This window comes from Pan troglodytes, chromosome 2 (assembly GCF_028858775.2).
Source record: "Pan troglodytes isolate AG18354 chromosome 2, NHGRI_mPanTro3-v2.0_pri, whole genome shotgun sequence".
NCBI lineage: Eukaryota > Metazoa > Chordata > Mammalia > Primates > Hominidae > Pan > Pan troglodytes.
Window position 1 is genome coordinate 165275732 of NC_086015.1, and position 144179 is coordinate 165419910.

Here is a 144179-nt window from a genome sequence, read left to right on the forward strand (position 1 = left end):
AAGAAAATCTGTGCACTTTTTATTCATCAATAGTAGTGAACAATTTTTCTGTTTAATAACTTTTAAACAGCAATTTAAATCTTCTGTGTTTTGTACTGGGCATACAAATTTGTGCAAGATGGAGGTAGTTTATGTTCTCAGGAAGCTTACAGTCTAGAAGAAACAAACAATCAGTAACAGTAAATATTACAAAAAGTGTATAAAATAATAGATGAAGTATCTAAGACACATGCTTAAACCTTGAGGTACAAATAAGTTGAGTGAGGCAATAGGACTTATTAATGGAAAGTAGCATCAAAATTAAATATACGTTTGAAAGATTAGAAGACAAATTACACAGAAGTAGATAGCAATTTCCTAGGCAGAGGAAATGGTGTATGCAGAAGCCTTAAGAGAGAAATCATGGGAAATGCAAGTTATTGAAAGAAGTCTATCATGAAGGGAAAATCAATTTAGATAGTGGAAGAAGAGAGCATTAGGTTTGCTGCTACTTCCCCAGAAGTTTAAACTGTTGCATCAAAAGAAAGAAGGTTCTCTGAAACTGCATAGTATTTGCTGTCGTCATTCATGTCTTGCTTGCCTGCTGCTCTTCCTCCTACATGTCTACACCACCAGTATGGCTCTCTCTGGCCTTCGTCAGGATTTCTAAACTTTTGTAGGAGCACCTAGCGGAAGTCCAAGGAGTCTTGCAAAAGGTTACTCACTCCCTTTGTATCAGGGGCTTCAGGATATTCTAGACTGACAAGCTATCCACATTTGATGTTTAGAAAATTGTTCAATTTCTTTTTACCCTCTTGTGTGTTGGCTTTGCTCATTGTCCCAGTTCTTCTTTAAGGGTTCTGTCCTTTCCTAAAGTTCAGAATACTCAGTTGCCTTATGACCTCAGTTCTTTGGATGACTCAATAAAAGCTATAACTTGACATTTATCCAACTTTTTCTCACTCTTATGGGGGGACCGACATTTTTGAATGTCATTCATCTTAAAAGGATGAATATATGATTTTAAGAATATTAGTCTCCTTTTGGTGTGGGAAGTAAACTGCAATTTGGAGTAAAGGAGAGAAGTTATTTGTGCCATGGTGCAAAACAGGTAAAAGATTATTATAGTCTAGATCAGAGTATTACTACTAAAAGTGGGAACAATGTATATGAATTCAAGAGAGATTCAGATGGGAAAATTGGCAAGGGTCAATAATTAATTAGAGATTTGATAGAGAAAAATTCAAAGACAATTTTCAGGTTTCTGGCTTATAAATAAAGGAGAGTTTTGAGCCACTGGATCTTTTTCTCATTTTATCTTCTTGATTTTCTTTTTTTGCAATCTCAAGTTGTATTTTTTAATTAATATGTTGGAACCAAAGAATAATAACTTGTCAATTCAATCAAAAACATGTGTGCTTATGTTGCCAATGTAAGTGCTTTGTGAAAGTTCTTTTTTCCTTTTAATTATATGCATACTTACGTGCCAGACTCTTCTAGTCACATCTTTTGTTCACATAAAAGGGCTCGATTTGTTCAGGGATTTTCCCTCATACTTTTCACTTTTCTGGGAGACATCAAATTTTGATTTCTTTATCTGACTTGAAAACTCAAATAGGAGCCTTGGCATGTGTTTGTAAAGCTCAATTTTTCCAAAAGTCAGCTTAGAAACAAACTGAAGTTTCACCTGGACAATTTGGTTTTATTTCATCAAAGAAATCCAGAAGCAGACAGTATTTAAAGCAATTACAATATATTGTATTCAGGACCTATTTCAATAGGGGGAAAATACCTCAGTATGGAACTAGGCTCAATTCTGAATACAGCGTGGACAAGTGAGGATTTATAACTAAGAAGCAGAGGAGGGGTCAGAAGATGGAAACATCAGAGATAAGGCGGGGATTGGGGAGTGGGGGTGGAATTCTTGCTAAACTGACCTAACAGAATTCCTGCTGAAGGCAGGCCAGGTTAATCAGATATCACCTAAGGGGTGATGGGGACTGAAAAATTTGATCAGATATTGAGGATGATCAGATATAGGGGTGGGATTCTAACTAAACCAACTTGACAAGATTCTTGCTAAAACTGAGTGATGTACAGATGAATATGAAAGTCCAAAGGTTGAAGTCTAATTAAAAAGAGAACTCGGAGGAGCCTAACTAAAGTTTGGTAAAGGGAGAACATCTTGGTAATTGAAAGAATGACACACCTGACTTGTATTATAGACAGATGACTTATAAATTCTTCATAAAAAGTTGTTTTGTCCTTAGGAGTTTTATAGCACATAATTCAAAAGCAACACATATTAATCAAGTCTAGCATTAATTTCCATTGAAATTGAGTCGGAATAGTTCTACAAATTTGTGAGCTGGAAAGAATCAATTACTTATTCTGTCTCTCAGGATTAAAAACGATGCAGCATTTCAAATTATTCTTGACTTCGAGGTTTTCTGACACGGCAATGCTACTTTGCTTCCTCCCAAAGGATGGCGTGGAGCATATAGGCCATCTTGGCAGTACAGGGGTGTGTGGCTATCTATCACTGTGCAGTCTGTCAGCAAGGATATTCAACCAGCTGGGAACATGTAGCCCTCACGCAGAGCAGGTTATCGCTGATGGACAATGGTGAGCAGTGAGAGATAGGAAACCAATTTATTAAATTGGATCAGGAAATTTAAAATCTAAATACTATTCTCAATTAGCTGCTTATTATTCCTATAAGACTTCCAAAGGAAATAAGAGCAGGGAAAATAAATATTTAATTAGTTTCACTAGAACTTAAATCCAGGCATCTTTCTGTCTTTCTAGACCCCATATGGTCCTAGCATTGATATGAAGTCTGGATAAATTCTTTTTGCCATGCTTTACTCTGGTTCATCTTTGGCTTTTAGAGAGTGAGACAGGAGTGAAATGTCTCTAGAAGTGAGAGGGATCTTCTGGATTCTTTTTTAACACCAGACATCAAATTACAACAGTTCCGAAAGTCAGGATTGCGAAATTCTTAGTTACCAATAGAAAAGTGAGGTGTGTTAGAGTAGAATAAATCAGCTTGAAATCATAAAAATTTGTCTTTTAAAATGTGTATATAGTGAGGAGTTTTTAAGTAAATGATTAAAAACTAATAAATTTGTATTAGAATACTTGACAAATAAAACAAGGATAAGACGACATTTATATTTCTTAGAAATTTGGCTTTTATTTTCTCTGCATTTTATGGTGTACTCACATAAAATGAGAATCGAACTAATTAAAGACTAAATGAGAATTCACTATATGAAACTTCAAAATGTTAAAAAAGAAACAGAAATAAAAAGCCTAAAGGTATAAAAAATACATTTCATTTTTAAAAAATTTTTTTTTACTTTTATGGATTTTTAATCTCACTCAGCTGTCACTCATTCTCATTATTTTGGGCACATTCTTCAAGCCATCTAAATTGTTCCCACAGTGGCAGCCAAACCAAATAAACAGTCAAACACTGAAGAGTGTGTGATTTCACCAGAGACCTTAAACAACAGAGTGGCCCAGAAGTTTTCTATTAAATGAAAAGAGGTAGGAAACCTCAATGGCAGCTTTAAACATAGAAGGCAAACATTCTTTGTAGTTTCCCTTCAATGTGTCCCATTAAAACCAAAAAATCCTAATAACCCCAAATAAAAAACAATAACAGTGAAAATCTTCTTGCTATGCACTAGATAAGAATTATATTTTAACATGCAGAAAGTTGTACTTTGAAATGCAATGTAGCTCATTTCATATATGTTTAAAAGAGAGTGAAATCCTCAGCAAAAGAATAAATATATTTTATTTAACCTTTTAAAAATTATGAAACATATGTGCTTAACTGGAATTTTATTTTTTCTAAGTTTTTGCTTTATAACGTGAAGTATCACAAATCATTTCACAAAGAAAAATACCTACATAATGAAGGCTTATACAAGTTATTTAAAAAAACAATTAAGAATCATACTTTCCATATCTCCGAACATATACATCGTCATGTTCTCCTACCTCCAACAGCCAAGTTAAATCCAAACCTAAATATTTGAAAGTCTTTATTTCTAATACAGAAAAATAAAAAGTATATACATTGTGTAGGTGAAAATTAAAATGACTTAAAATTTATGCTCTTGTCCAAAGACCAAAATTGTAGACTCTACCACTATGGTCTATTCATTTGAAGTGGGAAAAAACTTAAGTTTTATTGCTGGGTGAAATGATTTAAAACTAATACACATGTAGATTAAGAGTTTGTTGTAAATAAATGTAATACTCTTTCATTTTTATTTAAATATTGTAGCTAAATAATTTCTTTCTCAGCTTTCTTTACATTAGAAACAAATTAATCAGTATTTGCAAATCTATTCAGTATGTGTCCATTTGTTTATTTTTCCTAAAATTTTTCCCTCAATTATCTCCCATAAATACATGAACATGAGAAAATAACATGTAAAAATTTCCATAACGCTTCACACTTAAACACAAATTACTCTTGTTGAAAAACAGTGCCATGAGGAAGCTCAACTTATGTTTAAGCTCATTGTTAAAATTCTAGCCACATGTTAAAATTTTCTAAATTTCAAATACAAAATGTTGGCTTTTGCTCTGAAGTTAATTAGTTTTATTTGAAAAAGTTTTAGGAAGCAAAATAACAGTAGGCTAATTTTATATATTTTAGCAAATAATGAAATGTTTCAAAAGCAGTGAATAATTAATAATATTTTGAATTTTCTTTATAATATGAAAGTTAATCCACACCTTCTTTCTATGTATTTAGTACTGACCTTTGATTTCATTACATCAAGCCATATTGCACTTTTGTAAACATTACATTTATTCTACGATTCTCATTTGAATTTCAGGTACAAGAGACAAATAATTAAATAATTTAAATAGCTATATATATTTTTAATTACAAAAGTAATACAAGCTCATTGTAGATGGAATAGCAATACTGATGACTAAGATCAAGAAAAAATGATTTATGATTCACCACTCATATTCTTAACATGTTATGTTGTGTTTTCTTATTTATTAGTAAATATTTGTACATCTAAAAATAGATTGTATGTTTATGTAAAGGTTCTAAAAATAAACAAATATGTAATAATATAAAAGCATGAAAAAAATAGATTGTATGTTTCTGTGTCATGTCAGGGGTCACCAAGAGTACCCCCAGCTTTGGGTACTCATGAGAATGAGTCAACAGGTAATATACTTAAGACTATGATTTATTACAGAAAAGGATACAAAGAAAAATCAGCAATGGAAAAAAGTACATGAGGCAGAGCCTAGGAAAACCATGTGCAAGCTTCCAAGGGTTCTCTCCTTAGCAGAGTTACACAGGATTCAGGACAACCTTAATTCCATGAGCAATGAGTTTTGACAGCGCATGTGAAATGTTGTCAACCAGGGAAGTTCTTAAGAACATGTGAAATGTTGTCAACCAGGGAAGTTCTTAAGAAACTAAGTGCCCAGGATTTTTATTGGTAGTTGAACATGCAGGCACCCTGCCTAGTGCATACCTGAATTCCAGACTTTTAGAAGACGGATATTCACTATAAACCATTTTCTTTGCACAGTTTACACAAATGAGCCATTCTTATCTGTCTTGGTGGGAACCCTCCCAAAATCAACATTTCCAGATGTCAGCCAAGAGTCAATTTTGTAAACACATCTTTCAAAGAATAGCAGTTAGGTCTGCTGTGTTAACTCTTTTCTGCACACTTTTATATTATGTTGTTGATTGTTTATTTAATTTTTAATATCTGAACATCTTTCAATGTCAATAAATATTATATTTAATGACTGCATTGATTTGAATTTTGTGCATATACCATTGTTTAGCTAATAATTTACTGGTGGATTTTCCGATGTGGGTTCGTATTTTCACTGTAATAAACAAAAAGGCAATGAACATTATAATTCTTTCCTTGGGACAAATTCCCAAAGTAAGATTGCACGTTGTAAAGGGTTTTGATTAATACTACTCAGCAGCCCAAATTGTCCTCCAGGACTCAGAATTTCTCACTATTGAAGAAGGATACACATGGTACCACTTTCTTCTATATTAGTACAGATGATGATTTTTTTTAACCTTCAGTAACAAGTTTTTAGGGGCTTATCTAAACAAAATCTTATACGCTTATGGATGTTTATAAGATCTTTTAAACCTTGCGTTTTAAGTGTTCTAGGATTTGATTTGTTTTTAAAGTTGAAGAGTTGAGTTTTTAAAATAACAATTACATTATTTAAATACATTTGATGGAAAAGTAAAACCTATTTCCAATTACATTATATATGAAAATGTAAGATATAATTTATTATTTGTGAAATTTGTGTTTTTCTCATGAATTAAGCCCGCTTTCTCCCTAATTACTCTGTTATTGGGAGCTTTTCTTTTGATGCCATTAAATACTTTGGAGGGTTAATTCTTTTGGGGAAAAATGCTTACAATATAATCTCGAATATTTCAAGTATTTGTGTTGATATAAGCTGTTTGTATGCAAGTTTATAACTGGCTGTGATAAATCTCTCTCAATCCCACTATTAGCCTGAAAAAGCAATCAAATTCTCTATCAAAGTATGTTTTCATTTTAAATTCAATAGTCAAGTTTGTTTACTTTAAAGGGTTGATTAAGCAAGTTGAGAAGTAGAATAGTCCCAATAAAAAGCACAAGGTTGCCCTTTATTTAGAAATTATTAAAAATATTTGAAAATATTGTCATTATTTACCTAACAGAGAAAAGAAAGCGCATGACAGATATAATGATGAGGGCTACACAATAACTATGATTATAATGGAAATCAATGAGGTCTAATTTATTCTGCATCATATTATAAGAACAGGGGGTATTCTGAACTGGAAAGGCAATAAATTAGAAGTAGATATTAACCTTGTTTTTAAAATACAGAGAGTGAGCTAGCTAAATAGTGATTAGAAAAAAAACAATAAATACTTAAACATTAGTAAATATTTAATACTAAAAATCCTTGAAACACTGAAAGAAATTTCTTTTCAGTTAATCCTTTGCACATAATCCAATAAAAGGTATAATAAAGAATGTTTGCTTGGCATTTAGAAGGCCACTCTAAGTTGGTAGTCTAAATGAAGACTTCTATATTTGGAGGAAATTATTCTAAATTAATTCAAGAAAGAGTTCACAGGGTGTGCTTTTTGACAGTCATGAAAGAATTCTATTGCACCTGCTTAGGAACGTTTTCCCCTTGTATAAAGTTGTCTGCTATTTTGCTTAGTTTGTGGTAAGTAATTTGCATAAATCCATAATGTAGCTGTTAGATTCTTTTCTCTTGTAGCATTATAATGCTAATAAAGCAGTGAAAAAAAGAATTTAAAAAATCTTTTTAGGCCCAACGCCACTACACTTGACGTCTACATACTCTGTGATAAATATAGCATGAGACTTTTTATGGTAATGCCTTCATGATCTTCACTTCTGGGCATTAGTGCCACGCAGTACTTGCAGAGGACCATAATATGTAAGTTAGAGAGATGTTTTGTAGTGTGTAAGGTATTCTCCTTTTATTTAAATGGGTGGGAGCGGATTGTGGGTAAATAGTTAAATTAATGTTTAGAAGCTTATAGGCATCATTAGCCAGTCATTTCCTCAGCATTTTTCATTTAAAAGTCCTCTATTAAAATGTTTAAGTGAAACCGAGATATAGAAATATTAACATAAAAATATACAAACTTATGAGCCCTTTAAATTGTTTATAATTTCCAACCTAGAAAAACACGTCTTAAATTATTCACCCCCAAGATTTAAATCTATGAGTTTTTTTTTTGACTGCTTTTGATATTGAAAAAAAAAAACAGTATTTACCACAAACAGGTTTGACTTTCACAAATGTAAAATTTGCTCATATTCAGAACTACAGTAGGAAGCAAATACAGGATAAATACAAAACAAATACAAACATACAAGCTGATAAAATATAAATTGTATTATACTTATTTAATCTTGTCTTAATAAGGCACCTTTAAGTTGTCAGGCTTAGAATAAGCAGTCATATTATATTTAAACAGATTCCAGAGCATCTAATCAGAAATTATTTTCTTTTTACATTTATTTTTTCCTTTTAAAATATAATTTTACCTACAATAGGACTACAAGCTGTATCTATGAGTATAAGTTAGATTGATGTAAGGAGGAAGCCAAGTTCTTAATGAATTTTATAACATGTCAGGAAAAACATGAGGCAGTGCAATTCAGAAGTGATTCTTAAGAGAGCATCTAAAAAGCCACTTTCCTTTCAACTGATGAAGGAAGATTTTAGTATACTGTAAAAAGAATAAAAAAGAAGATTTCAGAGGAGAAAAATATATTATACAGAGATAAATCTATAAACAAAAGCAAGTATGCAATGAGAGAAGTGAGTCCCTGAGCAATATGGCACATCAAATTCTCAAAGAACAAAATTTCAACAAGTCGAGTTTTAAAGATCTAATTGGCTTTCTTAGCAACTTATAAACTGGGCAGCATCCAATGTACACAATAGAAAGAAGGTCTATTAGTTTTTGTAAGGTAGCTTGAGTAAGAACAAGGAAATGTCATAGCACCAAAAGCAGATGGCTGACATCAGATTACTTCAGATTACTTTCTTTGTAAGGGTTAAAACAGAGGGGACTTACTTATCAGGCTGGCTCAAGTTGACTGGACCTCTTGCTTGGTAGCTACAACCCTTTTATTCTTTTGAAAACTAGCCTTTTTGGTGATTTTCTTGGTTTCTTTTTTTAAGTTTCAGTTCGGTAATGTGGCATTTAACATGAGTGACATTATTTTGGTTTGGTCTGTTGGGGACTAGTACAGGAGCTCAGTCTAAAACAATGGCCTCTCATACATTTAATTTAACAAAATAAAGGGCTTAAAATTGTAAATAACATACAAAGTTATCAATCCAGTCTGGACTGGAAGAGAAGAGGATTCTGAGATTCTTTCTGTTTTTTTCTTTGACTTTGGTTCTATAACCCTTTCACATATTAATATGCGCACACACACACACACACTAACCAAAAATAAATTTTAAAAGCCCCAACTCTTCTTAAACAAAAACAACAATTCAAAACATCTATATGTACACATACAGAAGGATTGATAGGATAACTGGATACACATCCAGATAAACATGTAATTGTGCTGTTTGCTATTTTTTGTTTTACTATATCTTTAGTAAATTATTAGGTATTAATTTTGAGGTAACTATATATAAAAGAATGTTATTCACAGGTCTTAGACGTAAAATTCTATGTGTTTTGAAAAAAATATACATCCTTATAATCAACACCCTAATTAAGATATAGAATATTTCCTTCAAATCCGAAGCTTGCCTCACATCTTTTTTAGGTCAATACACCCCCTTCATGAGCAACCTACCACTCTTTTGAATTACATTAATATAAGTTAGTTTTTCTTGTTCTGAAATCTTACTATTTTTGTGTGTTTGTTTAAATCAAAGATTAAGTGGCACTTTTATCAGACACTGAATCCATATATGCAAATCTTTGTTTGTTTGTTTGTTTGCTTTGGTCTCTTTCTTTTAATGATTCCATTTTCTTTCTGCTTTTGTTTGTGCTAGTACCTTTGAGCTGAGATTTCATATCTGGTAGAACTATTCCACTCTTCACTTTTCTTTTTCTATTTTTTCTCCTAGTTATTCTTTTTGATGTTCACTCTAAAATTAGTATCTATCACTTAAAAACAAAAAATCAAAGAAATTTTTTTGGAAAATTATACATAAAGATCAAATTTTAGGATATATTTGCTATTGAAGACCAGGATATATTTCTCCATGGATCTTGATATTTTTTAAGTAATATTTTAATATGCTCTTCTCAGTCTTTCATATTTGTGTTAATGTATTATTTTTGGTGGACTTTTTATTCCATTTAAGGCCTGTTTTTTAATCATTTTTTTTTAATAGTTCAAGAGAATAAAGACAGTTCAGGACCCATCCAAGGCAACCACACACTCTTCCCTGACTCTCCTTTTACTATGATTCCATTTCTTATTTAACTAAAAAGAACTCTTTCATGATTGAGGCATCTTCTGTGGACTTGCAAACAAATAAGGCCTGGAGAATAGAAAGATGATTCTGAAATATTCCAGGCCCTAAAAGAGAGAAATAGACAACATTTATTTACTTCTGGGGTTCAGGCTGAAAGCAGTTAAGTCTTGAGACAATGATAAGAGTGCAGGTATTCTTAAAGAAAGCTTGTATTGTGAAAATTAGGACAATAAGGAAAAGTGGCACTGGATCATGGGTAACTTGGGAAAGGATCTCTTTATATCTTTATCAGGTGCCAGGGAACAAACTGATGTTTTTCTGGAACTTTGACTGAAGGCTGGAAGCTTGCCTGACTGTCCACCACACACTTACCAGGACAGACTGCTATACGGTACAAATAACAAAGCCACCATGTAACCCATCACAACTCTTGGTCCTGTACCCCTAAATAAAACAGAGGAATAAGTAAGCAATAGAAAAAACATAGTACTAGCATACTAAACTGTAGGATTTTAGCAGAAGGTGGCAGGGAGAGAATGAATCAATGAATGAATGAAACGTAATTATTAGAATACCCTAAACGGGTGGAATTCAATGAAATAACATTGCTGACAGCAACTAATAAGAACATGAAGAAAATAAATAAGTATATACAGAGACTTGATTATAGTATAAATGTTATTTTCTGGAATGCAAAATTTGTTTTTTAAATGTAAAAATCCTATAGATAAAATGCAGTGTATATTTACTATTGAGATTTGAATTGTGGCCTGGAGGAGGAGCCTTGAAGAAGTGGAAAAAGTACTGAAAAAACACAGAGTAAAAATCCTATTATGGAAATCATGAGGGAAGAGATGAGAGAATCAGAAGATCCAGAAAAATTAATTTGGAAATAACTGGCTACTAGAAGGAAAAATATAGGAATAATTGGGTTTGAGACTATAGCTAAAATATAATAAAATAAAAAATAACAAATAGACTGGAGAAAATTTTACAATGTACTGCACATTTTCAATCTGCCTCTATTGATTAGAAAAGCAATACAAAACCATATTCTGAAATAATATTAGCCTATAGGAATAGAGATTATCCTAGTTTCTGGAAGAAAAGAAAGAAAAATAAAAGAGTAACAAATAAATTAGGGTGGTCTTGGAGCTTTCTTTTGTATTACATTTGAGCAATTGAGATAAAACAACAATCAAATACCAACCAAGATGACATTTAGCTGTTGGGGCTAAAGGTAAATATTTGCGGATATACAAGGATTCAGCGAATGTATCACATATGAGGAAAACTGTTAAAGCATCTACAAGTAAAAATGGGTTAGAACACAGGTCTCAATGTAATCAATATAGAGATATGTAAATGAGTGGAAGAAATGAATCATGAGTTCTTGTGAATTTATATATGTAAAATATAAAATTTGGAATTGAGATATTAAGCAAAATTATCATAAAGTTATTTTATCTATTATAGTTAGAATGAAGCCTTGAAGAAATGGAGCATCTTGGTGTGTGACACTTAGTATGTTATTTTCATGTACTATTAGAGAAGTAAATATTTTGAGTCTCATCAAGAAGGAAGTAAGTTAAACTGATTGTAACTGTGCGGATTTTTGCATTGTTTGAGAGCACTGCATCCAACAGGCCATCTGTTATACCTTACATATCACGGATATGTATTTTATTACAATTTTTAAAGATATGTAATTAAAGTTATTATTCTAACAAAATATAGTATGATAATTTTCTGATTGACTTAATTTTTAAAAATTTTTAATTTTTGTGAGTACACAGTAAGTGTATATATTTATGAGTTACAAGAGATGTGTTGACACAAGAATGCAATGTGTAATAATCACATCATGAATTTGGGGGTGTCCCTCCCCTGAAGCATTTTTGTGTGTGTGTGTGTGTGTGTTACAAACAATCCTATTATACTCTTTTAGTTATTATAAAATGTACAATAAAATTATTATTGACTATGCTCACCCTTCTGTGCTATCAAATACTAGGCCTTATTTATTCATTTTAACTAGTTTTTGTACCCATTAACCATTTCTACCTCCCCAACAGTCCCCACCTCCCTTCCTGGCCTCTGGTGATTATCCTTCTATTCTCTGTCTCCATAGTTAAATTGTTTTGATTTTTAGATCACACAAAAAAGTGAGAAAATGCAATGTTTGTCTTTTTGTGCCTGACTTACTTTCCTTAACATAATGATCTCTAGTTTCATCCATGTTGCTACAAATGACTAACTCTCATTATTTTTAATGGCTGAGTAGTACTCCATTGTATATATTAAACAGGATCATTTTTCTATTAACAGAAAGTGGCAGTTGGGAATCGTGGCTCATGTCTTTAATCCTAGCACTTTGTGAGGCTGAGGCAAGAGGATCCCTTGAACCAAAGAGTTTGAGAACAGCCTGGGTAACAGAATGGGAATGCCTATCAATAATAATAATAATAATAATAATAATAATAATAAATTAGCCAGGCATGGTGGTACATGCCTATAGTCCCAACTACTTGGTGGCTGAGGAGGGAGGATCGTTTGAGCCTGGCAGGTTGAGGCTGCAGTGACCTGTACTCTTGCTACCACACTCCAGCCTGAGTGACAGAGTGAGACCCTGCTTCAGAAAAACAAACAAATAAAAGCCAAAATCCAAAAAAGTGACCAAATGGGCTAGTCACTTATGAACAGTAGGAATTTATTGCTCACAGTTCTGGAGGCTAGGAAGCCCACGGTCAATGTGCCAGCAAATCTGGTGTCTGGTGAAGACTGTCTTCTTGGTTTTTAGGTTGCTGTCTTCTTGCTTTATCATCTCAAGATAAATACACAAGAGAGCTCTCTGGGGTCTCTTGCTAAGAGCAAATCCCATTCATGAAACTTATGACCTTATGAATTATTACTTCCCAAAGGCCCTACCTCCTAATGCCATCATATTGGGGGTTAGGATTTTAATGTATGGGTTTAGGGGAGATACACACTTTCAGTCAATAGCATTCTGGTCCAGTAATTGCTCAACTGTGTTCTTGTCCGCTGCATAGATAAAACAAACTTACTGAGACCGCAGTGTTGCAATAGGGAAAGAATTTAATAACCTCAGGGCCAGCCAAGTGGAAGGATGGGAGATATTTCTCAAATTTGCCTTCTCAAAAGCTCAGAGGGTAGGGTTTTTAAGGATAATTTGGTAGACAGGGGGCTAGAGAATGGGTGCTTCAAATTATATCATAGGAGTGCCCAAACTCTCTTTGCATGCTGAATCAGTTTCTGGGTTGGGGGGTCACAGGACTAGCCATGCCGGCTGTTTGGTAAGAGTCATGGGTCCTGGTGAAGTCAATCAGTCACCAGCATGCAAAAATCTGAAAAATATCTCAAAGACCAATGCTAAGTTTTGACACTAATGATATTATCTATAGTAGCAATTGGGGAAGTTATAAAAATCTTGTGATCTATGGAGCAGTAAACAATTATAGAAAGGTAAGCTAGGGGGCAATGACTGGTTATTGTTTAACTATCCCTATATCTTAGCAGAATTCAGCTTTCTCACATAATCTTGACCTTGTCGCCCTTTATTTGTTTTAAAAAATAAAAGGTTTTGGTCCCCAAGCAAGAATTGAGTTAGTTTCAAGAAGGAACTCTTATATTTGTTTTAAAGTTAACAAAGGCATTTAGCTTATGAGGTGAGAAGCACGATGAAGTCAGTTAGGTTAGACTTCTCTCACTGTTATAATTTTTGCAAAGGTGGTTTCAGTCTCTCATAATTCATGTCCTTCTCCCATGCACAATACATTCATTCCATACTAATAGCCCCAAAAGTCTTAACTTGTTCCAGCATCAACTTTAAGGTTTAAGTCCAAAATCTCATCATCAAAATCAAATATGAGTGAAACTCAAGATATGAGTCATTGTAAGGCACACACATCTCCAGTTGTGAACCTCTAAAACCAAAGAAGTTATGTGTTTCCAAAGTATAATAGTGGTACAGGCCTAGAGTGGACATTTTCATCCCAAATGGGAGAAACAGGAAAGAAAAAATGAGTGACAAGTCCCAGGTAAGTTCAAAGTCTAAGGAGACCAACATTAGACCTTATAGCTAAAAAATCACCCCTTTGGCTCCATGCTCTGCCTTCTAGATCCAGGGAGATACTGCCTCCTAACACTACCCAGCAGAGGTTACGTCCCCAGAGCTTTGGATAGCCTGCCCCCACAGCTTTGTGCAAAGTCCAGCTGCCCTATTGAATGGAAGGCCACGGTCCCCAATTTTGAAACTAAGGAGGCAGCCTTAATACTCTCTGAATGGCCGGGCGCGGTGGCTCACGCCTGTAATCCCAGCACTTTGGGAGGCCGAGGCAGGCGGATCACGAGCTCAGGAAATCGAGGCCATCCTGGCTAACACGGTGAAACTCCGTCTCTACTAAAAATGCAAAAAAAAATTAGCTGGGTGCGGTGGCGGGCGCCTGTACTCCCAGCTACTCAGGAGGCTGAGGCAGGAGAATGGCCTGAACCCGGGAGGCGGAGCTTGCAGTGAGCCGAGATTGCGCCACTGTACTCCAGCCTGGGCGACAGAGCCAGACTCCGTCTCAAAAAAAAAAAAAAAAAAAAAAAAATACTCTCTGAATTGCCTTCAGGGTCATTCTTCCTTTGGCATAGGGCATGTTCAAAGACAAATAGTAAGACTTTCATCCTGTGAAATTCAAGAAGTTCAACGACCTGCCTTCATTACTTCCTGTTTCCTTCCTCTTCAGTTTAAACTGGCAGTTTTTCTGCTGAGGAAGCTGATTAAGTCTATGCTTCACACTCATGCAAATCTCTTTATCAATGAGAAATTTGGCTTTATCTTTAGTGTAAGTTACTGAGTCATTACTAGTAGTTTACAGAAATTATGAAAACTGTTTTTCCCCCTGAAATGTTCTCTAATGCGCCTTTTATACCTCTTGCCCTTTGCACAATTTTGTAAGTAATAAATCCTCTGCATAAATTCATTCCTGCTTAAAAATGTCCATAACGTTGCTATGGCTTGCTGGTAATTGCCTGATAAAATAGTGTAGAGAATCTTTATATGCTTGTTCATAAATATATTTGTTACTGCTTTTATTACTAATATTATTATTGCTCATTGTTTTGTGCCAGGCATGATGTTATACGATTTCACATATTCTACAATCCCCATCACAGACCTGAACAAATGGACATGTGTAGCTACTATTTTTAGGGTTGAGAACACTAGGTATCAACAAGTTTAAATAAATTTCCAAAACTAACTGTTAAGTTATAATCCAGGATTTGAACCCACATTTTTGTGGCTTGAAATCATTTACTCTTTAACATAAAATAACGCTTCTTACAAATGGCTTCATTCAGAAATTTTTTTTTTTCACTTTTGCTTCTATTAAATTTAGGTCATTCTTATTTAGGGTATTTTTTCCAAGTAATACTGTTTACATAAACTTGTATTATTATTACTATTATTCCAAGTTATTTTAGAAAATTTTTATGTAGCCTAATCAAATCACTCATTTTCTTAGTATATTAGCTGTGATGCAACTTCTACTAACATTATCAGACAATTAACACCTCTTTAATGTAACATATTGCAAATTGAGCTGTGGTGACAAGAAGTCATGGTAGCAAACTAATTAACAGAATGAAATTGATTCTTGCTTAATAAATATTTAAGAGGAAATAAAATTTAGCAGTGAAAAAACTGAAATGGCTGTATGTTCAGCCAATTTAAATACTGAATGTGTATTAGTAGGTGAGAAGGGGGACTTATTTGTATAACTAACGTAAGTTAAAAGTTTCTTCTTTTGACAGTCACAAGAAGCGATTCTTTAAAGATTTCTTCTTTAAAGGAAATGGGTAGACTTATTCTTTCTTTAAAGATATGTGAAAATCTTTAAACCTTTCTTAGTCAGAAGTCTTTCAGCAGCAAGTGATAGAAACCCATATTAAAAATGTTTTAGCAAAAGAAAACAATACAAAAAGAGGACTTTCTTGGTGTCTCTATCTGGGAAGTGTAAGGGTCATGTTATCTTCAACCACAGTTGGACACAAGGACTAACACAACGTTTTTAGGGCTTTGTTTCTCCAGGTGGTAATGTACATGTTTGCTGAGTCCTCACAGTTACTTCTCTATTCCATTCATCTCCATCCTGCAACTTAACCTTAGCAGCCCCAGTGACATGTCCACATGTCAATCCTCAGAAGGATACTGAATAATTGCATATGTTTTTAAACAAATCTATGTATGTAACAAATATTTACATACCGCATTCTATATTTCAGACATCCTTCTAAGTATTACAGACATTAACTTATCAATCCTCTTAACAATGTAAAGATAGTTATACTATTGTTTTCTCCCTTTTATCCATGAGGTAGTTGAGACAGAGGTTAAAGTCACACATTTCATAAGTGGCATAGCCAGGATTAGAACAGTGCAGTCTGATAAAATTCTGTACTGATTCTCCATGTAGGACAAAAAAAAAAAAAAAAAAAAAAAAAGTTGCCAATGCCAAAATGTTGTTCTGATTCAGTCACTATTAGGCTAAATTTACATCTGAGATTGAGGTAATTGTCACTACTAGGATTACAGAAAAATGAGGAGGAAACACTTCCCATAGAAATATATATGCTGAGCAGAAAAAAAAACTGTCAATAGATGTTCACAAAAATAAAAGTGATATCTTGTTTATACATACATAAATATGCATATTTATAAACATACATCATGTATATCTATGTGTATTATATATATATTTCTATTTGAGGATTATATGTCATATATAATATGGGCTAAATAGCAAATGTTAACAGTAAAATATAGCAAAAATATATATAGTGATATAGTCCTGAAATTTTAATGGGAGATTATCAAGCTAAGTGAGTTTATGTTTATTTACTGATAATTAAATATGATTATGTTGTCAAATAAATGGAAAATTTAACCCCCAGAAAAAAAAATTATTCTGTTTCTTTGTGTTCTTTCCTCCATTTAATCACAAATCTTCAATTTTTTGAGCCAGAACTAGAAGAGAACATTTACTGATGAGACTTCAGACAAGGTATTAGATTCTAATGAAGTCTTCCCTGAACCATTCTAAATAAGGTGACTCGTTATTACAGTTTAATTATACTTCTTGAATTGTAAAAAATAGGCTGCCATAGTACAATCCATGTGCATTTTCAAAACTCCTGTAACTTAGTGTCTCTATCTGAACTCTTTGCAGAATGCTTTCCTCCTTTTCCATTTTTAATCAGTTCCTTTTACCCGTTTGCGGTGATGAATGTGAATGAGTTAATCTCCTTCCACTTCTTCACTGGGTGAAAGTAATGATTATCTGTGTGCTTTGAGGTCTCCACCCTGACTCTGTAGACACACCTGTGCGCAGCCAATGACAGCATGTCCCCAAGGAATGTGCTTTGTTCTTTCAACTAACCCGCTTCTTCCATGCCACAATCTGGGTCTCAATGTTGGGTGGGGTAAATGAAGGCTTTGTTACATTCCTTTCTAAACTGCTGCTGAATAGCATATGCTAGTGATGATAATGATCACTTTCCTACCCTCAGAGTTCTGAATATTTAGTCATTTTTTGTTACATGGCTTTATTTTGAATACTTAATTTTTTTATTTCATGTGTCCAAAAAAATAAAAAAATCATGAATTATTTCCTTCTAGGATTGTTAAGGAAGCTCCCTTTATGTGAGTGCTTAGTGGAAGATGAATTAAAATACAGATAAAGGAGGGATCTTATACTGCAAGTAGAATAATTCAAAGTATTCTATAAAATTGTAGAAATTAGTAGTGCTTACAATCAACTGGACCTGAGTTAATTTCTTTGATATACTAATTGCTGATGAGACCCTGAATCCCTTCATCTGCAATGTGGAGATAATAATACCTATGCTTTCACATCTAAGGATTAAGTGAAGCTTTATGTACTTATCACATAGCGAATAATAGTGACACACATTTATTAGTAAATGGCATTTATTTTTATTTTCTTTTCAACCTTGTTTACAACCTTATTGATAGGAACTCCATTTTGTGACTTAGGCTTCACTCTCATCATGCACCCCAATAACCTCTCACAGGCTTTCATTCTCTCATTTTGACAAACTCATTTGACACACGGAACTATTTAGAGTCCTCCAAAGCATCAGCCTTTTTCTCCTACCTTACATCTATTTATGCCCTGGGGTATCTATGCTTAGATTATATTGCTTTAAAGGGAGTAAACTGAGAAGGAATCTTTTCAGATATTTTAGTTCTGAATTTGGCATAATTCACCAAAATTTGGAACTCTTTAATTTGGTATGTCAAGAAAAAAATAGAGTTATGATGAATCAGTAAATGGCAATATGTTATCCAGCATCAAAAATTTATGGATTTTATTATTCATATGATATTATATAAGCTAAACATGTAAAATGAATTCAAGAAGAAATTAAATTTATGAATGAGAACCAGTAATAGTTTATAAGAGAAAACAAATCTTGCCATGTCCCACAAAGTCTCCCTGACATCATTGTTTAAAGTGAAGACACTTTTGGGTAAGATGCGCTGAGACTTTCTCATACTCTTCATTTTCACTGTAGAATTATTTGTTTAAATACTTTATAAATAGGTACATCAAAGTAGATAAATTAAAGCTGCTTCAGTATTTGCTTTTTCTCTTCTTTTCTGAGCTTTCAGGGACATTCCCTAGATAAACATTTTATATCACCCTTCTTTCAGTTTTTAAGCATGTTTTAAACCAAAAAGGTTTTGTTTAAAGATGTTCCAGCAGATTGATTTGAAATAGAGAACTGGCCTAAGGAGAGTCCATTCTTGGCCTATCCTGAGGAAATCTGTTTTCTCAGAAATTTTGTCTCAAAGTCACACTGTACCCTCAGCAATGTGAACTAAAAGACACAGAGACTAAGAGCAGCAAGAGCTTGGTCTAGAAGGCCACACAGGACTGGATTGCGACATGGAATATGTGCAAAATGGATAAACTAAGTGAGCTAGTCAAGGAGGGGGAAGAATGGAGCAGACGCACCCATGCATAGGTGGAAGTGGCAGACACCTTGTTGGCCTTTCTCTAATGGAGGATTGGATTGCTCTCAGTTTTTAATGAAGTTCTTGGTCTTTAAGTAAATTTTGCAGCAGGTCTGGTATGTCTTGGACTATCTCAGATATCTTCATTTATACACAAAATGTAACTTTTATTTCACCCATGATGAGTGGAGTTTTGTTTCTTCTAATCAAAGGGTTCTACACTAAAAAAAGACATTTGAGCTATAAATGTGGTTGCAAGCAGTGGGACCTAGAAAACATTGAGAGATTGGTTAAGGTATCATCATGGCTGAGAAGAAGACACTCAGAATCTTTCAACCAGGAAGAAAGCTATCAGTTCATAGATTTTTCATAGACAAGCGCTTAACACAAACTTTCAGAAACCAGAACATACAACTACTTAGGGGGAAGAGTTGGGGAAATTTAGTAGAAAAATGTCAGGTTAGTGATATTTATTGTTATTTCTTGGTTACTCCTTATGCCTATAAGAACACTAAGAACACAGAAACACTCATGTTTGGGAGTATCTGGCTGGAAACAGATGATTAAAAAAAGAAAATAATTATATAAAATTGCTTTACAAAGACATTTCTACTGGTTGCAGGCACTCTGAGACCATTGAGGTTCATGTACAAAAATGCAGCTTGCCAATTGAGCCTGACATAGCAAAGGTATCATTTTAGGTTAAAGTCAATGCTTTCATTGAAACAAATAAAAACCAAAAAACAACAACAAAAACACAGTAAAAGTAAAAACACCCTGGATATTGCAGTAATGTACCTGGAATAAGAAGGATTCCCTGTGTTGCTGGCAAACTCTTGTTGGGGAATCCTAGAAGGACCAGGGTGATCCTTTTATGGGTGGTCAGGCTGCAAACTCACACATCATCTGGGGGCAGTTGAGGTTGTTAGAAAGTTATGGCTAGGCTGGTGCTCTGATATGGGCAGTAACCAGAAATATTTACATTTCAGAAGTTGGCTTTTAACACACTCAGTCTCCAAGAATAAAAATAATAAACATATCCTAGAAGAGTTTTATCACCAGAAAATTTTCTTTAACAGGGACAGGTGACTGACTCAAAGTAGCATGGGAATGAGTCCCAAATGCTCATGTAATGATGGGCACTGAGCTGAAAGGCCTGGGATGCAAATACAGAATTCCACAGCTGTACAACCTGGAGGGAAGCATATTCTCCATTGTCCTTCTCAATGCTGATTCTTCTCAGGTAATTGAAGAATTTCACTCTCCTGCTTCAATTGAGCAACAAGAGATTCATCTGGAAATTAAGATAAGCCCTTCAGATTATCACAGAAATAAATGTACCCAAATATTGTAGCCAGTTGACAGTATTTTCCCAAGAGGACTTGTAGATTTGGGTAATGCTCAAACTAAACAGCGAGAGAAGCTCCCAAATAGAGGAGAATGGATCAGATTTGCTGATAAAATCAGAGGTGCAGAAACACTGTAGTCCCCTAGAGAAAGACAGAATACATAATTCGTCATCCATGGCATCATTCCATTTCCACTTCCCAGGAAGCTGCCTCTACTTTGGATCCATGGTATCTCTAGCCATACCATAGAACTTCTTTTCAGCTAACTCATTTGAAAGGGCTTATATTGCTTTCATTTAAGAGACCTGGCTAGCAGAATTGGAGAATTCATCATTACTTTTTTATCTTACTTCAGACTGCCAGTCACTCCACCATAATTATCACTGTTTCTCCACTTTAAAGTCTATCCATTTTCTTGAGAACTTTTTGGAACTGAACCAAATACAGTAGTTAGTACACTACAGACTTACAGATTGCTGAAGGACTTTCATTGCCCTGTTTCAGGGCCTTTGTGTATAAAATCCTAAATTACTTCTGTGCCTTTGGATCACTATATCCTATTTCAAGTGCATTTTGACATTTCAGATATTTCCTGAGTTCTCTCTGACATTTCAAAAACAACTGGCCATTGATTTTTTTCATTAGTTATGTCCCCCAAGTCCATGTGACACTTAGCGCCCGATCCAAAGTGCCCTATATTAAAATATAACAGCTGACAAGCTGCAAGGGCAGGTCTGGACCAACCAACCTTCTTTCACTCTCTGCCATGATGTAATAAACATTATCCTGCCACAAAGCTGAGAAGCCTCTTGTCTTATGACACCTACTGAGAATGCACAGTTTGAAACTGCCACCATGGTGAACAGGAGAAATGTACTCTGGTGACTAGGGTCTATTTACTGATGGTATTTTAACAGAGGGCAATGGCAGGTATTCATGCTGTATAATGAGTATTTATTATGTGCCGCTTGTAACTGAAGGCACTTGTTATCATTTATGTGAAAATCATCTTTAGAAAAGCAATCAAAGCAATAAAATAGCAGCTTATGCATAACAAAGCAGCAAACTGAGATCTGATAAGTCTACTATTAAGATAATTTATTTATATATTAAAATTCTATTTCTCATGTATGACTTTAGTGAAGTAATATTACTTTGTGTCATATGTAGAGTTCAGGGCATCTATGATTTTAAATACATTTTAAAATTATAAATCATTTTTTATAAGGTCCTTTTTAAGGAGATTTTAAAACTTATTGATGAATGCAACAGTGACTGGAAGGAACAGAGCAAGAAATATTTCTTTTCAAACTCATCCTTGCAGTGTTTCAAGGAAAGGTCTTCAATTGGTCTATTTCCTGATCAAGATGTTTGTTCTCACAAAATAATAAAAGTTTTCTATTTGCAAACCAGCTCTGCTTATAGTGAGCCAATTATCTATGTTAACCCATTCCATTTACACCCTAGAAGATGCAGTTAGAGGGAAAGGAAAGCAAATAGAGGGGTTTTATAATGATTAAATGAGTTGGGAAAGAATTAGGGACAAAAAGAAAAAATCCAACAGTCTTATATCCTGCATGAACTTGGCAGGTCCTGGTCATGTGGACATGAGCCCACATATTTTCTATTCTACGAAAATTTCTATCTCAAACAACTTACTTAAGCTGATGTATTTTTTTCAGGCTTAATTTTATCATTTGTAAAATACAAAAATACTACTTGCCTCACAGAGTTGTTAGGATTAGATGGGCTGTCATATGAGAAAGGCCCTGTAAGATACTTGAGACTTAGTTGAGACTATATATATATATATATACACACGCACACTCACATTATATATATATAGTATAGTTATAATATAACTGTAGTATTATATATTATAATTTTAAATGCTTCATTGAACATTTCATTATTTTCAAGAGTCCAAATCATTTCTAAAATAATATATTTCAATTTTGAGCAAGAATAAATCATTCTGCAGAAATGAAGTAGGTATCCATACACAAATCAAAGTATATTTTTAACTTTCTGAAATGTTTCATAATCCTTATCCAAGGAGTTTGTGTTTCATGTGGTTGGTTAAACTTGTAATTTTCTTTCTGAATATATTTTGTTCTTTAAAAATTCTGCATAAATCCAATAGAAAATTTATTTTAATTTTTAATATTGTGCAGCCAAATATTTACTATAAGGACTTACAATGTATGTGACTTACTTACTATTAAAAATCAATAAATGTTTAAAATTTGGTGAAATTCAGACAGCATATCACAAGTAAATGCTGCACTGGAGACATAATAATTTATTATTTCTCAATATTTATTGGCAGTGTTGGAATAATTGGACTGTTGTATTTTATTTGTTAACTAACACCTTGGCTGATGCTTATGATATCAGCACTAAGGGATACAAAACCATATGCTACAGCTTCATACTGCTGAATTTCTGGGCAATTGAAACCAACAGGGATGGCTTGAGCGACATTTTAAAATTGTTTCTTTCCTCTGAGTGGTTTTCATTTAATCACAATAATACTCTGGGTTCTATCTTAGGCCCTGAAGTCTTTTGAAGGAACACAGCTAACAAGACATATGTCGTTTTATACTATTTTCATTTGTTAATATCATGGGATTGTCTTTCCAGTGACCACAATGAGTTTATTCAAGGAAATTAAGTGCAGCTAGATGAAAAACGAGGAAAAAACAGGTTGGTAATAAAAATAAAATATTGCCCAACAGGGGCTTTTGGCAAAACAGACATCACTTTTGTCAAACGTTGTTAAAGTAGCTATTTGGAACATTGTCTATGGAGAGTGTGTTCATGTTTAAGGTCAATAATGAAGTAGGCTGCCTGTGGGAATACCTCCCACGATCTCCTTCTAGCTATATACCCCCATGTCTACTCTTGGCTTCTCACCAACAAAAGAAACTTACCACTAATTTAGCCTGTGTTACTTTATCCATATAGGTGCCAATCTGTTCTATTACTTGGAGTTTAGTTTCTGTCTTAAAAACAGAATGGATAAAGGGTTATAAGGGTTTCCATGAATTTGTTTATTCCAACTGTTGCTTTCAGCAACTTGGGAAATTACCCTAGGATGGGTTGAAAAATTCACTGGGTCCACTGAGAGAACAACTCAGGCCATAATTCTATCAGCCGATTTCCAAAAGCCTAAACTTTGGCCAGTTGATTCCAGTAGTGTTTTTGGTACCCAGAAATTAAATCAACTCAGTGTCACTGTTTATAGATCTCTGAATGGTGTATTCTCTCTTTTACCAGTGTGTATGTAGCCATGTTGATAAATGGCCTGGGTCCCTCTAGGGAAAACTTTAAGGAAGATTTACAGACCTTTCTTGGCAAAGCATTTCAGTGTCCTTCTTTAAGCGGACCTTTTGGTTTTTCATTTAAAGAGTTTGGCTCTATGACATAGCTCTGGAATAGAAACTTGTTTGGAGGGATGAGACTCTCCGTTCTGGTGACTGAAATTAGACGTCTGCTCATGAATCCTAGTGTTTCTCTGTGATTATTCATTAACAAATTATTTAAAAGGCTTATCCTCTATTTTATTTCTAGTGATTAATTAGCTACTGCCAAAAATGTCAGTGGGCCAAAATATTCTGACGACTGCTCTGGACCTGTTCTCCATTATAGCAGCTGTGCTCACCCTACTTCAGGTGATGAGGTAGTGAGGTCCTATCTTGTGTCCTCTGCCATCCCAGAAACTTATATTTCAATGGTAGCATCTCCCCCCTTTATCTCTGACCTGCAGAGAACAATCATGAGATTTTCTAAGAATGTCAGAACCTGTCTCATTCCTGCATCTCTCAAATTTGGGAGATAATGGGAGACTGGTGGGTGGGTTGCACATGAAACAATAATGCACTTCAATATTTGTATCTCCGTATGCCTTTGGATCTTTCTTCTAGTAATATATTATCATCAGGAAATCTTGGCATCTTAAGCTCATTTGATGTAATTCACTGTTATGTCCCGCTCCCAGTCAACCAACCAATAATTGTTAAAGCCACTCTGAGCAGCTGAAGCAAACACATTGAATTGAGGGACTTTGGGAAGTTAATCGTAGTAATAAATTCAGACATTTAACCCTTTTCTCGTTTAGAAAAAAAGTGCAGCTCTCTGCCAGTGCTCATTTAATTTTACACAAACAAGCTTTTGAAGGCTGAAACAAATCCGATTGATTTGCAATGTGAAAATAAAATATGCAAATGGTTCTTGGAGTTATTTATAAACAGAACTAACATCAGAATCATGTGAATCATCAGAATCATCCATTTCAGAAAAATAGAACTCATCAAATGAATCTTTGGCCAACAACTGTTCGAGAGCAATGTTAACATCATATGTAGGAGTGCTACATTTTCTTGGATTTGACATTTTCAGCGATCATGAATTACTATGTTTTGTAAACGGAAATACCACTACTTAAAACAGAATGCTACGAAGAGAATGACGTCTTTTGTTTCCAAAGTTGATACACTAGAGTGATGGGAAAATAATAATAGAAAAGATTCCATGGCAAAGTTATCTCAGGGTAAAGACTGCAGCCACAAGTGCTTTCGAGTGTATTCTCACGGCAAACGGAATATATATAGGAAACTGATTACTTAAACTGACTGCAGGAGCAGGAAGGCTGTGTTACCCAGAGCTCACAAAACCCTGCTACTGAGGCTCCTAGAGCTACGTTGTCTCTGCTGCTGTTAAAACCACTGCCTCTGACACAGGGCAGGAAGCCGGAAGCCCACAGTCATGACATCTTCTTTTCTCCTACCACCTATTCTCCAGCTAGTGCTACTTATCAGCAGAACCACATCGAAACCTTTTAGGCAAGTGCACAGGATGACTTCAGTTGGGAGGCTTCCTCTATCTGGCTAAATAGAGGAGAGAACAAATGGGTGAGTGTGGAGGTTAACACCCACTCTTCAGCGCACTTATATTCGTTCCCTTTTTTAGAATGTACCACAAAGCTCTCCAGGCAAACTGCCAGATGTAACAAACAGCAATTGAAGGAATTTCTAAATTTTAAGAAATTTAGAAGATTTGGTGACCTTCTTTTCTTCTTTTGCTTTACAGTCTCAGGTGATTCTGGACATTTTACTTCCTTCTTGCTGCAGCCCTTCTTTACCTAAGGGTAGAGTCTTTTGACTCTTTTTTTCATTCTCCTAATAATTACATTCTTTTTGCTTTACTTAGAAATGGAGAAAAAAGTTATTTCATCGTAATGTTGATACAAAGTGAAGTATTTATTATTAACCTATTTTTTAAAAATATTGATATAATGAAGGAATTAACATTTATTAGAAGAAATAAAATAGATGAACAATTTCTTCAAGTTTTATCTTGATCTCAGTGTCTTGAAGCTCTTCAAGTTTCATATCAATGTCGTTTTTATGCTCTCAAAAGGAATATATTCTGCTTACCATTATTGCCTTAAATAATATGTACAAGTACATGACGTACTAGCACCACATTCCACAGTGTAATAAATTTAATTTATCAAATAAAAAATGAAGAAAAAGTCATACTACAGGTGCTTCCTCATTTTGAGGACCAAAGTTAAATAAAGAGGCCATTGTATATTAAAATATAAACAATATTTTCACTAGCTTATATCAACGAAAAACTGTTGTAACATGCATTTCTCTCCCACTGCACATATTCAAGTAATCAGAAATTTCTGAGATGGCTAACCTATGATTTTTAAATTGTCACCACTGTAACTTGATGAATTAGATTTTCCAGTTTTATGAAAAATGTGTATTGAATAGGCTTTACTTCTATTTCTTTTATTTTATCTCCTTTCAGGTCCAGTTGGTCACCTTCCAGGTGATGAGCTCTGTGTTTGGTCTGTTGCTAGTCCTTCCGGAGGCAGTGGTCACTACCATCTAGAATATCTTGGTCATGATGAGTTTGCAGGCTTACTCAAGTTCTATTTTTTCACATCAATTTCTACCATCTTGAAATATCCATAATCTTAGGTTTGTCCTCATGATTTATTTTATTTGGAAATTCAGCATTTCACACAGTGGACTTATTTGCAATGAAATAACACTCAAGTGGTTTACAATTACTTGGTTAACATTAGTCTGTTTCTCATAATTATAAACCACCTAAGTGCAGGACTGATAGCTGTTCTGGCTTACCATAAAATCTCTTGGAACCTAAAAAATGCAGTGTGCCATGCTTGATATTCAATAAATAATTTTTACATAAAAATATGGGAAGGAAACCATATTTGGGATGTTAGAATTAGGTTCAGAGAAATGTGTATAGTTTTCATAGGAAGTAAACAAAAAGATAGACTTTGGAATGGAATAGGAGAGTACACTATGTTTTCATGTAACATCAGATGCCAGTTGAGCTGTCAACGGCAGGAGGTGAGGTGCAATTTCTGATTTTAAGCAGGGCCAGGGCAACAAAAAGAAATGGAAAAAGTCAGGATACTTGGGGGATAATTCAAGAATAGGACTTGTTGATGATAAGCTGTGGGAGGCTATATGTACTTAGGGAAAGAATGGTGCTTTTGGTTAAAGTAGGGAATGCAGAAGGAAGAGCTGATTTGGAAAAACAATCATTTGTTCAGTTTTTAATGTTCAGTTTGTGATGTTGCTGGGATACCCCGCTGGTTGACAATTTAGGCCTATTGAAGAGGTGGTGGGTTGGGATATCATTGAATCAGAATCAATTTTGCTGCTGACTGCTTGAATTACAGGAAACCAACTTGGGCCTGTAGTTCTTATGTGTTAAATAAGGATCCTGTTTAGGGGCTAGACGATTACTACGTTTTCTGTTTTCAAGTTTGCTTTTCCACTCCTTTAGAATTTGTAAAAATTCTGGAAAAGCATAAAATGTACTTAAATTTTTTTTTATTTTTCTGATAGTGATAAAAATATAAGAACATAGCATTTATTATATTAACCATTTTTAAGAGTACAATTCAGTGGAATTATGAACCTTCATAACATTGTATAGCCATCATCACTATCCATTTCTGGAATGTTTTTTCATGATTCCAAACAGAAACTCTCTACACAATAAGCAATAACTCTCTCTTTCCCCCTTTTTCTAGTTCTTGTAACCTACATCATACTTTCTGCCTGGCTGAATGAGGTACATAGAATAAGCAAGTTCATAGAAAATGTACTTTTTAAATTTGCATTTAGAAACTTATGAATGTCTGCATGATATTGTTCTCATGTACAATATACAATTACATACAAATATAGTATCAGGAATATTAGAATATATTATCGTTGAAGGGGTTATTAGAATATATTATCATAGAAGTTGTATAGAAGGCTTTTAATAGGGCTTTTAAATCTAACAATTATAATTCAGTTCTAAGAACACTGTCATCTCTAACAAGAATATATAAAGGCTATATATGTATATAAAGGATATTATATACAATTATAATAATAATATAATGGCATATATATTATATCCAATAATTATGTATAATTGTACAGTCTTTAAATATGTGTATGCAATGGAATACATATTTACAAAAATGAATTGTTTTTTGAGTCTAGATGTCATAGTTTATCAGAAAAATATCTTTGAGAGAGTACCTTTAGAATTTCAAGGATTCCAATCAAGGCCTAGAAAAGTAAAGTATTGCAGTAGGATCAAAATGAATGCTTGATAAAAGTTCTTCTACAAAAAAGTACAATTTTTCAGTGGTCTGACTTTTGCCTTTCTCAGGCAGTGAATAAATATAGCATACAAAAAGCATAACTTTGGTGGTTTATAGCTCGAGCATTAAAAATATCTAACATGAGCCCATAGCTCATGCTTTATATTCAGAAAATGAAAATGCCTTTGACATTGTCTAATATTAATTATTCTAACTAGATTTGTGAATTCTTGTTAAGATTCATTCAGATAATATTTAAGATCTACTAATTACAGATGTGATATTCTCTATACATGCTCTGAAATTAATTTAATCTGGCAATATTTCACCTAAACATTTAGACAAGCTAGTCCTAAAATATACCTACTTTTCAGATTTAATTTTATATGTGGGTCATATATCACTGATATTCACCACTTTGATATCCTTTTCTCCCTAAATGCTCAAGAGCAGTTTCGATGTGTAGTATTATAAGCATGTGTGTGTGTGTTGGGGTGTGGTGGTGGAGCAATGGAAAAACAGGTAGTTGTGCTTTCAAATAACTTACAGTTTAATGTCAAACTAGTAATATTCATAATATATTTAAGGGAGTCCAGGAAATGGTACGATAATATAAAAAAGAATAAGGTAGATCGAATTGCTGTAGTTTGTGAGCTAAAGTCATAAGATACATTTACATTATTTTATTTTTCTGAATATTACCTTTGGGAGAAAATTATCTTTTTTCCTCTCTACCATATATTTCTTATTTCTTCTGTCAGAAAATGGATTAGTATTTATGTATTCATTTATTTACTCGTCAAATATATAATGAGCTTCCCTGTAGGTCCTGGGGATACAGTGGTGAACAAGATGCCTAAGTTTTTGCCTGTGAGAAGATTATATTGTAAAGAGAGAGAGAAAGAGATATGAAATAGCATTAACTGCTTTGTAGTGAATTAAAATACAGGGATGTAGTGGTATATGAATAGTTGGGTGGGTTGTCAAGCCAGGCTTCTTTATGGAGGTGACCTGCAAGCTGAGATCTGTGTATTTGAGAGTCGCCAGCCTTGTGATGATCAAACAGAAGGGCATTCCAGGCACATAGGCCAGTCAGTGCATGAAGCCCTGAATTAGGACAGAGATTTGGCAGAGAGCAGAAATGAGATAAATACAGCTGAGAACAGTGAGTCAATGAGGAAAGCAGTATAAGTTGAGGTTACAGAGGTAGACAGGGGTCACACAACTTATGGTAAAAACTTCCGTCACTAGTTGGGCATTAAAGACCCTCCATAATTGGTCACAATCTACTTATCTCACTAAACTTCCACTATACTCTATTATTTTGCTCATAGTATTCTACACAAACCTGTGGCTTTTTCATCTCTGTCATTTTATAGCAGAATTCTGCCCACTTAGAATGTATTTCCCATTTTTCTGCATATCCAGGTACCAGTAATTCTTCAAAGTCTGTTTCTTTATAAACCACAGTATAAAACAGATAATATTTTTAATGTAAAATCCTGTGGAAAATATTTTAGAACAATTAATTTATATCTGGTATTTTGATATACTGTCTAGGTTGATGCAATTACATATACATATATTTTTTTGTGTGTGTGTGTGTTGTTTTTTTCTCATTAAAAATGAAATATATGCTCCTAGTAAGACTGTTTGAAATCAAATATACAAAAGAACACAAGGAAATGAAAATCAAATTGTTTTATTACTACCATCCAGAGATATCACTGTCAACATTTTAATCAGAAAACCACTCGCTATTTTTAACTTAAAGATATTTTAAACATTTTATTAATCGATTCATCCATATTTAAGAATAAACAACCTGCTATTTTTAACTTAAAAATATTAGATTTAATGTCATAAATTTTTTATTTTAGATAAGTTATCATTTCATTTTTTGTATATAAAGTATTTTAATCAACCCTAGAATTATATGTTTGATTGTTTTCTGATTATTCACAGACTAGCAACATTTCAATGAAAAAAAATTTTTTGGCTAAGTCTTTGTTCAATTATACGCTTATGTTTTTAAGATAAATTTTTATGAATGGAATGACTGACTCAAATGTTATGCAAAATTTCAAAGTTTATGATACTTATTAATAAATTGGCTATTCTGAATTCAACAACAGTCTTATAATTCTTTTATTGTTACATAAGATTGTACACATTAGTAACTTATACTCTTTACGGGTGAAGACTGCACCTTTAATTTAAATTCTTCATATAATTTAACAGATTGCTTTTTCTTTTAAAGCAGTGAACATATTAAACCATAATTTTACTGGACGATAAGCAATGAAAATAATCTTTGCATACCTATGGGCTTCATACTGTGCTGATTTCTCTCATACCCAGTTCTTCATAGAGATGATCTTGACATTACACACTGGCTTAATGCTGACACTAGATTTGCTGGCAATAATAAAGGCTATGTTCTGAATTCAAGACATCCTGTCCTAATAGGAAATTACTCAAACCACAAGTTTATATTGTCAGTAATGCTGAATTATTTAATGAGTCATAAGAACAATATTTATCTTTTGAAATTATGCAAAATTAAAAATAATAATACTTTGTTTTATTTTTTATGGCAGTAAACACTGCCTAGCTCTTTGCTCATTCTTAAATTCAGTATAGAATTAAAATGAATGACTAAAAAAGTTTATAAACAACCTCCCTTGATCCCATTTAGCAGTAGCCTATTAATGTAGCCAATATCTTCATACAGTTGCATCTTCAAATTTTAAAATTCAGTATACATTTGAACACAAATCTCATTAGACAGTACTTGAATAAGAACCATTGCCTTAGAGATGCTAGAAATATTTCTATCATCTATTTTCACAATGTTCACTTAATAAATAGTGAGTATTAAAATACCAATGTTATCTTATAAAAAATCTTCACATAAACAACATCAGCAGAATTAAGCTAAAAATCAAGTATTTAGAAAAGGAAAGGCTTTTCTTTGCCCTGCTGAGAAGGGCACTTTAGTTGATGATGGTGCTACCCCTACTGCTCTTAAGTAAATGTCCACTCCAGGGGTCAAACAAATATAGAATAATATATGAAAACAATCATACCGATGTGCTAATTTACAAGTGATTTGGAATGTCTGAGAGATCACCTACTGTTCTCTATAACTTTTTGTGGCATGAGACAATATTCTCAAAACTTGAAACAGGTTTGCAAATGAAAAAGTGCCTTTTTACTCCTTACATATTAATACTTTCAATTTAAGATTTGCTTTAGAATTAGAAAAAAATAATAGCAGGAACAAAGTTTAAATAAATTTTATGTGAAATGTCAAATTTCTGATATTCTATATTTCAAATAAAGTACAAACGATTATAAAATAATTCTAAAACACTACAGAATATTACTTATTTGTGACAAAATACAGCAATGCAAAAAAGCTCATTAGCACGTAAATTTTGACCATTTTAGTATTATTATATAACAGTGTACAATGCAGTGTACAGCCTATGGCATGGCGGATTTGGATTGAATTATTGTCAATAAGATGAATATTTAGGCACACTGGGGGAACTGAGTGTTATACAGCATACAAATGTCTGCAGTCTTTCTCTATGCTATTAATTTCTTTAAAAATTTTGGCATATTATTCTCTCTTAAACCGGTTTTTAAGCATTTTTACTGCCAAAAGCACTAAATATGATGGTTTAAGGTATCTGCAGATTCAATTAACAATCTCATTTAGCATTTTACAGTCATGACAAATAAATTATTTGGCTAAAAATTTAGAGAATTTGAACTAGCCACAGATATGTTGCCAAATACCTATGGCATACTATCACTGTTACATCACAAACCAACCATATATAAAAACACACTAAGAGAACATTTTTAGAAGAGAGAAAAAAATACAAATATTAGGTGACTTTCTTTTTCACTCACTCAGATACTTGGCATTTGGCCCAAAGCAAAACAGATCATTTATCCTTTATAAAAACACTTCTTATGACTTCCAAATTTCTGTTGAAAAAGTTACTAATATTTAAATCACTCATATTTATAACCATGAAGTTATGCTTTAATTATCCATTTCCTTCACTCTGTCATCAAATCTGTCACCAAGTTTTGTCTAGTTAACTTCTGTACTATTTTGTCATTATTTTTTCTATTCCCATTGCCAGAACTCCTACTGCATATCCCCTGAACTATTTCAATGTGTCAGGGTGGAGATTTAGCTACTCATCTGGAACACAGTAAAATATATCATAGATACAAGAAACAGACTGAGTTGCACGAAGCATTCATATAGCTAAAATGTGAGTTATATAAAAGTTTGTCAGTAATAGTTTTTTTTTCTTAAATAATAATTTACTAGGCAGAAAATAAACTCACAGAATGACTTCATGGGCTGCTGTGTCATTTTCCAACATCTATGTCCCTAAACATAGAGAGATGCAAGCCCTATAGATAGAGAATTTCTGAATAATTACTCCTCCTTTTGCTCAGTTCAGTGTACCCTGGTAACTCCAGAGGTATAGTAAGGTCTCTGGAAGAGAGTTTAGGAAGAAATATTAAGGAAGTCTACAGAACTTATTACCAGATGCATGAAGTTCTAAAATATAGATCTGGTAAGGACAGAAGAGACAAAAGTTACTTCCAGATTTTTTTTTTCACAATTGCATTAGTGACTTTAGAAACTAATGAAAAGCAAATATAAAATTGTTGTGTTCTTATCTTGAGAAAGTAGTTCCTGGTCAGTGAAAAAGGATCATTTTCACAGGTGGCCACTCAGATTCTGCGACCCAATTCTACCATACGTGTTCTAATTCCATATAGAGAGGGTACAAAAGGGAAATCAAAGACTTTCATTAATTGTGATAAGTGGGTAAATGGAAAGAATGAAGTATAATAACTACATTACTGAAAAAAAAAACAGATAATGTGTGGCAAAGTATTAGTTTGGGAGAACATGTATGTTAGTTTTGGAGACCCTACAGCAAGATGGAGTGACTATAGGGAAATCATAATAAGGATATATACTGCAGTAGTTGGGTTGGAGGACTTGAGCAGCCTCTGTAAAGCAGTGAAGCTGTGGTAATGATGACACATTCGGAACTATTCATATGTTGGTATTTTGAAGTGTGTGGCAGAGAAAGCAGGAGCCAATGAATGAAGTCTCTACATTTCACAATTGAAAACAAGAAAAACAAAAATATGGAAATCTCATCAGTCTCCTAAAAGGGTAAACTATGAGTCAGGGATAAAATGAAAGCATTTGTTCCTAGCAGGCTTAATGTCTTGGTAGTTTTTCAGGTTTAAAACTTGAAAATTAAAAGCTGAGTTTGAGAATTAATAATCCCAAAGCTTGAGGTGGTATGAGGAAAATTAAGTTTACTCAGGATTCAATATTTAATACTTAAATTTGCTACATATTATTTAATAAGAACAGGTGCTTCATCTATTTTGGACCATAAATAAAAATTCATTGAATGGACATCAGGTCTAAATTCACTAAATATATTCTATATCATTGCATAAATTGTCTTCATGTTTACAGCATAAAGGAATTTGTTTGAATGTTTGAATAACAATGTTATTAACTTATTTTATGGGAAATTAGCACTAGAACAAGTTTTTCCTATGAATAGTGAAGGAAATCTTGGTATTGTAAGTAAATTATAGCTCAATTTTATAGATTAAGAAACAATGAAACAAACATGTTTCTGTGTATATGAGCATGTGTATGAGCATGTGTGTGTGTCTTATCTTTTGAATGTTTGAATGCACATAAGATTTGTCATCTGCTCCATGGTGAATCACACTCTGGAGAACAGGGAATTGAAATTGAAATAGAGTAGAATCTACTAATTACTTTCCTTATGGTCATATTAGTTTTCTATTGGTACTATAAAAAATAACCACAAATATCATGTTTCAAGACAACATAAACTTACTATTTCATAGTGATGTGGGCCAGGAGGAGACTGGAATGGTTCTTACCAGAAACAATAAAGATAGCAGAGCTGCTCTTTTTTTTAATTGTTTTTTTTTTTAAATTTTTGTTTTCTGGACTTTCTAAAGGAGATTCCATTTCCTGCTCATTGAAGCTGTTGGCAGAACCCAGATTTTTGTGTTTGTAACACTGAGGACCCCACCTTCTTGTAGCCATTAGCTGAGGGCTATTTCCCACTTTTAGAGGGTGCCATATGCTTTGACACATGGCCTCCTTCCTCCCTCTTTAAATAAAGCAAATGTGAACTAAATCCCTCCCATGCTTTGCATCTCTCCTGCCTCTATTTCCTAACTTGAATCTCTCTGACCTCCCCATTTTCCTTCCTCTCCCACTTATAAGACATTTTGTGCTAGATTGAGCCCACCCAGTTAATTCAGGATAAACTTCTCATTTTAAGGCCTGTAACCATAATCACATCTGTACAATTCTTTTGCCCAATAAGGTAACATATTACAGGTTCGGAAGATTGGACGTAGACATCTTTAGGAAGTTATTATAATGCCTATCACAGTGGTCAAAATAAAATTTTTTTGAGCATCTCATAGAGAGGAAGAAAAACTCTAAATAGAGAATTTAGGGTAAATTGTTAACTAATTGGACCTTGGAGTAAGGCACTTGATGCACAGTAAGTCAGATAAAGGCATTTAGGACAATGAATAAGCTTAAACAGAGATTCAGCACCGGAGAATCTCAAAAAACAGTTTAGAAATAGTAGCACCTGGTGTAGTTAAAGACAAAGATTTAGTGAGAGAAGATACTGGAAATTGAGATACAATTGATCCTCAATATTTGCAGATTCCCTATCTGAGAACTTTCTTACTTGCTAAAAATGTATTTGAAACCCCAAAATCAATACTCATAGTGTTTTCCTGATTACTCGCAGACATGCACAAAGCAGCAAAGAATTTGAGCCTGAGGGATGCATGCTTTCCCAGCTAAGGGAGAATAAGACTGTGTTCTGTCTTGTTGCTTCAGCTCTCATATATTCATATATGTTGAGAATACTCAACATATGTCTTTTTGGTGGCCTATTCAGTACCACATTTTTCACATTTTTGTGCTTTTTGTTGGTGATTTTACAGTTTAAAATAACCCTAAGCATAGTGTTAAAGTGCTATCTAAGGTTCTTAAGAGCAAAAAGTCTGTGCTGTTCCTTATGGAGGAAATACATGTATTATAGAAGCATTATTCAGGGATGAGTTATAGTCCTATTGATCATGAGTTCAATGCTAATGAATTAACATTATGGTACATCCAGGAAAAAAAGCAAACATTATCTAATCTATACAGATACCATCCCAAAAAAGTGTTCAATAATACCTGTAGTGTATGATAAAGCTATGGAAAGATGGAAACATGGCTAAAATAGTCACAAGATGAAAATTAATGGATAGCATTGTTATAAGGCTGAAAGCCAAATAAATTTTGGTCATGTTATCTAGGGTCAGGAAAATGTTAAAACCAGCTCAGCTAAAATGTTAAAAGCCTGTTAAGTTTAAAATGTTTAACTCAGCTCTGGAAAATATTTATGTGGAAGAGTAGGTTTCCAAAGTTGAGGAATGTAGCTTGTTTTACAAGGACATTGGTGAACGCATTTATATTAGGCAAATGGTCTCCAAAGTCTCTGACTTTGGACTTTGGAATCTCTCAGAGACCAATTTATTACTTTTAAAAATATATTTTAATGTGTCTTCAAATGGAAATACACCAAAAAAGGACTATGATTACAATGTTGTGACCAGAAACGTGCAGGAATGTAACCTGTATTTCTTCTAGGAGCAATGATTGTATATTGAGTAATTTAGTATTTGCAGCAACTTTGTAGAACATAATCATTGCAAATAGTAAGAACCAACTGCAGATGATTTCAGCCACCACTGTGAAGAGTTATGAGATTATTCTGCATGAAGTGAAAAACCATTAAATGCTTTTAGAGAGAAGAATTATTCTGATCAAATATGGATTTTATAAAAATTATTGAAAATCATTTGAAAATTGTATGCTGTCAGGGTAAAAATCCAGATTTGTGGAAACTGTTAAGAAGCACATCAATTTTCATGGCAATTGATTATAAAGGTTTGAATCAAAGGAATAGGAATAAAAAAGTTTGGATCATTTGTAAAAAATAGTTTGGAAGTAGATTAAACAAAATTGGTCCATTGATTAGCCATGAAGGTGAGGGAGGTGTTGTAGACGACGGTTTATGACATGTTTCCCTCATTAAAGAGATAGTGAGATATAGAATTTCTATGTTATTGTCAAGGATAAAGCTGAGTCAAATTCTTCTCACAAACCCAGCAACTTTATAGATCTTAATCATAATGTAGTGAAAAATTGCTCATTGTGCTAATTTTAATAAAGACTCTCTTTAGTTATCTGATTAAATTTAGCAAAAGGTAGTAAAGGAGAGTGGTTGCTCATGTGTAACATGGAGCCAGCATTGCTGGGTTCGCATCCTTTTCCTGCTACTTACTAGCTGTGTGGTAAATCAATTTCATTATCATGAGAGTCATAGGCTGTTTTGTGAAGAATTAAGTTAATACATAAAGCCAGTTAGGTAGTGTCTGGCTCTGGCAAGCACTTAATAAATGTTAGTTGTATCATTTTAGTGGAAATTTATTTTCACTGATGTCAGGAAGCTATATTACACTTTGAACATAGAGGAGTGAAAGTCAAACTGTTCTGCTGATGAAGGAGACACTACTTTTTCTTTGTGATTTAAAAAAATGTTACATGTTTACTTAATGATGAAAATATATTTTATGGATTAGCTTCACACTTCAAGATGCAAATATGGTGAAGATGAAGGGAAAATGGAAAACATTTATGTTCAATTCATTCTTATTGTAACATGAGTCTTTTGAAAATGTTTTTTCTTAGAAGTTTCTTTTTACCTTATAGTGCTTAAAACCATCTCTGATTGATTGCTTTCTATAAGGATACATTTAGACCTTATAGAGTATTTTTAAGTATTATATTATATATAGTATATATTACTATACTATATAAAGTACATGATATAACATATGTATATATTTGTATTTAATTTTTTCAAACAATTCTTTGAATTCCCTCTGCCTTATTTCTTAGGATAGTCAATAACTCCCCTATGAAGTCATTCCCTCTCTTCTAAATTGGCCAGTAATAATAAAGTTTTCCATAGTTCAAGTAAAATCAGTCAGACATCTGTGCCTAAGTAAATTACGAATAGACTATACTCTTTACTTCTACGAGATCAAATTTGTAGTTTCCTCATGTGAATGAGAACATGCAGTATCTGTCTTTCCGTGACTGACTTATTTCACTTAACAATGTCCTCCAAGTTAATTCATGTTGCCATGAATGACAGTATTTTGTTATTTTTTACAGCTTTCTTATGGCTGAATAGTACTTTGTTTTGTGTATATATATATATATATATATATATATATATATATATTACATTTTCTTTATCCTTTCATCTGTTGATGGACACGTAGGTTGATTTCCATATCTTGTCTATTGTGAATGGTGCTGCAATAAACATGGGTGTGCAGATGTCTCTTTATTATACTAATTCTATTTTATTTGGTTATATATACTCAGTAGTGGGATTCCTGGATCTTGTGATAGTTCTATTTTTACTTTTTGAGGAACCTCTATGCATTTACTGCCAACCAATTTTCATCAGAAGTGCCTAGAACATTCACTGGGGAAAGGACATTCTCTTTAACAAATGGTGATGGAAAAACTGGATATCCATATGCAGAAGTATGAAACTAGATCTCTGTCGCTCAATGTATACAAAAAAATGATTCAATATGAATTCAAGACTAAAATATAAGACCTGAAATTGAATCTACAAGAAATAATTTTTAATTGAAACTGATACCTTCTTTTTAAAAAATTATAGAATCTTTAAATTTTATTTTTTTCTTTAGAGCTAAAAACCCTATTAATGTCTTAAATAAAAGACTTCCTTGGCTCTAGTATGAGGGTTGCTACACATGGCATATAGTTGATTCCTTTAAATTACTCCATGTTTGGGAAAGTTATGAAGAACTCTGTATGGTTTGTTTATCCTTGTCAAGAACTAATTATTTTAGAAACCAAATATAGATTACATAGAGAAATGTTATAAAATCATCTTGGGAACATCTTGAGGATTTGAGAAATCATTCTTCACCCTTATCAGGAAGAATTAGAACATAACACAAGGTAAATATTAAAGTTTCAGGTTGGGAACCAATAAATACCAGAGTATAGCTATTCTGTTCCAACCCTATTTACAATCAAGCATAATATACTAAATGAGTGCACAGGTTTATAAGTACACAAAAGATGATTAGAAGTAAACTGAATCCATCCAAGATGAGGCTGCACAACATGAGAACCAGATTGAGCTATAGGAACTGAGGCCGGCAGCAAGGAAGTAGAAAAATCACTTCACAAATCTATTCTCTTTACCAAGGCCAGAGGGATCATTATGGAACAAAACTCAGTCTCATGTTCCTCCTTGAAACCATCCAAACGTTCTCCATTGTTTTTAATGAAATGCAAAGTTTCTAACATGTTCCATATGCTACTTTGTCCTGCATCTCTGTCTTCTCACCACAAACCCACATGATGTTTACTTTTCCTTTGTTCTTCACACTGAGCTTGCTTCTGTTTAGGGGCTTGGCATTTGCTAATTCCTGTACATGGCATGTAAACTTCAGAACTACTCCCCCTCAAAAAAAATATATTTAAAGGTTTACAAAGACAGTACAATCTATGGCAAATAATAGATATATGAGACTGAGCAAAGAAATACTAACAAATGAAAGACTGAGGGACTCATATGTCTGATACAGGAGAAACTAGCATAACTATCAATGACTTGTGAATAGATTATAAGTAAAATATAATGGGAAAGGAAAATAATGTTTTATAACAAGTAATGTCTGTTAAAATAATTCAAAATAGTATTACATTTTTTGGCATGGGAATATCATCTATAATACAGTAGAAAAGCTGTTTATGCCTTAACCATAGTTAGTTAATATTGAGCAAACAAGTTTAAGTATTTAAAGTATTTTTTAAAAAGTTATTCTAGTACTCTACTGAATTACTTCCAAATTTGTGCAAAAAATTACAACCACTTTATTTTAACACAATTTTTAGGGTAACGGATTTCTATAGAAATCAGCTGGGTGATTCTTCTGCTCTGTATGGATTTTACTGAGGCCACTTTTTAGGAGTTAGCTAGTGAATGGTTGGTCTGAAGGGTCCCAGATAATTTCACTGAAAAGTCTAGTTCCTTGGTAGAGACAATTGGAAGTCCTGGTGCAACATTAACTATCTACCATAGTGCCTACGTGTGTTCTCTCTATCATAATATTCTTAGTAGAGTAAGATTTCTTACGGGGCTGCTTATGACTCCCAGAGACAGCAAGTGGAGCCTGCTAGTTTTTAAATACCAGAGCCCAATAACTAAAATGACATCATTTCCATGTATTCTATTGGGCAATGCAGGCCTCCTGTCCAGATTCAAAAGGAGAGGAACAAAGATCCCAATTCCCTTTGAAAAGAGAGTTAATGAATTAGTAGCCTTCTTTAATTTGCCCAAGGAGTTTATGTATTCCTGCTGTATTAGCAAGGCAATGCATAGTATAAAGAAAGTGCAGATAGATTTCTAGATTAAAAAGCAATGATATGTGTATATCTCTGGAGGTATACCAAATGATTTATGAAGAAATAAGAGATAATTTTAGAATTTTTATTTTTGCATTAAAAAATTATACATTGATCTAATTTTATGTTTTCCTCTCCAGATGAATTTTGTTTGTGTATATCATGATGATTTCTATTTTAACTTTCATATATATGTTTTACTAAATAATAACATAATTTTGAAATACTTAAATCTTTTTAACCAGTATATTGTGCGTATTTTCTGCAATCTATTTATTTGCTTGATATGTTACTGAGGCTTTTGTGTGTTGACATATATATCACCATAGTTCATTCATTTTAACCATAATGTAGTATTCTGTGATTTAAATATAATTCTACTGTTGATGAACATTTTAAACATTTTTAAAAACATTTTTGATTTTTCACGATTGTACATTGTTACTAACAACATCATTATAAAGTCCTTTCCCACCTCTCTGTAAGAGGTTTTTCAATGCAATTTCATCAGGAATTGGAATATAGGTCATAGAGTATAAAGTAACTTCTGCTTTACTGTATAATGTTTCCGTTACCTCCAAAATGGTTTTGTCAATGCACTCTCAGCAGTATATGAGGGCTGCAGTTCTTCATTTCTTCAGAAACATTAGGAATTGTCTCAATGTTAAATTGTTGTCAATGACATAGGTGTGAAAAGTCATCTTATTGAGGTTTAAATTTCTGCTTTTCTGTATAAATACATTTATGAAAATATTTATCTTTATAAATTGTTTGTATTACATAATAAATATAAATATAATTCATGTTTTAAAAAGTGTACTACTGAGGGAGGCTATGTGGTTATTTGCCCATTTGGGTTTTTTAAAATTCTATGAACGGATATCCTATTGATATCCATTGTCCATTTTTCTGTTGTTTTATTGTTGTTATTGTCATTTTGATGTATTATTGTAAAATTTTTCATTCTAAACAAATATTTTTCATAGTCTTTGTGTAGTTATATGTGTTGCAAAATTACCTAGTAGTCTGTAGTTTGTATTGTCATGACGTCTTTTATTTGTGTGTACGTGTCCATGCACAAAATTACTTAATGGCAATACAGTTGAATTTATTCATCTTGATGACTAATGCTTTCTAAAACTTGTTTGACAAATCCATTTCTACTACAAATTCATTAAGGTATTTTATACATGGTTCTGAAGAAAATTTTATTATTTGTGTACTCATTTCCTTTATATTTTATGCCTGAATTGGTTTTGCAAGTTAGATGTGAGGTAGTAATCTAATTTTATATTTTCCTGTAGATAACCAGTTGCACCAGTATCATTTATTGAACAACAGACTAATTTTGAAACCTCTTCTCTCACATATCAAGTTCCCAGTACACAGTTGAGTGAGAGAAGTGACAGGGAATACTTTCATATATTTCTTATTTTAAAATAATGTCTTATAATATGTTACCAATAGGTATGACGTGTACAGATTTTTGGTAGATGTCAGTTTTTCCTTTAAATGAATTATTCTCAATTTTCAGTTTGCTAAAATGGTTTATAAAGGATCATGAGTAAACATTGATTTTCAACAGGTTTTCATATATTGAGTTAATTATGGAGTTATCCTTTTATAATCACTTAATATAATTACATTAATTGATTTCCTATGTTAAATCATCATTGAAATGCTAGAATATCCTGAGTCCTGATATAAATATTGCTTAGCATTGCTAAATTTTGTTTATTAATATTTTGCTTAGAATTTTGCATTAATTCTCACAAGTGATGTTGCCCTATAGTTTTTTTATTTTTATAGAATCCTTGTTGAATGTTGGCATAAAATGACTCAAATGTGAATCTTTTTGTTGTTGTTGTTATTTTAATTTATTTTAGATCTGGAGGTAAATATGCTAGTTTGATACATGAATATATTGCGTATTGGTGAGGTTTGGGTTTTTAGTGAACCCATCACCCAAATAGTGAGCATTGTACCAAATAGGCAATTTTTCAACCCTCATCCTGTTCCTCCCTCCCCACGTTAGAGTCCTCAATGTCTTTAATTTACATCTTTATGTCCATGTGTACTCATTCTTTAGTTTCTACTTATAAGTGTGAACATGAGGTATTTGATTTTCTATTTCTCAAGTTATTTCATTTAGGATAATGTCCTTCAGCTCCATCCATGTTGCTGCAAAGTACATGATTTTATTATTTTTTATGACTGCATGGTATTCAATGGTGAATATATACCACATTTTATTTATCCAATCAATCGTTGATGGATACTTTGATTCCAATACATGGCTATTATAAATAGTGCCCTGATAAACTAGTGCAGGTGTCATTTTGATAAAACAATTTCTTTACCTGTAGGTAGATGATACCCAGTAGTGGGATGACTGGGTCAAATGGCAGGAGAATCGCTTGAACTCGGGAGGCAGAAGTTGCAGTGAACCAAGATCATGCCACTGAACTCCAGCCTGGGCAACAAGAGCGAAACGTTATTTGTTATTGTTTTTCTTCTGGTAGTTTTCGGTTTGGTTTATTCTTGTTTCACTAGTTCTTTGGGGTGTGACCTTAGGTTGTTAATTTTACATATATCTATTTTTCGATATAGACATTTAATACTATAAACATTCTTCTTAACATTGCCTTTGATAAATCCCAGTGGTATATTGTGTCTGTATTTTCATTTACTTGAAGAATTTTTTAAATTTCTTTCCCAATTTTATTGTTTACTCAAAAGTCATTTAAGAGCAAGTTGTTTAGTTTTCATGGGCTTCTGTGGTTTTGTTAGTTCTGTGTATTGATTTCTAACTTTATTCCACTATGGTCCAAGAAAGGACTTGATATGATTTTAATTCTGCTTTAAATTTATTGAGACTTGCTTTATGGCCATGTATATGTTCAATTTTAGAGAATATTACATGCACAGATAAGAAAAAAGTATATTCTGCAGTGGTTGGGTGGATGTTTAGTAGATGTCTATTAGGTTCATTTAGTCAGGAGTCTAGATTAAGTCGAGTTTCTTTGTAAGTTTTCTGCTTTGATGATCTATCTAGTGCTGTCAATTAGGTGTTGACGTCTCTATTATTATGTGGCTATCAATCTCTTTTCTTAGGTCTGGTAGTATTTGTAAATTTGTGTGCTCCAGTGTTGGGTGTGTACATATTTAAGACAGTTAAATCTTCTCATTGAATTGTACCCTTTATCATTATATAATGCTTTTTTTCTTGTATTTTATGTTTCTTTTTTTTTTAACTGTTGTTGGTTTAAAGTCTGTTTTACCTGACATAAGAATAGCAACTCCTGCACTTTTTTGTTTTCCTTTTGTATGGTATATCTTTCCCTCCTCTTTTCTTTGAGCCTATATATGTCAGGTGGATCCTTTGTAGGCAGCAGATGGTTACATCTTACTTTTTAAATCCAGTTTGTCAATCTGTATATTTTAAATGGAACATTTAGACATTTACATTCAAGCTTAACATTGATATGTGAGGTTTTGTTCCTGTCATAGTGTTGTTGGCTATTTGCTTTGTAGTCTCAATTGTGTAATTGCTTTAGAGGGTCTATGAACTTTGCACTTACGTGTACTTTTATGGTAGCAAGTATCATCCTTTCATTTCCGTGTTCAGACTTCTTTGAACATTTCTTATAGGGCTGATCTAGTGGGGATGAATTCTCTTATCATTTGCTTCTCTGGAAAATAATTTATTTCTCTTTCATTTATGAAGTTTACTTTGGGAAGATACAAAATTCTCAGTTAGCACTTTTTTTTTTTTTTTTCAGAAAGGCTAAAAATAGGCCCCTAATATTTTCTGGCTTGTAAATTTTCTGTTGAGAAGTTCACAGCTAGCCTGATGGGACTCCCTTTACAGGTGATTTAACTCTTCTCTCTAGCTGCATTTTGGATTTTTGTAAGTTTACAACTGACCTTGACTCTTCTGATGACTATATGACTTTGTGACATTTGCCCCATATAGTATCTCTTAGGTGTTTTCTGAGTTTCTTGTGTCTAGAGGTCTACCTCTCTAGAAAGAGAAGAAAAATATTCTTGAACTTTTTTTCTCAAATATGTTTTCCAAATTTACTTTTTCTTCTTCTCTCTCAGGAATGCCTATAGGTCATTGGTTTGAACACTTTACACAATCTCATTGTCTCACATGCCCGTGTGAGGAGACCACCAAACAGGCTTTGTGTGAGCAATAAGGCTGTTTATTTCACCTGGGTGCAGGTGGGCTGAGTCTGAAAAAGGAATCAGCAAAGGGTGGTGGATTATCATTAGTTCTTATAGGTTTTGGGATAGGCGGTGGAGTTAGGAGCAAGTTTTGCGGGTAGGGGGTGGATCTCACAAAGTACATTTTCAAGGGTGGGAAGAATTACAAAGAACCTTCTTAAGGGTAGTGGAGATTACAAAGTACATTGATCAGTTGTGGGGGGCAGAAACAAATCACAATGGTGGAACGTCATCATTTAAGGCTATTTTCACTTATTTTGTGGATCTTCACTTGCTTCAGGCCATCTGGATGTATACATGCAGGTCACAGGGGATATGATGGCTTAGCTTGGTCTCAGAGGCCTGACATTCCTGTCTTATTATATTAATAAGAAAAATAACGTAAAATAGTATTGAAGTGTTGGGGCAGGGAAAAATTTTTGGGGGTGGTATGGAGAGATAATGGGCGATGTTTCTCAGGGCTGCTTCGAGAGGGATTAGGGGCAGCGTGGGAACATAGAGTGGGAGAGGTTAAGGTGAAGGAAGATTTTGTGGTAAAGGGTGATATTGTGGGGTTGTTAGAAGGAGCATTTGTCATATAGAATTATTGGTGATGGCCTGGATGTGGTTTTGTATGGATTGAGAAACTAAACGAAAGACACAAGGTCCAAATAAGAGAAGGAGAAAAACAGGTATTAAAGGACTATGAATTGGGAGTACCCAGGACATCCAGTTACAGAGTGTCAAAGGGGGCTTGGCGTAATTAGTTGCTTGGTTGGCGAGTTTTTGGGCTCTATCCTTGAGTTTTTTTATGTTGTCATATACCAGGCCAGATTTATTTAGGTAAAAACAACACTCTTCATTTAAAAATATACAAAGTTCCCCCCCTTTTTTTTTAGCAGTGAGTAAGTCAGGGCCTCAGTGATTTTGGAGGAAAGAGAAATGCAAAGCCAGCAATTGTTTGTTAAAGAAGGATTAGAAACAGCTAGGAGAGAGTGACTGAGATTGACAGTGTGGTGGAGATAGCTGGGGAGAGGTAGAGGGTGGCATAAGAACAGGAACAAGAATAAGAGTCAGTATAAAAGTAAAGAATAGGACTTCATCAGGGTGAAAGTATTGGAGGGTACCTTGTCAATGAAGATCTTCTATCCACTTAAAGAGAGACTTAAGGGTGGCCGTTTGAGGTAAAACCAGGCACTACTGAATATCAAGAGCCTGAGAAACTGCTTGGGTGATTTAACTAGTAAAGGCTGGTCTGTTATCAGACTGTATAGAGGTGGGAAGGCCAAACCGAGGAATTATGTCTGACAGAAGGGAAGAAATGACCACAGTGGTGTTCTCAGACCCTGTGGGAAAGGCCTCTACCTATCCAGTGAAAGTGTCTACCCAGACCAAGAGGTATTTTAGTTTCCTGACTCGGGGCACGTGAGTAAAGTCAATTCACCAGTCCTGGGCCAGGGCAAATCCCCGAGCTTGGTGTGTAGGGAAGGGAGGGGGCCTGAACACTCCCTGAGGAGTAGTAGAATAGCAGAAGGAACACTGAGAAGTGATTTCCTTGAGGATAGATTTCCACGATGGAAAGGAAATGAGAGGTTCTAAGAGGTGGGCTAGCGGCTTGTAACCTACATGGAAGAGGTTAGGAAATGATGGCAGAATAGAATGGGCCTGTGAGGCTGGAAGGAGATCCTTGGTTCAAGAACTATTTGCCTTGTGTGGGAAAGGACTGATAGGTGGAAGTTTCAGTGGGGGAGTAGATGGGAGTGACCAGATGAGAAGGAGAAAAACTGCCATGAAGGATAGAAGTTGGAAAGCTAGCTGCTTTTTTAGCTACCTTATCAGTATAAGCATTGCCCTGAGTGATAGGATCTGATGCCTTTTGATGGCCCTTGCAGTGAATGACTCCAGCTTCCTTTGTAAGTAAAGCGGCCTTGAGAAGAGTTTTTATTAAAGAGGGATTGATGATGGAGGACCCTTGTGTAGTAAGGAAACCTCTTTTTGCCCATATAACAACATGGTCGTGCAGGATATGGAAAGCACATTTAGAGTCAGCATAAATATTGGCATGTAATTCCTTTGCAAGAGTGAGGGCTTGAGTTAAGGCAATGAGTTCAGCTTGCTGAGAGGTAGTGGAGTGGGGCAGAGCGGTAGCCTGAATGATAGATGTGGAAGATACTATAGCATAGCCTGCCTTTGCTGGTGAGTGGTGATTAGGCCTACTGGAACTGCCATCAATAAACCAAGTGTTTTCAGGGTGAGGAACAGGAAAGGAAATATGGGGAAATGGGGTGAATGTCAGGTGTATCAGAGAGGTAGTCATAGGGGTCAGGTGTGGTGTCCGGAATAATGTGGGAGGATGGATTGATTTCCGGGCCAGGAACATGGTAATTGTGGGAAACTCAACAAACAGTGAGTATAGCTGAAGGAGCTGGAGGGCAGAAAATATATGTGTCAGGTGTGAGGAAGAAAATGGATTTTGAAAGTTACGAGAACCGTAGAGAGTGAATTGAGCATAGTTTGTGATTTTGAGGGCCTCTAAAAGTATTAGGGCAGCAGCAGCAACCGCATGCAGATGTCAGGGCTAGGCTAAAACAGTAAGGTCAAGTTGTTTGGACAGAAAGGCTACAGGGTGTGGTCCTGGCTCTTGTGTAAGAACTCCGACCACACAGCCCTGCACTTTGGCTGTGTGTAATGAAAAGTGTTGGGATGAGTTAGGGAAAGCTAGTGTGGGGGCAGCTTCTAGGGCTGTTTTTAAGGAATAGAAAGAGGAGTGGCAAAAGGATTTAGGATCTATGGGGTCAGCTAGGTTTGGTTTTGTGAGTTTGTGTAATGGTTTTGTCAGGATGGCAAAACCAGGTATCTAAAGGTGAAAGTATCCTACCACGCCCAGGAAGAAAAGGAGTTGTTGTTTTGTAGAAGGGATTGGGGTTTGGGAGACTAGCCAGACACACTCAGCAGGGAAAGCATGTGTGTTTTCATGAAGAGTTATGTCGAGATAAGTTATGTATGAGGAAGAAATTTGGGCTTGACTGAAGTAATGGGGGCTGTCCGTGAAGCCTTGAGGCAGTACAGCCCAGATAATTTGCTGAGCCTGATGGGTGTCAGGGTCAGTCCAAGTGAGAGCAAAGAGAGGCTGGGATGAAGGGTGCAAGGAATAGTAAAGAAAGCATGTTTGAGATCCAGAACAGAATAATGGGTTGTGGAGGGAGGTATTTAGGGTAGGAGAGTATATGGGTTTGGCACCATGGGGTGGATAGGCAAAATAATTTGGTTGATAAGGCACAGATCCCTAACTAACCTGTAAGACTTGTCTGGTTTTTGGACATGTAAAATGGGGAAATTGTAAGGAGAGTTTATAGGCTTTAAAAGACCACACTGTAACAGGCAAGTGATAACAGGCTTTAATCCTTTTAAAGCATGCTGTGGGATGGGATATTGGCATTGAGTGGGGTAAGGGTGATTAGATTTTAATGGGATGGTTAGGGGTGCATCATTTGTCACCAAGGAGGGAGTAGAGGTATCCTATACTTGTGGATTAAGGTGGGGAGATACAAGGAGAGGATGTGAAGGAGGCTTTGAACTGGGGCAAAAGGTGGCAATGAGGTGTGGCTGTAGCCCAGGAATAGCCAGGAAAGTAGATAATTTAGTTAAAATGTCTTGACCTAATAAGGGAGCTGGGCAGGTGAGGATAACTAAAAAAGAGTGCATAAAAGAATGTTGTCCAAGTTGGCACCAGAGTGGGGGAGTTTTAAGGGGTTTAGAAGCCTGGTCTTCAATACCCACAACAGTTATGGAGGCAAAGGAAACAGGCCCTTGAAAAGAAGGTAATGTGGAGTGAGTAGCCTTTGTATTGATTAAGAAGGGGACGGACTTACCTTCTACTGTAAGAGTTACCTAAAGCATCTGTGATGGTCCAGGATGCTTCTGAGGCAATCAGGCAGCATCAGTCTTCAGCTGCTGAGCCGAGAAGATCTGGGAAGGAGTCAATCAGAGAGCCTTGGGCCAGAGTTCCAGGGGCTCTGGAAGTGGTGACCAGGTGAGTTGAACAGTCCAATTTTCACTGGGGTCCTGTACAGATGGGACATGGCTTAGGAGGGATCCCAGGCTGTGGGCATTCCTTGGCCCAGTGGCCAGATTTCCAGCACTTGTAGCAAGCTCCTGGGAGAGGAGGTTCTGGATGAATCCCTGGCAGCTGTGGTTCAGGCGTCTGGAGTTCTTGTGTGCTGGAGATGTGGTTGGGGTTTGTCTCACAGTGGAGGCAAGGACTTGCAACTCAGAAATACATTGCTACTTGGCTGCCTCTACTCTATTATTGTACACCTTGAAGGTGAGGTTAATTAAGTCCTGTTGTAGGGTTTGAGGGACGGAATTTAATTTTTGGAGCTTTATTTAATGTCAGGAGCAGATTGGATAATAAAATAAAATGCATATTGTGAATAAGACGGACTTCTGGCCTTTCAGGGTCTAGGGCTGTAAAGCGTCTCAGGGTTGCTGCCAGACGGGCCGTGAACTGGGCTGGGTTTTTCATATTTGATGAAAAAGAGCCTAAACGCCAACTGATTTGGGAGAGGTCAGATAAAGAAAAAGGAGAATTAACCTTTACTATGCCTTTAGCTCCAGCCACCTTTTTAAGAGGAAATTGCTGGGTAGGTGGGGGAGGGCTAGTTGCCAAACAAAACTGTAAGCCAGACCAGGTGTGAGGAGGGGAGGTGATAAAAGGATTATAGGGTTGGGCAGTGGAGGCTGAGGAAAAATTGGGACCTAGCTCAGCCTGGTGAGGAGCAGCCTAGGGAGGAGGGGAGAGGTCAGATGGGTCCATAGAAAAGGAAGATTCAAAGGACTCAGAGATGCTTGGGGTTGGGACTGAAGGGACAGGCGGGAGGGAAAGAAGCAAGATTTGGGACGAGTTGCATTGGGAACAGAGACTAGGGAGGGACCAATGTGTAAAAGAATGCCTGGTCATCAGGCATGTCAGACTGCCCATTTCACGACAAGAATTATTTAGATCTTGTAGGATGGAAAAATCAAAAGTGCCATTTTATGGCTATTTGGCACCACTGTCGAGTTTGTATTGGGGTAAAGTGGCATTGCAGAAGAAAATAAGGCATTTAGGTTTTAGGTCAGGTGTGAGTTGAAGAGGTTTTAAGTTCTTGAGAACACAGGCTAAGGCAGAAGAAGGAGGAATGGAGGGTGGAAGTTTGCCTGTAGTGTAAGAGGCAAGTTTCAAGAGAAGGGTAGAGACATGGAGAGAAGGGGTGGGGGAGGCTTGTCCCTCAGGAAAGTGGAGAAGAGGTGGGAGGTGCTTGCCCTCCAGGAAAGTGGAAATGGGGGGGAGGTGCTTGCCCCCCCGGAAAGTAGAAATGGTGTGGGAGATGCTTGCCCCCTAGAAGAGCAGAAAAGGGGTGGGAGGTGCTTGCCCCCCAGGAGAGTGGAAAAGAGGTGGCAGGTGCTTTCCCCCCAGGAGAGTGGAAAAGGGGTGGGAGGTGTTTTCCCCCCAGGAAAGTGGAAAAGGGGTGGGAGGTGCTTGCCCCCCAGTAAAGTGGAAATGGGGTGGGAGGTGCTTGCCCCCCAGGAAAGTGGAAACGGGGTGGGAGGTGCTTGCCCCCCGGGAAAGTGGAAATGGGGTGGGAGGTGCTTGCCCTCCAGTAAAGTGGAAACGGGGTGGGAGGTGCTTGCCCCCTGGGAAAGTAGAAAAGGGGTGGAGACATGGAGAGAAGGGGTGGGGGGTGCTTGCCCCCCAGGAAAGTGGAGAAGGGGTGGGAGGTGCTTGCTCCCCAGGAAAGTGGAAATGGGGTGGGAGGTGCTTGCCCCCCAGGAAAGTGGAAATGGGGTGGGAGGTGCTTGCCCCGCAGGAAAGTGGAAATGGGGTGGGAGGTGCTTGCCCTCCAGGAAAGTGGAAATGGGGTTGGAGGTGCTTGCCCCCCAGGAAAGTGGAAAAGGGGCAGAGACACAGAGAGAAGGAGTGGGGGGTGCTTGCCCCCCAGGAAAGTGGAAAAGGGGTGGGAGGTGCTTACCCCCCAGGAAAGTGAAAAAGGGGTAGAGACACGGAGAGAAGGGGTGGGGAGCAGCCCTCGGCTGCAATGTGGGTGAGCAGCCAAAGCAGGTGTCCCCACAATTGACTTGCTACCAAGGGAATGTGGGTGAATGACCAAAGCAAGTGTCCCCTCAGAGATCAGACACCAATGGAACGTGGGTGAATAATTAGGCAGGCTACACAATGATTAAACACTAATGGAAGGCTGCCTTCCTGAGTCTGTGACCGGCACCAGAGTTTTGGGTCTGCTGATAAAATGTGTCTCCTTTGTCTCTACCATAAAATGAAAGGAATTGAAATTAATTGAAATTAATACACATATTAGTATATATACATGTAATATAGTAATACATACTGTATTACACACTGTATACATACTGTTTTACTTCAACTATATTTATTATATAGTGACTATATTACTATATCTCATATATAACTATGTAACAGATGTTACATAGTTAATAGAGAATGTATAGTTAGTTTCTGTAAAATAAATATCTAATCTTATTTATACATCTAAATATATAATATAATATTTATATAACATATATAAATATATATTCATTATATATAATAAATATATATAGTAAAAGGCTAAACAGCATGTAGCCTTTTCAGATGGTTCTTCTTTCACTTAGTAATATGCATTTAAGATTCCTTCATGTCTTTTCATGGATTAGTAGCTCATACCTTTTAATGCTGAATAATATTCTATATTCTGGATGTACCAGTTTACTTATCCGTTCATCTACTAAAGGACATCTTGGTGGTTTCAAGTTTTGGCAATTATGAATAAAGTATCTACAAACATCTGTATGTAAGTTTTTGTGTGGTTTTAAATTTTCAATTCATTGGGATAAATATGAAGAACATTAGCTGAATTGTATGTTTAGTTTTTAAATAAATTGACAAACTATCTTCTAAAGTGACTGCATCATTTTGCATTTCTATCAGTAATGCATGAGAGTTTTTGCTACTTCACATCCTTGCTAGCATTTGTTGTTGTTAGTGTGTTGGATTTTCCTTGTTTTTTTGTTTTGTTTTGTTTTGAGACAGAGTTTCTCTCTTGGTGCCCAGGCTGGAGTGCAATGGTGCAATCTCAGCTCACTGCAACCTCCACCTCCTGGGTTCAAGCGATTCTCCTGCCTCAGCCTCCCAAGTAGCTGAGATTACAGGCATGTGCCACTATGCCCGGCTAATTTTTCTATTTTTAGTAGAGACAGGGTTTCTCCATGTTGGCCAGGCTTGTCTCGAACTCCTGACCTCAGGTGATCCACTCACCTTGGCCTCTCAAAGTGCTGGGATTACAGGGGTGAGCTACTGTGCCCCACCTCATTCTTTTTTAATTTGCTGTTCTCTGATGATTTATGATTTTAAGGATATTTTTCCATTCTTATTTTCCATCTGTACATCTTCTCTGTTAAGGCATCCGTTCAGCTTTTTTTTCCATCTTAAAGTGGGGTTTTCACTTTCATGTTGAGTTTGAGTTCTATGTATATTTTGAATAACAGTTCTTTATCAGATATGTGTGTTGCAAACATTTTCTCCGAATGTATGTCTTGTCTTCTCATTCTGTTGACATCTTTTACAGAACACAAGTTTTTTATTTTAGTGAAGTTTAGCTTATCAATTATTTTGTTCATTTATCATGCATTCAACATTGCATCTAAAAAGTTATCACCATACCCAAGATAATCTAGATTTTCTTCTGTGGGTTATTGTCTAGGAATTTTATAGGTTTTCATTTAACATTTACTTCCATTTCAAGTTAATTTTTGTAGAGGGTGTGAGGCCTGTATCTAGATGTATTTTTTGGCATGAGATGGCCAGTTTTTCCAGCACCATTTGTTGAAGAGACTGCCTTTTCCCCATTGTGTTGCATTTGCTCAACACAATGTGAAAATTAAAATTAGTTGGTTGTATTTATGAATGCCTATTTTTGGGCTCTCTATTCTATTATATTGCATTTTTTCACCAATTCCACACTGCACAAACTACTGTAGTTTTACAGTAAGTCTTGAAGATGAGTGGTGTCAGTCCTATAATTTTGTTCTTAAATATTGAGCTTATCATTCTGAGTCTTTTTCCTCTCCCTATAAAATTTAGACTTGATTTATTAATATTCCCAAAGTAACATGCTGAGATTTTGATTGGGATTACATTACATTTATAGATCAAGTTGGTAAGAACTGACATCTTGACAACATTGAATCTTTCTATGCATGTACATAAAATATTTCTCCATTTATTTAGTTTTCTTAAAATTTCTTTCATCAGAAGTTTGTAATTTTCTTCATATAGATCTTGCACATATTTTGTTAAATGTATACATAAGTATTTAATTTTGGGGTTGCTAATATAAATGGTAATGTTTTTTAAATTTCAAATTCCACTTGTTTATATCTGGTATATAGAAAAGCAATTGATTTTTGCATACTAACCTTGTATTGTGCAATAGTGCTATAATATTAGTTCCGGACTTTTTTTAATGTTGATTCTTCCAGATCTTCTATATATAAATGGTCATGCCATCTGTGAAGAGATACAATTTTATTTTGTTTTTCACAGTCTGTATACCTTTTCTTTTCTTGTCTTACTGTATTATCTAGGACTTCTAGTATGATATTGAAAAGCAATGATGAGAAAAGGCATCCTTACCTTGTTTCTGATCTTAGCAGGAAAGCTTTTAGTTTCTCATCATTTAGCATGATGTTGACTTTAAGTGTTTTATAGATATTCTTTATTAAATCAAGGACATTCCTTTCTATTTCAGGTTTTCAAAGAGTTTTTATCATGAATGAGCAGGATTTTGTCAAATGCTCTTTCTGCATCTATTAATATGATCATGTGTTTTTTTTCACTCTTGTTATTTAGCAAAAATATATGAAAAATTACATAGTTTATTTTTGAATGTTTAACTTGTCATGAATATTTGGAATAAAACCTATTTAATCATAGTGTATAATTATTCTTATAGATTGTTGGATTCAATCTGTTATTTTTGAGGATTTTCACATCTATACTTATGAGAGATATAGGATTTTAGTTTTTTTTTCTTTTGATATCTTTATCTGACTTTGGTTATTAGGGTGATACTGGCTTCATAAAATGAGTCAGGAAACATTCCCTTTGCTTATATCTCTTAGATGTAAAGTATTGGTGTAAATTTGTCCTGAAATATTTGGTAGAATTCACAAGTGAATCTACCTTGGCATGACGTTTCCTGGTTTGGAAGATTTTTAAATATTGGTTCAATGTATTTAATAAATATAGGTCTATTCAGATTGTGTCTTTTTGTGTAAGTTTTTCAAAATTTAATTTTTCAAGGTATCAGTCTATTCATCTAGGTTGCCACATCCCTGGGCACAGAGTTGTTCATGATATTCCTTTATTATCCCTTTAATGTTTGTAGAATAAATAATAATGCCCTTTCCTTTATATCTGGTAACAGTTTGTGTTTTCCTTTTTTTATCTCAGTTAGCCTGTCTAGAGGCTTATTTATTTTTATTGACATTTTCAAAGAACCAGCCTTTGGTTGTGCTGATTTTCTCTATTAGTTTACGGTTTTCAATTCACTAATTTCTGCTGTAATTTTTATTTTTATTATTTTTTTCTTTCTGCTTACTTTCTTTCTTTCTCTCTCTCTCTCTTCCACTCCCCCACCCTCAGTTTCCTGGGTGAAAGCTTAGATCATTAATTTTAGATATTTCTTCTTTTCTAATATATGCATTCAATGCTATGAATTTTCCTCTAAGCACTGCTTTCACAGTACCTCACAAATTTTGATGTTTTAGTTTAGTTCAAAGTATATTTCAATTGTTCTTGAGATTTCTTTTTTTACCGGTGTATTTATTAGTTTGTTGCTTAGTCTCTAAGTATTTTGCATTTTCTAGCTATCTTTCTCTAATTTATTTTCTAAAACAATCACTGGAACTCTATACATGTATAACTCCCTGACAGTAGATGATTCTTTGGACTAAAGCTCACTATCTTTATTTTAGAAAAGATGTAATCTTAAATAAATAGTTTTAAGGATTCTTCCTGGGTAATGTGCTATAGTTTACTTGAATATTGTCTTTGGATTTTGAAGCCTTTCTGTATATTATATGAGTTAATGTCTACAAACTCAAAATAGAATTTCCCGATTGCATTAGACAAATTTCTAAACAAGCAAAAACCAATCTTTTTTTTAATTAACCATTTTTGACTGTGCTTGATGTAAGTAGGTTATATATTTAAGATATTTCTTGGTGAATTAAAAGAAGGGAACTAACTTCCTAATCATCATAGCTCAAATAACAGTCATAATTTTCTCAATCTGTATTACTGATGCCTATCTCTAATAACTGTATTTATACAGTTTAGGTGCCAATTAATATTTATACAGTTTAGGTGCTAATTAATATTTCAAAATTTTTAAAAAGTGAAATGAATCATTTAGTTAGTATTCACAAACTTTTTAAAATACAAATTGCCAGATTTTATAGTGTCTTTAAACTTAAACTTTGAATCCTTTCTCCACAAATTGTTGTCCTTCTAGTATTTTCTCCACAAATTATTGTTCCTTCTCACATACCTGTAGATCACTGCCATTTTTTTTATACAGTACTGTAGATTTTCTTGCCCCATTGAGAAAATTAAGGACTAATTCCATATTTTATACCCAGTCACTGTGAATAATGTATCCCATTTACTTCATTTTCAGCTTTTTTGGAGGCACATCGTTCATACACAATAATTTTTGTGCATGTACTATGTACCACATATTATATTAGAAGCTTCTACGTCATGGCAGGCAAAGTCTCTGTCCTCATGGAGCCTATAGTCCAGTAGGGAAGATAATCAGCAAATATTGTAATTTCAATAATGCTTATTGGATTTGATGATTAATCCAAAATTAATATGCTCCCCAAACATGTCCTCTTGTTTTTCACTGGTCTTGGCAGGAATGCCTTCTTTCTTGACAAATACTCTTTGCTGCATTTGCAATTTAAGTCCTATATTGCATTAAAATTCTAGCTCAGTCTGAACTTCCTCCATTAGTTATTTCCAAATTTCCACAGAAGATAATCAATCATCCACACTCCTGTTCCTGCATTATAAATCATATTATATATTACCACACTAAGTATCATATATTTGTCTTCCCTCCCAGAACTTTCCCTCTAGATCATTCTTAACATGAATTCAACATGTGAATCACATGTGGGCTTTAAAAATGTCAATGTCTGTCCCAATGGTCTGCTGGTAAATGTTTAAAAACTAGCTCCTATGGGAAGGAGAATGGAAGGGGGGAATCTCTGATTTGTAGCATTTGTAGATTTCTGTAGTTTAAATGCTCCCACCATGGCTTATTTCAGCCTATCAAAAGGACACCCCTGAACATGGAGCAGAGAAGAGATCTGCAGTAGTGACCATTGCATTGTATTTTAAGCAAATTCTTAAGCCCACCTCAGACCTATTGACTCAGAAACTGTGGGAGTGGGGCACAGTGATTCATGTATTAACAAACTTTCCAGGTGATTCTGATGCATGCTAAAGCTTCAGAACCACTTATCTAACATAATACCTGGCATGTAATAGAATCTTAATGCATATCTTTCGAGTTTGCTTGCATCAATGATAATGTAACCAGTTTCGTAAACATCATTTTATTTACACTAACCCCCTTATCCTATCCGATCTTATGCTTTAGACAATAATAAAGAAAGTGATTTAAATAAAAATAACGTATGAATGATCATGGGATGGAAAGTGAATATTATTCTAGAGTTTAAATTACTCAAAGGAAAAAAATCTGCACTAAGTTCAAATTGTAGCTGTGGAAAATCTGCATTGTGTGATGTCAAATACTCCGGCCAAAGAGCAAACAAAGTCTCCTCAGTATAGAGTCACATGCAAAATGAACTAAAAAACAAAAGACAAAGAATATGCCAATATCTCAGCTTATATTTTCTCACAACTGTGACCCTAGGTTTTTGGTAAGCTGAGAAAAATTTTATTATTCTGTCTTACCTCTCCTTGATAATTTACTAGCATAAATATTCACAATCAAGCATTGAGAAAAGAACAACAAGAAAATCCTTGTATTTTTTCAACAGTTGTTGAAAAAAGATATGCCATTTAAATAATGTTATATGTAACTTGATTAGTCAGTAAATCTTTGTTGTGAGAGAGCATGCTAACAGAGCAGAAGAGAAAGTAAAAGTATCAGTCTAATCAGACAGCTTTTTATGTCCTTTCCTCAAACTGAAGCTGTCTACTCTTGTGCCCCACTGGCCTTTTAAGTGTTATATTGAAATTTAGTAAACTGCCCTTTGTATATTTGCCTTACCTTAACCACTAGACTTACTTAACTCAAAATTTCTGGTTTCCTCATAGAAATGCATTTCCAATAATCTTTACCCACTTAGTGTGGAATAAAAATCGAATCTCCCCACAGCCAGTGCAGTTATGTGTCTTTAAGCTGCTTCTTCCCAAACACACACACACACACACACACACACTCTCTCTCACTCACACACACTCACACTTACTCTCACACACACACACTCAAAACCACCAGCATCAACTCCGCTGTAGCCACAACGCAGCATCAGAATGCTTTCTTTCTTGTTGTCTTTGGGTTATTTAGATTCCACTTTGGTGAAATTACTATTTTTATCTTGCCAGTTGAGCTCATTGATAATTAACTCTGGCTATATTAGAATCGCCTTGAGAAGTGGCTTCAAGTGTCAAAAACCAATGTTTGAGCTGCACGTGAATCAAATAAATAACAATATCTGAAGGTGAGAACAAGGCATGTGTATCTGTTATGTGTATGATGAATATTTGCAGCCTTCTTTGAGAACCACTGTATGCATGGCATACCTGAACAGAAATGTCATTCTACTCAGCTGGACAGCCTGAGCTGGGCACCAATGCTGACATACCAAAAGGAAATTGAATCCACCTGCGTGAAGAATGCCTCCTTAAAAGCTGAGTGGATCCCTTTAGCTTGGGGTACTGCAATGCCAACTAAAACATTAGTTTATAATGTATAAACCAACACTGTGAAAGTAGTTATTTCTATTTTATTGTAAAGTTGACTAAATCAGATTCTAGGTAGTCAAGAAAATATGGGAAATCCAAATAAAAACACTCAAAATGTGTCATTGTTTTCTCTCTCATCCGTGATATAGTAATAAAACTGGCATCCTGGGTTGGGAATTCTACTCCTCTGTACATCTGCTTTCCAGTGGACGTTGGCCTCCTTAGGATATCTTATAACCCTTGAAGAAGAACCTTCATCCCAAGCTCAAAAGCCTAAAAGTAATTCACTTACCCCAGTCTCTTACCCAACTGGATGTTTACACAGGAAATCTCTGATTCATGCGTAAGACCTAAACTAAAATTACGACGTCCAGATTGCAATAGACAAAGAAGGACAAAGTCTATCTATTTTCTACTTTTCTCAGCTTGGTTCCAAGTCAGCATACCTCAGGATATATTTTCTACTAACAGATACAAAGTAGTTACTCATCTTGCATAGTGGTTTCTTTGACTTAACTCCTCTGATTCTTGATTTCCTTATCTTAATGTACCAATAGTAACATCTAAGTCACTAAGAATTTTGTAAGGATTAAATTAGATGATGATGAATACTACCCAATAAGTGATGACTATTTGTTGGAGAAAATATGGTCATAGAGAAGTATCAGGAAATAGAGACAGCTCACAATAAACTAACAGAAAGACACAAGACAGATAGTAGTCTTCTCTAGTATATGTGATATCTGGACTCCTCAATTTGATATTCGTATAAAGGACAAGATGAATTATTTCCTCTTGTATAGAAGAACAGCAACCCCCTCTGCTCACTCACACACACTCACCATCGCAGTGAAGCCAAAACACTAAATACTGTCATTTCAAGATGGTCAGTGAGGACAGGTGCCAGTTAAGTAGTCAGAGGTGGTGGGATGCCTTACAAACTTTTTTGCAGAACTTCCCAGAATAATTTTAACAAATAGTATCCACTGTAATACACGTTGAAAGCATCGTGTGCTCCTTCATTGAGTGTTTTCCAGTTGTAAGTTAAATAATTAATTGCTCAATTATTTGTGCAATTTGGTGTTCCCTAGATTCTAATATGTCTGAGGGCAGGGATTTTTGTCTGTCTTATTTATTGCCGTAACCCCTGTGCCTGACACTTAGTAGTTCAGTAAATGTGATGAAGAAAATAATTTTGAAACGCTTCCACAACTTTTTCTTTTTTTCAGGATATATTCTATTATAATAGTGTTTAAATATTTAATTTTAATTTTATTTAGTTTTCTTTTCTTTTTTTTTTTTTTTTTAGAGGAGGACAACACATTTAGTTTTATTTCAATCAAATCACACAACACTTTCTTTTCCAACTGCTGCAAAGTGCATCTACAATATGCTATTACAGATCCACTTTTAAAAGGTTTCCTGTGACATTACAGCAAGCCTCTTTTTTCAAACAGAGGAATAATCCCAAATTCTTCCTCAAATAAACTCCATTCCAGTAAATGGTAAATACATAAAAATTACAGTAAGCCAGACACTTAAAAGGACAGCCAAGAAGTCTTCCAACAGTTTATTAGAAAGAATGTAGACATTTAAAAAAATCCCCACTGTCATGAACATAAATTGAGGTTTTCAGCCTGGGTATAAGCTGAATCAAAAAAAAGGAAATAAAAAATCCAATAGTGTATTAAACATTTTTCACTCATTTGCCATACTGACAGTGCAAATACAAATCTGGACTAAATGTACAGACTCTCAAGCAACAATGTACAGCTTTCTTCGTCCTCCATGCTAAGAGATGTAAAAGCTTAAGGGTCAAACAATACCAAATGTATAGGCTTCAAAAACCATCTAAGTTAGGGCATTCTCTAGTTTTAGCTAAGATACACCTGGAACACTGACAAGTCATCACTTACATAGAATAATGTGAAGTAAATTTTTTGAAAAATAAATTTTAGTGGAACAATCCTGAAGGATAACACCAAAGGAATAGCAGGTTACCAGTAAGGTGTCAACCAATTTGTTCCAGTCACTTTTGAATCTATGTTCTATAATCTAAAATTTATTCTCTTTCCCTAAGCTGAGAGCTTCCTATCATGTCAGTATCTATGTTATGAAGAAAAGGAGACTTAGGTGAGATGTTTTTATTTATCACAACTGCTGCATTAATTGCCTAGGACCTCAACAGCTTCATGAAAGTCTGGGAAATGTTCATGCATAAGGTTATTGCCTTAGCTGACTTAAAATTGCCCCATACAATGGTACATATCAACCCTTAGTGAAGCCTTTTAAAAAACAAACAGGTTGAAAAATGGGTTAAAGTAGGCAAATACAGCATATCTGCCTTTAGAGCTATCAACTCAGGAATTCTCTCAATTATGAAATCTTGCAGAGAAGTTATTTTTCTTTCTCAAAATCCAGGTGATGACAATATTCCTTACTCCAGATCTGGCATTTTTTCATCATCACTGTCTTGTGAATCATCATCTGCTCCATCTACTTCTGGTAAATCTACATCCTCATCACCACCCATGTTGTTCATCATCTCAGAGAAACGATCAAAATTAGACATGTCTTCATCTGAATCATCTTCCCAGTCTTTCCAATTATTGAAGTCGACACTAAGCCAATTAAGCTTTGCCCTTTCTTTTGTTAACCTTGGCCATGACTGGCCAGATTCTCCTTTTCGTAAACAACATAAAATTGATCTGTCCGTTCTTTTATGCTTGGAATCATTTGGATCAATACAGTGAAAAAGATCAATTTCATTTAAATGCTTAAAATTATCACTTCCTCCGAGACAACTGAATGTAAGTTTGGATTTTTCAAAATTTACATTAACATCCTTACTGTCTTCAACACAAAATTCAATGAAGACATAGTCCCTTCGATCGTACCACTTTGAAGAAGCAGGCTGCATTGTGAACGGGGCAGGGGGACGGGCGAACTGGTGGGCGGGCCTCTCTGGCGGCGGCTGCTGCTGGGGAGTCGACTTCTCTCCAGTGGCGACTCCGCTTTTTCTCTCCGGTCGCGGCCTCTTCTCGCTTCCCTCAGGCGACGGCGGCAGCGGCGGGCTCGACCTCGGGCCCCAGAATGCACCGCGCGGAAAGAGCCTATTTAGTTTTCTTGATCAAGAATGACTAGGGGAGTGTTATTGTTGTGGTGGTGGTGAATTGATTTTTTTTTATTGCTATTTCAGAAGTCTGTGTATATTCTGGAGGTACAAGTTTCCTAACTGCCTCTGCTAAGTCCATCTCTTAAAATGCTATCACAATATGACCTTATAAAAGTCTACTCCTGGGAATGAATACTTTCTTTGACTACAGTTGGGAAAATATGATCTCTTAGCTTCACTATTTGTAAGCACCCCCACCCCCAACTTTAGGTGAAGACATTTACTCTATGGGTGTTTGCTCGGTTCCATGGTAAAATCCCCTTTCATTTTTCTTCTGCATGCCAACCTCTACTCTAGGTAGCCATTAAGAGCTAATTGCTTCCTCACTGGATAATGGTTATTTTATTATTCTTGTGAAGGTGGCTGTTTTCAAAAACTAAAGGTTTGTATCAAAACAACTTAATCCATGATTGTAGACAGCTTACATTTTCTTTTTGACCAGCCACCTCACATACATTTGACTATTATTTATGACTTTTCCTTTATAAATTTTTGAAACAAACTTTATTTTTAGGCCTGTTGAGAAGCTTTATTTCTTCAAGAACACTTTAATTCTCTTGAAATACTAGAATTTCAAGCATTAAAATATAACAAAATAACTTTATTACGTTTCTCAGTGTCAAGTTTTGGCCACATAAGTATAGGAAACAAAACATTTGCTGAGGGTAATATTGCTTTGGGAAGGACATTTAGCCATGAATAATGTACATAAAACTGTTATTTTGCTGAACTGCAAAATAGTGGATGAATATTCACTATTTATTTTGTTAATATCACAAAATGGTATTAACCTACAGATGTCTGAACAAGATAATTCTAAATTCTTTCAACCATTATCTTTTACAGATTAGCAATGTGACTTTAGGTAGTCCATCAGAATATATCGTGGATCCAAAGTAAGTTCTAGAAAATGTTACTGTATAATTTTTTCAAACCCCATATACTTCAAGGGAAAATATCTTTACTACTGAATATACTGAAATAGTATCTCTATTCCATTCTTCATAGGATTTCATATTTGTTGTACATGTATTCCCTGAGCATGAGACAGTATCTGCCCAAAGTAGAATAATTATTCCTCCTTATGGAGAAATGATCTAAGAAAATCTGTGGGGATTTTTCTAAGTCAGTGCTATTTTTTCAACCATAACTAGAAAAATATATTATGCAATCGGCTATTTTCATATAATTTGCACAACACTTAAAATAAATAGGACAAGTTGAAAGCTGCCACTTGCCTTGGGAAATCAGGACATTTAAAGAGCTTAGTGAACCTCTGGCATAATTTCATGTTATTTTTTAGTTCTCTATAAGAGGAGTAAATTTCATAAGTCCCCTTTCTTTCACAGTACTACTATTTTTCTAAAATTTCAATTTCAGTGAAAACTTTGATTTTTTAATATACGCAATTATATTTCTAATAAAAATGTGGCTTCTGGGGAAGCGAGTGCCTAGATCACAGAGGTTCTTGAAGGCCATGGTAAAATAAATCTCAGAAGACATGATACTTAAAAAATTTAACATGTTATTCACATATATTATATGATATATAGGATGATTACCATTAGAAGATTATGCATTATATAATTGGAACTCTAAGTTAATTTGCAGTAATTCATGTTTATTGAAATGGGAGGAAAAAATCTGTCTTCTGGGTGGGGGAAAGAGAGCACTTCTGAAGCTGCAGGTACCTCCATCTCTTTGTTGTGTATGCAGTATTCATCCTGCTCTTAAATACAGAAAAGAAAAGTTACTAATACAATTGATCAGAGTCAATAGTGCCAATTGAGCCACAATTATTGACTTGCATTTTGTCTATGAATATACTATTATTTTGCATTTGAAAATGCTACCTTGAATTCAAGTCAGCCCCTGGTTCTGTTTTTTGTTTGTTTGTTTGTTTGTTTTTGTGTTAATTGTTTTTGTGTCCATGAAGCTTCAGTCATCACACTGACTTGTCTTCTCAGTGCACCTATCATTAGGGGCTCTTCATCACTCTGCCTCCTCTGGTACTCAGAAATAATCAGAAGAAAGGATGGTCTTAAAGGTCTTGTTTTGAGGAAGAAAGTGGCATTTATACTTTGAGACAAGGTTTCCATGGGGAGACAATGGGAAGATCTTGCTTCTCTATTGTACATCACACATGTGGACTCATGACAGTGGGCCAAAGTGGAGTTCAAACAATCTGTGCGCTGCCCTGGCAACTATACCATTTTAATCTCATAAGAGCCCTCTCTAGCATTTACTCATTGTGTAAAGTATTTTGAGGGTTTTGAGGAAAGGATTAATGACTAAGACAAAGTCCCTTTCTTCAAAAAGTTTTCAATCATTTCCTTCCTCCCTCCTTTCTTTTCTTCCTTCTTTCCTTGCTTTTTTGTTTTCAGTATAGCAGGAAATGAAAGCATGAAGAAAACCATTAAAAATATACCTATGTTAGAATGTGATGAGTATTAGAGGAGAGGTACAGAAAATTTTCAATGACTACTTATATGAAGAAGAGAATCCCACGGTATGGAAAGAAGAACAGAGGTTTTGAAAGAGAAAGTTTTTTTTCCTAAGTTGCATAAATTTCTGGCCAGTCCTCATGGCAGGGTAGTATTCTGTAGTGAAAAACATGATATGTAAAACTGTGGTAGCAAGAAAGAGAAGAGGTTCAAATTCTTTAGAGGAAGTCCTACATGAATTAACAAACCATTAGGATACAAATTCTTTTAAAGATAACATAGGAAAACTCAGGATCAGACAATGAAATCAGATAGGAACACATTCCATATATTATTTTAAATAATGACTTAGTAATTTAGAGCTTAGCGGGTTCTGAGCTTTAAAGGTTTCTGAATTATAGGCTGATCTTTGGGGAATAATTGTTTCTAGTAACAGTTTATAGAATTAATTTAAAGTGTGGATGCTAGAGACAAAATGTTTTTCTTCTTGTTATACTGTATTATGTTGGTTGAATAAGCAGTGGAAAGAGTGCTGGAATTAGGGAAATGAAAGAGCAGCTAGAATGGAGGTGCTGTAGATGTAAAAAGGCCTTACTTATTAACCTACTGGAAACGATGAGTAGGATAATAGAGGAAATGAGTCAAAATAGACTTTACTATTTTAAGTCTGGGGGTCTGAGAGAACAGTGATGCATTCAGTGGAAATGCAAAAGATTGGAGGTACAGCTTAAGAGGAGCTCAGTTTAGGACAGACTGAATTTAACATGCTCATTAGCTATACAGATGGAAATATCGTAAATATTGTTGCTCTGATGTTCCTGAATGAATGAGTGTATCAGCTGTATGTTTTGGTGGCCTGTCAAGCTCATTTTCTTTTCTTTAAGAAAAATAATCATTGACCTCTCTTAACACACCTCTCTTTGTTTTTAGTTTTTGATGCAGAGTCTTACTCTTTCACCCAGGCTGGAGTGCAGTGACGCCATCTAGGCTCACTGCAACCTCTGCCTCCTGGGGCCAAGTGATCCTCCCACCTCAGCTTCCTAAGTAGCTGGGACTACAGGCGTGTACCACCATGCCTGGCTAATTTTTGTATTTTTTTGTAGAGCCCAGGTTTCATCATGCCGATGACTGGTCTCGAATTCCTGAACTCAAGTGGTCTGCCCTCCCCTGCCTCTCAAAGTGCTGAGATTACAGGCATGAGCCATTGCACTTGGCCTGTTTAAAGACCACTCTGAAAGCACTGCTGAGTAGAGAGCTGGCCATGTAACTTGCCTCTCAGCTATAGCTGAATAGATACCTGGCCCAAGTTAGGCTAAATAGGCATCTCTCCTAGGAACCTGAATTTGGGTTTCATAGACATTTCTTATTCTTTAGTTTTCTGTTTAAAATTGGCTTGGAACAGCAGTATGTACACAAAGACTGAGAAATATGCCCAATAAGTAAACAACAGTATTAAGTAATACAAAGAAGTATAGATATGGGAGAACATAGGGAATCGGAGAAAAATGATGTTTTGATAACATGTATATGCAAGCAAATTCCCTATGATCAATCAAACTTAATGTAGAAAAAAGTGAATATAGGCATAGCTACTTATACTTGTTTGACTGTATTATGCTTTGGAGACATAGTGGGTTTTTTTGCAAATTAAAGGTTTGATGCAACCTTTCTTCAAGTAAGTCTATCAGTCTTAGTTTTCCAACAACATATGCTGATTTTACGTCTCTGTGTCACATTTTGGTAATTCTCAACATTTCAAACTTTGTCATTATTATTATATCTTTTATGGTGGCCTGTAATCAATGTTCTACTACTCTAATTGTTTTGGGCCACCATGAATCAGGCCCATATAAGGCAGTGAAGTTAAGTGATAAGTGTTATGTGTTTTTCAGTTGCTCTGCTCACTGTCCATTCTCTCATTTCTCTCCCTTTCCTCGGGCCTCCCTATTCTCCAAGATACAACAATATTGAAATTTGCCAACTAATAACTCTACAATGGCCTCTAAGTGTTCTTGTAAAAGCATGAGTCACACATCTTTCACTTTAAATAAAAAGGTAGCAATGATTAAGCTTAGTGAGGAAGGCATATCAAAAGTCAAGACAGGCTGAAAGCTAAGACTCTTGTGCCAAAGAGTTAGTCAAGCTGTGAGTGCAAAGAAAAAAAAGTTCTCAAATATAATTAAAAGTGGTACACAAGTGATAAGAAAATGAAACAGTCTTATTGCTGCTATGGAGAAAGTTCTAGCAGGTTGGATAGGAGAACAAACCAGCCACAATCCTCTGTTAATCCAAAGCTTAATCCTGGCAAGTTCTGAAGCCTCTTCAATTCTACGAAGGCTAAGAGAGTTAAGGAAGCTGCATAACAGAAGTTTGAATCTAACAGAGGTTGGTTCATGATGTTTGAGGAAGGAAGCAATCTCCATAACATAAAAGTGCCAGGTGAAGCAGCAAGTGCTGATGTAGAAGCTATAGCAAGTTATCTAGAAGATCTGAATAAGAAGTTAATTGATGAAAGTAGCTGAACTGAACAACAGATTTTCACAGTAGAAGAAAGAGCCTTCTTTTGGATGAAGATGCCATCTAGGATGTTCATAGCTAGAGAGGAGAAATCAGTGCCTAGCTTCAAAGGGCAGGCTGACTCTTTTGTTAGTGACTAATGCAGCTGGTGGTTTTAAATTGAAGCTGATGTTCATTTACTATCTCCAAAACACTAAGACCCTTAAGCATTATGATACTCTACACGTGCTCTATAAATGGAACAGCAATGCCTGGATGACAACACATCTCTTTACAGCATGATTTATTTAATATTTTAAGCCCACTGTTGAGACCTACTGCTCCAAAAAACATATTCTTTTCAAAATGTTACTGCATATTAAGAATGCACCTGGTCACTCAAGCGCTCTCATGGAGAAGTACAAGGAGATTGATGTTGTTTTTATATTTGCTAATACAATATTCATTCTGCAGCCCATGGATCAAGAAGTAATTTAGACTTTCAAGTCTCATTATTACAAAAAAAATTTTGCAAGGCTATAGCTGCCATACATAGCGATTCCTTTGATGGATCTGGACAAAGTACAATGAAAATCTTCTAGAAAGGATTCACCATTTTAAATACCATGAAGAACATTTATGACTCATGGGAGGAGGTTGAAATATTAACCTGAACAAGAGTTTGGAAGAAGTTGATTCTAACTCTCATAGGTGATTTTGAGGGTTTCAAGACTTTAGTAGATAGGATAAGTCACTGCAGATATGTTAGAAAGAGCAAGAGAATTAGAATTTTAAGTGGAACCTGAAGATGTGACTAAATTATTGCAATCTTATAACCAAACTTGAATAGATGAGGAGTTTCTTGTTATAGATGAGCAAAGAAAGTGCTCTTTCTTTAAAAAAAAAACAGAATCTACTCCTGATGTCTGAGATGCTGTGAATGTGAATTAACAACAAATAATATAGAACATTAGATAAACATGCTTGATAAAGTAGCAGCACAGTTTGAGAGGACTGACTCCATTGACTCCAGTTTTACTTATTTATTTGTAGATGAGTTCTCACTATGTTGTCCAGGCTGGAGTGCAGTGACTATTCACAGCCATATGGTGCACTACAGCCTTGAACTCCTGCGGTCAAACAATCCTCCTTTTCAGCCTTCTGAGCAGCTAGAGCTATAGGCATGCCACCATGCCAGGCTTGACTTCTACCAATACCAAGGTTGGGCCCCAAGAACTATATTTTTGCTACGCAACCATAACAGACTCAGAGTTACCTATATTAACCAAGATGGGTTAATTCCCAGTTTCTTTTGCATAATTTGGATCTATTTCAACTTAGTGGCACTGAGAAGAGATGTGATTGTGGCTTTTTCACCTATATTGTCTAGTGGATATTATTTGAACTTGCCAAGGTCCCTAGCACTAGCTTAGATTCTGCCCCTCATGATAGTTGGTTGAGACTTGGATCCTGTAATTTAATTTAGTATCTTTCCATTAAATTTCTTGTTTATTCAAGCAATAATTATTTTTTGATACATGCAAGTAAAAGAAACATATCTAATTCAGTATATGAGAGTATTTTTTTTTTTTTTTTTTTGAGGCAGGGTCTTGCTCTTTCACCCAGGCTGGAGTGCAGTGGCGTGATCTTGACTCACTGCAAGCTCCACCTCCCGGGTTCACGCCATTCTCCTGCCTCAGCCTCCCGAGTAGCTGGGACTACAGGCGCCCGCCACCATACCCGGCTAATTTTTTTGTATTTTTTTTAGTAGAGACAGGGTTTCACCGTGTTAGCCAGGATGGTCTGGATCTCCTGACCTCGTGATCCGCCCGGCTTGGCCTTCCAAAGTGCTGGGATTACAGGCATGAGCCACCACGCCTGGCCAGTATATGAGAGTATTAAAAAATAAAGTTCTAATACAAATGGATGTTTGTCAATGGACACTTGATAACCATGCACTTTCCATGTACCAACTACAGAGCTCTATGTAAGCCGTTATTGGGGTTACAACAAGGTAATATGGCATTAATTTCAGCATTTATTTTACATCACTTTCCAGTTTTTGAGGCCCTATCCCTTCAATTATTTTTTTGTCTTCACATTAGTTTTACTCATATTTCACAGATAAAAAATGTTAGAGTAAGGGAGTTTATATGACTTACCCAGGATGATGTGAATAGGTAGTGGCAGGGGTGCTTCATCTCCAGGTTTTCCCATTTCAAAACTCATTTACTTATCTCACTGTATCCATAGTTATCATTTCAAATGGTTATAAAGCATTTTCTAGATATTAATACTTTAATCCAATTTAAAATTAAATAAATTTTAAAAATAAAGTAGAATAAGTCTATCTTAATAGCTTTTAATAAAGCAATGACAATTTGAAATTCATAGAGCTTTAAGATTTTGCGTTAGAAATACTGAAAATTTCTTCATTGTTCTCACATCCCTTACTTAAAGACCCTGCCTTTTCTATAACTTTTGAGTTTGTAGCCTTATGAACTATGTAAACTCAATCCTTTGAGTTCATAGTTTATAAATTTAGAGATCAGTGTTTAACTTAAACCAGATATAGTTTTATTCTACCAAGATCTTTTATTTAGGGCATACACTAAGTTCTAAGTTCTGCGCACAAGGCCTGTAAGGTCAAATAGACTCAGGAGCTGAGATGGCAATTTAGGGTGGCCATGATGGACAGTGTGCAAATTGCTGAATCAGCTGAGAACTCTAATATGCAAAAACAAAGAAGGTAAATAGAGAAAAGAAGAAATGACAGATCATTTAACTCCAGGGAGAAAGAGAGGGAGAGCAAGAGAAAGTTTATGATGTGATTACTGGTGTGGATGTTTGTCTCCCAGGTATCTTTCTATCAAGGTTGAGATTTACTCACTGTTCTTGCATTCTAAGCGAAATTCCTGTATCCTTCCTTCAAATTCCCCTTGGTTGGAATGGATTTCTGTAATAACATATTCTCTGTTTAAGAAAAAAAAATATTCTAAGATAAAGGGATATTCAGCCCAATTTTCATTTAAATATTACATAAACAAATGGCCATAATATATAAAGTGATCTATCAATAATGAATGAAATGCAAGTTTGTGTCTCTACAGATTTTATTTTAAATGACATTCTGGATACTATCTTCAACTTACAATATAAATAATATAAATTCCTTTTACATCATTATTTATAAAATAATGCATGAAATAATTTCCTGTTTCTGAAGTACTGCCAAACAAAGTATAAACAGCCTTGTCAAATCATAAATATTGACTGTATGTGATAGCAGCTTGGTAGTTCTCCAAACAAAGGTATCATGTTGCCCTCTGAATTAGATTCCTAGGAGCTGCAATAAACAGCAAACAGGATGGCTTAAAACAACAGTAATTTATTTCCTCACAGTTCTAGAGGCCAGAAGTCGCTGAAGACACTAGGGAAGAATCTGTTCCCTTCCTTTGTCTTAGCTTCGTGTGTTGCTGGCAGTCCTTGGCATTCCTGTTTTGTAGATGCATCACTCTAATTTCTGTCTCTGTTGTCACATGGTGTCCCTTCAGTGTGTCTCACTCTGTCTCTTCTCCTTTTCTTATAAGGGCACCATTTCTATTGGATTTGTGCCTATCCTAATTCAATATGACCTCGTCTTAACTTGAATTCACCTGCAAAGACCCAATTTCCAAATAAGATCACCTTCATAAGTACAATGGCTTAGGACTTCAACATATTTTTTTGGTGGACACAATTCAACTCATAACACCTTCAGGAGAAGGGAATATCATGCTAAACAGGTAGTAAAAACAGATATCACTAACAGAAACATTACTCCTCCTACACAGAAAATGCTTCTTGGCATTAAAAACAAAATTAAATATAATATGATAAATAATAAGCAATGTGGACAGATCGAAATTATCTTTCCATCTTCCGTGGTAAGTAAATATATTGTTTGAGTTTCTCAGGTAACAACTGCCTATCACAGAAAGAAGGGAAGGATTGATAGAAGAAGGAAACACACTTCCTTATCAACTTGACAAGGTAAAAGCTATGCTAATGAGTTTTTGTCATCTAAGTGAGAGTAAATACTAGATTATGATATGTAGGACTTTGATGTAAAGGATCTCATTGCTCACCAGGTCAACTTACAAGTGGCCTGATACAGTGACCCACACATGACACTGAATGAGAGTTAGCATGTGTTCAAAGGAAAGAGGCTGAAATCTGAGCAGCTTGCTGACTCAAATCACTCTCTTGTACCCTCTGTCCATACTTTCATTGAGAAAATGGCTTAAAAAGAACAAAAAAACTGCATTAAAAAATGAAAAAGGAATGAGATAATGTCCTTTGCAGGGATGTGGATGGAACTGGAAACCATTATCCTCAGCAAACTAACACAGGAAGAGAAAACCAAACACCGCATGTTCTCACTTATAAGTGGGAGCCGAACAGTGATAACACATGGATCCAGGGAGAGGAGCAACACACACTAGGGTCTGTCTGGGTTGGGGGTTGGGGGAGGGAGAGCATCAGGAAAAATAAATAGCTAATGCATGCTGGGCTTAATACCTAGGTGGTGGGTTGATATGTGCACCAAACCACCATGGCACACATTTACCTATGTAACAAACCTCCACATCCGGCACATGTACACCAGAAATTAAATTAAAAAATAAAGCAGCCATAGACAGTTTTAAAGGACTAATTATGCTGTGTTCCAATAAAACTTTAATTACAAAAAAAAAAAAAAAAAGAGAAAAAGAGCAACAACCACAAAATTAGCAGGGGACTTAAGGAAAGATATGTAAAGATTCAAAAACAAAATGAACAAGACAACTAAAACAGAGATAAAAAGCATGCATGATAATAATTTTATAACAATGCAGATGAGAAGGATGGCCAAGGGTTAACAATGGAGTTTTACAGGAACACTGACTAATCAGAATGGGCACCAGCCAATCAAAATGGACCCTTATGTTTTCTGGGGCTTAAAGGAGACATCATTCCTGGTGACGTGGAATAAAGGAAGAGGTGATAAGGCATGGAAACAGATGAAATGCCAGCTGGAATATGTCCGAATAAGTGGAAATATAAGAGTTATAATGTCACTTTAGAATCTGACTAAAGAATGGACAATGCTAAAAACAGGGACATTTAGTATACATACGAGAAAATCAAGCAAAGTAAACGGGGGAAAAGTAATAGATATGGAAGAAAAAGGAGATTCAAAGTAAATAAAATTGAAGTTTCCTGAAGAAAAGGTTGGAATGTGTATTAAAGGTTATAGAGGACAACGTTCCTCATAATAAGTCTTATAAGGAGTTGACCAGGCACATTCAACATTGTTGGGTATTTTATTTATCTTTCTGGATATTAAAGAACTCTGTTGGCAAGGATACTTCCTTGAAACTGAAAAAAAAATTCTATGGGGGCATCAGGGCCAAAACTCACATTACTTGTAGGAAAGTTACATCTCTATAGCAACATTCAATGGGAGAAGACAGTGGTATAAATTCTACAAAGTTCTTGGCAAGAGACATAGTGTGCAAGTCATACAAATTCATGGAATATTATTCATAAAATCTTCTTTAAAACAAACAAAAATATAAACTATTATATTATAATCTCACCAATAAACATGAATAGGAACTCTATCTAACCAGCTTCAACCATAGAACTCTGGGGGAAAGTAGGGTGCAGGGAGGGGCAGGGCAGCATTCACTGCTGAGACCACATCCAAGTCATTAAGTCTCACTACTATCAATAATAATGCTGGCAAACTGCTACAAATTACCCCAGATCTTCTCAGACTCACAGTTACAAAGCAATGCTATTAAGCAATATGTTTCATGCCTTGAGTAAGGGTCAATGCCATGAAGGAAACTCAGTAAAGCATCACTGGCCAAAAAATCTACACCTGTTGAGGTAAATTCTAGCAGCACAGTTTCCATCCCAGTACTACTGAGAATTTTGGGGGGTTGTATACTCATAATACGTACCTCCAAATCTTAGGATGCACGTATACTCAGTTTCAGTATAATCTTCCAGATTGTCTTGCAGAATAGCTGCATCAATGTACACCCTCAATTACTACACAGGAATTCTTGACTACTCATATTATTGCCAACACTAATAGGTAATATTACTTTTCTACTATATAGAAATAAAATACTTTTTTGATGTTTAATTTTCTCATTTAACAACACAATATTTAATGATGTTGGGGAGATTCAGCATTTCTTTACTTTCATGTTGATACTTCCGTGAAATTGCTGTTCATCTTCTTTGATCCTAATTTATACTGAATTTTCTATAATTATCTTCTATATTTTGAGAAGTTTTTGGTACATATTAATACCAACTATCTATTTTGTAGAATTAATCTCATAACTTGGAAATATTTTCTTTTATTTTATCTATTTTTTTCACTTTGTGATTGAATAGAAAAGGCTCTAATTTTGCTATAGTCAAATCCTTCTTTTTATGTTCCTGGATTTTGTGCATTTGAGACCTTTTTGAATAAATCTATCCTACTCCTAAATCTGGTTCTTTTACCATTTTTATTTCTAGAAAAATTTTATACATTTTAATGCACGTAAAGCCCACTTTTCTATGTATTTATATTAAAGAATAATTGCCTTTAGTATGCTAATTCTCCCAATATCAATCTACCAAGCAATCTGTGATTTCCATTGCTTTTTTTTATCATTGTTACTATAATTTCAAATATGTCAACTACATATCAGAACTCTATGTTTTATTCCATTTGTTTCCTCAAGAGGCGATTCCACACTATCTCCATTACTTGGACTTGGCATTATGGCTAATTATCTGGTATAAAGAATTTGTCTCTGTAATTCTCCTTTATTTAAGCTGGATTAGCTCTCTATTGAATTTTTTTGTCTTTTTACATGTATTTTTCAATGAGCAATACACATTCCAGCTGAAATTGTGATTGAGATGTATTGAATTTGTAGATAAACTTGAGGCAATTGTCATTTTTTCCATGTTACATCATATTAACATTGTATATTATATCCCTACATTATTTAAATGTTCCTTTATTTCTTATATTCAAATTTTAACTTTTTTTACAGGATCTTTTATTTTCACCAATAAATTTAAACAGCATGTGTTTTATAACCTTCCTGTTATGCAATAAAGTAAACGGAATATGTGGAAATATATGACAGATGATAAATCATAATCAACATCTATTTCTCAGTCCAAATACATTTTTCCTACTAATATTACCAATTTTATAGTTTTGTATAGTGTTTATATGCAATCATTATAATTTGTATATTTATATAATGTACTGATATACATTTATATTGAAATAATATACATGCTTATATAAAATAAAAAAATATATATAAACATGAAATAAATACTAAAATTACTTTATTCCCACTAGGTAAATGTAAACTGTTATTTGTCCATTTTTATAGATTTAAAATAATAGGGCTTTATACTGTTAATACTATTCTTAAATTGAAAAGATGAAGCTCCTAAAATATTATAAAATAATTGTGGGTAATTTTAATATTATGGTCATTATTTCTTTCCTTCTGAAAAATAAAAACTACAGTTAACATTATATGAGAAAAAAATTTGCAGGGATAAAAGTATGTCACATATGGCCAAATCTATCCATAATTAATATTTGCTGTTTTATAACCACTGGAATTCAATGTAGATAATTACCTCATAAGAATAAAAAGAATAGTTTGCATTTATGAAATGCAAATAAAATGGTTAGTATATGCAACATTGTATTTTCTGGCTGATAAATTTATAAAGAAAAACAATCGAAAAGATTTGGTGATAGATGAATACCTTACTCTTAGAAAATAGTATAAAGCATGAACTTATTTGACTTAAATTATGATTTTTAGGCACATAATTGTTAATTATTAATTTCTTTTGATGAAAAGATCAAATGGAATGAGTACAGAAAACTGTGATATTTATACTCTATATCACATGATAACTCACACATTATTTTGAGTTTGAATGTATTTTAGAATGATTTGGCTTCTTTTTTTGTTGTTTTAAAAAGTTGCCAAAGTCGCATGACCCTATGTTATAGCTATTTATTTTTATCTAGCTTTCTGGCTACTTCTTATTATGTAATCCGGCTTTTTACTCTCCTGGGATGTAAGTCTTAAAGAGCTCACAAACACATGTAAAAGGATTTAGATTCTCTCCTTGAGCTAACAGGTTATTCTATAGTTCCTTTTTCTTCTTTTTTTTTCTTTTTTTTTTTGAGTCATAACTGATATCTGCTAACAGAAATTTTTCACTAACGTTATTTAAAATTTATAATTATTTTAAAGTAAGCATTTAGGCATCTTGATGTATACCGTACCAGAACATTGAGAACTAGAGACCTAAATTTGAAAAGCAATACTTTAAAATATTTAGAAGAAATATCTAAAAAAATGGAATTGTTGATTTGAGAAAACAAAATATTTCTTTAAAATGATTTTTTATTTAAAAAGCAAGCACAAATTATTAAAATATTGATTACTTTGCTTATAATGACATAATTTACATATATTTGTGTTTATAAATAAAGGACAAGCTACAGACAGGAAGACATATTTCCAAAAATCACAAAAATTAGGTTTGCAATTGAGAACTTGAAAAAACTTCTGCGTCGATTAAGAAAAAAACAAAAGGTAAATCATACATTGCAAATATTATAATTAGTTAACAGTAAAGAAAAACAAATAGTCAATAAATGTATTATGCTGAAATTTATTACTAATTTTACTAATCAGGTATCATTTCACACCTATCAGAAAAAAGACCTGGCCATCTTGGCCAGTATTATGAGAAACAAGAGAAATTCTTACTTCCCCATGAGAAGTTTGAATAATATAGTATATATTTAAAAGCATGTGTTCTAGAATTAGTCCTTTTCTGTTTCAAAACTGTTATACCCCTTAGCTTTATATGCTTTGAGCAAGCTACTTATCTTGCTATGAGACAGTGCTCTATGTGTCTCCTGTATTTCTGCATGTCCTGTGAGTAGAGCACTAAGTACTCTTCATTCAGAATTTTTGAGGATATTTAGTAAACAGTCTTTGAAGATACAATGTCTCCCTCTGGAACAAAGGGCAGGGCAGGCACACTTTTAGCCTATTATTAAAGGTTCTTGAAGCTCAATGTTCCTCTTCTATCATGCAGCCCACTGCACATGCTGACATTACATGACCCTTCTCATGGGAATTGGGTTTTGGGGAGTCACTGCAATAAATGCTGATACTATGGCTACTGTTATTGCTATAAGAAATAAGTGGTCCTTTGTCTAACCTAGAAGTCTTATGTCTTCTACAGGTGAATCTTTGGTAGACTAACTAGTGAGCTTGCAAGTGGGGTGACATCTCAGACCTTTACAATCCATTGCAAATGTCTCTGCTTAACTTGTTTTTATCATCTGTATAATGGTAGTCTGTGTGTGGAAATATTTTTTATTTATAGGACGGTAATATTTACCTAAATTAAAATGCAAACTGTTTAGAACAGTGTTTTGGTACCAAGTAAGTGTTCAACATTATTCTGTGAATGTGAAGTTCCAAAAACCATCCGGTAAATATTTTTCTCCCATTCTGTAGGTTGTCTCTTCACTTGGTTGATTGTTTCCTTTGTTGTGTTTTTCCTTGATATAATCCATTGGTCAATTTTTGCTTATGTTGCCTGTGCTTTTCAGCTCTTACTTCAATGGCTTTGCCTGGACAAATGTTCTAAAGCATTTCCCCAAAGTTTTCTTCTTGTAGTTTTCTAGCTTCAGGTCTTACATTTAAGTCTTTAATACATTTTGGCTTTAATTTTTGTATATGATGAGATAGAGGAATCTAGTTTATTTGCTCTGTATATGAACAGCACAATTTATTGAAAAAACTGCCCTTTCTTCAATGTGTGTTCTTGGTGTCTTTGTTGAAAATGTGTTGGTTGTAAATGCGGGATTTATTTCTGGGTTCCCTGTTTTGTTGCATTGGTCTATGTATCTGTTTTATGCTAGTTCCATGGCGTTTTGGTTATCAGAGTTTTATAGTATATTTTGAAGTCAGGTAGTGTGATGCTTCCAGCTTTATCTTTGTGTTCAAGATTGTTTTGGCTATTTAAGGTCTTTTGTGACTCCAAGAGAATTTTAGGATTGTTTATTCTACTTTCGTGAAGAATATCATTGGTATTTTGAGAGGAATTGCATTAAATCTTCAGATCCATTTGGGTAGGATTAACATTTTTAACAACATTAATTTTCCCAAACCATGAACATGGACTATCTTTTCACTTATTTTGTGTCCTCTTTAATATCTTGCATCAATGTTTTATAGTTTTAATTGTAGAAATCTTCACTTCTTTGGGTAAATTTATTCTTAGGTATTTTTTGAAGTTATGTGAACGGAATTGCTTTCTTGATTTCTATTTCAGATTGTTCATTGTTGCCATATAGAAATGCTACTTATTTGTATATATCGATTCTGTATCCTGGAAATTTATTGAATTCATTTATCAGTTATAAGAGCTTTTTGGTAGAAGCTTCGTGTGTTCTTAAATATAAGATTATGTCATCTGCAAACAAGGACAAGGGATTAATAACTAAAATATATACATAAGCCAAACAATAGCAAAAAAAAATCTGATTTAAAAATGGGCAAAATATGTGAATAAACATTTCTCAAAAGAAAACATACAAATGGCCAACAGTTGTATAAACATGTTTAACATCCCTAATCATTAACAAACTGCAATTCAAAACCACACTGACATACCATCTAGTCTCAGTTAAAATAGCTGTTATCAAAAAGATGGAAAATAATAGATGCTGGTGAGAATGTGGAGAAAGGGGAATGCTTGTACTACTGGTGGAAATGTGAATCAGCATAGAAACTATGGAAAACACTATTGAGGCAGCTCAAAAAACTCAAAATAGAGTTGCCATATGTTCCCACAATCTCACTACTGAGTATATATCCAAAAGGAAGGAAATCAGTATATAAAAGAGATATCCGCACATCCACATTTATTGCACAATATTCACAATATTCAAGATATAGAATTAACCTAAATGTTTACCAACAAATGAATGGATTAAAAATATGGTATATGTTTGCAATGGAATATTCTTTAGCCATAAGAAAGAATGAAATCCTAACATTTGCAGCAACATGGATGGAACTGGAGGACATTGAGTTAAGTGAAATAAACCAGGCAGAGAAAAATAAAATATCACATATTCTCACTCATATTTGGAATCTAAAATATTTGATCTTATGGAAGTAATAAGTAGAGTGATGGTGATCAAAGGCAGGGAAGGGTGAGGTTGGGGTTGTGTGAAAAGAAGATAGTTAATGAGTATTAAAATACAGTTTAAGTAGAAAGTATGAATTCTAGTGTTCAATAGCACTTTAGGATGACTGGAGTTAACAATAACTTATTACATATTTTAAAGTAGGTAGAAGAGAAGATTGGGAATTTTCTAATACAAATAAATAATAAATGTTTGAAGTGGTGAATATGCAAATTACTCTGGTTTTACACATTGTACACATGTATTGAAATATTATATGTATGCCAAGAATATTTACAACTATTCTGTATCAATAAAAATTACGAAACATTAATTACTATTTCCTTTCTATAGATGTATATATGTGTAATAACACAATTTTAAAATATGTAATAATGGACTCCAAATTAATTGTAGTTGTTAATGGGAGGTAAGAAGACAAATGGGATCAAGAGGCATTGTGCAGAGTGCTTTGGCTCTATCTACTCTATTGTAGTGTTTTTTTAAAAAGTCTCTGAAAACAACACAAAAAATATGTTAAGATTTCAAAAGGCTGAATATTGTGAACATGGTTTTTTACTTTATCACTATATATACTTACATATATATTGAAAATATTTTATAAAATACATTTTTTAAATATATGCAGCACGTTATTTTGAGTGACAATTTTAGGACTCCAGAGTTGTTATTTTTTAAATGTGAAACAGCACATTTAGAAAAAACTTTCTACTTATTTGAAAGACAATCTAAACCACTGTGACCATTTTACCTATTTTCCTAGCTCTTTAATTTTATTCACAATTTTTTTTCCTGGCACCTCCTTAGCTTATTACATTCTGTGACAGTTGTAAAGATGATCATAGATTTTTGACACTCTTTACATCTTCTCCCTGGTCTAAATGACTTTGCTTGTAATTACTGAATGCACCTGCAGGGACCCCAAGAGCCGGTCACTGATGCCATGCAGTTTCCACCCTGCTTGCTGGACTACCAACTCTTGGAACCCTGAGCTACCACATAAAACATCAAAGCACTCTGAGTCTACTGTGCTGAGATTGACCCAAGTGCAGGTTCTCTGGGACACTCAAGTCCAACGCCAGACATGTGAAAAGCATCATACATCTGACCCTTGCCCTCAGATATTTAAGTCATCCCTTTCCTCTCCCACTCCCATCCCACCTAGTCTCCTGAGTTTGTGTAGCAGAGAAAAACCATCCCCACTATGGCCTCACAGAATTCCTTTGAACATAATAGAATGTTTATTGTTGCTCACTGATATGGTTTGGCTGTGTGCCCAGCAAATCTCATATTGAATTCCCACCTGTTGTGGGAGGGACCTGGTGTGAGGTAATCAAATCACGGGGGCAGATCTTTCCTGTGCTGTTCTCGTGATAGTGAATAAGTCTTATGAGATCTGATGATTATATAAGGGGGAGTTTCCCTGCACAAGCTCTCTTCCCTTGTCTGCTGCCATGTAAGACATACCTTTCCCCTTCTGCCATGATTGTGAGCCATCCCCAGCCACAAGGAACTGTGAGTTCTCCATTAAAACTTTTTCCTTTGTAAATTGCCCAGTCTCAGGTATGTCTTTATCAGCAGCATACACTAAGTACACTAAGTACTTACTAATACACTAAGTTTGCGCATGTTCATATGTGGCAATAGATAACTAATAAGCTTCCCTTAAAAATATCTTATTTGATGGTTACAATGGTGGTAGAGGTGAGCTGATGTGCATGTCATTTAAACAAAGTCAGCATTTGTGCAGATGATCAGAATACAAGAATAAGGAGTACAACAAGGAGCAGCAAAGGATGGCTGAAATAAAAACAAAACCAGAAAAAAATTCAAAATGGTATTGAGCATGGTAATGTGGTTTGGTATGAGATAACTGTTGGAAAAACATGAGAATGTTTTGAGTTCAACACCTATAAAACCAAAATGGTCATAACTGAAACGTGTTAGCATTTGATTAAGTTATAGGCAGCAATTTCAGAAGGTCAAATTATTTAATTAACCAGGGATGAATCTAGTCTTTTTCCCCCTTTTGTGAGATTTTATCAGAATATTGTAATGCTTAAAATTATATTTCTATGAATATATAATTTGGATGTAATAGGAATAAATATGTTATTATTATTTTTCCTTTTGATAGGTTGTTGGTACCACCTGTTCTCTGAGTTGTTCAAGCTGAATCTTTATAAAGCAAGTGCTGAAATTTGGGATCTTGCATCATATTATTTCATTTCTAAATTAATAGACTTTATTTAAATAGAGTCATCTATCAATTTCTGTTTCTGAGAAAATCCAAATCATTTTCTGAGGAAATTTTTGCTCGCCCATAGAACCTCTTTTTCTCAGGTTCCTATTTTGATTAGATACTTATTTATATTAAAAATAAAAGAGGACAGCTTTGTTCCTTTTCATTGATTTTATTATTAGTCAAACAAATGTAAGTTCTTTAGATTTTTACTAGAAATTATAACTTTACACTTTCTGCAGCTAAAACTTATCCAAAATTGTGTATGATAACTACATGAAAGCTTTTCTTTTTTTTTATTATTATACTTTAACTTTTAGGGTACATGTGCAGGTTAGATACATATGTATACATGTGCCATGTTGGTGTGCTTTTTTTATTATTATATTTTAACTTTTAGGGTACACGTGCAGGTTAGTTACATATGTATACATGTGCCATGTTGGTGTGCTGCACCCATTAACTTGTCATTTAACATTAGGTATATCTCCTAATCCTATCCCTCCCCGCTATCCCCACCCAACAACAAGCCCCAGTGTGTCATGTTCCCCTTCCTGTGTCCATATGTTCTCATTGTTCAATTCTTTCCTATGAGTGAGAACATGCGGTGTTTGGTTTTTTGTCCCTGCGACAGTTTTCTGAGAATGATGGTTTCCAGCTTCATCCATGTCCCTACAAAGGGCATGAACTCATCCTTTTTTATGGCTGCATAGTATTCCATGGTGTATATATGCCACATTTTCTTAATCCAGTATATCACTGTTGGACATTTGGCTTGGTTCCAAGTCTTTGCTATTGTGAATAGTGCCGCAATAAACATATGTGTGCATGTGTCTTTATAGCAGCATGATTTATAATCCTTTGGGTATATACCCAGTAATGGGATGGCTGGGTCAAATGGTATTTCTAGTTCTAGATTCCTGAGGAATTTCCACACTGACTTCCACAATGGTTGAACTAGTTTACGGTCCCACCAACACTGCAAAAGTGTTCCTATTTCTCCACATCCTCTCCAGCACCTGTTGTTTCCTGACTTTTTAATGATGGCCATTCTAACTGGTGTGAGACAGTATCTCACTGTGGTTTTGATTTGCATTTCTCTGATGGCCAGCGATGATGAGCATTTTTTCATGTGTTTTTTGGCTGCATAAATGTCTTCTTTTGAGAAGTGTCTGTTCATATCCTTTGCCCACTTTTTCATGGGGTTGTTTGTTTGTGTTTTTTTTTTGTAAATTTGTTTGAGTTCATTGTAGATTCTGGATAGTAGCCCTTTGTCAGATGAGTAGATTGCAAAAATTTTCTCCCATTCTGTAGGTTGCCTATTCACTCTGATGGTAGTTTCTTTTGCTGTGAAGAAGCTCTTTAGTTTAATTAGATCCCATTTGTCAATTTTGGCTTTTGTTGCCATTGCTTTTGGTGTTTTAGACATGAAGTCCTTGCCCATGCCTATGTCCTGAATGGTATTGCCTAGGTTTTCCTCTAGGGTTTTTATGGTTTTAGGTCTAACATTTAAGTCTTTAATCCATCTTGAATTAATTTTTGTATAAGGTGTAAGAAACGGATCCAGTTTCAGATTTCTACGTATGGCTAGCCAGTTTTCCCAGCACCATTTATTAAATAGGGAATCCTTTCCCCATTGCTTGTTTTTGTCAGGTTTGTCAAAGATCAGATAGTTGTAGATATGCGGCATTATTTCTGAGGGCTCTGTTCTGTTCCATTGGTCTATATCTCTGTTTTGGTACCAGTACCATGCTGTTTTGGTTACTGTAGCCTTGTAGTATAGTTTGAAGTCAGGTAGCGTGATGCCTCCAGCTTTGTTCTTTTGGCTTAGGATTGACTTGGTGATGCAGGCTCTTTTTTGGTTCCATATGAACTTTAAAGTAGTTTTTTCCAATTCTGTGAAGAAAGTCATTGGTAGCTTGATGGGGATGGCATTGAATCTATAAATTACCTTGGGCAGTATGGCCAGTTTCATGATATTGATTCTTCTTACCCATGAGCATGGAATGTTCTTCTATTTGTTTGTATCCTCTTTTATTTCATTGAGCAGTGGTTTGTAGTTCTCCTTGAAGATGTCCTTCATGTCCCTTGCAAGTTGGATTCCTAGGTATTTTTATTCTCTTTGAAGCAATTGTGAATGGGAGTTCACTCATGATTTGGCTCTCTGTTTGTCTGTTATTGGTGTATAAGAATGCTTGTGATTTTTGCTCATTGATTTTGTATCCTGAGACTTTGCTGAAGTTGCCTATCAGCTTAAGGAGATATTGGGCTGAGACGATGGGGTTTTCTAGATATACAATCATGTCATCTGCAAACAGGGACAATTTGACTTCCTCTTTTCCTAATTGAATGCCCTTTATTTCCTTCTCCTGCCTGATTGCCCTGGCCAGAACTTCCAACACTATGTTGAATAGGAGTGGTGAGAGAGGGCATCCCTGTCTTGTGCCCGTTTTCAAAGAGAATGCTTCCAGTTTTTGTCCACTTAGTATGATATTGGCTGTGGCTTTGTCTTAGATAGCTCTTATTATTTTGAGATATGTCCTATCAATACCTAATTTATTGAGAGTTTTTAGCATGAAGGGCTGTTGAATTTTATCAAAGGCCTTTTCTGCATCTATTCAGATAATCATGTGGTTTTTGTCTTTGGTTCTGTTTATATGCTGGATTACGTTTATTGATTTTTGCACGTTGAACCAACCTTGCATCCCAGGGATGAAGCCCACTTGATCATGGTGGATAAGCTTTTTGATGTGCTGCTGGATTCTCTTTGCCAGTATTTTATTGAAGATTTTTGCATCAATGTTCATGAAGGATATTGGTATAAACTTCTCTTTTTTGGTTGTGCCTCTGCCAGGCTTTGGTATCAGGATGATGCTGGCCTCATAAAATGAGTTAGGGAGGATTCCCTCTTTTTCTATTGATTGGAATAGTTTCAGAAGAAATGGTACCAGCTCCTCCTTGTACCTCTGGTAGAATTTGCCTGTGAATCCATCTGGTTCTGAACTTTTTTTGGTTGGTAAGCTATTAATTATTGCCTCAATTTCAGAGCCTGTTATTGGTCTATTCAGAGATTCAACTTCTTCCTGGTTTAGTCTTGGGAGGGTGTATGTGTCAAGGAATTTATCCATTTCTTCTAGATTTTCTAGTTTATTTGTGTAGAGGTGTTTATAGTATTCTCTGATGGTAGTGTGTATTTCTGTGGGATCGATGGTGATATCCCCTTTATCATTTTTATTGTGTACATTTGATTCTTCTCTCTTTTCTTCTTTATTAGTCTTACTAATGGTCTATCAATTTTGTTGATCTTTTCAAAAAAACCAGCTCCTGGATTCATTGATTTTTTGAAGGGTTTTTTGTGTCTCTATTTCCTTCAGTTCTGCTGTGATCTTAGTTATTTCTTGCCTTCTGCTAGCTTTTGAATGTGTTTGCTCTTGCTTCTCTAGATCTTTTAATTGTGATGTTAGGGTGTCAATTTTAGATCTTTCCTGCTTTCTCTTGTGGGCACTTAGTGCTATAAATTTCCCTCTACACACTGCTTTGAATGTGTCCCAGAGATTCTGGTATGTTGTGTCTTTGTTCTCATTGGTTTCAAAGAACATCTTTTATAAATGGGAGTTTTATAAAGGCGAGATGTGATAGTTTTATAAATGGGAGTTCCCCTGCCTTACAAGCTGCCTTTCCTGCCACCGTGTAAGACATGCCTTTGCTTCTTTTTTGCCTTTCATCATGATTTTGAGGCCTCCCAGCCACGTAGAACTGAGTCCATTAAACCTCTTTCCTTTATAAATTACCCAGTCTCAGGTGTGTTTTTATTAGCAGCATGAGAACAAATTAATACAGTAAATTGGTGCCAGGAGAGAGTAGGGTACTGCTGTAAAGATACCCAAAAGTTGTGGAAGTGATTTTGGAACTGGGTAACAGGCAGAAGTTGGAACAGTTTGGGGGGCTCAGAAGAAGACAAGAAGATGTGGGAAAGTTTGGAACTTCCTAGAGACTTGTCAAATAGCTTTGACCAAATGCTGCTCATCTCAGATGGAGATGAAGAACTTGTTGGATACTGGAATAAAGGTGACTCTTGCTATGCTTTAGCAAAGAGACTGGAAGCATTTTGCCCCTGCCCTAGAGATTTGTGGAACTTTGAACTTGAGAGAGATGATTTAGGGTATCTGGTGGAAGAAATTTCTAAGCAGCAAAGCATTCAAGATATGACTTGGGTGCTTTTAAAGGCATTCAGTTTTATAAGGGAAGCAGAGCATAAACGTTCAGTTAATTTGTAGCCTGATAATGTGATAGAAAAGAAAATCCCATTTTCCAAGGAGAAATCCAAGCCAGCTGCATGTATTTGCATAAATGATGAGGAACCAAATGCTAATCCCCAAGACAATAGGGAAAATGTCTCCAGGGAACGCCAGAGGTCTTCATGTCAGCCCCTCCCATCACAGGCCCAGAGGCCTAGGAGGAAAAAGTGGTTTCCTGAGCTGGCCCAGGGTCGCCGTTTAGTGTGCAGCCTAGGGACTTGGTGCCCTGCATCCCAGCCACTCCATCTGCAGATAAATGGGCCAACATAGAGTTCTGGCTATGGCAGAAGGTGCAAGCCACAAGCCTTGGCAGCTTCCACATGTTGAGCCTGCCAGTGTACAGAAGTCAAGAATTGGGCTTTAGGAACCTCCACCTAGATTTCAAAGGATGTATGGAAATGCTTGGATGTCCAGGCAGAAGTTTGCTGCGGGGGCAGGGCTCTCATGGAAAACCTATGCTAGGGCAGTATGGAAGGGAAATGTGGGGTCAGAACCCTCATTAAGTCCCTACTGGGGCACCACCTAGTGGAGCTTTGAGAAGTGGACCACTGTCCTCCAGACCCCAGAATGGTAGATCCACTGATGGCTTGCACAGTGTACCTGAAAAAGCCAGCCACTCAATGCCAGCCCATGAAAGCAGCCAGGAAGGAAGCTGTACCCTGAAAAGCCACAGGGGTGGAGCTGCCTAAGACCCTGGGAACCCACCTCCTGCATCAGTGTGACCTGGATGTAAGACATGGAGTCAAAGGAGATCATTTTGCAGCTTTAAGATTTGACTGCCCCACTGGATTTTGCACTTGAATGGGTCTTGTAGCCCCTTTGTTTTGGTCAATTTCTCCCATTTGGAATGGCTGTATTTACCCAATGCCTGTAACCCCATTGTATCTATGAAGTAACTAACTTGCTTTTGATTTTACATATGAAAGTCCATATGTAGAATGGACTTTCCTTGTCTCGGATGAAACTTTGGGCTGTGGACTTTTGAATTAATGCTGAAATGAGTTAAGACTTTGTGGGACTGTTAGGAAGGCATGATTGGTTTTGAAATGTGAAGACATGAGATTTGGGAGGGGCTGAGGTGGAATGATATGGTTTGGCTGTGTTCCCACCAAAATCTCATCTTGAATTCCCACGTGTTGTAGGAGGGACCTGGTGGGAGATAATTTAATTTGAGAGCAGATTTCTCCCCTCCTGTTTCTGTGATGGTGAGTCACAAGATCTGATAGTTCTATAAAGAGTAGTTCCCCTGCACAAGCTCTCTCTTCCTTTGCCTGCTGCCATCCATGTAAGACATGACTTACTCCTCTTTGCCTTCCACTATGATTGTGAGGCTTCCCCAGCAACATAAAAATGTAAGTCCAATTAAACCTCTTTCTTTTGTAAATTGTCCAGTTTCAGATATGTCTTTATGAGCAGTGTGAAAATGGAGTAATACATGCTTATTATACAAAAATAGGTTGGGATCTAAGATTAATATCTAAGTTGACATTTTAAAAGAATTGTTAAGAATCCAAAGGTTAGAAGTGGTTAAAAGTAAGAGTCAATAAGAACTAAAAGAACGTCATAGAGACCTTCATAAAGGTAATAAATTGACTACATCTATTTTTGAGAAGGCTATCCTAGTGACTCTACATATTTTTATTTATTCCTTGACTTTTGATTAAGTGTTCATTTTCAGTGCTAAAATTTTGAATTCCAGATAACTGAGCTTCACTGTAATATAATTTTTGTCAAATCCTTTGTATTTTTTAGAAATAATATATGATATATTACATTGTGTATTATATGTGTATACTTATTTTTATAATAAAATAACAAAATATTTAAAATGAGAATAATACAATATAAATAAACTAATACAATAATATAATTAAATATTACATGCATACTTATATAAACTTAGAGGATATCTCTATGTAGAAATGTTCAACACCAAAATAGAGATATGCTTAGAATATTTATCATGTGTCATATTGGTGAGTGTGGCTAGGATGAAATGTAATAAGCTAATAAAAAACACAAAGGCTAAGTGTTTCGAAGGCACAAGAAGCAGAGTGATGGAGAGAGGGATGCATAGAAAAGCATCCCCCCCAACAACACAGACAAACATCTACATCAATATGTCACCCTTTCCTTTTCCTTGCTAACTTGGCAAAAACTTGGACACCAGAATACTGGCAACTTTAGAAGAGCATATCAAAAAATAGAATTTAAAGTGTTATCTAACTCTAAGCACATCTGTTCTCTAAATCGGCTTCTCAAAGATACATTTCATTAAAATCAATCTTGCCAACCCTTGTCACTTAGTCATTGACTCTCTGTCACTCTTTTACTGTCACCTTTCTTGACAGGATTCTGACAAGGTCCAGAAGGTCAGTTAAGTTCTTTGCTGCTCTTTTCCATTAATGGTTTATTAACTAGGCAAGGCTAAATATATTCTTTTCTATTATGTGTCTCTAGCCAAAAACCAGCTCTGCAGAACAGTAGATTTCTTCCCAAATACCATGGAAGTATCATCTCCCTCAGTCTTAGAAAGAGCATGCATGCGGATGTTTTCAGTTACACTTAGACATAGTTTTTGTTTTATTAACTACAGTGGGCTTGAGACATTTTTCTCTTTCTGATAAAATCAGCATTTTTTTCAGAGTTCTTTTAAATTAATTTGAAAATATCATCTTTTTCATTTTTCCTTCCAGATTGCTTTTTTCCTTTCTCTCAGACCTGGATTTAGAATATTTCTCTTATTGTTAATTATATTCCATAGAAGTCACTAAAATATCTCTCTCAGTTAACACCCAATTAACTGAAGGACTTTAGAAGTAACCTTCCTCTGAAGCATACTCTGCATATTCATGGCTCCCTTTCTACAGTTTGCATTGCTATAGTGTTTCTCTCACTGCAGAGCTAACAGAAAGTAATTCCCTGAGGTCTAGCTCTAGGAGGATCTACTATTATTGCCTCCGTCAGGGGCCTTACCTCTTATCAAAAGGAGGGCCATTGCCATCAAAATATTTTTTAGAAAAAAAGATTTTTAAAATACAGGATTCTTGAAATGCAGGGGTCTTTAAAACAGCCTGCAGAGTAACTATGAATCCTTAGATAGCATATGCTAAAGTGAGTCTTAAATGTAAATTTCTAGGAAGATTAGTCATGGCTTTTTATCAAATTCTAGATGAATCTACAGCATTACCAAAATTAAATACTCTAAAATGATGCACAAATCTTGTATTTACATATTTAAGAGATGGCATATGGTAACATGTATAAGTACAAACTTTTTAGCAAAATAAAAATCCATGGAATTTACAGTGAATTTAGAATTTGGGTATCACCACTATGCTTTCATTCCTTAATTTAGTCAAAAATGGCAAACAACTTCCAGCCTTTATCTGCCCTTCAGCACATTGTTTGGGAGCACATAAATATTCACATGCTGCTACATTCACATACACATATATCACATGAAGATTTGGCCTGACGTTACTGAAAACTTGCCATCTACATACTCTGTTCATTCTTCTACATCTACCATTTTTTTTTATAATCTAAAAAACTTCTATAGTAAAAAGTTATCTTATTCATGGTAACATGTTTTGTTTTTTAATTTACTATGTATACATTCTTTGTTCTAAGATAAACTTTTGCTTTTTTTGTTTTTCTTTGTATTGATTTCATCTCAAAAGATTTAATTTTATTCCATATATCTATACAAGAAACAAGCAGTATCCAGTCAATTTTAATACTAAATGACTTAACACTGGAGAAAAATCAAATAAATGCAAAAATATCAAAAGGCAAATTAAAAGATAAATTAATACAGAGTGTTTGATAATATTTAATTTGTGGACACATTGCATTGAAAAAGCAGCTTCAGTTTATTTTGAGGAAGTCACAGATCTACAAGTGTGACAAATGGTGTCCACATGAGAACAAAGCATTCTGCCAGACTGAAAAGTAGAACACTCTCTGTTTGGTAACAGTAGCTGATTGGTTACTGGTTGAAATTGTTTCTAAATGTTCTTTCTCAATTATCTATAAAACCTACTACTTAATTTCCTACTGTGTTTGTATTAAATTTCAATGTAACTAACATTTTGAAATTCAATTGTCTTTCTTCTCTGTTTAATAAGTGAGGCCCCTCCAAAAACAAACATCAAGGAGAATTCGCCTTTACCTTTGTAGTCCAGTGGCTGGAGAGAGTCAGTGGAGAATTACTCTGATGGTTGATTAAGCACATGTCAAAAACAACAGAAACAGGCACAACATGGTGCACACAAGAGAAAGAGGGAGACTGAAAGAAAGGAAAAAAGAAAAGTCAGCCTCAGTGAAATTATTTCAGAATATGTAGATGTTTGCTTCATTTCAAAATAAAAACTTTATTTTCTATCACATATGGTAGCATGTTAGTATGTGGTAGGGTGTGGGGAGGCGGTGCCATAATACATTGAGTGCTTGGGCCTCCAAGGCTCTTCCTTTACCCAAGATAGATAGAGTGCATCTAAATTCAGATATTATAATTCTTCTTAGAAGGCAACTAATTCACTTTATTTAGCCAGATGTTTTTCCTTTTGAAGTTATTTGAGATTATTCATATTAGAGAGAAATGATGAAATGAATTTATTCAGCAATTAAGTATTAAGTTAGATATAAAGGAGTGTTTACATAAAACTACACTTTTTGAGTTTAATTTTCATCACAAATCCATTTTTACTGATATCCTAGCTTTGGGTCTTTCTTCATTTGGGGTCTCATTGTTTCTCATCTTTATCTATTGGCATCACCTCTCTGGGTTGCCAATGTTCTTGCAACGGACTCTCACACTTTGTACTGTGCCACAAATCACTGCTTGGGAATTGGCCAGAATCTGGGATGGGAGTGGAACAGCAGAGTAAAAATATCCCAGTTGATCATGTGCCTTCTTAGCCCACAAATCTTGGTTGGTAAACCATTGCAACTCATTCATCGTCCAATTTCCTAGGACATACTTAGTATGTAGGCTTTATTGTCACTGTTGAAAATCCATGAACTCAGACATCCTTTCTCTCCTCTGGGGACTTGCTCTCTTGCATCTTTTCTGTCTCACAACCTAGAGTGAGTACACTCCCTTTTAGCATAAGCTGTGCTACCTCATCCTGATTCCTCTGCTGCTACAGCCACTCTCTGGCTTTTGTGCTCTAAGTCAGCAAATAGCTCTATTTTATGCTGCTCGTCTGTTAAAGAGCTCTTTCCACAACTTGACTTTGATTTTGTTGACCTCTGTTAGGGAGCACATTCTATGCCCCATTGCTGTGTATTCCTGCCTCTGGAATAATTCCTAATTCCTTAATCAATGTATCCAATCAACATTAATTACTAAGGACCTTTTATATGCCAAGAGGTGTGATGAGTGCTAAGAATAAAATAATACATATGATAGATACATACCCTGCCCTTGTGAAGTCTTCTGTCTGGCAGAACTACTAGTGATTCTGAGGATATCTTTATTTTCATCAGGAGATATCTTTGTTTATTTAGGACAGAATTAAATTCTTCCTGGGAAACTGTCAAATATTGGTCTCTGTCCCAGCAAGCAAATCAAACATACATTTTTTGGTGGGTTTTTTTTTTGTGACACTTGCTATAAGCAAATATTGTACATTCTTAGAATTTCAAATGTTTCTTATCGAAGTAGAGCCCTGGTACTGTATTACTATAGCAGAATTTTGAATGTAGAAACAGCATTCTGCTTCTTTATTTTCATCCACATTATTAATTCTGAATGCCTTATCCATTCTGTTCTCATATTCCCGTTTCCATACAGATCTGCAATGCATGCACCCCTGGGAGGGGTAATCAATTATGAGATAACAAGGTTAACCAGTTATCAATATCCTTGATTGATTGTTTATTCTCACTTTTATTTTCATTGCCAACTACTACAGACTGCAGGTTTTTAGCCTAATAAACATCTCTCGAATCCATAACTTTCCTCTTCATTCTTACCTTGTCCTCAAGTTCAGGACTCAGCTGGAAGTTGTCCCTAAACTACACTCTTTTATCCCTCACAAACATCAACCATATATTCACCAGGAAATATATGTTAAAGGAAATTCAAGCCATATTATTTCATGCATAAAATTTTTAAGTAAGTCTTATTGCTTACAGAATTAACTCCAATCTTAGTGGACTTAACATAGCTTGAGTTTCTGCCTTGTAGTCCTGACCCACTTTTCTCTCTTCTGGTTAAAGGCTGCTACCCAAAGACCTTGAAGAATATACCTGTAGTCAAACAAAGCTGTAGTCTTAGTACTATAGCAAGGCAAATGGTACATCATAGAGAATAATAGGATATCTCAGTGAAAAAGTGTGAGAATAGGCTGGTTACAGCATTTGAGTTTGTGTGAGGTGAATGGGGGTGAGTTTAAGAAAGTGGGAAGTTTTCTCTGGTTTGAGTGTTGGCAGGAAGTAGGCTAAATATACAAATTGTTATCTTAATTCTCTTTCTCTTTTATTTTAAATCCGGGAGGCAGAAGCAGTGAATAGGAACTAAAACTGTAGTTAGTTAAGAACCAACAGTCATTTATGTCAGCCAGGTAAGAAAGATGTTCAGTTTTTTAATTGAAACACTGTCCTTGTTTTTCTCTCTTTTCAGACATAGATACAGTGTAGTTTTGGTTTTGTTTCACTCATTCATATTAGAGAGCACCTGTCTGACACTGTTGCTGTGGGAATCACTTTCGATTAAGTAGAAGACATCATGAACTACCTGTTGTTGCCAGGTCAGCCATCAGTTAACACTGGCTGAGGATGCTTTTCTTTTTCTGCATAAATAATTTGGAACTATTATGCATGGCAATTTTTTCACTTCTCCTTTACTTATTTATTTATTCAACCATTTATGTCAGTATAGACGTATGATTATTTGTTTTGTAATTTGGATTATAATACTATACTACTTTATTAATTCTACTTGTTTTGTTTTCCAAATTGTTTTCCAGCTTTGGCCATTGAGAGGTCTTTTCAATTGGCTCCTGTGCCCCTTTGACATTCCCCAAGGAGTGTTTTCATCTGTTTGTTTCGTTACTGAGCATGTCCTCATTTTCTGGTGCCTCAAGATGCTCTATGTTCACCTTATATATTTTCTGCACCAGTAAAATATATTACTTAGAACCAGATACTTATCCAAGAAGACTAGTTTCTTTTCATTAGAGAATAATATTAGAAACCAATATCTGTGCTCTGTCCTACTGGGTAGCAGGTATTTTCAGCTGACAGAACAAGGAAACACATGTGCCTATAGACTATGTGTGTGTGTGTTTGCGTGTGTGTGTGTGTGTGTGTATAGGATGTAACTACACGTATATATATATATGATGTAACTACATGTGTATATATGTTACACTAAACATGAGTTTATGCAGATGTCTTAGATTCTAACCCATTACTACATCATTCATTCTAAATTCCTCCCTTCCTTATCTGTAAATTTGCACTCCAAGGGTAAGAAATCTAGCTGCCGTCATCTGCCATACGTTTCCTCAACTTTTCACTTCCAATGTAAATGAACAGCAGTATCAAAATTGTGAACCCACACGCTCACAGGAAACAACTTTAATTACGAGAATACAGCTTTATGTGCATTTTCTTTTACTATTGGTCCACTCATTTCCAGACTCCACATATTTCCGCAGTTACTTAGGTCAATACTTTTTTCTCCCACTCCTTTTACTGAGCTGGTTTCATATGTTTGTAATAAAGTTTCTTCTTTTGTCACAGTTTACATTCCTTCTGTGGTCTCCCACCTTTCTAAATGATTTCTTTTTTAGTTTGCGTATATTAAAGTCTACTCTGTGTTGTAACCATCTATGAAGTTTGACAAATCTGTAATGTCTTGTATCCACCATTACAGTATCACATAGAATAGTTTCTCTGCCTTCAAAATCCCCTTTGTTTCATAAATTCAACCTTTCATCTTTCCCTCAACACTCGGTAACCATGAATTTTTGAATTGTGTATATAGTTTTGCCTTTCCCAGAATGTTATATAATTGAAATCATACAGTATGTAACTTTTCACACTGGCTTAGTGCACTTAGCAATATTGACTTAAGGGTTCTCTGTCTTTTCATTGCTTTATAGCTCATTTATTTTTACTATTAAATAACATTCCGTTGTATAAATGAACCACAGTTCATTTATCCATTCACCTTTTAGGACACTTTGGTCGTCAACAGTGTTTTGCAACTATGAATATAGCTGTTATCTTGCTCTTTTTTAAAATGCACTTTAGGTGTACTCATTCCTTAGGTTGAGTACACCTAAAGTGCATTTTAGATATACTTATCATCTCTGTTTCTGTAATGTCATTATCATTAAAAACATCTCATTGTGTTATATTTATATGCTTATAATTCTTTTTTTCTTGCAGTCAACTGTAAATCTCTTAAGGACTTAGACCATGTCTAATACATCTTTGTATTCCTGGTTCCTAAACTGGATTTCAGAGAATATTTTTAGCTGAATGAATTTGCCAGGCGGTGTATGCAACAATTTATATTTCTTGTGCATCATATCATTTAACACCACACACACACACACACACACACACACACACACATTCACAAGTAGGTTAAATGAATCACCCCAAATAACGAACATGAAATTCAAAATACTTTTCTTTAATGATTACCACATTCTGAGTTTTACCTATGAGGCTACTTTAGTAAACTCAGTCTAGTAGTTAAAAGAAAATTATATAAGTAAGGATTTAAAACTATTGGAAAAAACTACTTTAGTCTCTATCTGTATTATTTGAAATAATATAAAACAAACTCATTAATATTAATGGAATCGGAAATTTTCTCTATTTAAAAAATAGTTATTCTTTTGTCTTATTTTTATCCTTAAAAATAATCTTTTTTGGCTGGGCGCGGTGGCTCATGCCTGTAATCCCAGCACTTTGGGAGGCCGAGGCAGGCAGATCAGGAGGTCAGGAGATGGAGACCATCCTGGCTAACATGGTGAAACCCCATCTCTACTAAAAATACAAAAAATTAGGTGGGCATGGTGGCGGGTGCCTGTAGTCCCAGCTACTCAAGAGGCTGAGGCAGAAGAATGGCGTGAACCCGGGAAGCAGAGCTTTCAGTGGGTCAAGATCACGCCACTGCAATCCAGCCTGGGTGACAGAGCAAGACTCTGTCTCAAAAAAAAAAAAAAAGTATGTGTGTGTATATATATATATATAAAATATATATATATATACACACACACACACACATACATACATATATATGAACACACATATATACACACACATATATATGTGTGTATATATACACATATGTATGTATATATACACATATATGTGTATATATACACACACATATATGTATACACACATATATATGTATATATACACATATATGTGTATATATACACATATATATATGTGTGTGTATATATATATACACACACACATATATATGTATAAATCTTTTTTGATTGGGTGTTTTGTGCCAAAGAATATTAATGCAGTAGACAGTTGTGAAATATTTTCAGAACAAACAAAAATGCAATTCTCTTCTTTTAGTTGAGTTCCGTTAAAATTACAAGTCATCTGAAAGATGATAAACTATGTGCTACTTTTAAAGTCCCAAATATAAAGAGTCAAATCAATAATTCATTTCTCTATGAAAGAAGAGACATATTCAACATTTTAAAGAAATTTTCTAAATTACCCAGACACACTTAAAGTAGAGTGATTTATATAATTCTTTGTATATCAAGTTCTTGTGTTTTACTGAGAACATTTAAAATTAGTTTTATACATTTTATTAGCAATGGAAAGATACAACATTAGCTATAGCCAATTCTCATTATTTGTGGTAGTTATGTTCTATAAAGTAACTATAAACACTGAATTAGGAAACATTGACCCTTTGCTCCTAGAAGAAATACAGGGTTAGGTTCCTGCAAACCTGTAGTCATATTTTCATCAACCAATCAACACATAACCTTTGTTATGTGTGTTTCTGCTTGATGTCTTATTTACTGTACATTGTTGATTCATTAACATTGGCTTAGAGTTAACAGCACTTAAATCATCCCTAAATGAAATCTATCTAATACATATATTTTGTCAATAGGGCACATTACAGCTTTCTTGTACTTAGGAACTGTATTAGTCCGTTTTCATGCTGCTGATAAAGACATACTAGAGGCTGAACAGTTTAAAAAAAAAAAGAGGTTTAATTGGAGTTACAATTCCATGTGGTTGGGAAAGCCTCACAATTATGGTGGAAGGCAAGGAGGAGCAAGTCACATGTTACGTGGATGACAGCAGGCAAAAAGAGAAAGAGAGCTTGTCCAGGGGAACTTCTCTATTTAAAACCATTAGATCTCACGAGACTTATTCATTATGATGAGAATAACACAGGAAAGACTTGACCCCATGATTAAATTACTTCCCACTGGATTTCTCGCACAACACGTGGGAATTCAAGATAAGATATGGATAGGGACACAGCCAAACCGTATCAGGAACACTAAACAATTCTTTAGCACTATGCTTGGGGGCCAGTTTATACAGCAAAATCAGCAACAGAAAGCATGCATACACACACAAACCAGAAAAAGTTTTAGCTGATGTGCTTGTTTATAACACATCAGCTGAAAGAAGAAGGCAGAGCAGTTCCATTTTGGCCTCACTTTTTTCTTACAGCAACTCTGTGTGGTTGATTATTATTTTCCTAATTTTACAAATGAGGATGCTGAAGTTTCATGAGGAACAAGAAGGAAAGTTTCCAGGAAGAAGGTGAGGTTAATGTAAAATTTAGATTTAAATGCTGAATTAGAATGAAAAAGGGAAAGTGAACTTTTTAAAGCTGACTAATGGAAGGAAGGTTTGTTCAGAGCAGTACTTAGTCTACAGCTTATTATCTCTCAATATTGGGAAACTGCCTTCTGAGAACTCCACCAAATGACCGTCAAATTATGAAGTTTCCAGAATGGTTAACAGATATGAGCACTGTTTCCTTCTTGAGGGCAGGGAAATAACCATTTCAGGTAATTGGAGAGAACGTTACTTGAAGAGCTGGGAATATTAAGCTTTAGACTAGGGACCATATGAAATCCACCTAACATATCACAAAAACAAGACTTAAAAGGATCAAGGTGTGTTCCAAATAACTACATGCTAGAACAAATTTCAATAATATTTACAAGAATACAAAAATATCCAGCACTTCAAATATAAAACTCCCAATTGCTGGTATCAATCAAAGACTACCAGGTGTATTAGTCTGTTCTCACACTGCTATAAAGATACTACCCAAGACTGGGTAATTTATAAACAAAGGAGATTTAATTGATTCACAGTTCCACATGGCTGGGGAGGCATCAGGAAACTTACAATCATGGTGGAAGGGGAAGCAGGCAATTTCTTCACAGGGGGCAGGAGACAGTGTGTGTGAGAAGGAGCAAGTGCCACACTTTAAAACCATCAGCTCTCATGAGAACTCCATCACTATCCTGAGAACAGCATGGGGGAAACTGCCTCCATGGTCCAATCACCTCCCACCTAATCCCTCCTCTGATATATGGGGATTACAATTTGAGATGAGATTTGTGTGGTGACATAGAGCCAAACCATATCACCAGGAATACAAAAAAGCAGGAAAATATAACTTATAGTGAGAAAAGTAATGAATCACTTGACACCCACCCCAAACAACTACAGATGTCAGAATTAGAGACAATGACATTAAGACAATTTTTACTGCAGCTATATAAACTACAGAAGTAACGTGGGGTTAATTGACCTTAAAAGATGATTATTAAAGAAATAAGTAGGCCAGACATGGTTGCTCATGTCTGTAATCCCAGCACTTTGGGAGGCTGAGGTGGGTTGATCTTGACGTCAGGAGTTCGAGACCAGCCTAGCTAATATGGTAAAACCCCGTCTCTACTAAAAATACAAAAATTAGCTGGACATGGTGGTGCACGCCTCTAATCTCAGCTACTCAGGAGTCTGAGGCAGGAGAATCGCTTGAGCCCACAAGGCAGAGGTTGTAGTGAGCCAAGATCATGCCACTGTACTCTAGCCTGGGCAACAGAGTGAGACTCCGTCTAAAAAATAATAAAATAAAAAATGAGTAATTAGTTCTTGGACCAGAACCCTCATATTAGAAAATAACATGATCAGATAGATTAAAAGAAGGGAAAATTAAAAGAAATTCTTACAGGATTGTGTTGAAAAGAGGAAATCATTATTGTAGAAATAGTGTCAGGTTTGTAGTCGCTCCAAATGAGTTTCAGTCTTTACTCTGCCATTTACTATTTATATGACTTTAGAAAAAATATCAATTACTGTGAGTGTCAGTTTTCTTATCTGTAACAAAGGAATAATAATAATAACTCACACTGGTATAAATATGTAGTAAAACCAATAATATACTTCATATATATGAATATATACACATACCTTTATACTTATGGACTTCACTTATACACATATGCGCAAACACATATAAGTGTATTCTCATGACAGTTTAAAGTGTGACTTGGCCATAACATAGTAAATGAGTTTACATGGGCAGAAGTCATAAAATTCTGATAAAACAGAGCATAACTTTTTTCATCGGCATTGAAAGGTCCATTATTTTAGGTATGTTTTTTAGATTATATTATTAAGGAACAAAATTATTTTATAGTTTTGTTCAGGACATGTGATGGACACGAAGGCTTTAAAAATAAGGGGAGACTAGAGACAATGTTCAACCTTCAGCTTACAAATAAGAATGGGTTCAGGGAAGCCAACATAATTATCCACGTTAGAAAAAGAGCTCTTCTAACCCCGACAGGTTGTCAGGATTACAACAATAAAGAAAACTTTTTAAAAAATGTTAATAACTGGGGAAAGAAAAAAATGTAACTTTTTAATTTTAGCAGTGAGGTCACGGGGGTCAATCAGAATCTAAGACATATGATTAAAAAGACCAAAAATGTAACTGTGCAAGTTTGGATTATTCATTTCTGCTATCACCTCAGTTTTTGAATTCTAAAGCAACCTAGGAAAGAGCTTAGCTCTTGCAGTGGGTGGTGGGGCAGAGTTACAGACCTTATTTGGTACTCTCATTGCACTATTTATAATTCTGTACAAAAACAGACATTTTTACAGCATGATTTTGTAGTTGTCCTATCTCTAGGGGATGTGTAAAAACAAAATAACAAGCATTTTTGTTAGGTTAGACTGGATATGTAAATTTATGACTAAGATAGATCGATATTTTCTTCAGACTAGTGATTTTTTTCTCTTCATAATATAAACATAATTTTAATGAGATAACAGAAACAAAGTTTAGTTAAGAGGCATAAAATTTGTAGACATGTCAGAATTTCCTGATAAATTTGGATTTTCAGCCTACTTACAGCTATGATTAAATAACAAAATTCAGGCTGGGCGTGGTGGTTCATGCCTGTAATCCCAGCACTGTGGGAGGCCGAGGCGGGTGGATCAAGAGGTCAGGAGATCGAGACCATCGAGACCATCCTGGCTAACACAGTGAAACCTCATCTCTACTAAAAATACAAAAAATTAGCTGGGCATGGTGGCAGGCGCAATATTCCGAGCTACTCGGGAGGCTGAGGCAGGAGAATGGCATGAACCCCGGGAGGTGGAGTTTGCAGTGAGTGAGCCGAGATCACGCCACTGCACTCCAGCCTGGGCGACAGAGCGAGACTCTCGTCTCAAAAAAAAAAAAAAAAAAAAAAAAAAAAATTCAAAGATATATCTAGAACATACTATCACAAAATAAATAATTCTACATGCTGCTACACTTTGATAGAGTGTTGGTTAATTTTAAAAACATTAGTTTTTATTATACAAGTTCCCATCCTCCCCCTTTCATTTGGATAAAAGAATTCCAACAAGAGAGTCGAAATTGAGAGCAAATACCTTTGCCATATTTTGAATCTTATTAATGATGCTACTTGGGGGGGAAATCTGCATCCTGCAGCTTGACTTTTCATGCTGATTTTGACTTGTTAGATTTAAGTAAAATGACATATCATAGGTTAATATGAAGTAATAAAATAAAAGCTTAGCTTAGGATTTTGTCATCTTCATCAGTGGATCTGTTCTGAGGTGCTAAAGGATTTTCTATAAGGATTTACTTATTTATTTTTGTTTTTACTTTTACAGCAATATAAAAGGACATTGGAAGCATTCTGAATCCTCAAGATGAGCACTTTGCAAGTGAGTTCTATTAACTGATTTTATAGCTGTATTTGTGATTATCTTTCTTGCTTCTGTATTGGGGCTAAAGAACTACTAAAATGGCATTAGGATTTAATGTGTTGCTTCTCAAACTGGGATCTTTAGATATCTGAGGATCTATTCAGATATTTTTGGGAATCAGTGAGTTCTCGCTTTACTACTACTACTACTACTACTACACACACACACACACATGCACACACACACACACACAGGAGTTTCCTTTAGTTACTTTATAAAAATGGATGTTGAAACACTATTGATTCTTGGATCCTGTTAAACATGCTTCTACTTCTTCCTCTCCTAACTTGTGAACATCCACTCAGGGGAAAAAAAGCAAAATGTACCATATGATGGGCAGGAATGCTGGCAAGAATCTTGTAATCTCTCTTCATCAATGGATCTGTTCTGAAGTGCATCAGAATTTTCTGTAAGGATTTACTTATTTATCTTTGCTTTTACTTTTAGAGCATATTGTTGGCAAAAAACTCAGCTGGCAAGAAACTCACAAAATTATTTTCGAAATGTAAAGTTTCATGATAACAAATCATTCATTTTTATTAAAATGAATAGTGAAAAAGGCAATGATGACATTTTGCATGGATAAAATAGTAAGAAGCAATTTCAACAAATAAAGGGTAAAGCAATGACTCAAGTAAGATTTATGAGTTCAAAGCTCATGCTTATTTCACTTGGTTTGTGAAATATGCATAGCGCTTCTCAACTACAGCTTTTCATCTCTTGAAGTGCCTTACTTATAATGCTTTTTAGTCATTGTATGACACATAATCAATATGAGTTGCACATCTTACTTCAAAATAATACACTATACCTTACTATGAATAATCCAAATACCTAGAATAAAAAATCATAACTTAATAGGTCTCCAAATATATTTAGTTCCATGGTGAATCTAAACATTAAGTGAAAATAGCATATATATATTCTAATTTTGCTCAAAATATGTTAATTTTGCACAAATCCTTGAAACTGATTGCCTTTGACCCACCCCACCCCCAAATCCCTCTGCTGTACATAACTCTTCTGGGTGATAATGAGGTGTAGGAGAGCAATTTTAGCAAGAGTCTGATAATGTTGTTCTGATACCACACTAATTGGTACAGATCATAAGGACATTATATTTTTGTGATCTACCCCTCTCAGTTTCCTTCTAACCATTAGTGTCAGTGGGTAGAACTGGCTATACATGATGAACATACAGCTATATAATTAGTTATCCACACTGACCTTGATAACTGTGACTGAGAAAAACAACAAATTGTGCCATACCAGGAGACTCTTTGGCATATAAGCTGAACCTAGCCCCTTAACCCTTTTATAAATAATTCAAATTAATACCTTCTTATCCTCATTCTTTTTCTGTGGTTCAGTTCAACTCAGACTTCTCTCTAGATTTTCCCCCATGTTAGGGGTGGTAGATTATCACTAAATACTCTTATCTCTAAATACTGCTTATTTAATTTCCATGTGTTTTTTTTTTTCATAATAAAAGCATTATATGGTGGGAATCCTATTGCCATGGCAACCAGGAGTGGCAGCATCACATCATCTGAAACCTAAATAATGCTTAACAAAACCGCTGCTGCGTTTTCATCTCACCTTGTTAAAATGATGTACAATCTCTGCAGTGCCTGCACTGTTATTTTATTTGTTTCTTCACAAGGTCTCAGTAACCTGTAATATATTCTCATGATTTCATATCACTTTTTTCACTAATTAACATTGATTCATTTTTCCCCACATAATTATATAAGTTATCCACATCAATATTGCACATGCATTCCTATTTTTAAGAGAGTGAAATACACTGAGTCAAGTTAAAGCGAAAAATTTTAGATGATTTTGATATAACTCATGTTATGTGCATTTCTATAGAAATAGCTAATGTCATTCAGAAATGAAAAAGTTTTTTAGATAACACATTAAAGCTGTTCAGGCTGACATAATATGCACTTACAGTATGAACTATGTAAATAGTATATGCTAATTAATTGGGCACCAGAGTGATTTATCATATTTCACCACACATACAAGGATTGTAACAATCTTAGAATATAGAATGTAGTATGTGTCTCTTGAACCATACACACAGTATTGTCTCAGTGTCAGTGCTAGGATGAATAAAAGCATTTCAATTTGCTTATTTTTTGAATTTCTTAAGTTCCTGCAGCATCAGGGATAAAGAAAATTGATGAAAATACAAAGGTGAATAAGACAAAGTACTAGTCTTCAACAATCTAGTTTTAGTTGGCAAGAATAACTATTAATTTCCTTGGTTATTAAACTATTATTTGTTATCCTGCTGATTTAAAAATCAATATTTATCTTAAAACCTATTTTTTTCATTGTTTTAGAGTCAAAGAAGTGCTTTACTATTCATTTGTAACTTAGATGCCATTGAAGGAAGGAGAGACAAGGACCCGACTCATGCTGGAATCTGGAGTGGGTTTTTCAGGGGCAGACAGAAAACTGTTTTACTATGAAAAAAGATCAGCGGGACATCTTATGCACATTATTGGATTGTATGCACATATTGACAAGGAGACCTCATGTTTTTGTTAAATATATTAGTAAAGACTTTTGGGAATGCTCCTCAAGCAAAGGAACTATACTATAGAGACTACTCCACGTCTCTAGAGTAGTGACTTCACCAAAACCTCATGGTCCCTCACCCAAAGTCATATAAGTGTCTTACTTCTCAGACCAATATTTTAGTCTTCCCATAATATATGTAATAAGACATTCTAGGGGAGGTTGAAATAAAAATACAATAAAATTTTGTCAGAAATCAGAATTTTCTTCATTTGTGAGATATATAAATTATCAGTGAAAAAGTTCTGTTAGCTGTTCTAACACATCTTGTTTCTGACAGAAAAATGATGCCCTTGGTTATCCCTACTTCCACTTGCAAAATACAGTATTATTGAAAAAAATAAATTATCCCTGTGACTATTAAGATTTTCTTAAAATGGGATTTGGTCTTTAGCAGAAAATTGTATTACATTTCATCCTTACTAAGCAATTTACTTCTATGCTTGATATACATTTCAATTGCCACTTTGGGAGGAAGCTATATTTTGAGATGGTTGGAAAAAAACCTTACCATTCTGTCAAGTGACTCATGCTACTTTTTGTAAAGGCTTATACAGAAGTTTTGATAAAAGGAATATTTAACTACCTTCATGGTCAGTCCTTTATAGATTTAAGAATAAAAAAGTGATTGTGGAATTGTTTAACTTACTATTATTTTTTTCATTCTTATTACCCCCTTTTCCCCATAATATCCACACACTGTATTCTTGTCTAGTTCCATTCACTGAGATCATTCTCATTCATCTAAGAAGTCTTGGTCTTCTTTTGTGATTGGGTTATGAAGAGTTTAAGGTCAAGATGGCATGACATTTTGATGAAACCCTTTGACATTTGCAACTTTTTAAACAAAAGCATTTAATACCAGGAGCTTTTTGACATAGCACTGTGATGTGCAATTTTCACATAATGTTGTTTTTGACATGGCTTAGGAAAACTTAATTTTTCAGCTTGTATTATCATTATTGGCCTCACCTTATCATTGAGCTAACCTCACCGTACAATGAGGATAGGAGAGAAGGTAGGTTCTATGCAAAAAGCAGGTGTTAGTGCTAGAGTAAAGTTTAGGCAAGGGTTACAGAAAGGGGATTAATCCCAATCCAGATGAAATATCATGTATCTAGGAATCAATACTTAACCTCTTTTCACATATCACAATGCCCACCAATTGTTAAAATAAGTATGTGCTCATTCTCTCAGGACTCACCTGCATCTGTGATTGCTTTATTTCAAACTTTCTTATTTATTTGCATCAACTATAAGACCTGGAGAAAGATGGTATTTGAACACAACAAGATCACTTATTATCATTTCAAATGGCCTAGGAAGTCCAGTTTTTCATTTTATTTCTAATAAATAGTTCTCTGTATACAAATTACATATAATATTATTAAACGGAAAATTTGGGAGATAAACCTGATATCCCCTTAAAGAAGAATAATGTATATCTCACATTAACATATGTCTTTATTTTGTATTCTAGAGGTAGCATCTAATTATACAAATGTTTAAATAAGATATAAAGTAGAATACTTTGGTAATTGAGGTCTGGGCTAGACATGTCTGTAGCGGATATATTTTAGTAAAAAGAAATGAGATTTAAATCTAATGCCTTAACAAGGTTTTTTTTTCACTCCATATTAAAATGACTGAATCAAAATGGCAATGTCAAAATATATTGTTTCAAAATAGTCAAGCCAAAAATGATTGCTATTAAAGAGTTGGGCATTTGAAGAGGTAACTACAGTTGAATTTCTTTACCTTTCTCATTTTTTCTATGTAAGCTTTATTAAATCCTGTGCCTATGTTGTCACTGAGGTGTGAACTTTAGCTGAATGATCTTTGCACCAAGATGTCATCAACAGCATCATGGTTCAGAAGAGGGATTACAAATGCCATGTAGTCAGTGCAAATGCTATGTGGTCAGTCCCCATAGCAAAACTCACTGCATTACCGGATAAGATCCTTGAGGACTGAACCAGAGGAAGCATGCCATCTTTCTTAATAATTGCCCAATCCTATTGCTTACATTTCGCTATGGGAGAAAGGTGAAATAGGAAGTAGTTGAAAAGATTTTGTAGAAAGAGATATAGGATACACAAAATTTAATGAATCCTTATTTTCCTGAAATGAGCTTCCGTTATTGCTCACTCCTAGGACAGTGGTTTACACCATGCTGTAGTCAAGTCTACCTAGGCTATGAAAACAAGATTAATCTTTTCTTCCATGTCTCCTTATTTACATTAGGAAAGTTATAAATTCTGAAGAAACAGTGTGGGTGTTTAGGAGAGGGCCATGGTGGGAAGTCTTCAATAATAAGAGTTCAATATTTATTTTTTAAAAAGAATTTCTAAATAAATTAATGACCGTACATGTTACTTGGGTACTCTTTGGTTGACAGTAGTGGAAAATGAAGTTTTTTTTCTTCCTTGGGGATACCCAACCTCTTCATGACTTTCCTATTTTTTATATTTTATTTGATTTTTCATTCCTCTTATTAGCCAAAGTTTTAATACTTTTGCATTCTGCTATAGTTTCCTCTTGGAAGATTGTCACTGAATACATAAAACACATACATGCACACAGTTTACAATCATTCAGATTCTCTCCTGCTTCAGTCTAGGGACTTGAATCACAATATGTTGAAATACAGAATATAAAAGCAAGTTGGTTAATGTGCTGACAGCTTATTTTGTTTGGAAGTAGTTGCTTGTAGATGGGATATAAATTATAATTATTTCACAAATAGATGAAGAAAAGCTCCTGAACCAGGGAGAATAAGATTCTCTGATATATGATGAGGTGTCTTTTTTATATATCTTGAAACACCGATTTAGCTATCAAAATTGTTTTCAGTTCTGAGATAAACATAATATGAAAAAAGAAAGCTAATTTAGTCTGGTGAATGTCTCAATATAAACAGTCTAGATATAAGAAACATGGTTTTGTTATTGAATCACTAATTTTTCTTTTCAGCCTAGAAATCTGATTATCTGAAGGCCTTACCGTATTATTTATACAGGACTAGAACTCTCATATTCAAGTGTCTATTTTGTTTTCTCCCATAGGCGTAAAGAAGCCAACCTAAAAGAAGGACTGAGTGGGAAATACAGGACAGTAAGAGGCCCTAACTAAATTCAGCCACTTTAGTATGTGGCTGGCACACACTAACTGAGGGCAAGAGCAGAAAACACTCCTCTGGGTAAAATAAGATTTTCATAGAACTCAGAGAATTGTCTTCTGGTCAGGGGAGAAATGGCACTTCCATCAGTTGAAAAAGTATTATTATAGTTAGAACTTGATATTGCTAAAAGCTATCCCAAAAAGAGAGTGTGCTGCTTTCATCTACTTGTGAATGGAATTGAGGCTAGCTGCATTTCTAAAACATTGTAAGATCTCCTCAGATATTTCACTCTCTTCTTCATTCCAACTAATCAAGGACACATATTCAATATTTTGTCCAACATTTAAATCATTATTACTCAGCTATTTCCAGTTTAGGGTTGCTAATACCATACATTTATTTCAATATATGGTGTCCATAGAAGATGAATTTATTATGTGGTTTATAGATAAGATAACACCATCTGAAAAATAGATATTTAAGAATTCCACTGGTAATGTGCTTTTTTTTACTACGAAGAATTCTTTTTATTTGTAGACTATTTTATAGTTGCCAAATTCTTGCTCTCTCACATGTTTTTGGAGTTTCACTGCCATCCTGTGAGAGAGGCAAACTGCAGCAGCTCAGGAAACCACTTGGTCAGGCAGTGGCTGTCACATTGTGCTTGAAATGATGAGATGCCTCACTTCTCCCTCGTCACCACTGAATAGAAATTCATGCAGCTTGCAAAGAATTATACCTGATTTCCTTTTAGTTGTGGCTAATGCTTGTCAAAAGAAGAGTGGGAGAACTGGAAATGGGAGAAGCCTTCCTTGACACTTTCATCTTACCTTCAGGGTAATGTTCCAAGAGGCATAGCTGGAAGATATTTGGAGGTGTTCAAGAATCCAGGAGCTCACAAATTCCAGCAACATATGAAAAAAGAAGTCTTAGGGCAGTGATGCTGGAATCAAAAGCTCAGCAAAGCTTTGTTTTGTTCCTAATTTAGTTTTTTTCTCTCATCACTTTCCTTCCACACTGCTCCCAGCTCAAGAATCCAACAAAGACTCTGTTTTCCCTTTCTCTTTATGTGGATGACAAGAGAATGAAGCTGCTTTTGAATGCATGCCTCAACATTTTTATGTGCTATAATTTGCACACTCACTATAAAAGCCACTCAAAATAGCTTCAGATGCCACAGGTTACTCATCTATGCAATGAAATAGAAAAGGCTTACAGTTTACTTTCTGAAATATTTCTTTAATATAGCTAGACTTTCATGTCTCTTTTAAAAATTTTAAGTCTTGTTTATTAGTAATCATTTAAATATTTGAAGGAAATAATTATACATTTTCATACTTACTAGTTTTATTAGTTATAAAGAAATTAGCATATGACATCCAAGATTATAGCTTAAAAATTAATATTTTGTATTCCCTAAGGTTTTACCATATTTTAAAAATATAATATAATTTCATGAAATTTCATTTCACATTTCATAAAATGCTGGCTTGTATCTTAATTTATTTTAGGTCTGTGTAAACGTGCTAATACATCTGACTGGAATATAATAAAGTGGTTATTTCTATGTCTGACTGAAAGTTATAAAGTCCTTAGAACCAGAAGCTGAATGCAGGAAACCCATGGTTGTCATGGTAGCCATGAAATCTTTAGATGCTTCCGAGTGAGTATTGATCAAAAAGACAAATACAGACCATTCTCAAAATTTTGTGATCTTACTGTCTGAGGTCATTTGAAAGTCCCTATTAGAAATATCTATCTTAAAAATTACAAAAAAACTATACAAATGGGTTACTAAAGAGAATGTATGTATTTCCTATAGATGAAGATCAAATAATATTAATTATATCCTTTTTATGATTGGAAAGGGAAGGGCATTTACATCAAATGATGTACACGAATCAAGTTGAACATATTCCTATAATTTCTAGATTTCCAAAGTCAGACAGAACACTAGAACTACAGTCAGTTCACTAATTTTCAGCTATCACCTTTATACATTTTCATCCTACTAAAATATATGTAAAGAGATATAATAGCTATGCTCTTTAAAGTAATACTGTTATCACTCTCATTTCATATATGGAGAAACTAAGGTTAAGAGAGATTAAATTGCATCTCTGAAGGTTTTTAAAGTTACTATTTCTATATATAAGTATATATATTTTTAAAATTACTGAAATTAGGGTAAAGATTTCAGGCAGAAAGTCATTTTTCTCTATATATCCTTTTGTCTTACATTAATCAAACTTATCAGTGAAATACATTTTAAGGTGGCACAATATAATTTTAAGGGAATTTTAAAAATATGATATCAACTTAAAGTATCATACACATTTGTGATATTGCCCCAGTGCATTTGATTTCCATTTATACTTTAAAATATAGTGCCATTTTTTTCTTCTGTGAATAAAAGTATCTAAAATATAGATGAGCCAATTTAAGATACTATAGAAAGGAAAACTTGTTTAAAACTATAAAGCAAAAATTATACCCAGCATTTGCTCGCTTTATACTTTCATGAACTTTAATTACCATATTTAATATCCTTCCAAAGAGTTTATATAGAAAGTGCTAAAATAAACCAAATTTCCTTCCAGGTAAATGTCTCTTATCATTTAACTCTTAGGCTGTGAAAAAAGTACCACGTGCAGGCACAGGGCAGTAAATCTTCAATACTTTTTATCACTTCTCATCATCTCAGAATATTATATGAAACTTAAAAGGTTTCAAAATGAAACCTTAAATATCAAAAGGCAGTAAAGAAATCATAGAGCCTGAGGGAATAAGCGTGGAGATCCTCAGAAAAGTGATTCTTTAGGTAAGTGGAAGATTTGGAGATGTCTCCTTTCATATGAACCCAAGGCATTTTCTACAATCAGCTGGTGGAGCCCTCTCCATTCTTCCCTTTAGGCTCTCTTTGGGAATCATTGCTGAGCTTTAGCTCTGTAAAGGAAGAACTGAGGCAATCATCTAGGATAGGAAGGAAGGATGGGAAAGGGAAGAGCCCTTTTATTCATCCAAAAGGATAAATTTTCAGTTACAGCAAATAAGCTTAGAATTTATTCTGTGATATGGGGAGTTTTAAGCAAATGATTAAACATCAGCTCTACTGAAATCATAAGTAGTGATTGGAAACTATAATCAAAATCCTAAATACCTTCTTCCTGTGTGTACCCAGGTTTCAGGTTGCTTCCCAACAACTTGTATACAGAAAGTACCATATGGAGACACACAGGAACTTGTCTTCTCTTGGAGGTCCAAGACAGTTTTAGAGCCAAAACATATGCTACAAAAATTTTGTTCTATCAAGACTGAAACTTTGAATGTTAGCATCCATGATCACAGCTGCCTGTTCTACAGTATCTGACATATTTGCATTACTGGTATTTTCCATACTGTTATCTGTTTCTCCTCTGTCAATTACGTGACAGTTGATAATCTCATCGCCTTTAGTCTTTCCATTAAGTACTGCAAGAGAAATATGCCTATCAAATCTATCACACATCTGCTCATATCTTCCTTCTGTACAAAATTCTTGGCTGTGTCATGCATAGTAATACCTAATAAATATTTGTTCGATGGATGAATATTTCCCAAAGGCTTGCAGCAGAGATTCTAAAACTTTGGGAGACAGAAATAAGTGACTCATCCCCCATAAGAATAAATCAGTGGGAGGAGGTGGCAGTATGTAATACAAAAAAAAAAAAAAAATTTACATGTTCAATAGATCTATTATTTTTCTAATGCAAACTACTAAAATACAACTTGTTTTGCCTAGTAGATATGTGTAGAAAATTGACTAAAAACAAATATTAGAGGGAATACAATTTTTAAAAGGTTGAGAAATATTGGTTTGAAGTTAAACATTTTAAACTTTTTTTGTTTGTTTGGCATCGGAATCCTTCATTGTGACCCTTGTGAGTGATCCAGGCTCACCTCCACTCACTCCACATGTGGATACTGCCCCCTTCTTCTCCTCATAACCAGAAGCATTATGACCTTCCTGGAATATACAGTGCCTCTAACACTTCCATTATGAAGCCTCTCCTAACTCTCACAAACAATTTTAACAGCACTGTCTCCTAGTCTCTCCTCTTAACATGGCCAAAAATAATCAATTCAATTATTTCCAGAGTATGTTTGTCTTGACATAAACTAGTGCCAAAGATTATAATACTAATTGTGAAACTAATTTAAAGAATTTAACAGACCTTAGCATTACACACTAAATAAGATATTGGTGATTTTAAAGAAGTATTGAAAGTGACTTTAAATAGTTTTATAGGCTAAATTTTCCATGGCAAATGTGTCAAGTTGAACTCACTTTGAATATTATTTATATGATATATAATGAAAATACATATGTGATAAATAGAATATCCTGAAATATTCATGAGTTATTTTCATCCAATTGTTTCAGACACTGATAATTTTTTAAAGTGGAATTTCAGTTAGTACTCTTAGTTGTTTTGAAAATAGATTAAATTTTAATTTAATATATGAATTTAAAACTAAATATATTTTTGCTAATCAAATATATTTAAGATAAAATTTTAATAAATATCACATCTTAAACTACTATTAGGATATTTAAAATGTACTACCTATATTTGCTGATATTTCTTCTCTGCTTGAATCTTAGTTGACCCTTCTCACCTCTTAATTTGGCAAATAATATCTTCCCAAGAAGATTGCTCTTATAGAGCAGTAAAAAGAGCTTTGTAAGTATTCTCAAAAATACTTGGGAGAGCATCTTTTGCTTTGGTTAAAATTATGACTTTTTTTTCCAAGTATAAAATTTGTTCTTACTGAGAGACATCACTATTTTGTGAACATTAATCACAAAATAAGTTATTGTGACTTAATATTGCTTTAAGAACCTATTTAAATATACCAGCAGTATAAATAAAATCTAAACATTGTAGAAAAATAACCTTGTATGTGCATCTTTGTGTGAAAATTTGTGTAGATCAAGACCAAGTCAAATTCATAAACAATGCAATTTTTGATCACTAAAGTATAAAAAGATTTTGGAGACAGAAATGGTCAATACTTGCAAAAGCAAATGTTTTATCACTTAACCTCTGAATTTTGAGTTTTTCTCTGATTAACCTTCTACTCTATGATTATAAGCACATTTACAAATGTCATTCTAGCATGCATTTTTAAAAATTTCTAATGCATATGGACATTATTTTTGTGGAAGTCCAAAGAGTTATTGAATAAAACTTTCCTATTTATGTGTTTATACATTTTATTTGTAGAATATGTTTCAGTTACTTATAGAACGAATCCTTTTGTTCTCACTAAATTGGTATAATATCATATCTACTAGATTTTAAATATTTATATCTTTGTTTAAACTTTTAATTTTGCCAGAAGAAAAGAACAAAAGCAGTTAGATCATAGAGAACAAAAGAGCTTAATTTTGCAAAATAAAAGTGCTCTTATTAATAAAATAGTGTAGCCCCATAAAAAACTAAAGAAATGACATTAATAGGAAAGTTTTACAAAAATTATAAACATTATCAATAAGAATGAAACAAAATCTCTTTTCATTTATAATTCAATAAAAACAAGTTAAAATAACAGCAAGATAATTGTTTCTTCTTCCTTTTAGTAAATAAAAGTTTAATGAAACCCAGTTTCGGCAACAATGCTGTATTAGTTCGTTCTCACACTGCTATGAAGAAATACTCAAGACTGCGTAATTTATAAAGAAAAGTTTAATTGACTCACAGTTCTGCATGGCTGGGGAGCCCTCAGGAAACTTACAATCATGGCAGAAGGCACATCTTCACAGGGCAGCAGGAGAAAGAATGAGTACCAGCAGGGGAAATGCCAGATGCTTACAAAACCATCAGATCTTGTGAGAACTCACTTGCTATCTGGAGAACACCATGGGAGAAAATGCCCCCATGATCTAATTACCTTCACCTGGTCCTGCCCTTGACACATGGGGCTTATGAGGATTATAATTCAAGGGGAGATTTGGATGAGAACACAGAACCAAACCATATCAGATGCCCCAAAACAAACTTTTGTGTACTTCTTGCTGAAGAAGTGAGTTGATGTGGATTCTTTGGAAACAATTAAAAAATGTCTGTTACTTAATTGGCATTGGTAATATGTTCACAGTAATTGCAGTTTAGAAATATATTTTAAGATTTAGCTGCACCCCAGAAAATGCCACCTAAATTTATAGTGCCAGAAAACAGATCATTGGTTGCCTAGGGAAGGGGATAGGATGAAGGGTGTCAATTCAAAGGGACACTTTTGGGGCTGGTATATACATTCACTGTGTTGATTTTCACGATGGTTTGAAGGGTGGCAAAATCTAGAAAATTCTATGCTTCATACGCAATCATTACATTTCAGTTATACCTCAAATCTGTTGATAAAGAGAGATATGTACAAATATAAAAAAATTTTGTCAAAAGTCCCTTGCATGATCATTTGAAAAAGGACCAACCTGTACGCAATCTCCTACATGCATTGTATCTACCAAAAAATTATTAACTAGAAAATATTCACAAACTACCCTTTATTCATAAGTTACTTTAAAAAACAGAATAAATAAAAGTATGTACAAAACAACACTAGAAGCAAATTGATAGAAAACTTACAGAGAATGTTTTCTTTATTCAAAATGTGCACATTTTCTAATATTGTTTTACTGTGAATTTTATTTTTTAAAAAGAAGAAAAATATTTTAACAGATAAATAAGACATAGACACTATGAAAGACTGTATTCACTGAGTAAATCATGCCAAATTATTTCTTTGGTTGCTATAGGGCAACTAAACTGTTATATTCTGTTGTTAAACTAAAGAGAAAGCATTTTAATTTAAGCAAAGTATACAGCAAAGGGTTGATTGTATGTTGTTTGAGAAAAAAAAAATGATAGCTCAGTTTGCTTCACTTTGGTTATGGTTTGAATGTCCGTTCAATTTTAAAGTCTGTGCAGTGCTATTGGGATCTATCTGACTGTTTATCCCCCATGGATATGTATGGGACTGGAAGGTTTTCTGTTACTTCACTTCTCAAAGTCTTTATTTAGTTTGCTGACTAGGATCAGATTCACACATGTGCAGCTCTGGGAAAGAAGCCCAGGATTTTTATAAATAACTTTATGGCTTTGATTTCCTGAGCCTTCTTTGCAATTTCTGCAGTACTTTCTGGTTCCCCTGGGCTTCCCTTTTTAGTCCTTTGGCCAGAAAGTTGGCGTTTTCGTTACTTCACTCTGGCACATACTTCTGTGGCTGTGCCCACATCTGGGGTCAAAACAAAATAGCAAGGAACAATTGTGAAGATAATTCAGCTCACACTTTTAGGACCACAGCACCATTGATTGGACAGGAAGATTTTGATCCCTAATACGTTTGGTTCCTGTGGGGTCCCTTGCAGGTGTTACTGTTATAGACAGGATTGCTTGGACCTAGGAATAAAGGACCTCTGCTAGAACTCTCTGTGCCTCAGTGCTCACTTCAGGTTTTGGCCTAATATGACCTTAGGCAGGGGGTAATAGAAAAATAAAACTGGTAGACTCACCACTGATTCCTTGATGCTTCAAGTTGCCATTCTTTCCTGATTTTCTGGCACCTATTTGGTATTCAGAGTTCTCAAACAGCAACTGCATGCATTCTGCCCAGATTTCATAGCTGCATTCAGAGGGAAAGACATGGTGGAGTGTGCTTGCCCCAACGCTTGGAATTAAAACCCAAAAAATACTTTTTATTTAATAAATTTTCTACAAGTCTTTTTCTATTAAATTCAGTTCAAGTGGGTCCCTTAACTGTTCCTTTGACTAAAACATATGATTGGAGTCAATAAAATTTACATATTGTTATGATTTTACTTAAGAATATGTGCATATAAATATTTCACTTTAAAATTAGCTTTATGCATATCCATTTTCTCAAGCTCTCCCTTGGTTCACTTCAGCAGTGGTCCAGCCCTGGTTGTCTCTTTAAGTGCGCTTGCCTACAGTTCATAAATCATAACGTGTAGTTCATATCAATGATATCAGCAAGCTTTATTTTAAATTTAAAAATTAGTTTTGCATTTTAAAAAGCTTTAGAACAGAGACTATTTCTCTAGATGCCAGAAAGCCTGTCATTTTCTTTACGTAATTCAATTAAATGCACATGTACTAAATGTGAAAAATTGACAGAAGAGTTCTAAGGGTATAGAATGAACTAGCTGGGAAATCTTTGAATGTTCACATGAATGGTGGATTATTCCTGGATAAGGGAGATGTTCTACTAATTAGCATGCATATATCAATTTATACAGTTTAGCCAAGGTTATCCTATGCTTTGGAAGCAAGCTTCATGAATTTGGAGACTATGAACCATTGGCCAGGGCCCAGGGGAGATAGAATATCTGAATAGTCTGGCTTAAAATTATTGTTTAATTTTAAGGCCCAAATATTCATCTTTATACTTATATAACAAACAGAAATTTGTTCACGAAAGCTGGGGCTAAGTAGATTTTCTTTTTTCTATCATTTAACACAGATGCAAAGCTTGACCACTTTTGACCACCTTGACTGCTACCTACCCCCGGTCCAGGCCAATGCCTTCTATTATCTTATCATTGCAATAGCCTCCTAACTAGTCTCCTTGCTGCTGCTCTGTACTCTCTACAGTGGAAGATCCAGAACAGATAAAGTCATCCTTTTAGGACTTAAATCAGATCATGCTGCTCCTCTGTTCAAAACCCTTCAATGAGATCCCTTCTTCACTGCAGTAAAGCTGAACTCAAAGTCCTTACAATGGCCCACAACACCATTTGTTGGACTCAAGATGTCTCTAACCGTATCTCCTACTAATATTTTCTCTATCTTCCCTGCTTCAGCCTTGTGGACCTCTCTGCATTTGTCTGAACATACCAGAGACACTTCTGTCTCAGCAGGACCTTTGTACTGGCTATTCCCTTTATTTGGGATTCTCTTGTCCCCTGAACTCATATGGTTCATTCCTCCCCTCCTTAAGTGGGAGCTTAAAGGATAGATTTCAACGAGGCCTTCCTGGCCACTTTATTTAGAATTGCAACTTTCTATACCATTGATCCTTACTATTCCTCTTCCTGGCTTTGTTTTTTTCTATAATTCTTACCATTATCTGATATATAGTGTATTTTATTTAATTTATACATTAACATATTATCTGTTTACCATCTCCTAGATGGTAAGCTACAAGACAGCACAAATTAATGTCTGTTTTGTTCACTGCTATTATATCCTCAGAGGGTATAAGTGTGCATAGCACTTAACAAAATCTAATAAATATTTATTGAATTAATAGGTAAATTCTTTAACAAGTGCTTGTAGATATAAGGGCATGGTGCTTACTATACTTATACACTGGAAAACACAAAACTGATTCCGACAGCTCTCCAATATTGATAGATTTCTAATCAATATTATTCAACAAAGTTCTTCAGATAAGAAGTGGAGTGAGTTCTGCCTCTTCTGGATTTCCTTCACAATACAGGGGAGTTTGATTATAGTTATATGGGGTTGTTGCAAAGACACTGGAGTCCATCTCTGGAACATTTTTCATACTTATATTTGACTTTCCAGTCTTAAGGCAATTGCCCTAGATTCTGGTCTCATTAACTCTCAGCTTTTTTATGACAGTAACTTCATAACTGTCTTTCCAATTTGTCTTATCCCCCCAGTCTATCATACACATTGCTTTTTAAGTAATCTTCATAAAGGATGGCTCCAATTTTGTCAGCACCCCCACTGAAATGTTATTTCATAGCATTCGGGGACTTTCATTATCTGTTTGTTTTTTTGCCTTAACTACCAGAAATGATTCCATACTAAATGTATTTTCTTCTATGCAATTAGAATCTCTTTACTCTCTAAACCTATCTGATATTTTTCATCTTCCAAGCTTTTGTCCAATGCTATTCCTGTATTTGTCAGTGTGTGATCCCACCCAAGTAGTCCTGGGTCATAAGTATGTATATAGAATTGAAATCTGTGTTAATGTCATTCTGTGGGAGCACCCCATCTATAGCTTCCTTCATGTAACTCACAGATTGTCTAGAAGGAGGGATCTAAAAAATTTGCTGATTCCATTCAAGCTGTCCACTGGATTGTCTTCCATCTTCCAAACTCCAAGGAATACCTCCAACCACAGTCCACGAGGAAGTGGGAGAATGAAGAATGGGGGTGTCCATATTCAAAGCAGTGACCCTGCTCTTCAGCAGTACTTGGTATCGGTATTTAGTTGGTTCTAACTTGACCCCCCTCAAAGTTTCCTCTCAGCCAATATCCTAGGAAAACCCATCCTCATTACACACGTTAAATGTTTCAAAAGCCTATAAACTTTGTGACTTCTTCTTCTTACAGCTGGGAGTGGTAAGTATGCCCTTAACAAACCTATTAGGGAGCTCAACGAATAAACAGAAAATTAAAGTTCTACTGCTAAGATATTTTAAAACATGGTCAGCACACAGGATGGGCATTTGACTCCACGGGAGAGATTGTGAAAAAGCTTTAGGATGGGTTTAACTTCTTTCTTTTCTTCTTTTCCTGATTTATTTCAGTCTCTGCTCCCCCTCCTCTTTCTCATTCTGTGTGCGTGTGTGTGTGTCTTAGTAGATGTGTAGAGAGCAGCATATAAATTGAATAGAGATGAAGTTAAAATGGAGGTTGAGATTTTTATTGGAAGGCATGAAATAAGAATTATATTTTTCATTGTTATGAAAATGATTATGAATTTGGAAAGACCTTCCAAATCAATCATATACAGGATGAAATAACCCATAACAGGCACATATGGCGAAACATATGTGGCCTAATTATTGGTCATACTGTAAATGGCAGAGATACCCTGTGAAGGCCTGGATGGTTAACAAAAAGAATGACAGAATTATTTAAAATGATGAATGAAGTAAGGGGAAGAAGGAAGTGAGATAAAGTATGGTATGTGGAAAAAAATCTCTAGATTTAAGTTTCTACTGAGTTCACCCCCCGACCCCCAACTTTGTAAAATAGGAATTACAGTTCATGGCTGCTGCCTGGATATAGAGCTTTTGTCAAGATGAAATGAGATAATATTTGTGATAGCATTTTGAAAAACTCATACATTTTCTACAGATTATGGTATTAGTAGCAACTCTTTAAAAGTCAAGGCACTTACCATATCTCAAAGTATTAGAAGATAAAGTACTTATTTTCAGAATTAAGTTTTAGACCATGTACAATTATGCAATTTTTAGTTTGTTAAAATGATTTTTAAGCTTGGAAAAATTTGGGGACAGTTCTAGAAAGGCTAAAATTTGGGCTGCTCCTTGACCCAGGTTTCCTAAATGGTGCCCCAGATCAATCGCCTATAGTTAAGTAGATGGAGAAAGTGTAGCATGATTGTAAAGTTTCATAATAAGCCCAAGGCATTATTAAGGAATGATGTAATGTTATGTTCTTTTGATGTATTATGTATTCTTGGCAGGTCTCTTTAGCCATTTCCAATTTTGAACACTTTTGCTCTCTTGGTTTCTTTGTTTTCTTACTAATTGATTTTATTTGGGATAATAAAAAAGAACCAAAAAAGCAGCTTAAAAATAATTTAATCCTTCTTTTTAGTTTTATGTTTTATCAATTTTAGTTTTGCTTTTTATTATTTATTTCTTCCTACTCTCTGTTGCGGGAAGTCAGGGACCCTGAACGGAGGGACCAGCTGAAGCCATGGCAGAAGAATGTGGATTGTGAAGATTTCATGGACATTTATTAGTTCCCCAAGTTAATACTTTTATAATTTCTTACACCTGTTTTTACTGCAATCTCTGAACATAAATTGTGAAGACTTCATGGACACTTATCACTTCCCCAATCAATACCCTTGTGATTTCCTACGCCTGTCTTTACTTTAATCTCTTAATCCTGTCATCTTCATAAGCCTCAGGACCCTGTGATGGTTGCATTAACTGCACAAATTGTTTGTAGAGCATGTGTGTTTGAACAATATGAAATCTGGGCACCTTGAGAAAAGAACAGGATAACAGCAATGTTCAGGGAACAAGAGAGATAACCTTAAACTCTGACTGCTGGTGACCCGGGTGGAACAGAGCCATATTTCTCTTCTTTCAAAGGCAAATGGGAGAATTGTCACTGAATTCTTTTTCTCAGCAAGGAAAATCCCTGAGAAAGAGAATGCATCCCTGAGGGTAGGCCTCTGAAATGGCCGCTTCGGGGGCAGCCGTCTTTTATGGTCGTAGCTGTAGGGATGAAATAAGCCCCAGTCTCCCATAGTGCTCCCAGGCTAGTAGGATGAGGAAATTCCCGCCTAATAAATTTTGGTCAGACTGGTTGTCTGCTCTCAAACCCTGTCTCCTGATAAGATGTTATCAATGACAATGCGTGCCCGAAACTTCATTAGCAACTTTAATTTCGCCCCGGTCCTGTGGTCCTGTGATCTCGCCCTGGCTCCATTTGCCTTGTGATATTCTATTACCTTGTGAAGCATGTGATCTCTGTGACCCACACCCTATTCATACACTCCCTCCCCTTTTGAAAATCACTAATAAAAACTTGCTGGTTTTGTGGCCTGGGGGGCATCATGGAACCTGCCAACATGTGATGTCTCCCCCCAGACACCCAGCTTTAAAATTTCTCTCTTTTGTACTCTGTCCCTTTATTTCTCAGATCAGCCGACACTTAAGGAAAATAGAAAAGAACTTACGTGAAATATTAGGGGTGAATTTTGCCTGATATCTGGCTGAATTTCCCCTGATAACTTTCTTTGGTTTTTAAACTTTTTTTAGTTTATTTTCTTTAATATCTCTTCTTTAATGCTATAGTCATTTTGATGGTACATTTTGCTGTCTTCACATTCTGATAAGACAGTGTTTTCTGTTTGTTGTTTTCTAGATAATGAGTGATTTCAGTTTTTGATTTATTCTTTGACATTTTAGAAATATGTTTCTTAATTTTCAAAGAGTCAGAACGTTTGTGGTTAACACTAAAGTTCTTTTTCTAAATTTTGGGGGAACTAAGGTTATAGTTTTGGAACTTTATTAGTTATTTGGCTAAATAAAACACTTTTTAAAGATTTAGGAAATTTTCATGGTGTCCTAAAAACATATATTTTATGATAGATTTATTAAATAGAGTTGTTGATTTTATTTTTTTAATTCTCCTATGTCCTTGCTTATTTTTACTTGCTAGTGCTGTCAGATTTTTAAATAGTTATTAAAATATTACCATTGTTCCCATTTAGCCTATTTTCATTGCATTTATAATACTTTTTGAATTAATGTTGAGCAAATATTATTATAATATTGTTTCAATGTTTATATATATTTCATAAATTAAGCATTGTATCAGTATATCATTTTTCTTTTTTACTATGTTTTGTGTTTTCATTGATTTTTGTCTTACTTATTTGGATAAAAGTTTTCTGTCTTTCATTGTCTACTTTTTAGCTTTGTCAATTTACACAGGTTTTGACAATGCCCACCCTCTCCTTCAATTCATCTCTAGAATATTTTTATTGCAAAACAATGTTTTCAATTCTTTGAAGGTTTTTTTTTATGCTGGAACTGAACAAATGCCCTTGCTATTCTTTTTTTTTGTTCAAGTGATCAACTGTTTTTTCATACAGTTACATTCCACTTGGAGCAATTTTTATGGAAATGTTGTCTTCCTACTTCCATAATGTGGACTTCTTCATTGAGGATCATGTTTAGCAGCTGAGATAATTTACACAGAAGGGATCTTCTAAGTAAAGGCAGAACTAGCATCTGTCCCTATAGGCCAGCTGTTACAGACCTGAAAATTGTCATTCCTCTGTTAGGGCATCAGATGCAAAGGCTGTCACCCTCTAGCTCTCAAGATTCAGGCAGAATCTGCTGGCTTTTTAGCTCTCTGCAGCTCTCCTGTAGCCAGATCACCCCAGGATACTCATGAGGCTTAGCTACTCCTCCACTCAGGGCAAGATTGCAACTTACAGTTATGTTTTGAAGGAAAATAAATACAGGCCAAATTCTTGCTTTTGCTCTGCTCCCCAAGCCTGAACACCAGCATTAGACTATGTACAGGGGCACCTAGTTTTTTATATAAAGAGCGCTTTCTGCTTAGCAAGCTGTTTGCTCGGAGGAGGGATTTTATTTTGAATCACCCATCGGAAATAGGCACCTTTTCCTAGTTTCCCAGAGGCAGTGTGTAGGCGAGTGAAGGCCCTCCCTTTGGCGTCTACAAATCTTCTTATACAAAATGTTCTCTCTTTCTCCCTCTCTGTCTGTCTGTCACGAATCATTACCCTGGAATTCTCAACTGCAAGTCTCCTGGCTCATTTTAGGATCCAGGACTGAAAGAAAAAAGGATGAGAATCCTTTACTAGCGCCAGCCATCCTGGACCCTCACAGTTTCAGAAGTCTTACTTGGGCCCTCCAGACCACTTCCTTGAGACTCTAGAGTCAGTTTAGCTCAGAAGAAGTAATTAATTATTAAATTGGAGTTGAATGGATATGAACAACACAGACTCATTTAGGAAGCCGTTTTTGCAGCATCCTATAGAATCTCTCTGGATTTTGAATTCTCAAAGGCTGTTTAAGTATCAACTATGGCAGAGTATAAACTAAATAACATTCATTTCATGCATGTCAGACCCACCTGGCACGTCTCTTTTACTTGCTTTGTCAGTCTAGCCACTCCAACTTCTTTTAGTGCCTCCTCAAATATTCTGTGCTTCTTAAAGACCCAAAGGTCTTGATTCATGTACTCTGTTCCTTTTACATTGTTCTCCATACTGCATTTCTCAGACCAGGATACTCATTCCAGGTAGGCTTTCTTGAAGACCTCAGCCAGGTGAGGGCTGTGGACTAGGCCACCCTCTGCATTACACCTATCATAGCATCTGGTATGAGCATCCATCTCTTGCACTAGATTGCAAGCTCCATGCAGACGCAAGACCATATCTGTTCTATTTCTCCTTGTGTCTACAGCAACTAACCGCAACAGTGCTTAAACAGTAGAAACCAATGGGGTTTTTCGCATGACTAAAACCAGGAAGAAACCCAGGTGCTGCATGAAAGTTTTTCTAAGAAATCAAAAATCTCAAGAATATTTGAAGATAAAATTTGGTGGTTGTTAAGTGAAGGAATCTCATGCTAAACGTTCTTACATTAAGAAATGGCATTGCCCAACATATTGCTGTGAAAAAATTCAAACATACTGCCAAGTTAAACTTATAGTGATCATCCAATACGCCTAGTTTCTACCATTAGAATTTGGCATTGCTTGTTTTATTACAAATCTGTCCATCTACCTATTCCTATATCTATCTTTTAATTCATAATATTCAATAAATTGCAAAGTAAGTTGCAGACAAGTACATTTCTCCTTAAATATTTCTATGTACATTATTAATTATAGTTAAAACTTTTTAATTTTTTACTCTTTTGAAGTAATAATTCACAGACAATGAAATGCACAAATCTTAACTATTAATTTACTCAATTTTTGATGAATGCACACACATCACACAAATACAATATCAACATATATAGATTATTATCACCTCAGAGAGTTACTGCATACCCTTTCTGAAAGTCATTTGTAAAAATAGTATAATACTACACTGCATTTTTCACTAAACTCTTATAAATTTAAATGAGTGATAAAGAAATACATAAAGATAGTAATACAACCAAGCAGCACTACTATGGGACAATGTAATTTAGCTGAAATCTTAAAAAATTAAGAGAATGTATCCTTTATAATCTGTAATATGCTTTTTTTAGTGACTTCTTCCTCCATAATTATCTAAGTTCCTACTATTTTTGAGGATTTCACCTTAGTAGAAAAAGAAAGATATCCGTTTGAACTCTTTCAATACATGAATCAGGCTGATAGTCTCACCTCCTTTTAAGGAGGCTTTTGGGAATAGTGGGTAGAGCATAAATTTTGGTGAATAATCTATTTTATCCAGGTGAATGACTTTAGTAAGTTATCTAACTTTTTGATACATAGTTTCATTATTTGTAAAATGTAGAAGATAATACTCACAGAATTTGGGGAGTGATTGAGAAGTAATTTCATGAAATGAAATAATACACTATAAAACTGAAATCTAGTTCATTTCTCTCTTATCTTTGAGCTCCTTATATTTGGGTGCTTTATGTGTTAAAAGATTATAAAACAAAATTAATCTATGCTTAGGGCAATGGCAGGAAGAGAAAAATGAAGATGTTTTTAAGTTTTTTAATATAAGCACCAAAACCTATATTATTTTTACTATACCCTGAAGCCTTCTTAAAAAGAGGTAAGACTAAAAGTCTTATCTATTTATCTATCTATCCATCTATCTATCTATCTATCTACCTACCTACCTATCTATCATCTCTCTATCTAAACAGAGTGTGTGTTTTTTGGGATACCTTCGATTTATACCACATAGGTACCTCTATGTATGACACTGCCAAATGATCCTCTAATTAAGTGCTTTGAATCTCAAAAAAATTTGTTTTCAATTACTTCATGATGCTATTGTAGAAAAAAAAGAAAAAAAGAGTGGCTCTAGAGCAAGGTGGCTCAGAAATGATTCTCCAGAATGCTTGTCTTCGTATCTCTATCAACTACTAAATGCGTAATAGTGGGCCAGTTACCACCATCCTGTGCCTCAAGTTGTTTTTTTTTTAATGTGTAAAAGACAAGCAATAATATTTCTTACTTCATTGTGCTGTTGTATTGATATACTGTCTTTATGTAAGTTCTTAGAATACTACCTGGCATATAGTAAAGCCTCAATAACATGAGTTGTTATTATTAAAAACAGGCAGACATAGGTTGAAATATATCACTTATATTCTGTGTGACCTTGAACAAGTTACTTCTCTGAGATTGTTAACATATTAGTACATATAATTAATAAAATATGAAATAATAATATTTGGAGGACAGTGTCACATAGTCAGTGACTAATAATTGTTTTTGTTGCATTTTTCTGTTTTAAATCAAGATTTTATCTTGATTGAAAATTAGATTTTTCAAACACATTGATGCCTACAATGACTGTTTCACCAGCTACTGAAGACCAGAATTTTGGGAACCTTTGCCCCAGAGAAACCATAAACACTGGCCAGAGAGAATTAAATTAAGAAATGTTAGATCACATTTAATTCTACTGCATTAGCATTAATTTTGCCATATCTTTTTAGAAAAATGCTGGGGATTAGATGCATTATTACATTTATTATTCTAATTATTATTATTGTTGTTTGTTGGGTTCTTGAGAGTGCTTTTATTTCCCTTCTTACTTTTCATATAATAAATGGCTTTGGAGTTTACCTTACATGATGGGTATATTTTTAAAATATTATATCTTTGTTTTTATAATTCTATTTAAAATTATTTTGTTATAGATGATACAATTTCTTTTCTATAATGTTCTATGTGTAGCTAATATTATTTGCCAATTTTGACAAAACTGTAAAATTACTGTCTTATACTTTTGCTACTAGTGTCTATTACAAATAGATTTTTAAACTGAGATTTTTTAAAAAGGAAAAAAATAAAGAGCATTTTTAATGTTTTCTGTGCACATTTGCAATGTGAAATCACTTCTAACAGACCCATACGACAAATTAGCAGATCTTTATTTTGCCAGGTTTCTGACCAAGTCAATGTGACAGTGTATGGGAAACCATACCAATTAACAGGCCTGAGCAAGCTCCTCATTTGACAAACATTTAATATGCAATAAAATAGGAACTTGGAAGTACTGAAACTCACTGATGGAAAAAAAGGGAGAGAGGAGCTCTGTTGCTTATCTGGAATAAAGATGAAACTTAATTAAGCTAACAAGATGCAAGCTATAAAATATAATTTTTCTTTTCAGGGTTGAGCTGAATTTTACTTTAACAGGCAACTATGAGAGGTCATCTCATCCTTCCTTCCCTTCCCAGTCTACATTAAAGCATAACCATGGAGTCCACTGCCTGCTTTCTTTCTGAGAAGCGGTCATTCTTATTGGGAATGATTATGTTAGAATATAACTTTTTGTTTAAAATTCTATTGAAGACATCCTATTTCAAGACATAGTTTTGAACTTTTGCAAATTTCTAGTGACTATCGTTTACTAACTGCAAGGGCTGGCCACGTCTATGCCTCTTGCTGCCTTCTTCCTGGTAGATTGGTGTGTATCTAAGAGTCTCTCAGGCAGCTCACTAAACTTGAAATTGATTCACACCATTTGTGTATTCTCCAGGCATTTCTTTATTAATAAGCCCTTCCCACTTTGCTTTGTCATTCAATAAGAAGATTATGCTTCAGTCAGTAATTTAAAAAATTATCAAAACCCATGTTTCTTGAATAATAATATCGATATTTTAGGAAATTTTAATTTACATGTCCATATTTATTTTATTTGCAACTGGTATACATTTAAAAAACTTATTACAGATAATATGAACTGACAAGACAAAGTAGAAGCTCATTATTCATATTAAAATTTATTATCTATTAAATAGCTGTACATAGCATTTTTATCATAAGATTTAATGCATCTTAAATATGAATCAATTAATTTTCAATTTTAAATATTTTATGAATGTTGATATTTTATAACTGAATTCAGTTGTAATCTCTATTTTTTAAAGTTAATAAAGTGACATTAAAGGCACTAAATCAAGCCAAGATTAATCAATGTGGGGCTTTTAAACTAATTCAGAATGAATTTATTTATTCAAACGTACATTATTATATATTATCCAATTCATACAACTTTTAATTGAAAAAATAAATTCATTGAGCACAAACTCTAAATCAGGCATTTTATTAAGCCTCGGGTACAGAAGGTAACAAATAGATATGGCCATTGTACTCTTCATGCTAAGAAAGGAATATAAGAAAATAATCAGAAGTAGCATCTGTAAGCTCAGAGTTTAAGGTCATGATCTTTGTTTTTCTACTGTGTTTGGCTTACATTAATTTGATTTTGAAAGGCCGCTTATAATCTGTGAAGTATATTTTGTATACAGACTCTATACAGTTCAAAAGAAAGAAAATAATATTGTAATTAGCAGTGTCATTAACAAGAACAGCAGACTATAAATGCCTTTTTTATACATTACAAAAAATTATCAGTTGACATATTTTGATATTTAGACAGTCTTTAGATACCTTTCATATGCCACAGAGTGTTCTCATAGCCTTCTTGTTGAAAAGGCTTTATGCTTTTTATTGATATTCCAGGTGCAAAGCTGATCTAAAATTCATTAATATTAAGATGAGAGAAACTATATTGCCAAAAATCAAGGCGGTATTACGTTTTAAAGACAAGAAATTCCCTTTACAATGAATTGGGAATAATCTCAGAGCAAAGGACTCCCAATTAAACATTATTCTTTTGTAAAGAATATGTCTTCATTTACCTTGATAAGTTGATGGTAATCACTAAAACTGCAAGAAATTATCTATTTAGGACAGCACTAGGAATTTGAAATAAAAAATTTTAGAATTATGAATACATTCTCTAATACTAAAAAAAGATAAACTGTATCATTGGTATGTAGATTGACTTTTTTTTCCACTTTTGTTTCTGTTATTCCACTTTCTGCTTTAGATTCTTTTATGTACCAACCTCTGATATGCTTATTCATGTTTGCTAATATTAAATTTAAAACAATTTTCTCTACATGGGAGGCATTAGTAATGCTATCAGGAAGAAAAAAGAGAAAAGAGGGAGAAAAAAGAAAGAAGTAAGTTCTAAGATCTTTCTGTTTGTGTGTGTGTGTGTGTGTGTGTGTGTGTGATATAGTGGCACATAAAATAGAAACAAAGTCACAATAAGCCTACAATAATCTAAAAATTTATGCAGACTTTGGTGATTGGGTTGATATAGGTATTTGGCAGGATCAGTTTCCAAGACAACAGTCCACAAGACCTTGCTGTAAGACAGGAGAAAGTAAAAGAAACCAGCTAAGACCAGCTAGAACCAAGATGGTACTGCCACTGCTCATTAAATGCTAATTGTAATACATTAAAATACTAAAAAAAAAAACCTCCCACCAGCCCATGACAGTTTACAAATGCCATAGTGATATTCAGAAGTTACTCTGTATTATCTGGACAGAGATAAAATCCGGGTTCCAGGTGCTTCTTGCTGCTTTCCCAGAAAAACGCATCCCTAATTCACCCCATATTCAACATATGATCCAGAAGTAATCATAGATATAATCAGCGAGCAGCCCAGAGGGGCGGCTCTGCCTAGAGTATCATCCTTTTGTTTCTTCGCTCTTCCAACAAACTTGCTTTCAATTTTCTCTATCAGCACTCTCTAGAATTGTTTTCTATGTGAAGCCAAGGACCCACCCAGACTACTGGGTTGAACCCCAATTTGGGGGTTTGCCCTGCGACATACTCTTGGTGCCCAACATGAGGCAAGATGAGGAAAGACCTTCACCCAGACCCCAAATTAAAAACAATCAGCTCCATTTGGCCACCACAGATGGGTGAGTGTCCTCTTCGTTCCCCCTTGACATCAAACTCTTTGCTCTGATATTCCTTTCTCTTTCACTCTCTTCTCTCCTTCTTTACCTTTCTGGGTGGACCAGGCAATGGGAACAGGGTATCTGGCTTCATAGTCAGTTCACTGTTCCTCCTTCTGTTCTCTGGGTGCTTCAGATGGGAGCATGCCTGGCCAGCCATGTCATTTATAACCTACCTTGTTGCTCCTCCTCTCGGACATTTTCTCTTTCCAATAACTGGCTGTTTTACTTTTCCGCTCTTAGGGACAAAACGCATGCTTGCGGTTGTCGTCACACTTGTAATCTTTGCCTATTTGGGCAACTGTTTTTATTCTGTGTAAGGCAAGACAGAGGTCCCCCATTGTTCTGACTCTGGGTTGTCAGAGTCACATTGTTCTGTGGCCCCAATTGTGCCTTTGGTGTTCACTGTTGGGCACCTTCTGGATGTTCCAGGGCTTTCAGCATGTGATGTGGGGAGCTTCGTTGGCTGATACCTGGATGCTCCAGGTCTTTCAGTATTTGGTGCCCTGGATACGGATCGGGTGATTGTGTTGACAGCAAGTCCGAATTTGTTTTATTTTTACTGGAGACTGTGGAACCACACTGCATCGTTTGTCAGTGTTGTTCTTGATATTTTTCCCTATGCTGACTATTTTCAGGACTTTTTTTTCAGTCTGTTCTGAAGTTAGAAGTTACTATTTTCTGCAATAACCAGCTGACTACCCACTCTAGGCTGTTTGCTCTGCCATTGCAGATTGCCACTGGAAAGAATCGTATCAAAAGGATTTGCTTCTAATTTATTACTACCATTCTCTTAATCAATGGTGTATGCTTATGACTCTAAAACTCCAACTTTACCTCTGGTTTCTAAAATGGGCAGGAACCTTAATCTATTTACCCTGCTTGGAGACCTGGAGCCTCCACTTTCTTGTCTGAAGTTTCAGCCTGCTGGCATTCTGGTCATTATTATTGCTGCCAACTTTCCCTCTTTTGCTCATAACCAAGACGCTTTCTTCACTCTTTGTGGAATTCAGACCATAGTTGCTCCTTGGGTCCCCACTGCTATATCTGCACTGAAAACTCTGATTTTGGTCACCCTATTTTCACTTCACCCTCTATACTGTTCTTGTTCAAACAACTCTTTTGTCACATTCTGTATACTGGTGTACACAGTCATCATTCCTCTGCTCACTGGTATCTCATCATCCACTTTCATCACACTCTGCTAAGTATACCTGTGCCCTCTCTGCAGGAATTGGTAGTAATAGCTTTACTGACTTTTATTGAGGAAAACAGGAGGTGGAAATTTGAGAGAAAACAGCTGGGCTCTCACTAAACTCGGAACAATCCCTGTGTTTAGTAAAATTCCTTGTCAAAAATGAACAACAGCTACCATTTTGAAGGACTCATAACTAGAGTGCCTTTTAGGCAACTGGAATAAATTCAAATGCGATGGTCAAAGGAAAACTAAACTTACTCTCTAGGCGAATATTCCCTGGGTCCATTACAAACTGAAAGACCAGGAAGTTTGGCCTGAAAATGGTTCTTTGCACTATAACACTACTTTACAATTGGACTTCCGTAAAGGAGAACAAAAATGGGGAGAGGTCCCTTATGTTCAGGCTTTTATGGCCTTCTACCAAGATCCTGACTTGAGGGACACATGTAGAATGTGTCTGGCTCGTGTTATGTCCAGGCACCAAGAAACTGTGCTGGACATCCTGGGTGATCCCCTCCTATGCTGCTCCATATTCCCTGCTTGATATCCCCTATCAAGTATTGTTCAATCTCCCTACTACATTTAAACTTCAGGGAATCACTAGAGGGGTACGACTGTCCAGAGTTAAACCTGTTTCTTATGAGTCCCTGCACACACCAGAAGAAAACACAATGACCTACACTTGTGAACCTCTAGAAGACTTGAAAAGCTGTTGTGTCATTCTCAGTTCCCCCTACTAACAATAATATTTTTTTCCTTTTCCTCTTAGACATTGCTACACAAAACATTCTCTACCCCAGTTATTTACTAGACACTCCAAAAACTCTGGCAAGAGGACAAAATTTCTGTCGAAGTTGGATATATTTTTACATCCTGGTAGAGGTAGGGTCATCCTTTCAGGCCATAGCTTCCCAGCCACCTAATGTCTACAAGCTTCAGCACTACCTACCAAGTAAATCCTACACATATTTGTCCTCATGATACCACCAATTACAACTCTTCTTACTCCCTTTGGAGGATCTTAGTCCCTCTACAGACCACTGTGTCTTTCTCAACTCCCATAGCTGCTTCCCGTGATAATAGCATTGCTTTAAATTACTACTTTCTCCGCCAAATTCTTATCCTATTCATGCTTAAATCTAAGCACCCCTTGATAACACAAGTACTCAACTTTCTTAACAACTCTCATCCCATATGAGGTTTACACCTTCAATGGATACCTATAGCTATAGGGACACCTATCCAATCAGCCTATAACTTGTCTCTTATTTGAAATCATAAAACATATGGTTACCAATGTATTGACAATGTTTGGTTCAGGGGTCAACATACAATAACAAAGACAAAGCCTTCTAATATACAATTATTTAACATTACTCACCCGAGAGCTAAGTGGGCAACTGTTCCTATATTGGCTGGAGTTAAGGCTGCTGTCAGCTGGTTGGCCCCATGGGGAGGATTTGCCTATCACAAGGCAACTCTTCAAAACTTTACTTCTTCACTCTACATGTTGTCTCATAGAATGGGGGGATGTTCAGATAAATTGAGACACTCCCTTGATTCCTTAGCAGATGTACTAATCAGTAAGATTAGTGTTGGACTATCTGTTATTGGAATGAGGAGAGGTATGTATTATGATTAATAAAAACCTCAAGTCAAATAGAGGAAGATATCAGCAAGATATAGAAAAACAAATTACCTGGCTACATGGAATTCTCATCCCCAATACCCAGACCTTATGGAATTCAATAAAAGGACTTCTACCTCAGTCAGTTGGTTTCTACACTTCCTGGAACCTTTAATATATATCTTGTTATTACTAATATTTGGCCTTTGCTTATTTAACCTCCTTGTAAAGTTTGTGTCTTTTAGATTACAATGATTTCATGTAAAGAATATGCTGGCACAAGGCTTCCAACCCATCCCATCTTCTGACCTGGGAAATAAAGACACTCTCTCTTTGGACCCCTTAGATTAGGCATGCAGAAATTTTTATTGCTCCAATAGGAGGCAAAGCCTACACCTATAAAATCAGCAGGAGGCAGTTACATTGGATAGACCTTTGTTCTTCTACAACCCCTTAAAATTAAAAAAGAATATATAATCTCTGAGCAGGAACTGGGATGGGTATTTGGCAGGACTAGTTTCTAAGACAACAGTCCAAAAGAACCAGCTGATAAGACAGGAGACAATAAACAACAGGTCACAAGACCCCACTAATAAGACAGGAGATAGTAAAAGAGACCAGCTAAAACCAGCTAGAACCAACATGGTGATGAACGGGACTTCTAGTTACATTTACTGCTCATTATATGCTAATTATAATGCATTACCATGCTAAAAACCACTTCTACCAGCACCAGGACAGTTTACAAATGCCATGGCAATGACCGGAAGTTACCCCATATAGTCTGGATGGGGAGAAAACCCCGGTTTTGGGAGATCCCCACCCCTTTCCTGGAAAACTCATGCATAATCTACTTCTCATTAAGCATATAATCAAGAAATAACCACAAATATAACCAGTGAGCAGCGCAGGGGTTCTGCTGTGCCTGTGGAGTAGCTTTCTTTTTGTTCCATTCTTCTTCCAATAAACTTGCTTTTGCTTTATGCTCAGTCTTGAATTCTTTCCTGAACAAAACCAAGGACCCACTTGGTCTCTCAGGCCAAACCCCAATTTTGAGATTTTCCCTGAGACAAGGTCACCAGTTCACTGCAGTCAGAAATACTAATGCTAATCTGGGTCAGCATGAAAAATCCCCTGAGCTATAAAGAATATTTTTCTTATCAGACTGTTCACCATACAGCAAACTTGGGTGTTTAGTAGCCATTTTAATGTAATAATGCTACAAGGTTGCCCACATAAACTGATTTATCATTGGAACAGGCTTTTGTGTAGCCAACCAAGTTTCATCTGCATTAGTGACTAAGCATGATCTTCTGCATAATACGTTATTGATACATTTCTGGTTAAACAGAAAAATAACATTAGATTAGTTTAGAGGGTTATATCTGGGCATACTAGAGTTTTTCACTTTTATCAGTATATTCAATTATTGTTAGAGGTGGTCAAAAATTATGCTCTGCTTCAGATCTACCTTGGAGAGTTACCTTTCTATCTTAATTGAGATGAAAAACAATATAAATTTTTATTATTAGACACAGTTTATGTTATACAAAACAATACAAAAATATTATACTCACTGTTTACATGCAGTTTTATATTGAAGTATTAAATGATAACACTTAAAAACCCAAGTGTCTGAGCAATGGCTTCAAATATTTTGAATAACAAATGGAAATAAGAATATTTAGGAAAATGTTTTTGAGCAATGCATTTGTGTCATCAACTATCACAGGCCATCTGAATTGGATTCCCATGTATTTTCCAAATTTATTAATGACTAAAGAATATTAATTGCAAAGATAATTAACTATTATAGAATAAAATTTTGGGAAACATGCAATTTGATTACTTCCACTTAATAAGTGAACAATTATTTATTTTGAATTTGTTTTAATGAAATTAAGTTACACGCCCTGGATTTGACATTTAAGTTATTAGTAATCATAGCCCCTGGTTTGTAGGCGGTTTTCCTGAGAATGGGTGAGCACACACATGCACACAGAAAAACGGATAGTTTATAAAAAGACATTTTAATAGGTTAAATAGTATGATTGAAACATCGCAACAGCAGAGACAGGAAGGCAAAAGAGTTTATGTTTTAAGACTATTGTGCTGAGCTCGCAAGACCTTCGAGCAAAGTAAGCAAACATTTTCCTTTTGTAATTAATTTGAATAGTCTAAAATTTAAACAAAGCTAGAGTCGAAGACACATCCCTCGGCCAAATCCTGTTAAAAGACTTTAGAGTGGGTTTGATTTAAAGTACTGGCAAGTACTGGCAAGTATGGCAAATATTTCCATACACAGGTAGTACATACATATAATAACAGTATATAATAATCATCACTATAAAATAGGACAATGTATTGCCTTTTACCTTCCTTATTTCAAAACTCTGTCCCACACAACAGTCTCTCCAGGCCTTAGTCAATTTATCATGTGGTCAAATTGGCAAAAATAATGCCTAAGATACTGCCCAACAGACTTATTTTAATCATTAAAGGACTTATAAAACAATTTTTAATTGCAAAGTCCTTTATAGATATGATACTTTTTGTTTTTTTAATATTTATTTTATATTTAGTTTTTCTTGCCAGTTTATAATATTTTTATTGTATATTTGGCTAAATGAACCCAGGATGGTTTAAAAATTGACCCCAAGGGTAAGCTTTTTACCTAATAGCTTGACTTTAAAAATTAACCAGGGAATTTTAGAAGTGTCTTTAAAACATGTTCTCTGTAACACCTGCAAATTTGTTATCTAAGGTAATAGGCATTGAAATCTGTGAATATTATATTATTCATTAAAAATCTCAAAAAAACAACTGGAAAACCTTATAGACTTGAAAAAAAAAACCTATTAAATCCCGGAGAAATCTGACTTATAACCTTTATTTTGGTAAGAATAATAGTGTTTTAAAATAAAATGTAATTTTTCTCATTAAATAAAATGAAATATTTATAACATGCTATGAATAATCATATTTCCTGAGAAATAAGCAGCAAACAAACCTTATGCCGATTTATTAGTGTGCTAAGGCTGCTGTAACAAAGCACCACGAGCTGACTGGTTTAAAAACAAATTTATCGTCTCATAGTCCCAGATGCTAGAAGCCCAAAACTAAGGCGTTGGCAGGGTTGATTCCTTCTTAGGACTGTGAGGGAGACAGAATCTCTTCCATGCCTCTTGCCTAGCTTCTGGTGGTTTGCTGGCAGTCCTTGGCATTGCTTGCTTGCAGAACCTTCATTCTGATCTTTGCCTTCATCTTCACGTGGTTTCTCTCTGTGTGTATGTCTGCTTCCAGATTTTTCCTTTTTATAAGGATATCAGTCAGATTAAAGCCCACTCTAATCAACTCACTTTAATTTGATTACTTCTGTCAAGATCCCTGCCTTCATAATAAAGTCACATTCTGAGGTACTAGGAGTTAGAACTTCAACATATAAATGTTTTAGTTGGTGGGGTGGGTAGGGAGGAACACAACAATAAAATCATTTAAAATAAATTACCAAAATCTATTTATTTAGGTGTAAAAAAGATCATGGGTTGGCAAGCATAGAAATTCTAAAAATTCATTTTGCCATTTTTTTCTGAAATGATTATTTCATTTATTTTAAAATATCTTTGATCATTTACTTTATATGATAAGTTTTGGGGCCATTCATTTTTATCAGTGGCAAAAACAAAAATATTTTTACCCTTATAGCACGTAGAGTATGGCAGAAAGTTTGTTGTAATTTTGTAACTTTGAAGTTTTGCTTGAAATTGAGAAATATATACTAATTTTAATGACTTTAAGATATTGATGCAGGAGATTAATAACCATACTCTCACAAAGGGCTTTAGTACACATGCTGTTTAAGAGAATTTTATTTAGTAGGGCACCAAATAAGGAAGAATTTACTGTAACAATTTATTTTTAGATTTGGCTATTCTTCCTGTGCTTTTATATTTGTATTTTATAAGTTTTTTTCCCTTACAAATTGAGATTAGAAAAAAATATGACTTCCTAGATTACATTTTAAGCCATTGCATTATAATGTTTTGTTGAAACTTACTATCTGAACTGACTCTCAGGCACTTAGTCTTAAACCTGGAAAACAAATATGGAATGTGTTTTTAATTCCCTCATGAAGTCTTTATGATATTTCTATTCCTGCCTTTATGAAGCTTTCAAAGATATATTTCACCTCTCAGGCAATGATGGAACTCTTAATATTTCCTTCTATTGCTAACGCTGAGGCGAGATGAGGTGCAGTAAGCTGGGCTGCCTGGGGAAATAGCATCATAAAACATGGAGACTCAACTCATGTTCTAGTCTGTGGTATTTTGAAAGACTCTATTATTATAGCACAACATAGTTGTACTTAACACAATATTGAAATTCATAGACACAAAGGCAAGAATGTAAAAAACAGTACACTGGAGGATAGAGATGCTTTCACTTTATGTATCAGCCTTACCCATACTTAAATATCATCTTTTTTTTCTTTCTTAGTCTTCAGACAAATATTTTGAATGACAGAACAATTAGAAAGAAGCCAGAATGCAGTACCTATATCTGTCACTATACTGCACCCTGGCAGACAAAAATTCCCTGCTGATTTTGCTGTAATGTGTTATAGGAGAAACAAGCTAAATCTTAATCTAGTTTTTTTGCAGTGTAGCAGCACACTGGAAGAAATGCTTTCTTCATCCTGCTATGAAAGTTGCATTTTTCCCTTCTATATGATAGAATTTTGACGGATAAAGTCTACTTAGTTTGTTACAGAAAGTTTCTATTAAAAAAAACAATGTGGGATGGCTGACACAGGAAACTACATGCTGCACAGTGGACTGTGTGAAATTGACTAGGAGTATCCAGATAATTTCAGAGGAAATGAAGACCAGTTCTACAGGACCATGAAAACACCAGTGATCTCCCTGGATCACTAGTTTCAGTCCAATTTCCAAAGGCAGTTGTTCCATTGGCTGTTATTGCTTCAGTGATTCCAAAGTATATTTTTATCAGCTTACATAACATTCTGACAGCCCTGTATACTGAGTTATGTAAAACATCTTTGTACAAATATATAACACATAACTCTCTATCAATTGGAACAAAAATGAAAGTCAGCATTCTTGTAGGAACTACATTAGTAGATACAAACTCAGAAACTTATGGCTTCAGGAAATACGATAAAATGGCTCTTTTTTGTGCCTTAATTAGCTGATTCGAATTTGTCATGGGTTTTGAGGGAAAAAGTTATTTTCTTCATTTATGACAAACATGTTCCTTTACCATTTGTCATCATCATAATAAATTAAGATCAGTTCGCTTTTATTATTGAAAGGCTAAAGGTAACATTTTTAGACATAGCACAAGAGCTATGGGTGGGAATATTGTTCATTAGACATCAGTGTACACAATGAACATTTTGACCCTGCCAGTTGGATGCCTACAGCTAGAGATTTTCCCAGTCATCCAATTAAGAAGGTAGCAACTGTTTATAATTATGCATATCTGATGCCTCACCAACCCCTTTATTCTTTAGATGAAAATATTTGTTGTCTTGATATCTCTCTATTGCTTTGAATTGAATGAGCTTTTATGTTATAGACTTGATCAATATTTCCTACCCTTTTCCACAAAATGGAAAATAGAATTTCCAGGCACTTTATTGTACTGCAGAGGTCTCAACCATCAGCTGCAGCAAGAACATTAGTGTTCAGTTAATTGCTACAGATGGCCACAGCACTGATTTTACCATTTCATTCAGCTGAGGTCTAGAGACTGGGCCTGGAATGCAGATGTCAGACCAGAGACTTTGCTGTTATTTACTGGTATCGTTTTCAAATACCATTCTCTCTCTCTTTCTTTCTGTATGTGTGTGTCTCACTGCTCTTTTATAAATTTAAAACAAAGAATTTAAGAAATTTATATGCTTAAAAAAATAGACGTTGTTCATATACTGAACAATATTTTTAAATATGCATTTTTGTATATCACTATGTTTCTGTTTCAGAATGTTCTAGGTAAAATAGTGAAACAAATGCATACTTTCAGAATATTCTAGGTAAAATAAAAACAAGTCAAGCACATACAACTTAAAAACACTATGAGGAGCGGTGAAGGAAATCAAGTTATAAGAGGGGTGGCCCCTGTTTATTGGAAGGACATACCGTAATGTGAAGATTAGGGGTATATACTTAAAGAGCAGTACAATTTTTCAAAAAAATTACTTAACATTTAGAAACTTTAATGCAAAATGAAAAGAGAAAAGGATGATATATGGCAGAAAGTCACCTAGGAAAAGTGCTAAAAAACAGAAGGAGAAATACCAATTTGGCCTAAAGTGAAATACAATGATTCAATAGAAAAGAGAGATTTGGGCCGGGTGCGGTGGCTCACGCCTGTAATCCCAGTACTTTGGGAGGCTGGGAGGCCAGGGCGGGTGGATCATGATGTCAGGAGACCGAGGCCATCCTGGTCAACATAGTGAAACCCTGTCTCTACTAAAAATACAAAAATTAGCTGGGCATGGTGGTGCATGCCTGTAATTCCAGCTACTTGGGAGGCTGAGGCAGGAGAATTGCTTGAACCACGGAGTCGGAGGTTGCAGTGAGCTGAGATCACGCCATTGCACTCCAACCTGGCGACAGAGTGAGACTCCAACTCAAAATAAATAAATAAATAAATAAAATAAATATTTTGAATAAAAGATGAAGAACAGAGGATAAACTTTGCAGGAGCAGAAACAGGATGGCAAACCCACGAGATTTGTGAGGATGATGAGTAGCATCACAACTTTTCAGGAACTGGTAGTTAATGGCTTATGAGCTAAAACCAGAAAGTTTTGTTCTTGCTAAATTTAAGAGGTTTGAAGTTCTACCTCGGGAATTTAAAGTTTTTCCTTGTTAGTGATTCACTGAAAGTATGGAGAAAATTGAAACAGAGAAAGAGGGCAGAGAGTGGGAGGTCTAAAGAGAGAGACTATAAATTTATGATTTATAAATATATTTATTTTATTTAGAAATATTATTTGTTTGGTTCAATCATCTATATTAGGGATTGGCAAATTTTTTCTGTAAAGGGCCAGGTAGTAAATATTTCAGGATTTGAAGGCCATATGACCTCTGTCACAATTATTTAATTCTGCCACTGTAGCATGAAAACAGCCACAGGCAATACAAAGTGAATGGGTATGGGTATATTCAATAAAAATAGTTTTTATGGACACTAATATTTTATTTTTATAAAATTTTCATGTGTCTCAAAATATTTTCTTTTTCTTGTGATTTCAACAATTAAAACATTTTAAAATTATTTTTAACTCACAGACTATACAAAAAGGGGCAGTAGACTATAATTTGTCTGCCTCAAGCTAAACAATAAAATGTTTCTGCTCCATTATATCTCCCATAGTAACTATGCTTTTTTATGAAAATAGCTTCTTATTTTGTAATAAAAGTTTTTAAAAAGTGGTAGGTGTATATATTTATAGGGTGTGTGGGATATTTTGATATAGTCATACCATGTGTAATAATCACAACGGGATAAATGGGCTAAGCAACACCTCAAGCAATCATCCTTTGTGTTACAAACAATCTAATTATACTCTTTTGGTTACTCTAAAATGTTCAATAAATTATTGGTGGCTAAAGTCACCATGCTATGTTATCAAATACTAGATCATATTCATTCTACCTAACTGTATTTTTGCACCCATTAACTCTCCCCATTTTTCCCCTGACCACTATCCTTCTCAGCCTCTGGTAACCATCATTCTCTTCTCTATCCCCATGAGTTCAATTGTTTTCATTTTTTAGGTTCCTCAAATAAATGAGAACATCTTAACCCAGATAAAATGGATTTCATCCAAAAGACAGGCAATAACAAATGCAGACAAGGATGTGGAGAAATGGAACCCTTGAACACTGATGATGGGAATGTAAATTAGTACAACCACTATGGAGAAAATTAATTTCTTTCAATTATAATTTGATTTAAGTAATTCCTGGACAATCTTTATATAATCATTATTTATTAAACTGCTGTTTTCTATGTTACATACAGCCTAGGTAGAAACACACTTGCAATGGATGTATATTTCACTTAGGAAAAATCATTCAGAGTGAGTTAGGTGTAATATGGGCAATACCACATTTAACTTCTTCTTAGAATATAGGTTAGCTTTGAATCATTACTGGCATAAGTAATTGCAGTGGAATAGATTACAATTTTTTGATATAATGTGCAATAAAAAAAGAGTCATCCTCATGTCACTACCATTTACAATATAGTTATAAGTAGGAGATCACTTTTTGTTTCCTCACATCATTCAATACAGAAAATATAAAATAATTTAGTTAAAAAATAAATGGTTCATGAATCAATAGATCCAAACACTCATACAAATAACTCAGCTTCTACTAATCTCATGGGAGTATGCTGCTGAGGTATTGAAAGCTCTCTCATCCCAGACCACTTTCTCTGGCTCTCTAATGTCAATCTAGGTAGTTGATTGCATCTTAACCAAACCACTCCCATTGGGGCTGTTCCACTTGCTAGTTGTCTGACGGTGGATGAGTTGCTAAAACCAAGTTTCCTTTCTTCATATATAGGATGGAAATGACAGTGGAAATTACAATTATGTGACTCAATAATAGTTTTAAGAATTAAATGAGATAACACCTGCACAGTGCTAGGCACAGTATCCTATATATGGCAAACATCTAATAACTGCTCCCTGTTACTGCTTTTATTCCACTGTTGCCAACAGAAATCTACATTGATCCTCCTCATGTACCCCAATTAACTGCTCTGGATGCTCCTGTACTGTTTATTCTCTGCATCTGGAAATGAATCTTTGAAGCCCAAATGCTTCAGAAAAGTGCTATTTTAAAATAAGTAGCAGTAAAAGTGTAGTTATTATTTGCTTATGCTCTCACAGCAAATAAAAATTTACATGGAACTTATAGGATCAGGAGGACCAATGACACAATGACCAGTACAACAGAGCTATGACTTGACCCCAGGATCCATGTGTACACACCGTGGGATCAAGTCATAGCTCTGCTATTTACAATGTTACTTTCTCAATTTTCTTATTTTATAAATGACAATGTCGACAATAATTTCCATGTCTCTCTAGTGAAGAAATGAAAATTATTTGTTAAGGTTTCATCAGTGCTTATTGCTTTGTAGCTGAAGGTTAGTTTTAAACCTTTCCATTGGGCTAGCTCCTTCCTCCCTAGAGCAAGTGAGTTTACTTTTCCACCTATGAGTATGATACTTTTTACAAAAGGTAACTATATCAAACACTTTTTTTTTTTTGACAGAGTCTTGCTCTGTTGCCCAGGCTGGAGTGCAATGGCACAATCTCGCCTCACTGCAACCTCCGCCTCCTGGGTTCAAGCGATTCTCGTGCCTCAGCCACCCAAGTAAGCAGGATTACTAGCGCCTGCCACCATGCTTGGCTAATTTTTTGTATTTTTAGTAGAGACAGAGTTTTGCCATGTTGGCCAGGCTGGTCTCGATCTCCTGAACTCAGGCAATTCACCTGCCTTGGCTTCCCACACTGCTAGGATCAATAAACGCTTCTTACTTACATAAAACGATATATGTGTGACTACTAAAATATTACAGAAATCTATATGTGCATCTGTGTATATTTATATGTATGTGTATGCGAAAGGAAAATATTCTTAGGGCCCCAAAATCACTAATCTACATGGAAAAGTCAATCTGGGAACTGCTTAGGGCAAACCGGCCTCCCATTCTACTCAGTTATCCCTCTGCTCACTGAAATAAATGTATATCTGATTGCCTTCTTTGGAAAGTCTAATCAGAAAAAAAGAATGCAACTATTTTTGTCTTATCTACCTATGACCTGGAAGCCTCCTCCCTGTTTTGAGTTGTCCTGTCTTTGCTTAGAGTTGTCCCGCCTTTCTGGGCCAAACCAATGTTCATCCTACACGTACTGATTGATGTCTCATGTCTTCCTAAAATGTGTAAAATCAAGATGTGCTCAAACCAGCTTGGTGACATGTTGTCAGGACCACCTGAGGATGTGTCATGGGTGCACTTCCTCAACCTTGGCAAAATAAACTTCCTTTTTTAAATTTTTTTAAATTATACTTTAAGTTCTAGGGTACATGTGCACAAAGTGCAGGTTTGTTACATATGTATACATGTGCCATGTTGGTGTGCTGCACCCATTAACTCGTCATTTACATTAGGTATGTCTCCTAATGCTATCCCTCCCCACTACCCCGACCCCATGACAGGCCCCAGTGCATGATGTTCCCCACCATGTGTCCAAGTGTTCTCATTGTTCAATTTCCACCTATCAGTGAGAACATGCAGTGTTTGGTTTTCTGTCCTTGCGATAGTTTGCTCAGAATGATGGCTTCCAGCTTCATCCATGTCCCTACAAAGGACATGAACTCATCCTTTTTTATGGCTGCATAGTATTCCATAGTGTATATGTGCCACATTTTCTTGATCCAGTCTATCATTGGTGGACATTTGGGTTGGTTCCAAGTCTTTGCTATTGTGAATAGTGCCACAATAAACATACGTGTGCATGTGTCTTTATAGCAGCATGATTTATAATCCTTTGGGTATATACCCAATAATGGGATGGCTGGGTCAAATGGTATTTCTAGTTCTAGATCTTGAGGAATCGCCATACTGTCTTCCACAATGGTTGAACTAGTTTACAGTCCCACCAACAGTGTAAAAGTGTTCCTATTTCTCCACATCCTCTCCAGCACCTGTTGTTTCCTGACTTTTTAATGATCGCCATTCTAACAGGTGTGAGATGGTATCTCATTGTGGTTTTGATTTGCATTTCTCTGATGGCCAGTGATGATGAGCATTTTTTCATGTGTCTGCTGGCTGCATACATGTCTTTATTTGAGAAGTGTCTGTTCATATCCTTCGCCCACTTTTTCATGGGGTTGTTTGATTTTTTCTTGTAAATTTTTTTAAGTTCTTTGTAGATTCTGGATATTAGCCCTTTGTCAGATGGGGAGATTGCAAAAATTTTCTCCCATTCTGCCTGTTCACTCTGATGGTAGTTTCTTTTGCTGTGCAGAAGCTCTTTAGTTTAATTAGGTTCCATTTGTCAGTTTTGGCTTTTGTTGCCATTGCTTTGCTGTTTTAGTCATGAAGTCCTTGCCCATGCCTATGTCCTAAATGGTATTGCCTAGGTTTTCTTCTAGGGTTTTTATGGTTTTATGTTTAACATTTAAGTCTTTAATCTATCTTGAATTAATTTTCTTATAAGGTGTATGGAAGGGGTACAGTTTCAGCTTTCTACATATGGCTAGCCAGTTTTCCCAGCACCATTTATTAAATAGGGAATCATTTCCCCATTTCTTGTTTGTATCAGGTTTGTCAAAGATCAGATGGTTGTAGATGTGTGGTATTACTTCTGAGGGCTCTGTTATGTTCCATTGGTCTATATCTCTGTTTTGGTACCAGTACCATGCTGTTTTGGTTACTGTAGCCTTGTAGTATAATTTGAAGTCAGGTAGCGTGATGCCTCCAGCTTTGTTCTTTTGGCTTAGGATTGTCTTGGCAATGTGGGCTTTTTTTTGGTTCCATATGAACTTTAAAGTGGTTTTTTCCAATTCTGTGAAGAAAGTCATTGGTAGCTTGATGGGGATGGCATCAAATCTATAAATTACCTTGGGCAGTGTGGCCATTTTCATGATACTGATTCTTCCTATTCATGAGCATGGAATGTTCCTCCATTTGTTTGTATCCTCTTTTATTTCATTGAGCAGTGTTTTGTAGTTCTCCTTGAAGAGGTCCTTCACATCCCTTGTAAGTTGGATTCCTAGGTATTTTATTCTCTTTGAAGCAATTGTGAATGGGAGTTCACTCATGATTTGGCTTTCTGTGTGTCTCTTATTAGTGTATAGGAATGCTTGTGATTTTTGCACATTGATTTTGTATCCTGAGACTTTGCTGAAGTTGCTTATCAGCTTAAGGAGATTTTGGGCTGAGACGATGGGGTTTTCTAAATATACAATCATGTCATCTGCAAAAAGGGACAATTTGACTTCCTCTTTTCCTAATTGAATACCCTTTGTTTCTTTCTCCTGCCTGATTGCCCTGGCCAGAACTTCCAACACTATGTTGAATAGAAGTGGTGAGAGAGGGCATCCCCGTCTTGTGCCAGTTTTCAAAGAGAATGCTTCCAGTTTTTGCCCATGCAATATGATATTGGCTGTGGGTTTGTCATAAATAGCTCTTATTATTTTGAGATACGTTCCATCAATACCTATTTTATCGAGAGTTTTTAGCATGAAGGGCTGTTGAATTTTGTCAAAGGCCTTTTCTGCATCTATTGAGATAATCATGTGGTTTTTGTCTTTGGTTCTGTTTGAATGATGGATTACGTTTATTGATTTGCATATGTTGAACCAGACTTGCATTATTGAGGATTTTCGCATTGATATTCATCAGGGATATTGGTCTAAAATTCTCTTTTTTTGTTGTGTCTCTGCCAGGCTTTGGTATCAGGCCTCATAAAATGAGTTAGGGAGGATTCCCTCTTTTTCTATCGATTGGAATAGTTCCAGAAGGAATGATACCAGCTCCTCTTTGTACCTCTGGTAGAATTCGGCTGTGAATCCGTCTAGTCCTTGACTTTTTTTGGTTGGTGGACTATTAATTATTGCCTACATTTCAGAGCCTGTTATTTGTTTATTCAGGGATTCAACTTCTTCCTGGTTTAGTCTTGTGGGGGGGGTGTATGTGTCCAGGAATTTATCCATTTCTTCTAGATTTTCTAGTTTATTTCTGTAGAGGTGTTTATGGTATTCTCTGATGGTAGTGTGTATTTCTGTGGGATTGGTGGTGATATCCCCTTTATCATTTTTTATTGCATCTATTTGTTTCTTCTCTCTTTTCTTTTTCATTATTCTTGTTAGCAGTCTATCAATTTTGTTGATCTTTTCAAAAAACCAGCTCTTACATTCAATTGATGTTTTGAAGGGTTTATTGTGTCTCTATCTCCTTCAGTTCTGCTCTGATCTTAGTTATTTCTTGCCTTCTGCTAGCTTTCGAATGTGTTTGCTCTTGCTTCTCTAGTTCTTTTAATTGTGATGTTAGGGTGTCAATTTTAGATCTTTCCTGCTTTCTCTTCTGGGCATTTAGTGCTATAAATTTCCCTCTACACAGTGCTTTAAATGTGTTCCAGAGGTTCTGGTATGTTGTGTCTTTGTTCTCATTGGTTTCAAAGAACATTTTTATTTCTGCCTTCATTTCGTTATGTACCCAGTAGTCATTCAGGAGCAGGTTGTTCAGTTTCCATGTAGTTGAGTGGTTTTGAGTGAGTTTCTTAATCCTGAGTTCTAGTTTGATTGCACTGTGGTCTGAGAGACAGTTTGTTATAATTTCTGTTCTTTTACATTTTCTGAGGAGTGCTTTACTTCCAACTATGTGGTCAATTTTGGAATAAGTGCAATGTGGTGCCGAGAAGAATGTATATTCTGTTGATTTGGGGTGGAGAGTTCTGTAGATGTCTATTAGGTCTGCTTGGTGCAGAGCTGAGTTCAATTCCTGGATATTCTTGTTAACTTTCTGTCTCATTGATCTGTCTGAAAATCAGAGCACCTCTTCTCCTCCAAAGGAACACAGCTCCTCGTCAGCAACGGAATAAAGCTAGACGGAGAATAACTTTGATGAGTTGAGAGAAGAAGGCTTCAGACACTCGGTAATAACAAACTTCTCTGAGCTAAAGGAGGATGTTCAAACACATCACAAAGAAGCTATAAACCTTGAAAAAGGATTAGACGAATGGCTAACTAGAATAAACAGCTTAGAGAAGACCTTAAATGACCTGATGGAGCTGAAAACCATGGCATGCGAACTACGTGATGCATGCACTAAGCTTCAGTAGCCAATTCGATCAAGCGGAAGAAAGGGTATCAGTGATTGAAGATCAAATGAATGAAATGAAGCAAGAAGAGAAGTGTAGAGAAAAAAGAGTAAAAATAAATGAACAAAGCCTGTAAGAAATATGGCACTATGTGAAAAGACCAAATCTATGTCTGATTGGTGTACCTGAAAGCAATGGGGAGAATGGAACCAAGCTGGAAAACACTCTTCAGGATATTATCCAGGAGAACCTCCCCAGCCTGGCAAGGCAGGCCAACATTCAAATTCAGGAAATACACAGAACGCCACAAAGATACTCCTCGAGAAGAGCAACTCCAAGGCACATAATTGTCAGATTCACCAAAGCTGAAATGAAGGAAAAAATGTTAAGGGCAGCCAGAGAGAAAAGTCAGGTTACCCACAAAGGGAAGCCCATTAGACTAACAGCAAAATAAACTTTCTAAATTAACTGAGACCTGTCTCAGATATTTGGGGTTCACATGTGTATATACACACATTCTCATGCATATACATATACACAACTATGTAGTCTTACAGTAGATATTCCCCAGATTCAGAATGACTCAGGAATCTCTCAGGGCCCTATTCTTATAGAAATTAGCACCAAGAATGCAGCCAAGAAATAAACTGTAGGCTGGTCGCAGTGGCTGATGCCTGTAATCCCAGCACTTTGGGAGTCCGTTACAGGAGGATACCTTGAGCCCAGGAGTTTAAGACCAGCCTGGGCAATATAGTAAAACCCTGTCTCTATGGAGATATGCAAAAATTAGCTGTGTGTAGTCACACAGGCCTGTATTCCCAGCTACTTGGGAGGCTGAGATGGGAGGATCACTTGAGCCCCAGAGGGGTAGGTTGCAGTGAGCCGAGATCACACCACTACATCCCAGCCTGAGCAATAGAGTGAGACCCTGTCTCAAAAAAAATATAGAGAGACAGCAGGTACTCACATGATGGCATGTTTTATTGATTCCTGTCTACTGTGATTACTGTCATTTTCTGGAGTAAGATTATAGTTTGTATAGAACTGAAAAGCTATCATCCAACATGACTCCTGAGTACTTATACACTGGTTAGATCAAATAGGCGAGTTAATCACATCCCTTTACTCCGAAGTAAGGTAAAGTAGTAGAATCAGCTCTTGACTGGGTTTTGCACAGCAGGGTAAGTCTGGAATTAGTGGTGACTACCTCCTTGAAACAATGATTGCTTGATGAACAGGAAGGGAAAGAAGGGAGGATTTAAGGTCATTGAAGAATTTAGGTTGTGTAAGGGTGCATTGTGTATCTTTTCATCCTGTCATTTTTCTAGGTCTACATGCTTCACACTTGATAACGTGTGTTATTGTATGGGTGATAATCTATAAAAACAGGTGTCCTGTGCTAATTTGTTGTAATGAGATGCTGTAGCACAAAGGGCATCTCCTCTGCATCACTACCTTTCATTCCCAAACAATATGTAATCCTTATTAAAGAATAAAGCTTTATCATGAAAAATACTCACAAACTTGCATAGGCGAAAGGTGAGCAAGAGAAGAGAAGGTAAGATTCCTTTTGATCCTCCTATCTTCATACAGAGAAATATATCAGAGCAAGGTCTGGAGTGCGAGTCTACATTCCAGTGCAAAGACTCTGCCCTTGCTGTGATAGGGTGAAAAAAATGTTCCCCTCAACACATCCAAGTCAAAGCCTTGGAACCTCTGAATGTTACTTTGCTTGGAAAATGGGCATTTGCAGATGTAATTATGTTAAAGATTTGGAGAGGAGATAATCCTGGATTATACGGATAGACACTAAGTCCAGTGATGTGTTTTTATAAGAGAATGCCCTCCCAGACAGACAGATGGAATAGGAGAATGTTTAGACAGAAGAAGAGAAGAGAATGGGAAGATAGAGGTAGTGACTGGAATGATGTGGCCATAAGGAAAGGAAGTCAAGAAATGCTGACAGCCACCAGAAGCAGAAAGAGGCACGGAAAATTGCCCACCCAAACCGCTGGGGAGGTATGGCCTGGGACACCTTGGTATCAGATATCTGGCTTGCAGAACTGTGAGAGAACAAATTTCTTCTGTTTTAAGCTTCCCAGATTGTGATTATTTACTACAGCAGCCATAGGAATCTAATAAGTACAATCCCACTCTCTTTCCACTCATAGATGAAACAAGAAAGCAAACTTTTGCATGTAGGCATAAGAGGATAAATTTGAAAATCTCTTGATATGAAGTCAGCTGTTTGGGTATGACCACTGTCTATAGCCATTGTCTGAGAGTGCCTGGTGACCACACCTAGAGATTGTGACATCAAGTCCTCCCTGACAGAGGACACCGATCTCAGGTACAGTCTCCCTCACTGCAAGCCAAAGACAAAGGAATACTGAGAAATTAAGGGATAACTGTTATTTTAATCAGTTCTGCTTACATTGTTCTTATTTCTGAAAATGTTACAATCTGTTGCAGCAAAAATCTGGTGTTGGGACTAACAGTGCTCACCAGATAATAGATTAGGTACAAGGTAAATTTGTGATCGAGAGGAGAGATTTTATCAGTGTTATTTTGGTAAATGTGTATCTTTCCTTCTGGAAATGCCTATCATTATCTGAGAAAAGGCCAGTTGAGAGATGTAAATAGTTATGATCTGGGCTGATCATTTTCTTGTTTGTGCTCAAATCTACTCCTGTTTCTACCCTGATACTTCTACCACACAAAAACACAAACAAACAAACAAAAAACCTGAGCATTACAAACTGCCAGGCAGGTTTCTGTCTAATGCCAATGATTGGTGACATAACATTGGTGTGTAGGAGAAATAGAAAAGTCAGAAATATTTCCCTGGCTCCGACATGGATGGAATTTCTCACAGTAGCTACATTTGCACCTTGGTCCCATCTCCTGCCACACACCTTTCCTCTCCAGTGTTACAGATCCCACTAAGGATAGTGTTTCAGTTTCTTTCTGTTTACTGTCTTTGTGACTAGTTGTTCATACTAAATCTCTCTGTTGAACCAACTGGACCTTGACTGAGTTGAAATCAAAGGGGAAAGGTCACACTGGTTCACCATCAGTTTGAACTTAAATCAGTCAGTCCTGAAAGATTTAAGTTCACTTGGGTGTTCTTGGTTTAAATAATAACCAATATGTGGATGATGATTAAATTTTTCAAATAAATCTTATCTGTTCACTGTAGTATCCCAGAAGAGAGAGGTAGGACAGAGATATCTGATGATGCAGACCACCAATAAGAAGCATATCTAACGTTTGATTTAAGGCATCTGTCCCCAAAGCCTATGATCTTTCTCTAATCCAACAGGAAGATGTGCCATCCCCTTGATAGCTGGAGGGTATGGTAAAATGATGGTATTTTAATTACTTACGAGCAAAGGTGAGATTCACATCAGGTTTCTGATTTCTGAGGGAGATGAAATTCTTATTCGCTAATAGTATATATTCAAAAAGAGAGCATTGAATTACTAGTTGTTAAGATGGATATAATGTCGGTCTTCTTATATGAATTGGAAATCTTTGGCCCATTGAAATGAAATGATTAAAAAACCATATTCTAGAATTTGGTATACCTGCACATGAACTATAGCTTCACAGTCCAGAATGCATGCAAAAATATTTCACAATTTCAAGTTAATATTGAAGCAAATATTAAATTGTAAATAATATGTGATTTTTATATTTCTGCAAACTTTTCAATGAAGACCATAGTATTTCCCTCAGGATGATTTGTTTCATTTAAGAAATTATACTTTGTTATATTCTTGCACAAATATTTCATTGTTTAACACAATTTATATTTTATCTATCCTGATGCTTTAGGATTAGGATAGATAAAATGCACTTAGCATTAGGAGAGATACCTAATGCTAAATGACGAGTTAATGGGTGCAGCACACCAGCATGGCACATGTATACATATGTAACTAACCTGCATATTGTGCACATGTACCCTAAAACTTAAAGTACAATAATAATAAAATTATAAAAATAAAATAAAATTAAAAAATAAAATAATTTAAATT

The 144179-nt window shown here is 35.1% G+C and overlaps 1 protein-coding gene and 1 long non-coding RNA gene across 2 annotated transcripts; both read right to left on the reverse strand.

Moving 5' to 3' along the window:
* Positions 1–58528: 58528 nt before the first annotated feature.
* Positions 58529–60081, reverse strand: LOC112204098 (prostaglandin E synthase 3-like). Its single transcript, XM_024355786.3, has one exon. It carries the CDS (start codon positions 59891–59893, stop codon positions 59411–59413), a length of 483 nt encoding a protein of 160 aa, XP_024211554.1. The 5' UTR covers positions 59894–60081; the 3' UTR covers positions 58529–59410.
* Positions 60082–67975: 7894 nt separating this feature from the next.
* On the reverse strand, positions 67976–108784 carry LOC129143673 (uncharacterized). The gene is made up of 3 exons (XR_008547385.1): positions 108672–108784; positions 87117–87233; positions 67976–68061 (listed from the first exon to the last, which is right to left on the reverse strand). It is a non-coding gene; the product is annotated as an uncharacterized LOC129143673 (long non-coding RNA).
* Between the last annotated feature and the right edge of the window lie 35395 nt (positions 108785–144179).

What these genes read in the sequence shown, in the direction of transcription:
- LOC112204098 (XM_024355786.3), bottom strand. Translation starts at nt 59,893, where the DNA reads ATGCAGCCTGCTTCTTCAAAGTGGTACGATCGAAGGGACTATGTCTTC.